The sequence below is a fragment of the Sceloporus occidentalis genome, unplaced genomic scaffold (assembly GCF_023333645.1).
Source record: "Sceloporus occidentalis isolate IW3139 unplaced genomic scaffold, rSceOcc1.0.p SCAF_57, whole genome shotgun sequence".
Lineage (NCBI taxonomy): Eukaryota > Metazoa > Chordata > Lepidosauria > Squamata > Phrynosomatidae > Sceloporus > Sceloporus occidentalis.
In genome coordinates, this window is record NW_028317037.1 from 1,769,712 (window position 1) to 1,913,890 (window position 144,179).

General features: G+C 42.8%; 5 protein-coding genes across 8 annotated transcripts in view; 4 read left to right on the forward strand and 1 right to left on the reverse strand.

The window, feature by feature from the left end:
- The window catches only part of LOC149287678 (uncharacterized), a 122,149-nt gene extending 121,293 nt beyond the window's left edge, over positions 1-856 (forward strand). Inside the window, exon 2 of the mRNA XM_089492610.1 lies at positions 1-856. This exon is cut by the window's left edge and continues 359 nt beyond it. Within this exon, the coding sequence (XP_089348736.1) occupies positions 1-543 (543 nt within the window). The 3' untranslated portion in view covers positions 544-856.
- A 35,499-nt stretch (positions 857-36,355) lies between these two features.
- LOC149287681 (uncharacterized) lies at positions 36,356-39,307 on the forward strand. The gene is made up of 3 exons (XM_089492545.1): positions 36,356-37,769; positions 38,631-38,768; positions 39,287-39,307. Exons 1-3 carry the CDS (start codon positions 36,519-36,521, stop codon positions 39,305-39,307), a joined length of 1,410 nt encoding a protein of 469 aa, XP_089348671.1. The 5' UTR covers positions 36,356-36,518.
- Positions 39,308-43,774: 4,467 nt separating this feature from the next.
- LOC149287682 (uncharacterized) lies at positions 43,775-83,618 on the reverse strand. The gene is made up of 4 exons (XM_089492546.1): positions 83,570-83,618; positions 64,161-64,832; positions 57,108-57,203; positions 43,775-44,678 (listed from the first exon to the last, which is right to left on the reverse strand). Exons 1-4 carry the CDS (start codon positions 83,616-83,618, stop codon positions 43,996-43,998), a joined length of 1,500 nt encoding a protein of 499 aa, XP_089348672.1. The 3' UTR covers positions 43,775-43,995.
- Positions 83,619-91,036: 7,418 nt separating this feature from the next.
- LOC149287683 (uncharacterized) lies at positions 91,037-104,264 on the forward strand. Of its 4 annotated transcripts, none has more exons than XM_089492499.1 (4): positions 91,037-91,061; positions 93,033-93,198; positions 94,049-94,169; positions 103,198-104,264. In XM_089492499.1, the coding sequence occupies exons 2-4, from the start codon at positions 93,124-93,126 to the stop codon at positions 104,097-104,099; spliced, it is 1,098 nt and encodes a 365-aa protein (XP_089348625.1). In that variant the 5' UTR covers positions 91,037-91,061; positions 93,033-93,123; the 3' UTR covers positions 104,100-104,264. The 4 variants fall into 4 exon arrangements, with proteins under 4 accessions (XP_089348625.1, XP_089348622.1, XP_089348623.1 ...); XM_089492496.1 differs by lacking the exon at positions 91,037-91,061 and adding an exon at positions 91,653-91,737; XM_089492497.1 differs by lacking the exon at positions 91,037-91,061 and adding an exon at positions 91,781-91,855.
- Positions 104,265-129,284: 25,020 nt separating this feature from the next.
- On the forward strand, positions 129,285-131,288 carry LOC149287684 (uncharacterized). The gene is made up of 2 exons (XM_089492547.1): positions 129,285-129,293; positions 129,541-131,288. The coding sequence occupies exons 1-2, from the start codon at positions 129,285-129,287 to the stop codon at positions 131,035-131,037; spliced, it is 1,506 nt and encodes a 501-aa protein (XP_089348673.1). The 3' UTR covers positions 131,038-131,288.
- Positions 131,289-144,179: the final 12,891 nt, after the last annotated feature.

Genomic DNA, 144,179 nt, shown 5'->3' on the forward strand with positions numbered 1-144,179 from the left:
ATCCACACAGGAGAGAAGCCATACAAATGCCAGCATTGTGGGAAATGTTGTTTGTTAAAGTCACACCTAGTGAGACATCAGAGAGTCCATACGGGAGAGAAGCCATACAAATGCCAGCATTGTGGGAAATGTTTTTCTCAGCAGTCAAGCCTAATGACACACCAGAGAATCCACACAGGAGAGAAACCATACAAATGCCAGCATTGTGGGAAATGTTGTTTGTCAAAGTCACACCTAGTGAGACATCAGAGAGTCCATACGGGAGAGAAGCCATACAAATGCCAGCATTGTGGGAAATGTTTTTCTCAGCAGTCAAGCCTAATGACACACCAGAGAATCCACACAGGAGAGAAACCATACAAATGCCAGCATTGTGGGAACTGTTTTTCTTTGAAGTCAAACCTATTGAAACATCAGAGAATCCACACAGGAGAGAAGCCATACAAATGTCAGCATTGTGGAAAATGCTTTTCTTGGAGGTCAGGCCTATTCAGTCACCAGAGAGGCTACACAGGAGAGGAGCCACACACATCCAAGCAGTGAACGAACATTATTTTTGTAAAGAAGGAATACAAAAATACTGTTTCAATCTGGCAGTGATAAGAAAAGGCCCTCATGATTTTATTTGTACATTTTTTTCTGTCCATATGTCTGTTTATGTTTTAATGTTATGTTTTGTTAAGTTTAGGTTTTAATTGCTGCTAGTATAGATAATTGTTTTGGGTTATAAATTTGGCTGGGGATTATGAGTCATGGTATAGGTTAGTTAGATGGGGGGCTGGGATTTGTTGCAACTGGCAAGTATAGCAATGATAGCATTCTGAATATGGAATGTTGGCTGGTAGTAGTAACAGAAAGGGAGCTTGCTTCTTGAGGGATAGATGGTGGGAATTGTAGGTGGGGGCTGGGTTTGGTAGAAGGTGGAGTTTTAGGTTTTGGGGTTTCAATATATTCTGGCAGTTCTGGCTTAAACATATTTCTGATATGTGTTTTCAATAAAGGTCTTTGCTGTTTCAACACACTGGATTCTTTGATGCACAGAATTTGTGAATATGCACAAAACTGACACTTTCTTCTCTCCTCAATCCTCAGCTCCATTCCCAGCTGTAAGAACAGCAGAGACAAACACACATCTATCTATCTATCTATCTATCTATCTATCTATCTATCTATCTACAGTATACACAGAGCTACTATTTCCAAAGCAGAGCCTTCCTTTCCTGCCTTTCCTGGGCTCCATTGCGGCCTCTTCAAAAATTTCCTCAAAAGAAGGAAGGAAGGAAGAAGGAAGGAAGGAAGGGGAGGCTGCTGAACCCTCGTACACTCCTCCTTCCCTCAAAGGCCACCAGTGGAATAAACAGCAGCAGCAGTAAGGCCCTGGTGGTCCCTGCACATGATCAGAAGGGGCCTTTGGATGTATGTGTGCATGCGCAGTCTCAGACTCAGACCTGAAGCCATTGCTGCCCTCACAGTCTGTTCTGAGGGATGGAAATGGGGGACAACCCTCGTTCGTTTAGAGGAATGGCTTGAGGATCTTCGGGGGGGGGGGGGTTGGGGGTTATAAGAAGGAAGGAAGCCCCTCTTCCCTCAAAGAAAGGTACGGGGCTGCCAGGCCTCCTCTCCCTCTTCCCTTCCTTGCCTCCTCCTCGGAGGATTCCTTGGGGCCCAGGTACTTGGGGGTTATTATGAGAAAAGAGGGCGGGGGTTCCCTTAAAGAGAGGCATGGCCATGGAAGGGATCATGATCCAAATATAAAAAGGTCTTCGAGGAGCCCCCTCCCTCCTGGAAAGTGGAGCAGAGGAAAGACCCTGGAATAATGTGTCCAGTTCTGGGCACCATAATTTAAAAAGGATGTGGAGAAAGTGGAACGTGTCCAAAGGAGTGTAACTAAAATGGTGAAGGGTCTGGAAACCATGCCCTATGAAGAACACCTTAGCGAACTGGGGGTGTTTAGCCTGGAGAAGAGACGGTTAAGAGGTGATATGATAGCCCTGTTTAAATACTTGAAAGGATGTAATATTGAGGAGGAAGGAAGCTTGTTTTCTAATGCTCCAGAGACTTGGACCCGGAACAATGGATGTAAGCTCCAGAAAAAGAGACTTCACCTCAACATTAGGAAGAAGGATCTGACAGTAAGAGCTGTTTGACACTGGAACACACTCCTTTCTCAGAGTGCAGTCGAGTCTCCTTCCTCAGAGGTCTTTAAACAGAGGCTGTATGGCCATCTGTCAGGGATGTTTTGATTGCGATTTCCTGCATGGCATAATAGGGTTGGACTGGATGGCCGTTGTGGTCTCTTCCAACTCTACGATTCTATGAATCCATGAGTATATACAGTATAGCCCCCAGGATTCCAAAGCATGGAGCCATCAATCTGCATTAATCCTACAGTGTAAGCGCAGCTTTATTATCTGTCTTTTATTGCCCTTTGTCCATAAGATCAAGAAGGGGAATGGCCTCTTTCTGCATTGAGATCCTTCACTATCATCTTAACTGAGAAGCTCTACAGACCACCCCTAAGGGACACCCTGCAGTCACCCCTTTTTCCAATGGATCAGGGTTGCTGCAGGCTCACCCTGTGGTCCTGATCTGGCCTTTCGAGGGTGCGAAAAGGAGCCGCAAAAAGCAGCTCCTTTTTGCACCCTAGAAAGGGCACCATAGCTGCATTGCCACATCTATTCAGCACTCGTTTGGGGCTGCGTCATGTGAAGCAGCACATGGCATCAGGGCATCCTGGGAGGCAGAGTTGGGCATGCATTGTGAGGACAGTATGCCCTGACACCGCCTCTATGCCGGCCTTAATGGCCAGTGTGTACAGGGCCTGAGTAAAATCAGAGGCAGTGGTTTGAGCACTGGTTTATGACTCTGGAGACCAGGTTTCGAATACTAACTCAACTGTGAAAGCCACTGAGTGACCGTGGTCAAGCTACACTCTCTCAGCCTCAGAGGATGATCAAGGCAAAGCCCCTCTGAAGAATGGTGACAAGAAACCTCCTGATAGGGTCGCCATAAGTCAGAAATGACTTGAAGGCACACAACAACTGTTATTTATTTGTTTATTGTAACCTAAAACATAACATAAACTAATGACATGACATACAAAATGACATAAAATATATAATAAGAATTCCTTTCATTCTTTCTCTCCTTCCTGAGATATCTATGCTTGATGTTTATACATATTTTTGGTAATGTTCCTTCCTTATATACACATGATCATAGATAATAATAAAGGCTGCACCTACAATGTAGAATCAATGCTGTCACTTATATACAAATGATTTTTGGATCTATCTTAAATATAAGGCTCTTCCCAAATTCTGAATAACTATACAACAGCTTCTCTTACTTAATCCTGAAAACCAACAGTTGACATTTCTCCCAACATGTTACTTAAATATTTCATTACCATTTCCCAAATACTGACAAGTTTCCCCAGGGTTTTGGGTTTCATGGCTTTTATATGGGGTAGATGTATTAGATAATGCGTTTTCACTTTTGTATGTTTTTAACCTTAATTTTATAATGTTTTAATGGTCTTATTTTAATTTTTTAAAATTGTTTTAAAGGTGTTTTATCTTGAGAGCCGCCTTGGGAGAAAGGCGTTGTATAAATAAATAAGCAAATGCATGAGACATATCCATTTGTCTCTTTCAGCCATTTCCAATAGTTTCAATGACCAATCTTGCACCAAAAGGATTGAACTCTCTTTCCATTTCGATGCTATTAAGATTCTGGCTACCAATGTCACATAATTCAATATCTTAGCATCTCTGCCAAACGAAGAAGCCAGTGAAGCTTTGAAACTTTGCATGATGCAATTTTTTCCCCATTTTGGGTGGCCAATAAAGGTATATATTTTGTATTGTGGACAAGTCTAGGTTTCCAAATCTTTAATCATCTTCACTCATCCTTCCCTGGAGACATTATTCCAGCTTGTCCACGTCCTCTTGAATCGTGCTGCCAAGAACTGGACACAGGATTCCAGGGGAGGCTTGACCAGAGCAGAATACAGTGGGACTATTACTTCCTATCATCTAGCGTCCTGCTGATTCATCCTGGAATCATACTAGCTTTTCTGGCTGCTACTCCACACTGTTGACATGTTTAACTTGGTGTCTACTAAGGCCCCAAGATCCGTTTCACATGTGCTCCTTTCAAGCAAGGTGTCACCCATCCTGAGCCTGTCATAGTTTGGTCATGCCACGAGAAGACCTGAATCACTAGAAAAAGACAACAAAGCTTGGCAAGGTAGACCACGGGAGCCAGGGTGCAGTAGTGGACTCCTCCTGCCCTTCCCCTGGCCTCCAGTTGTGGATGATGGATCTGGATCCTAGGTTCAAATCCCCGCTTGGCCATGTAAACCCACTGAGTGATCTTGGGCAAGTCATACGCTCTCAGCCTCAGGGGAAGGCCATGGCAAACCTCCTCTGAACAAATCTTACAAGAAAACCCCATGATAGGCTCAACTTGGGGTCACCATAACATCCTGCATTTTGCATTGCCTTGGCCTCCTCTGCGGTGATGGCAAACATTTCTAGGTCTGCGTGCCGGGGGCAGGGCTTCTGCCCTCTGTGGGTGGGACTTCTGCCATCCATGGGCAGGGCTTCCACCATCGGAGGCGGGGCTTCCAGGGCAGGAAGAGACAGCTAGAAGCCGGGGGAAATTAGGGGGGTGATGGGCACGTGCTGTTGCTCCTGCTCCGCCTGCCCTTCCCCTGGCCTCCAGCTGTCTCTCAGCTGGGGGAGAGTAGGGCCCTTGGTGGGGAGGAGCAATGGGCCCACGCCTCTGCTGCCCTCCACGAGGCTTTGCCAGTCCTGAGGTCTACTTCCAGGGACCATTGGATTTGATTCACATTTCTGCATGTGTTTCGCTTCAAATTGCTTTAAAAGGCTGCTGGCTCTTCTCTTTTAATTTGCCATATTTTAAAATACAGATTAAGCCCACTTAAATCACTCTTGTCTTAAATTGCATTGCCATCTTGTGGCACCTGTGAGACTAACTGAGCAAAAGAAGCTGAAGCATAAACTTTTGTAGACTTGGTCTCCGTTCTCAGATGCATGGAGTCAACAGGTGCCCAGGAAAGACCTTAGATCCTTCCTGAGCACCCTCTCACTCCTTGCATCTGCCGAAGGAGATCAAGTCTACAAAAGCTGATGCTAAAACTTATTTCGAAGGCAAAAGACCTGGTCCAGCTCCTCTTGGCTTCTCCACTGGGTTTTTGGCACAACAGGCCTCACTTTTATCTTTCACACACCCCTTTTTCTCCTCCATTTCTGGACTAAATTCAGCAGGTAGTCAACTTGGGCTTGGAGCTGCTTCTCCTGTGGCCTTTTGTATCTCTCAACTAACATGACCTTTGGATGGGAAAATAAAGAACAAAAAGAAAAGAAAATGTCACATAGTTTTTAATTAAAATTCCCTGCCGGAGCAGGAGAAGCAAGAGTTGGAAGGCGAGAGTCTGAACCTGATGTGAACATTGTTTTCCTGGGCGCAGGTTGTAAGTGGCACATCTGGTTCACATTGTCATCATGGTATTACTGGTTGTTCTTTTGTAATTGGAAAACAACAATATATGCTCTTTGATTGCAGTTTTTCTCCTTCTCATTCTGTATTAATAAACATAACACTGAGAAATAACAGACACATAAAGGTAATGATGCAATAAACAAACCAATGAGTTTCGACAACGATTTCCAAATCATGGCAGATAGGAAAACCCAGCAAGACAAACCATTTGGACCTGTGTACCTTTCTACAAACAGATGCAGGAGGTTTAAAGGGAGATGTGTCTATTTTTGTTTACATATGCAATGCAGATATCCCAAATCTCCAACAAAAATGTTGTATAATCAAATATTCTCTTGTATCTGGGAAATGTCTAATTAACAATTTGTAAGCCACTCTGATAGCCTTGGTTGAAGAGCGGGGTATAAGTAAATTATTATTATTATTATTATTATTATTATTATTAGTTGTGTGTTTATTTTGGTAAGGAATTCACTTTATATACTTTTTTCCCAGTATTGATTGGCATTGATCTGCACCTTTTAATATATCTAAATGATAGGCTCTGACCTGCACCTTGATATCAAAAGTGCATCTTGACCTGAGTAGCTGTATGGCCCTAGCATGGGATCTCAATAACAGGTTCCCACTGAAACAAGGGGAAGCCATGGGCTTTGATATGTAAACGAATTTCCTTTCCCAGCTCTGAAGAGGAGCTGCTTAGCTGCTATCAGGCAGATGTCTTAAGGAAGTGTTTCTCTCTTGTGAGTGAGGGGGAGCCATTTGAATCAAAGGAATGCCATTTACATAGCCATTTGGGTCCCTACTCTAGCAGAAACATTTGGTGAGATCAAAACATGGACCTAAGATGTGAAATACACTTCAAACAGTTTCAGACTGATTGCCCTTTGTCTAGAGACCCTGTTAAACCCTTAAAAGGTCTCCTAAATTTAGGGATGTGCTGCTGCCAGCCACTCTCAGCTGCCTCCCTCACCCAGGTCAGTCACCGGCCTGTCTCAGGTCATTTTGCAGCCAACATCTATGTCAGTTTGAAGTCAGAGTCACTCTGACCTGGTCTGCTAAGCCTTAAATATTAAGCAGACTTACAAACCCTCACACAAATTGGACTTCCCAAGATAGAACCTCTACTTCAGGTGAGTATTACCATAAGAAAAGCCTATTATCTATCCCACATCTACCTGAGCCTTGTATGAATGCATGTGCGTATGTGTCTCTGTGTGTTTGAACCCGTTTCCAATAAAAGAGTCATTGATTGTACTTAGAGCCTCTGCCTCGTTTCTGGATTTCTAGTTCCTGGTATCCAGATCGAAGGGCCGATCCCTGAGGTGTAGCAACAGGCCTCCTCTTGTGACCCTGAGCTAATTAAATTCCCCATTGATAATTTAGTCACTCTTCACTGTTACAGTAGAAAGGTGGTATGTAAATAAACCTGACTTGTCTCATAAAATTCACTGAACGGCTCTCACTAAAGACAAAGGTCTGTCTCCCTTTATGTCTAAGCCCCTTAGTGGCTTCCACCTTAATGGGACAGTGAATCCATGTTGGTTTTAATTTGACTGTCCAAGGCATTGAATTTATTGGGGGGAAGAGAGTTCAGTAAAAAGTTTGGGGTGGATTTAATGCTCCCCTGCCCTGACCTCCATTACTTAAAGAATAAATTCTCAGTGGGGAGGAATAACTAACTCTCTTTGCAAGACAGCCAGATGCGAACCTTCTGCCCAACTCTAAAACCCCATGGAAAGTGCATAGGCTTCTTCTGTTCCTTGTCAGTTAGTTCCAGGTCGTCCTCTGATTCTATGAGATCCATGTTTCTGTAGCCATGCCAGTAAGATCCCAGCGGCAAATGTGAGTCATCCTCCAATCCGCATTCAACATCCAAATGGGCTGCTTTGACTCCGTAGGTCAGAGAAAACCTGTCCATTTGAACAAAGAGTAGAAAGATGAGCTGGTGCCCCTTTTCCATATTGGGGCTTTTCTCCTAAGGCCAAGAACCTATTGCATAAAAGGGTCCCAGACTCACTTGGCTCCCTTCCTCTGGGTCAGAAAGAATTGTCTGGTTCACGATCGCCGTCTCTTCTTCATTTCTCATGATGCCTTTGTCATTCATCTTAAGGCCAGACAATTTTGTGGAGATACCTTTCTTCTTTCCAAGTCCTTTGCCTGGAGAAGATTTTTTTTTAAAGTATGAGAACAGTCTTAACAAATAATTAAAATTTTACTTCAGCAAATTAAGTGAAACTCAGAAGAAGCATCATAGGATTTATCAGGCAGAACTCTCTTCATCATGTAAACTTTTAACAGGTTCACTAGTGGTCAAGTTGAAGGCAGTTCTTCATTTGTCTGTGTTCAAAGGAGGTTTGTCATAGGCCACCTCCACCATAAAACTGTGGATGAAAAAGCCCAGCAGCCTCTATGCCTAGAAAAGAAATTGAGGGCACCTTCCTGGTAGGATTTTTCTTCAACTGCCTCCCAAATAATATGTCTTCTGTGAAAGATTACAAGCCTTGTGTTTTTTAAGGAGCAAAGCTTTGTCTAAGCATGGCCAAGGAAGAGGTCCATACATTTCTGCATGGGGTTGAGAAAGTGGAAGGAGTCACAGTTTTCTCCTTCTCTCTTCTTGCTTGATCTTGGGGTCATTTAGTGGAGATGGGAAATTCAGGACAGACAACAGCAAAACAAAAACCACATTTCACACAGTTCATGTAAACTTTGCCAGACTGTGACTTCCATATTATTGGGGCATTGAATTTCCTCCAGGTTTTCATCCATGGGGCTGGAGACCATTTTCAAAATAGAGTCAGCACCAGAGAGAGCTCAGACTAAAAGACAGAGCAGATTCACCAACCCACTAACATGGAAGTCTCCATTCACTACTGTCTATGTGATATGACTCTAAGCCATTGTCCTCCAATGTCCTCTTTCCCTCCCACTTAACATTTGTAGATTATCCCTTGCAGATCTTGGAGAACAAACTTCCAACTGAAGGAATAGCAGTATCCTTATTTTACTAATATGTCTTCTTTTTGAAGAAATGCTTTTGTTCATTCTACATTTTGTCTTCTAAGCCACCTTGAGACCCATCCATGAGAGAAAGGTGAGATGAAATGTAATAAGTAACACAACCATACAGTTCAAAGAAAGTACAATAGGAATGAATGAATAAGAAGGATGCTTTCAGGTGAGATCAACCTGTCCAACTTGTGATGCCTTCACAAAGCAGGAGTAGGTTCCACTGTAAGGAAGACAGTACTCAAAACACCAACATAAAATAGGAAACAGGCAAACTAACCCAGAGAAATGCTCTTGTCCTGAGGTCTCTCCTCCTTCTCTCAGCCTCAACTGACTCAACTCCCACCTTGGCCAAGATTCTCAGTTCTTTCCAGGGAAACCAACCAAAGAAACACATTCTCCTTGGTTCCATCTGACCACTTCTCCATGAGTCCAATGACATGGGTTACATTTCTCTTAATAGGATGATTTCAACTGCTTTTTAACCTTTCAAAGTCAGCTCTCAGTATCCACAGATTCTGCATCTCAATATATCCCCAAAAAGCCAATGTTGATTTTGCCATTTTGTGAAAGGCACATCATACTACAACCCCATTGTTTGTAATAGGACTTGAACATCCACAGATTTTGGTTACTTTGTGGGGTCCTGAAACCAAACCTCAGCAGATACTGAGGTCAAACTGTAAATAATGTTCAAATGCTTTTTATTTTCAGAAGAAACAACCATACAATCAATAAAATTACTAGTCAAACATACATCGCACTTGTTCTAAGTATTACAATCTACTTATTCCATCTACATCTTTCTCCTTCCTTCCTCCTCTATTCTTTAAACTGGATGTCATTCTATCTTCCTACTACCTTCTTTCTCATTCTTTCCACCTCTCTCCTCCTTTCTGTCTCTCTCCTTCACAACTGTACCACTCTCTTACTCATCATTCCACTCGACCCAACTGTAATCTCTACCTTATACACTTACACATACCTTCAACTACATACCTAACTCTCTTTCTCCCTTTCTTTCTCACTTCTAGAAGAATAGGAAAGAAGATCGTATTTCAGCTTCCTCACGTCTAATTTATTCTATACTTTACCATGTATCATAACTTTCCTTTATTTCTCTATTTCATATTTGCTTTACTACTACACTTCTATCCTGTTTCTCAATTTACATTCTTCTACTCTATCCAAAGTTCACTTAATACACAGAAAAGAATCTACAATGTCATCTCCTTCTATCTCCTTTGAAGGCTGCTGACTGATGCATTTCTGCATCATTATATAAAACAGTGATGACTCCACTCCACTCCTATGCCCTCTAACTCTGGGTGAATATGATGATGATGATGATGATGATGATGATGGTGATGATGATGATGATGATGATGATGATATATTTAGATCCCGCCTTTTCCCGAAGGAATGAAGGTGGGTTACAAGAAAAAGTAATAAAATACAATATACATTTAAAATAATAGCCAAACCCTAACCCTCCCTCCCGCACCCCAGTCCCAATTATAGAAGTAAATTATGGGCCTGAACAGAAAGGCCAGAATAAAGCTGCTTTGGGTCACTTTGGAGGTATGCTGTTCAGAGACACATGCATCTTAAGAGGCCAGAAGCTGCACCAAAGCTGTACCCCAGTCCTTAGGACTCTAGCATTGCTTTGTCATGGCTTCTGGCCTCTTCGGACACATGCATCATTTAAATAGCATACCTCCAAAGTGATCCAAAGGAGCTTTGTTTTGGCCTGTCTCTATGGGCTCTAAGTAAGATAAATTACAATACAGATAAGAGAAAGATAAAATGGTCTAACATTAGGGTGGAGAGGCTGAGGGGAGAACTTCTATCTATGCAGGGTAGCCGGGTTATCGTTAACAATAACAGTGTCAGTGACAGTGAAAAGTCTAATCTGGAAAGGCCTGCTGAAAGAGATCCATCTTAACAGCCTTTTTAAAGGCTTCTAAGGTGGTGATGTGATGGATCTCTTCCAGCAGGTCATTCCAAAGCCTAGGAATGGCAGAAGAAAAGGTCCTCTGGGTTGTTGTAGCCAATCTAGTCTTCTTAGGCTTTAGGAGACTTTTTCCAGTGCAGAGAGGATTGTGTGGAAGAAGGCAATCCTGCAAGTAGTCTGGACCCAAGCCATGTAGGGCTTTAAAGGTTACAACCAACACCTTGTATCTTGCAAGTGGAGGGATTTAAGAGCCTCCCTTTGATTCTCTTGGATCCCTCTCCAAAATCTCATGGCCCCACAGAGACTCCCAAGAGAGGAGAGGAGGCCTGGCAGCCGGAGAAGAGGGGAGGGGGGGCTTCCTTGCTTCCAGCCCCCAAAGCTGCCTCCCTACAGAAGACCCTCCAGACCCCCATCCTTGGCTCCAAAATGGGGGCTCTTACCCCTCAGCCATCCTTCTCACAGAGGAACCAAATTTGGGGGCCCCCCATCGCCATCTCAAGGCCCCCACCTTCCCTTTCCTGCCAAGGAAACCCAGAAGGAGCCCTTCTTCTTCCTAAGCAGCCAACGGTCAAAGCCACCAGCCTTCTAGAACCCTATTCAGGCTCCAAGCCAACCGCCAGCCTTTCCCAGAATTCCACACTCTCCCTCCTCCCAGCGGAGGAGACCGGGAGACGGAGCAATGGGTGCAAACTCCAGGGAAAGAGAGTTTATTGTCTTAAACTTGTAATTTCAGTTGTGTCCCTTTATGAGGGAGAATGGGATATTATTATTATTATTATTATTATTATTATCAACAACAATTATGATAATTAGTGTCTTGTTCCCAAAAGCACAGAGCCTTGTGAAATCTCAAAGACTGTGTTTCTCACACGGAGGTTTTTGCAGCTCTTTGCAGCTCAGATCCGAAGCCACTGCGGGTCCAACGATGCGAATCCACGCGACAACGTTTTGTGTTATCACAGGCGATTCCTTTCTTCTTCTTTTTAAATAAAGTTTATTGAGTTTAAAGTAAAACATACATACATACATCTTTCTAAAAAGAACCAACAGTTACATTGACAAGGTATATGAGGTATCAATAGTGGTATGCAGCCTTTTATACTCAGAGGTTGAACAGTCAGTTCTTTGGCTTCTCCCATCTCATACCTTCTTCAGATCAGCTCCTCGCTCCTTTTATCTTTCTTATCTCACTCATCCAACTAATCCCACTTTCCGTGTCTCTTCCTCCTCGTTCATACATACTCTAACCTTCTTTGCCCAATTTTATCCTTGATTGCTTGATTATTTCTTGCTCTGAGTCCCAGTTTAGCAACACCTTTTATATTTTACCCATCAGACCTTTTTGATATCCTTTGATCAATAAAAGCTTTTCTAGCTCTGAACTATCATCTTTTTTCTCCCGTGATTTTAGGTCTTGCTGCATTTTGGAGTAAATTTGTTGATATTCAAACCAATTCAGATTAAAACCTTGTAAGTTTAAACCTTTTTGTGTTTTAATTTCTATTTCTTCACCCTTAAACTTTAAGAGATCGTCATAAATAATCCAATTCCCTTCTCTCTCCATTTTCGTTCTGTAAATGGCTTCTAAGGCGAGGCCCATTTTGGGAATCCCATAACTATCCGACCTTTATACTTGTTCCAAATCCTAAACAACGCATGTCTAATACAAGGATTGTTAATCGAGGGATCTGCTTTTTCTTTGTCATATAAGAGAAAAGCGTGCCTTCCAAATTTAAGGCCTTCGCCTTCCAATTTTCATGGTTCTTTATCCTGCAAATTAATCCAGTTTTTAATTAGCCTCATCATATAATTTAATATTTGGAACCATTAACCCTCCTCTTTCCTTTGCGTCTTGTAAGACCTTTAGTTTTGCTCCAGGGTTTTCCCTCCCAAATGAAGTCTGTTAAATCCCTTTGCCAATTCTTAAGCATTTTCTCTGGGATTATAATAGGGAGAGTTTGAAATAAAAAGAGGATTTAAGGTAATATCTTCATTTTAATGGCAGCTATCTTACCTAAGAAGGATAAGTACAGTTTATTCCAATTATTAATTTCATTGTAATTGTTTTTCCACAGAGAGCCATAGTTATTCCCGAAGAGTTCATTTGTTTTATTTGAAATAATTAATCCTAAATATCTAATTTTCCCTTTAACTTCAATTCCAGTGAATCCGGTTAGTTTGGACATTTGTTCTTTATTCATATTTTTCGTTAAAATAGCGGATTTTGTTAATTCACTCTGAAACCACTAAAGTCTCCAATGTTTTTTAGAGCCTTGATAAGCTTATCTGCATTATCTAAGGGCTCCACTAGATCTATAAACAAATCATCTGCATAGGCTTTTATTTTATATGTATGTTTTTAATTGTTACTACCGTCAACTCAATATACAATATTACCTTCTTAATTAAAATCTCAATCACAGCTAAGAAGAGAAGGGGAGATAAGGGGCATCCTTGACGCGTTCCCTTTTTAATTGGAAAGGAGGGGGTTTTCTCTCCGTTTCTTAAAATATTAGCCTTTTGATCCGAATACAATCTCTCTATCCATCTACGAAAACTATCTCCTATATTCATCGCCTCTAAGATTTTAAACATTGTGTTCCAGTTTACAGAATCGGATGCTTTTTGTAGGTCTAAAAGAAATAAACCTGGCTGCTTGCCATTATGTCTATGATAGTCCTCCAAAATATCCAAGGCATGCCGTGTTTTCTCTTTTAGTTGTCTTCCAGGGAGAAAACCTTTCTGATCCACATCAATGATTTTACTTAAGATCTTTTAAAATCTTTTAGCCAAAATTGCTGTGTATATTTTGTAGTTAGAGTTTAATAACGAGAGAGGCCTATAATTAGCGGGGTCATCGTCTGCTTTGCTTTCTTTCACAATTAAGGTAATATTCGCTTCTTTCCATGTATCTGGTCTTTTACCAGTAAGAGCTTCTTTGGAAACTTGGCATAAGGGTTGGCATAACTCTTCTTTAAAGGCTTGATACAAATCTAAGGGAAAGCCATCTGGGGTTTTATGGGTTTTCCCTTCCTCTATTGCTTCCAAAATTTAATCAATAGTTATATCTGGCTCTAAGAAATTTCTTTGCCCTTCGTCTAGTTTCACTCTCTCTTCTATGTTACGCCAATCGAGTAAGTTTTCCACCTTGAGATTTTCACTTCCATATAAGTTTTTGAAGTATTCAAAGAAGGTCTGTTTAATATCCTCTTGTCTTGATAATATTTTCCCGTCTTTCTTGATTTTTAAGATCTGGTTTCCATTTCTCTTCTCTTTTAATTTAAGGGCTAACCATCTCCCTACTTTCTTGGCATGATCGAAATAGTCTAATTGGGGGCTCCTTCCGTGGGGCTTCCGCAGTGATTCCAAAGTGACCCCTCATTTTGGCGAAATCGCTAACAAGTGAATGCACAGAAATGTCTTCCAAACTCACTCCGATTCCACTCCGAATTGTTCTGGTGTGGAATGCAGCTTTGCTTCTGGTCTGTTTCACCACCGCAAACCCCCCGGTTGCAAATTTCCCATGATGCAGTGCTTCAATTCCCCCCATTTCCTTCTGGTGGTCCTTTCGCTTTCAGAGCAACTGGGGGGGGGGGGAATAGGCAGCCAATGGGAGCGGAGGAAGGTCCAGGTAAAGGGAAGGAGGCCACGCCCCCTCAGGAATGGGGAGCCAATGGGAAAATCCCCATAGACTTTGGTTTTATCAATAAAGAACATTCCTAATACAACGGCGCCCTCTTATGGATACTCAGGGCACTGCAGCCTCTTTGGGCTTCTCACCAACATCTAGCCTGGAGCGCCATCTGGTGGTCACTCTTGGTAATTCACTAATAGTAGTTAACCAAATTAAACAGTATATAAACCAGAAACATGAAACAAGCTAGACAAGGAAACTGTTACATGGATTTGTAATTGGTTGACTGGCCGAACCGAAAGGGTGCTCAACAATGACACCTTAACATCCTGGAGAGAAGTGACCAATGAGGTGTCCAGTGGAGTTCTGTTCAACATCCTTATCACTGACTTGGATGACAGAATTGGAGGCATAATTATCAGATGTGCAGATCAGACCAAACTAGGAGTAGCAGCTAATACCCCAGAGGACAGGATCAAAATTCAAAATGACCTGAATAGACTAGAAAGCTGGGCCAAAGCTAACAAAATGAAATTCAATATGGAGAAATGTAAGGTACTGCATTAAGGGAGGAAAAATGAAATGCACAGATATAGGATGGGGACACCTGGATGAATGAAACTTTGTGTGAAAGGGATCCGGGAGTTCCAGGTAGACCACAAGTTGAACATGAGTTAACAGTGCCATGTGGCAGCTAACAAAGACAATGCGATTTTAGGCTGCATCAACAGAAGTACAGTGTCTAGATCAAGGGAAGTAATAGTGCCACTCTATTCTGCTTTGGTCATCTGGAATATTGTGGGCACCACAATTCAAAAAGGACGGTGAGAAACTGGAGCACGTCCAAAGGAGGGCAACTAAAATGGTGAAGAGTTTGGAAACCAATGATCACAATGGGACATCCTCAGTGCTTCATGCAATGAGCTTCAGCTGCCCTCGGTTCGCCTCTGACATCTTCCTCCTCCATATCTTTAATTTCGACACCATCCACTTCATAAGGTCCTTTAATTCCTTTATGTCTTCCTCCATTCGATAAACGTCTACCTGGGGTTCTTCTGTCCTGGGGCAGCTATCAAGCGACTCCCCCACTGCCAGGTCCCAGGATGTCACTCTGCCCCCCAACGGCCTTCCTTTCCCCATTCTGGGGCCAGAAACCCAAATCCTCCAGTGGTGGCCTGGATGGTGTGAGCTTCAGGAGGTTTCCCAGTCTTGGGCTTGGCCCTAGTTCCTCTGAAGAAGGCACCTGCTCCTCCTCCACCGGGATCTCCAGAACCACCTGGTTCCCCAAGGACTCTTCTTGTTCCTGAGTCTCCATTGGAGTTAAAACTGTGAGACTTTGCAATCGGTGAGATCTGGAGTCAGTCCTCTGCTCAAAAAATAAAACTCATTTGAAACAAAAGAAGCTTTATTGATGAATTCAGGCAGAAACATCCATTAACACCTTTTTGCAAAGTCTGAAGTCCAAAGGAACTTGGTCCCTTCTTAACCCACTCAACCTCTCCCTAAGCCAGCCCCCAATTCCCAAGCTAAAGCAACACAAGCGGAGGTTGCATAGATACCAAGGTTGTGTATACTCCCCATTCCCTTCCCCCAGACAGCCTCACCTTGAAGAGCGGTGTTCCCAAGCCAGCTTCCCTCCTCCTTGATAACCATCTCCAGCTGCAACCCCATCGATCTCTCCAAACGCCCTCCTTCATCTAAAAGCCACTCGGTCTGTCCTTCTAATTTCCCACTACATGCTTTCTATAACCCATCACTCTACACTACCTATTATGAACTACAACTATAACTCCTCTTTAATAACCAAATCCTAATATTTTTACTCTTTAGGACAGAACCCTTATATACTGTTTCTGACACACAATGGACCAGTCCCAATCCTTCAGGTATACATCACCTGTCTGAAGTGACAATTCTCCCATCTCAGTCTTTCAGGCAAGGAGCATCAGCGTGAAGTCATAATGAGCCTGAGTTCAAATTGGGCCAGTCTGAATCCTTCAGGTGAAGTCACAATAGTACCATCTCAATTCTTCAGGCAAGGAACCTCAGGCTGAGATCACAATGGTTCAGTTTCAATCCTTCAGGAAAGAAGCATCAGCATGAGGTTGCAATGGGCCAGTCTCAATCCTTTGGGTAAAGAGGACCACCCTGAAGTCACAATTGTACCATCTCAATCCTTCATCCAAGGAGCATCAGACTGAAGTCACCATGGGACAGTCTCAATGTTTCAGGCAAGAAGCATCAGCCTGAGGTCGCAATGGGCCAGTCTCATTCAGGGAAGGAGCACCAGCCTGAAATCACAATATGTCATGAATACTTTTATTCATGCATTTATTCATTTGGGATTCTAGGTTTATGTTTAGATGAGAGTTAAGAGAGATGGGATTTATGGTGGGTTAAAATAATATGTTTTAATATGTGCATTAATAGAAGATACAGCGCGCCCGCGCCATACGCGGGTGCGCTTTACGCGGCTTGAGCATACGTTATCAAGCCGCGGGGCGTGCGCAGGGCAAAAGGGGTGGCACGTCCCATTCAATTGCATGGGCGCACGTGCCTGTTGCACCCCGCGCGCCACCACGCCACCATGCACGAGCCCCATTCTTTACAATGGGGCTTGAGCATAGGCAGAATTTGCCTTACGCGGAGGGATCCGGAACGGATCCCCGCGTAAGGCGAGGGCCCACTGTACTAGAAAAAGGTAGAGAGATCATGGCTAAAGAATGTGATTGTTTGCTAGGATTGGAATGTGTGGGAATCATCCTTCTAACAGAGGCTTGAGTTTAAAAGACTGGTCTCTGTAAAAGGAGGGGGAACATAGAGAGTTATTGGTATTGTTATATTGTATTGTGTTGTTATGTGTTTATGCTTACTATATTTTTATACGGTATCAGATTAGGATTGATGGGGTTTCATTATATATATATATATATATATATATATAGTTAAGCCATAATGTTAATTAAAACTGTTGTGTGGCTGAGTTCTGTGGTCCAAGGCCAGAGGTGCAGTGGTTGGGATAAGGAACATGAGAGCTTAATAGTTTTTAGAAACGCTGCCACAATCCCAGATGGGAGGACACTGTGCAGGGAAGGGCTATCCAATTAATTAGCTTTATTGGTTAATGGGGTGGCGTTAATTTATGGTTATAAAAGTGATATAACTATACTTTCTTTCATTCCTGACAAAAAGTCACTTCTATTGCATGTATCTTCTTCTTCAATAAAAGCTGTTCCTTTTTCAAAGTAGTGCCTTTTGTGTTGCAAGAAGGGCTGCAATTAGGACCCTGACAGATATCTCTCTCCCCTTCCATTCTCCCTGCTTTCCCAAAAGGGCTGGAGAGCATACCAAACCAACCACAGAACCTTTCCCTGCTCTTGTGTAATGCCAGGTCAGTCAAAAATAAAACGCACATAGTCCATGATCTCCTACTGGATGAAGAGGCTGACCTGGCTTGTTTCACGGAGACCTGGCTGGGTGATGATAGCTCAGCCTCCTGGGCTCAGGCCTTACCAGCCGGGTTCTCCATCAGTGAGCAGGTAAAGGGAGTGACTTTGGTCCATGAAGACAATCTTGCTTTGGCCAGGATACCTATCCATAAAATGGACCACATCGAATTTATTTACCTCAGCTTAAAGACTAGGGAAAGTCTAGGGATTGTGTTGGTTTACCATCCATCCCATTCCTTAACAGACTCTCTAGCGGAGCTGACACAACTGGTCTTTGAGCTGCTTCTGGATTCATCTAGGCTTTTAGTCCTGGGCGACTGCAACATCCCCCTCGATGCCCCTCCTCAGCATGCGCAGGGATTGCCAGGGCCTAGATGCTGCTGCTTATTCCACTGGGGGCCTTTGTGGGAAAGGAAGGTATGCTCTGGGGGTTCAGTAGCCTCCCCTTCCTTCCTTCCTTCCTTTGAGGAGACCACAATGGAGCCCAAGGTGCAGAGCTGGACTCAGGAGGGAAAGGCAGGAAAGGAAGGCTCTCATTTGAAAATAAAGCTCTCTCTGTGTATCCTGTATCCAGTTACAGTAATCGCAGGGCAGTTATGCTGTTATGACTGGAAGTAAACATATATGCAATTATAATTATATATACACGCTGATGTTGAACACAACGTGGGCGGTGTATACATGTGCAGGTGCGTCCATGTGCATGCTTATGTACCCGCATATTTCTCCATGCGTTTGCTTAAGTTTAAATTGTACGCAAGTAGAAGAGTATATATAAATGTGTGTGTGTGTGTGTGTGTGTGTGTGTGTATATACGTGTGTGTGTGTGTGTGTGTATATATATAATCCAACATATATGTGTACATGTGCTTGCATATCTCTCTCTCTCTCTCTCTCTCTCTCTGTGCGTATATATATATATATATATATGTGTGTGTGTGTGTGTGTGTGTGTGTGTGTGTGTTTAAATACGTGCGCATACACATGCACACGTTCAGACAGGTATCTATGGATATGTATAGGTGTATCTATGGATGTTGTATGCAAGATCTATAGACTTGAAACATTATATGGGCATGGACAGGGGGAGCGTGTCCCTGTTAGTGCTCTTGGACATCTCAGCGGCCTTCGATAACATCGACCATGGTATCCTTCTGGGACGCCTGAGGGAGTTGGGAATTGGGGGCACCGCTTTGCAGTGGTTCCGTTCCTACCTCTCGGGCAGATCCCAGATGGTGGAGCTGGGGGACTGTCGCTCCGATAGGAGGGCCCTGACATCCGGTGTCCCTCAGGGAGCGATTTTGTCCCCTATGCTATTCAACATTTACATGAAGCCGCTGGGAGAGATCATCCGGAGACATGGGGCGCGGTGTTATCAGTACGCTGATGACACCCAGATAATTTTCTCTATGTCTCCGACTGATGCAGTAACTAAGGATGGCATCTCTCCTCTAGATGCCTGCTTGGCGTCGGTAATGGGCCGGATGAGGGAGAACAAACTCAGTGTGAATCCAGAGAAAACGGAAGTACTAGTGATAAGTTCCCCGGTTTCTGGTGGTGAGATCTGTCACCCGGCCCTGAACGGGGTCACGCTCCCCCTGAAGGACTCGGTGCGCAGCTTGGGAGTACTCCTTGATTCGTCGCTCCAGCTGACTTCTCAGATGGATGCGACGGTCAGGAGTGCCTGTTATCAGCTTCGGCTGATACGCCAGCTGCGTCCCTACCTGGACCGAAAGGACCTAGAGTCTGTTGTACATGCTTTGGTAACCTCTCGATTGGATTTCTGCAATGCGCTCTACATGGGGCAACCCTTGTACCAAACTCGGAAGCTGCAATTGGTGCAGAACATGGCAGCCAGATTGGTCGCTGGTAGCTCCAGGTCGGACCATATAACACCTATTTTAAAAGACCTTCACTTGCTGCCTATTCGCTTCCAAGCTCAATACAAGGTGTTGGTTTTGACCTATAAAGCCCTAAATGGCTTGGGCCCAGGGTACTTGGAGGACCGCCTCTCCCCATATAATCCACCCCGCACACTCAGAACATCCGGGACTAAATTGTTGGAGGTCCCTAGGTCTAACCTTACCCGGACCTCACAGAGGGCTTTTACTACTGCTGCCCCTTTACTTTGGAATAAGCTCCCTGCAGAGCTTCGCTCCGCCGCCTCATTAGCTGTTTTTAAAAAACAGCTGAAAACATATCTATTCCGGCTGGCCTTCCCACCTTAATTTGTTTGTCTATTCTTCCTGCCCCTTCTTTCCCTTCTGACCCTGGATCGATGGAACTTTTTTGCATTTTTCTTCTGCCCCTGATATGTGTATTTTCCTATTTAACTGTTTCCTGTTCCTGTTTTTTGTAGTAATGGTTTTAACTGTTATATTGAATTTTTAATCTTGTACTGTAATGTTTTTATAAATTTTGTAAGCCGCCCTGATCATTTCCATGGAAGGGCGGGGTAGAAATAAAATTTATTATATATATATATATATATATATATATATATATATAGGTTCATAAAGGTATAAGTCTGAGTGGTCTTAGATAGAGATGCCTCCACATATATACATATATGAATATGCACAAACACACATGCACACATCCATCTGTTGTTGTCCGTTGTTCTGGTCCGTTGTTCCAGGTGATGCTGGAGAAGAGTCCCTGCCTCCAGCGGAACCAGAAGCTGCAGGCGATGAGGAGAGGGACTCCTTGCCCAATGCATCGCTCACCTGGAGGCCCAGCACCAGGAAGGTCACAAAGGCCCCATTCCCACTCCCTCATTTGCCCTGGATAGAACTAGGCAGATCCGGGTGCCCCATAACGAATCTCCCCAGAAACAAGTTCCTACTACCCTTTACCTCAATCAGGGTAATCTATCCCCTGAACTTGACCCAATCATGACCGGGGCTGAGTTCATATTTGTCAGCAACAGGGAAGAGCTGGTTGTTTTCAAAAGGAAAGGGTCCATAGTCCGCTTTCAGAAAAAAAGCACTAAGGGGGATTTGCCCTGGATCTCTTGTGCAAGCCCCTGACAGAGTTGTGTTAAAATTGGTGTGAGTGTGAACTTCCAACTTTTAAACCGGTTTGGGAACCAGGGTAAAATGTAGTCTGAATGGCCTTATATTTAAGGGTGAAGGGAGCAAGAAACAACAAGCAAAGTCTAAACACTTCCTTTTACCATTGCAGCGTTGGAGCGTGTCGCCACCCTTGAACTGTCAATCACTCAACTGCAGCAAGGCCAGGAGCAGCAAAGAATGTGGCTATACAACTCCGTGTGTGGCGTTTCCAACAACAATGATGTGGGCCTTCCTTTTCTTATTTTCAAATTTCTTATTACACTGGGATATTCCCATGATAGTATTTAAATTAACAAATATCGACCAAATATTAACTATTAATTTAACGGGATTTTATTACCCTTTTCTTCAAATGTTTTAAGACAACTCCATTCCATTTCTAAATCTTCTTTTGACTTCCCTCTGAGTAAAGCAGATACTACATCCATATTTCTAGCTTCATATTTCTTAATCAACCAATCTTCGATAGAAGGATTAATTGTAGATTTGCAAACTTGAGCAAATAAGATCCTTGCACATGAGACCATATATAAAACAATTATATTGTATTTTACTGACTTTATGTTGTGTGTCATGTTCAGTAAAAATAAATTTGGTTCAAAGGGAATATTTATATCCAGAATGTTTTGGATGCTTCCATGAATCCTTTGCCAGAATCCTTTAATGCATGTCCACCAATATGAAAGAAGCTTCCCTCGGGTTCCCCGCATTTCCAGCACTTAGTATTGCCAGTTTTGTATATCTGGTGGGTTTTTGGGGGGTTAGATACCACCTGAATAACATTTTGATGTAATTTTCTTTATAGTTTTGGCACAGAGTGAATTCATTTGTTCCTTTCCATGATTTTCCCCATTCCTCTATAGTTATAGTTTTATTTATATCACGTGCCCATCTTACCATGCTGTGTTTAATAATGTCATCTTCTAGATCTCTTTCTTTGAATAGTTTATAATATTTGGATATGTGTTTACCTTTTTTGTCCATCATAATTTTATCTATTTCATTGTTATCCATCGTTAACTCAGGAGCTTTATTGTCTGCCTTAAAACGATTGTTTAATTGGTTGTATAAAAACCAATCCTTCATGTTTCCTCTTTCATTAAGTTCTTCCATAGATTTCATACTGTATTTTCCTTTTGGTGTTTTGTTTATTAAATCTCTGTATCTTAGCCATGGAGTATCTTTGTCCTTTGTTCGATTGTAATAGGCTTCTTGCAATTACACCCAAAATAGATGTCTCATTTTATACCATACTTTAAGCAATGATCTTCTTATAACATGATGGTTAAAAGTATTATCATCTTTTGGTTTTGTATACCACATATATGCATGTATACCAAGATTCAGGTTAGCTTTTTCTATATTCAATAAATTATTGTTTTCTAATTTGAATCATTCTTCTAGTCATTTGAGACAAGCTGCATAATAATACAGCTTAAATTTTGGTAAGTTACATCCCCCCTTGAAGCAAAGATCATTTACTAAGGCAACCATAACAGTTTCGACTCCGTATCCCATCCTGAGGCCAGTTTGAAATGGGTCCAGATAATCTGTCTCATCCAAGACCACTTGAAGATGAAGAGCAACTGCCCTCTCAATCATATTGCTTAGAAATGGGAGACTGGTCTGTAATTGTTCATGTCCAAGGGATCTAGGGAGGACTTTTCCATAAAGGGCCATAGCACCGCTTCTTTTAAGCATGATGGAAAATAGCCCTAACTAAGAGATGTATCTATGATATATTTCAGGTGATATAAAAAGGGCAAGGGTTGGGAGGGCAAGTTCTCCTCTTCACACTTCCAAGGAGCTTGTCCACACTCTCAGTACTCAGATTCAAACTGATACAGTATGATCTTACTCATGGACACCTCACTTATAGCCTCCGCAATAATGCTGACATCCAATTTGGCTCTTATCTGAGAGACATTATCTGTGAACTAGTCATTTAAAGCATCATAGTTAGTTATGAAAGGCTCTAGTAATGGGTTCTGGGGGGAAGGTGCCTGAAACAGGTCCCAAATCCCCCCCCCCCCCGACTTCAGCAGTCCCTTTATGCTTCTCTTCCCTTGGCACTTTCATTCCTTTCAGATGCCCCAAAGACCCCTTCTCAGCATGCGCAGGGATTGTAAGGCCTTTGCTGCTGCTGCTGTTTATTCCATTGTCGGCCTTTGGAAGAAGGGAAGGACTGCGGTTTTTTTTCCTTCCTTCCGGAATGGAGCCCAAGTTGCAGAGCTGGACTCAGGAGGGAAAGGTTGGGAAGGCTCTGCTTTGTACATATAGCTCTGTCTCTCTGAGTATATATGTCTGTTTGCCTCTGTTTTTATGGCTGGGAAAGGAGCTAAGGGCTGAGGAGAGAAGAAAGGGTACATTTTGTGCAAATGCAGAATTTCTGTACATCAATGAGTCCAGTGTGTTGAAACAACAAAAACTTTATTTCAAACACATAATCAGAAATTGAGTGTTTAAGTCAGAGCTGCCCTCCCCAAACCAAACATTAAAACCCCAAAACCTAAAACATCACACTCGTCCAAAGCTGCCCCCCCTCCAATTCCCACAGTCTATGTCCCACAGATAACAAAGCCCCCTTTGCCATTCCCACAAACTAGCCCTTTGTGTTAATACCTGTCCCCAACTTTCTTCAGCCAACATCGAACAAATTCCAAATGCTATCATTCCCATAACTATTCTAACCAGCTGCAGCCAATCCCACCCCTCTGTTTAACTAACCTATTCCACCACCATGACCCCCACTCAGATTTATAAACGAAAGCAATAATCTATAATAAAGGCAATTAAAACCTCAAAATAACAAAATATAATTGAAAAACATAAACAGGCATATGGACACACAAACCTAACACACGAAATCACAAGGGCCTTTTCTTATCACCACAGGATTTAAAATATATTCTTTGTATTGCTTATTGACAAATATAATGTTAGTTCATTTCTGGAATTTGTGTGGCTTCTCTCCTGTGTGGACTCTCTGATGTGCCAATAGGTATGACTTTGAAGAAAAACATTTCCCACAATGCTGGCATTTGTGTGGCCTCTCTCCTGTGTGGCCTCTCTGATGTGTCACTAGGTTTGACTTGGAAGAAAAACATTTCCCACAATGCTGGCATTTGTGTGGCCTCTCTCCTGTGTGGACTCTCTGATGTGCCAATACGTATGACTTGGAAGAAAAACATTTCCCACAATGCTGGCATTTGTTTGGGTTCTCTCCTGTGTGGGCTCTCTGATGTGCCAATACGTATGACTTGGAAGAAAAACATTTCCCACAATGCTGGCATTTGTATGGCTTCTCTCCTGTGTGGACTCTCTGATGTGCCAATAGGTATGACTTGGAAGAAAAACATTTCCCACAATGCTGGCATTTGTTTGGGTTCTCTCCTGTGTGGGCTCTCTGATGTGCCAATACGTATGACTTGGAAGAAAAACATTTCCCACAATGCTGGCATTTGTATGGCTTCTCTCCTGTGTGGACTCTCTGATGTATCACTAGATGTGACTTCGAATAAAAACATTTCCCACAATGCTGGCATTTGTTTGGGTTCTCTCCTGTGTGGGCTCTCTGATGTGCCAATAGGTATGACTTGGAAGAAAAACATTTCCAACAACGCTGGCATTTGTATGGCTTCTCTCCTGTGTGGACTCTCTGATGTGCCAATAGGTGTGACTTCTGAGAAAAACATTTCCCACAATTCTGGCATTTGTTTGGGTTCTCTCCTGTGTGGACTCTCTGATGTGCCAATAGGTATGACTTTGAAGAAAAACATTTCCCACAATGCTGGCATTTGTGTGGCCTCTCTCCTGTGTGGCCTCTCTGATGTGTCACTAGGTTTGACTTGGAAGAAAAACATTTTCCACAATGCTGGCATTTGTGTGGCCTCTCTCCTGTGTGGACTCTCTGATGTGCCAATAGGTATGACTTGGAAGAAAAACATTTCCCACAATGCTGGCATTTGTATGGCTTCTCTCCTGTGTGGACTCTCTGATGTGCCAATAGGTATGACTTGGAAGAAAAACATTTCCCACAATGCTGGCATTTGTTTGGGTTCTCTCCTGTGTGGGCTCTCTGATGTGCCAATACGTATGACTTGGAAGAAAAACATTTCCCACAATGCTGGCATTTGTATGGCTTCTCTCCTGTGTGGACTCTCTGATGTGCCAATAGGTATGACTTGGAAGAAAAACATTTCCAACAACGCTGGCATTTGTATGGCTTCTCTCCTGTGTGGACTCTCTGATGTGCCAATACGTATGACTTGGAAGAAAAACATTTCCCACAATGCTGGCATTTGTATGGCTTCTCTCCTGTGTGGACTCTCTGATGTGCCAATAGGTATGACTTGGAAGAAAAACATTTCCAACAACGCTGGCATTTGTATGGCTTCTCTCCTGTGTGGACTCTCTGATGTGCCAATAGGTGTGACTTCTGAGAAAAACATTTCCCACAATGCTGGCATTTGTTTGGGTTCTCTCCTGTGTGGACTCTCTGATGTGCCAATAGGTATGACTTGGAAGAAAAACATTTCCCACAATGCTGGCATTTGTATGGCTTCTCTCCTCTGTGGACTCTCTGATGCATCTCTAGGACTGACTTCCAAGAAAATCTTTTCCCACAATGCTGGCATTTGTATGGCTTCTCTCCTGTGTGGACTTTCTCGTGGCTGACAAATTCTTCTGTAAAGGAGGACAATGACAGACAAGACTGAATCTCAGTGTTAAGAGAGGAAAGTGTTGCCCCAAGATTTAGCCCCACGTTTATCCCTCCCTATTTGAGATTAAATTAATAATGTTGGTGTGAGTGACCTGAGCATGACCCTGTTCTGGATGCCCCAAATCCATATAATGACTGTATCCTTCCTCAGAGCTACCAAAGAAGAAATTTAAGGGGAACTGTCATGAGGAAATCAGTAGAAGCAGATAGTCAGACAGTTGAAAAATATTCCAATATATATATATGTAAAAATACTTTGATTGAAAAGTGGCATCATTTCCTGTGAGACTGCCATAGAGTGTTGAGTCAGAGCACATGGCATGATGCAAGCTAACTGCAGAGGATGCTTCATGCTGTTTAGCTCCAGGAGATGACTCACAACCAATACAGTATACAGCTCACATGTGGATTGATGTGGGTTGGAGTTGTGTGTACAAGAGATTGTGAAGTTGATGGAAGTCAGAGAGGAGAGCTGGTACATATTTGTTTTCTATTGCAAGTCAAGCTAAAGAACCTCCAAGGACTTGGAGGAAATCAACTGTGGCTGTGAGTTATTTTTATGTGTGGAAAGTGGTTAATGCATTGCCAATGCCTATATCTAGAGATTTGCTACTGTACTCTGCTATGTTATTATTGAACTCTGGGAGTGTCGCCTTCAGACTGTGCTATACATTGGCTTTGAATGGGACCAGAATTCAGAGCCAAGAAGGACCTGAGAGCCAGTGTGATAATCCTTTTTGGCTGAAGTATTTCCACCAAGCACCCATTGCATTTATTTCAGTTTCAGAGAATTCTTTCCCCACCCAGGAAACATCCTAAAGCAATTTAAACCTTTTTGAATGCTCAGTTTCTGCCCCCAAGCAACAATTTCAGTATAAATATCAGCCCCAACTGGCTGTTCTTCAGCATCAGTCCAGTTGCAGACTTACACTCCGTTGGTTTACATTGCTAAACACCTCACTACACTCACCAGCCCCACTTGCTATAGCAGTTACTGACTTCTCTCCCCATTCTGGACCCACAGCAATTGGAATCAAGATCCATCTAGGTAATGTATTACCATTAGCAAAGCCTTACCCTATTCACCACTCCCACCTTTGTTACCTAGTTCTTGCATGTGGTGCGTGAACACCTATATGTGTATATGTGTGTGTGCGTGCATGTATTTTGCTTTCCCCCTAAATAAAACACAAAAGCCTATTTGAAACGCCTCTGGAGTTCTGTGTGCTTCTGGGCCTGGTATAGTTGGGATGAATCCCGAGGTCACTGTTGCCTCAATCTCTCCTTTGAGCTAAGTATGAAATTCCCCTAAAAGCATAGCACTTGTGTGTGTCCTCCCCAGACTCCAGCATTTCGAGTGACAAAGGGCCTCTGGAATCAACCACAGAGCTAAGAAAGCTCAGGTTGGAAAAGAAACAATAGAGAAAAAGGAATTTTTGTGATACCCTTTCCTCTCTTCATAGACATTGCTCATAATTGCTAAATGGAACCCTTAATATGTATGAAAACAAGGGCCTGATTTCAAGTTCATTTCCTAAATTCAGTGTTCTACATGGGGCTACCTTTGTACCAAGTTTGGAAGCTTCAGTGAGTTGAAAACGTGGCAGCCAGATTGGTCACCTGAACATCTAGGTCAGACCATATAACACCAGTATCCCTACATTGGCTGCCAATTAGCTTCCGGGCGCAATACCAAGCGTTGCTTATTACCTTTAAAGCCCTACATGGCTTGGGCCTGAGCTACTTGAGGGAAGGCCTCTCCCTACACCATCTGCCCCTCACTCTCAGAACATCTGGGAAGAATCTATTAGATTACCCAAAGGTCAGGCTAAGAACAACTTCTCACAGAGCATACACAGCCATGGCCCCCAAGTTATGGAGCAACTTGCCGGAGGAGATCCATCTTAACACCACCTTGGATGCTTTCAAGAAAGGACTTAAGACGGATCCCTTCCGGCAGGCTTACCCAGCTGACCTCTTGTAAAGAACTTAAGGAAAAATCCCACTTCTGATCACAACTGTGCATTTTAAATGATGTTTTTATTTGTCCCAAATTGAGTTTTAAGCGTTTTGTTGTTTTACTGTGTGTAAATTGGATGCTATTGTTGTTTTGTTGCTATTTTACGGTTGTAATACCGCCTCGCTCCATTGAGAGAGGCGGGTAAATACAAATAAAACTTATTATTATTATCAGTATAATCTGTGAGGTTGGTGGCTGCCTCCCAATCCCCAAGGCCCCTCTCCTGGCCCTTCCCAGAGGTCCCTTTCTCTCCGCACAGAGCTAGGCGATCCTGGCTTTGCTCCTGCCTCCCCCTCCTGGCTCCCATAGGCCTAGAATCATAGAGATGGAAGAGACTACAAGGGCTATCCAGTCCAACCACATTCTGCCATGTAGGAATCAAAGCATCCCTGACAGATGGCCATCCAGCCTCTGTTTGAAGATCTCTAAGAAAGGAGACTCCACCAAAATCTCAGAGGGAGTTTGTTCCATTGTCGAACAGACCTTACTGTCAGGAAGTTCCTTCTAATGTTGAAGTGGAATCTCTTTTACTGCAGTTTGCATCCGTTGTTCAGTGTTCTAGTCTCTGGAGCAGCAGAAAACAAGCTTGACATTACTTCAAATATTTAAACAGGGCTATCATATAACCTCTTAACCTTCTCTTCTCCAGGCTAAACATCCCTAGTTACCCAAGTCGTTCCTCATAGTTTCCAAATCCTGCACCATTTTAGTCGCCCTCCTTTGGACATGCTCCAGTTTCTCCACATCCTTTTTGAATTGTGGTGCCCAGAACTGGACACAATATTCCAGGTGAGGCCTGACCAAAGCAGAATACCATGGCACTATTACTTTCCTTGATCCTGGCACTATACTTCTATTGATGCAACCTAAAATTGCATTGGCCTTGTTAGCTGCCGCATCACACTGTTGACTCATGTTCAACTTGTGGTTTACTTGGACTCCTAGATCCCTTTCACACGTAGTTTCATTCAGCCAGGTGTCCCCCATCTTATATCTGTGCATTTCATCTCCCTCTTAAGCCTGATCCCCTTCCCTTTCTCCCTCCGCTCTCCAACCTTCCTTCTTGCCCATCTGCACTGCTTCAGTATTTCACCTTCACCATCTCTTTCCTGCCTTTCTGTTTTTCACATTCGCTCTTTCTCTCTATCACAGACACACACCAACAGAGTGTGATGCATAAAAGGGACACTTTGAGGCTCATTTGTTGAGAAAGGCAGGATAATCCATATGCAAATTACTCATTGGGAAAGGCAAAGCAAGGGGGCTGGGTCCTGGACTTCTGTTTTGGTGAGGATCAAGCACCAGGGAGCAGTATTAAGACATCTCTAAGACAGGGATGGGCTACTGTTGGGGATTGGGGGCGTCACATAGGCCCCCTGGGGATCTCAGGGTCAACCACACATTGTATTGCCTTAAAATAGGAATAAAGTTTTGTGCCTCAGTATCCCATTGCATCCCTTTGGGGAAGTGAAGCAGAACCTCAAAAGGCTGGAAGAGGGCCAAAAAAGGAAACATACTCAGAGATGTGCTACCATTTCAATGAGAAATGCATTACTAGTAATCTCCATGCTGTCTTCCTACAAAATCCTAGCATTGGTGAGATATCTGGGGGCGGAACTTAGTTTCAGAATTAAAAAGTCCTTTGCTTCCACCAAAAGGTTTATTGAGAAACTCAGGCAGAAGGGTCCATTAATAAGTCGAAGCTGTCTCTTAAGTGTCTAAACCTTTTCCCTCCGTCATTAACTACCTTCACACTCCTCCCTTTTCCTCCCCTTCAGCCCCTAACCAGCCTGGCTGCCAAGGTACCGCTTGCCTTCTTCTTTCACCGTTCACATACGACTCTCCCCCTGGGGGCATGTCTTCCACCCAAAACTCACAAACCAGTCAGCTAAGAGCCTCCACAACTGCTTCCTTTCCCCAAGCCATTCTAGGCCCCATTATACTTACCAACTACTTAAAACTACTAGCATTTAAACTACTAACAATCCCCCCTAAACCCTAATACCATTCTGGATGAACCACAGAACCTGCTTCTGACAATTGGCAGTTTACAATACAGTATTTAGAATCCTTATAAAGTGGAGAGCAATAGTGCCTCACTAAACTACTAATTCAAATATTCTACAGGATGTTGCTATCACAATTAAACTACGCTTCAAAGGGATCTAGGACTCCTAGTAGACCACAAGTTGAACTTGGACCAACAGTGTGATGCGGCAGCTAAAAAGGCCAATGTGATTCTAGGTTGCATCAATACGAGTATAGTTTCTAGATCAAGGTAAGTAATAGTGAAGCTCTATTCAGCTTTGGTCAGGGTTTACTTGGAATAATCCTGTGTCCAGTTCTGGCCTCCAAAATTCAAAAAGGATGTTGACAGGTTGGAACATGCCCAGAGGAGGGCAACCAAAATGGTGAAGGATCTGGAAACCATAAAGCCCTATGAGGAGCGGCTTAGAGAGCTGGGTATGTTTACCCTGGAGAAAAGAAAATTAACAGCGGATATGATATCCATGTTTAAATGTTGGAAAGGGTTGTATTGAGGATGGAGCAAGCTTGCTTTTTGCTGCTACAGAGAAAAAGAGACACCACAGTGGATGCAAACGACAGAGAAAGAGGTTCCACCTAAACATTAGGAGGAATTTTGGGACAGTAAGAGCTCTTCGACAGTGGAATATACTTCCTTAGAGTTTGGTGGAGTTCTCTTCTTTGGAGGTCTTTAAACCAAGGCTGGATGGTGCTTGGAATGTGTATTCCTGCATGGCAGAAATGGACTGAACTGGATGGCCCTTGTTGTCTATTCGAACTCTGTGATTCTATAATGCTAATGGATTCCGGTTCCTTACCCACAGAGGCCACATTCTGATAATTCTCCATCATTATATAATTGTACATAAGTCTCTGCTTCTTCGTCAACAGTTTCCATTCATCCTCAGTGAAATATACTGCCACATCCGCAAAGGTCACCTGCAACAGAAAATAGCCCTCATCCAGAGAGTGACTAAGCAAAAGGGGAGGAAAGCACACGGTGCATCCAAATAGTATTTGATCACTTTAGAATTCAGTCCAGGAAATAAACTTTAAATTCTGTCAGCAAAATAAAAGCTACTGCCTTTGAGATCCAGTTTGTCTCGAATCTTTTTAATATTAATACACAATATAATTTAGACCATGGCTGGGATATTGATGATAGATTAGGATACTGACTATCCCAACACATACAGTACATTTACCCGACAATGAATTATGGTGCATTTAGACATTTCTTGACACATTTCAGAAGCAAACATCATTTTTAATAACAGTTCTGGGGAGCACTCTGGGCTTGAGGGCCATTGGGCCCACCCCATATTAAGATCCAGAGATGTTCTCCCATAGCCCCCAATATTTCACAGATTGTAAAAGCAAGACACATGTGGACAAGCAACCCAGAAGGCAGTAAAGATGGCCAAAGTTGTTTATGAGGAAGATCACACAAGTTAGGAAGGGCACAGCAGTTTGCCTTTGCATCAGCCTCCTGGGAAGGGCCATATCCTGCCTCCTTCTTTCCTCTCCTCTCCCCACTTTTGAGTTGGTGAGGTGCAAACTCAATTGCACTCAGGAACTGAAGAGAGCTGAGAACGGGAAAATTGGTAGGAGGAGAGGGCAACCGGGAAATTTTTAAAAGCCCCTGAAGTAGTGGGGTGACACAGGATTAAGCAGGACTTTCTCTGCCAAACTGGGACAGTATCGTATCTGCTTCCTTTCATAAACTGGCCCAGCAATGACACAGATGAAGCTAATAGGATAGTGACTCACCAAAGAGCTGTTGTACCTCGGCATCCTCTTTCTGTTGGAGCCCAACTCCCTCCACTTGGCTTCTGTGTCAGCCATCAGGTGGGCAGGGGGTCCTGGTGGCCCTGCACTTGGTCACTTACAGCAAGAGAGGCCCCAAAGCCGGGTCCAAGGGGTCCGAGATTAAGTTCCTGAGAAAAGAGACCAGGGTTAGGATTGGCTTGGCAAGAAACACTGCAGCACTCAAAGACACAGAGAACAGCATCCTGCTGGTGACATATGCAGGTGACATATGCCTCCTTTGGGTCAATGCAGAGGTGGGCATCCCCTTCCTCCCATCTGGACCTAGCACAGATTCACTGCAGCTCTCATACACAACAGATACTCCATGCCTTCTTAGAGTGATGGGGGATTAAGGGATGAGGAATTGAAGAGGGCCCTGTTAATGTCCCATAGCTAGATGTGAAATGAGTGGCCATGGAGGGCAGAAGGTGACAATGCCTAGGAAGCTCCTCTGAGTCCCAGCCCTAGGAATGAGTGGCAGGAGTTAGTCCAGGGGGTTGAGGGGGCCTCCTTTCGCAAAGGGGGAGGCAAGGACTGGTGGGACCCTCCCCAGCTAGGGCCCAAAGGGAGGGTCTCTTTCCCACCTCTCTCTCCCAGCCCCCAAAGCCCAGCCTCCCCACTGGCCCTGGGTCCCCTGCCTCCCCTTCCTCAGAGCCTCACAGGCCCCTCCCTCCCTCCCTCCCTCCCTCCCCCCAAAATGGAGGGTCAGAGGCACAAAGGGACACACAGTCCTCTTTTTGGCCCAAGGAACCTGGCCTCCTTCTCGCTCTGGAGCCTCAGAGAGAGAAAGAGGAACCTCTGTTCTGTTGGGGCGTGTGGAAAGATGTGCTTTGTCCACCACAACCACCTGCAGAGTTGAACCACATTGACAGGACGCCAGGGAGAAGGAATCTGTGGAGATGTCTGCAAAGGTATTCTGGTCAAGAAGGACATATTCCTTCACCACTGCAAACGGACATGAGCTCCAGGCTTGAGAAATAACTACAGAACAAGCCTTCACTTTTCACGAGGACTTTAACCTTCGTTTGCAATATTTACAATATATATACACACAGTGTATTGGACAACCGTCTCTAATACACACTATTTACACCAACCAACAATAATAACACAACCTGTGACGCAGCCACAGTAACACCATCCACAGAGAGGCAGTTGCTCTCACACACCAACTGTCTCAGTCTGTCTCTCAGTGACAGTTAGGAAGGACAGTTGACAGTTGCATCAACATTCCGATGATGCACTGTTCGAATGCTGACACATATAACTGCCACTAGAGCTGTATATAACTTGCACAACAGCTCCACCTAGTGGCCACATCCATTTCATTCCCTGACATGTTCAACTGAGGCTTCAGAGAATGTTCCGGAACATAGATTCATAGAATTGGAAGAGACGACAAGGGCCATCCAGTCCAACCCCTGCCATGCAGGAAATCTCAATCATAGCATTATTCCCCACAGTCACAAGCAGCACAAAATGTCCACCAGAACACAAAATGGCTGACAGAAGCAAAAAAGTCCACCGGGACACAAAATGGCCGCCAGGACACAAAATGGCTCCCTCTGCCTCACTGCTTGGCAGTTGGCAGTTTGAGGCCTTCAGAGAACTAAGAATGCAGGATGAAAGGGCCCTGTGATGTCCTGCCAGGACTGTTTGAATTTCCCCCTGCATTTTCCTTTGTGTTGGTTCAGGCCATAGATTATTTTAGTGTAGAAAAGTTCTTTGTATTAGTTTATGGGAGGAGCTGTAGGTTTCCCCTGCATCATTTCTAGGTTTGGTTTGCCCCTTCCCAGCAGGCTGTGCTGTAGCTAGAGGTTTTTAGTTGGAGCAGTTTCTCTGAGAGCTAGCAGAGAGCTGTCTTTTGGTGGCAAGCAGGCCCAGACAGCCGGAAAGGGCATTTCTTACACCACTTAGCCAAATCAGTTACCATTAGCATAGAAAATAGAAGAATTTAGGAGCTGAAAGACCCTGCACCAGCTCCATTGAGTAAGGAGAACAAACTACATCAGACCCAGAAAGATGTCGTCTGGAAGAAAGCTGAACTGTAAAGTATCTTTTGTTTAGAGCTGGGGAGGAGAAGACCTTTTATTTTTGTCCTTTAAATTAAATTTTCCCCTTTTTTAATTTTACATCTAGTTTCAGATCTTTTTGGGTATCACGGTTTGTTCTCACCAGGGTACTGGCGTTGCACACCCAAACCTGCCACCACTTTTAGTTGGGTGTGTCTTCATAGTGTAAGAAATCCTGGCGGCCATTGCCGCTTCCGGCCTGTCAAAGAGAGTCAAAGTGTAAGAACTCCAGAGTCCAGAGCACATGGTTGGCGGCCATTTTGGAGCCATTTCTTCTTGCAGAGTCCAGAGCACATGGTTGGCGGCCATTTTGGAGCCATTTCTTCTTGCAGAGTTCTGAGCACATTTTCAGCGGCCATTTTAGAGAGAACCTTTTCCATTCAAGTATATGGATAGAGTTTTATGAAGAGATTAATGTGTGTTTTATGTTTGTTCACGTTGCAAGCCTGAAGAAAGGAGCTAGAAGACTCTTTAACCGACTCCAGGTCTGGCTGTGTTGAAGTAGCATAAGAGTGGTGACAGTAGGAAAGCGGAGCAGTAGCAGGCTGTAAGTAAAATCAGCACTACACCGTTTGTCCTCTTCATCCTTGCTGAGTTGTTGCGTTGGCAACTAGGACCAGCCAGAATGGATAGGCTTTCTGAAGAACTAGCACATGGACACACACATGACACTCGTTCTCTTAGGGACAGACACCCGACTGAAAAGGCCTTAGAACTGCTGTTAAAAGAGGAAAGACACTTAAGCGTGAAAGAACTGAAAGCTTGGAAGAGTTTGCAACATGCCATGTCCTTGCTGTCAGCAGTCTGCGACTCAGAAGACATGCAAAGAAGAGAGCTTGCCCAGCAATCCAGTTTCCTAAAGTGGAAAGAAGTGGTGAATAAAAGGATCCAAACACTTCAAACCATGAACAATCCCGATGCAGAATCCAGACTAAAACAGTTCCTGGAAGAAGTCGCGGACAAAGAAAAAGAATATAGTGCAGTTTTGGACACAGTCAAGTTCCGGCTGCAGAGCTTAGAGCTTAATAATGAGAGTGAAAGGTCCCCTGCCGGCAGTGCTAAGTCCAGCAGAGGAATATACCCAGGGAAGCCTCAAAGTACTAAGAGCTCAAAAACCTGTCACACCAGCAGGTCTTCTTCCCACAGGCATAGTTCCCGCTCCAGTAAAAGTGGTAGTGGCAGTTCTTCCTCCCATGCTAGCTGGAGTTCGTCTATGGTAGCCCAACAATTCAAAGTAGAAAGGATGAAATTAAAGGCTGAAATATTGCATGCCGAAGCAGAGGCAGCAATGGCCAGTAAAGAACTGACCCTTTTTCATCAAGAGGTTGATTGAGAAGAGCAAGAAGCTGCCCTCAAAGCAGAACAGGAAAGGCAAAAACTTGCTATTCAAAATGAAAAGAAACTTCTTCTCAAGGCTAAGGAGGCTTCAAAACTGTCCATAAAGGCCAGGATTTTAGCCAAGAGCTTCCAGGATGATCTCAGTGAAGAAAATGTGAGGTTGCTTCCTACACAGGAGCCTAGAGACAGGATATCTACCTTGTTCCTTGTGGATGAGAGCTCCCCACAAGACCCTGTGGTCAAGTCACCTCCTAACTTAGATGCTAGCAAGACACAATTGCTTGCCGTTCCATGGCCTCAGCCTACAGAAAATTCTGTCTACAAAGAAAAGATCATCCATCGTGACTGTCTACCTATAAATATGGCACTCAATGAACCCTTTTGAGACCAGAAGCCCATGGCGGGGAGCCAAATTCCCAGCCATGCTAGTGTGGCCTTTCAGCAAGCCCCGGCTGCTGAAGCCCCCAAGACTTACAGGCCTAGAGAATCTACGGACTTGCCTGCCAGTCAAGCTGATTTGCCAACTAAAGGGAGTCCACACTTCTTCCAGCCTGCAGAGATGATTCCCACCTTCATGGAGTCTTGTTCACCATTCATGCTTAAAACTCCCAGGAAGGACCTTAGAGACAAGGGAGTCCAGAAATTCTCAGACCTTCCTGAAGACTTTATCTTATGGAAGGTAATTTTTCAGAGAGCCATTAGAGATTTGAAACTGCAAGCAGATGAGGAGCTCACCTTACTCATGGCATGGTTGGGCCCCAACTCATCCCTTCAGGTCCAGAGAATCTACGCGGCCTACGTGTCAGATCCAGTTAAGGCGTTGCAGACAGCGTGGAATAGATTAGAAGAGCGATATGGTGCATCAACAGAAATAGAAGCATCGTTACTAAATCGGCTTTATAAGTTCCCAATCCTCAAGTCAAAGGACTACCGTCAACTTTGGGACTTAAGTGATCTTTTAGTTGAACTTCAGTCTGCGAAATGTAATCCAGAGTTACCTGGTCTAGCCTGTTTAGATCAATACATCACACAGCGACAGGTGCTCCAAAAACTACCCTTTCAGCTCCAGGAGAGGTGGGGAAGAGAGGTGTTTTCTTATAAGGAACTCAACATGCAATGCTACCCACCCTTCAGTTACCTTGTGAACTTTGTGACAAGAGCTGCAAAGGAAAGGAATGACCCGCAGACTGGGTTCCCAACCCTTTACCAAAACATGCGCTCAGAGAAGACTGTAAAGGAAGACAAAATTCCTATCAAGGAAATGGGGAAGGCCACAGTTGTAGTTAAATGCACTGAGGTCACTCAGTTTAAGTCGAATAAAACACAAGAGACTAAAGAAATTCCATGTCCCATTCATAATAAACCACATAGCCTTGCAGATTGTAAAGAGTTCTCAAAAAGGCCTTATAACGAAAGGCTGGAGATAGCAGCTAAAGCAAAGGTCTGCTTTCGATGCTGTGGTTCAAAGGTTCACTTTGCTAGAAACTGCAAAATAGAAGTAAAATGTGCTGAATGCGGTAGCCCGCGTCATTGCTCAGCAATGCACCATTTCAAATCACCTTCAGTGTCACCTAAACTTAAGAAGAAATCAGAGGGTCCTAAAAGTGAGGCTTCAGAAAAGGCAGCTAAACCTACTTCAGAAGCAGAGTCAGTTGTGGCATGTACAAAGCTATGCCAGGACTCAACGCAGATTAGGATATGCCATCCCATTTGTCTAGCTGAAGTTTTCCCAGAAGACAAACCTCACTTTAGAAAAAGACTTTATATTGCCCTAGACTCACAGAGTGACGCATCCTTGGCCACACCAGAGTTCTTCAGTACCTTTGCGGTCAAAGCCAAGATTCTTGAATATACCATATCTACCTGCACTGGACAGCAACAAATGCAGGGTAGAGTGGCAACGGAGTTCATGATTTCGCCTTGCAATGGCAAAAGGTACATTAAACTGCCTCCTTTAATAGAGTGCTCTTCTATCCCTAGGAACAAGAACCAAATAGCAACCAAGGCTGTAGCTGAAAGCCATGCACACCTAAAAGCTATAGCAAAAGAAATTCCTGCATTGGACAAAGATGCTGAAATTTCCCTACTGATAGGCTCAGATTGCCCAGAGCTGTTCCAGGTCTTGAAACAAATAAGTGGACCTCCAGGTGCACCAATAGCACAAAAACTGCCACTTGGATGGACAGTTATTGGACCTGTGTGCGTCCATAGCAAGAGCCCGCCAGCAGCGTTAAATCTTACAGGAAATAGCCAATTTCCAAATTCACGACCCACACAACTACAAAGTTGCTTAAGCCACATTAAGGTGTGTTGCCTTGGTATTATCCCAGACTACGGCTCCATTTTTGAAACTTCAGCAAGAGATGAAGACATAGCCTTTTCCCGTGAGGAAAGAAAGTTCCTGGACATAATAAATTTAGAGACAGTCCAAGATAGTGAAGGGAGCTGGATGGCACCTCTTCCCTTTAGAGAAGACCGACCAATTTTGCCTAACAACCGTCATCTTGCAGAAAAAATGCTTTTTGCTTTGAGAAATAGAATGCTCAAAGATCCCACTTTGAAGGAACAAATTGTACAGTTCATTGAAGATCTGTTTACAAGCAACTATGCTGAAAGAGTTCCTTTGTGCAGTAAACCCCAAGAGCATTGGTTCTTGCCATACCATAAGGTAACTCACCCACAAAAGCCAGAAAAGGTGAGAATAGTTTTCGACTCAAGTGCAAAGGTACAAAACATCTCACTTAATGATGTTCTTCTTAAAGGACCAGACTTGCTTAACAGTTTACTAGGAGCACTTCTAAAGTTTAGAGAAAGGAAAATAGCTGTGACAGCAGACATACACAAAATGTTCTATGCTTTCTTGGTTAAGCCAGAACATCGCCGCTTCCTAAAGTTCCTGTGGTTCCAGAACACGGAAACCTTGGAAGATATCACTGAGTTCCGTATGAGAGTACATGTTTTCGGGAATACTCCCAGCCCAGCGGTAGCCAATTACTGTCTAAAAAGGACTGCAGAGACATATAAAGATCAGTGTAGTATAGAGGCTTATCGTGCAATCAACACGAACTTTTATGTAGATGACTTACTGATTTCCTTCGACTCAGCACAAGAAGCCAGCCGAATTGTTAAAGAGGTACAGTCTGTGCTAAGCTTGGCTAAGATAAAGCTTCATAAAGTAGTCTCTAATAGCAGAGAAGTTTTAGAGACTTTTCCTAAAGAAGAGCTTGTCGAAAAGGATGTCACAACAATCTTTGAAGACAAGCGTACACAGAGTAGCCTTGGTATTCTGTGGAATGTCTTCACTGATAGACTCTCAATCAGAGTTCCCAAACTTGAACTTCAGACTACAAAGAGAAAAGTACTCTCTTCGATCAATAGTGTTTATGACCCCTTGGGTATCGTAGCACCAGTGCTTATAGTGGCCAGAAACATCTTTAGAGAGATAATAAATCAAGTTAAAGACTGGGATGAAAATCTTCCCCCAGCCCTGGATTTAGCATGGAAGGCCTGGGCGTCTCAGATCAAAAACATTGAACACCTTACTGTGCCCAGACAGTATGTTCCTGTAGAACCTGGACCAAATACCGTTTATGAGCTACACATTTTTTGTGATGCCTCTGAAATAGCAATTGCCGCAGTAGCATATCTGAGAGCTAAAAATAACACCGAGACGCATACAGGATTTATTATGGCCAAAGCAAAGGTAGCACCCAAACAAACAATACCCAGATTAGAGTTGTGTGCTGCTTTGCTAGCTACCCAACTTCTTCAAACCATTTGTGTGGAAGTAGAAACAAAATTCCACAAAGTATTACTATACACTGACAGTATGGTTGTATTAGGATACCTTACAAACACTACAAAGAGGTTTAAAATGTACATAACCAACAGAGTAAATAAAATTCTTTCTTGTACTCAACAAAGTCAATGGAAATATGTTCCTTCTGAACTAAATCCAGCTGATATTGCTACAAGAGGAGCTTCAGCCCAAAAGGTACAGTCTTCCACTTGGCTGACCGGTCCAAAATTCCTGATGGAGTTAGATGTTCCTGATCACAACAAAGGTAAAACCGAAACATTCTCTGAGTTACCTGAGTGTCTGCCAGAGATCAGCAGCTGCAAAATAAACTTGGTGAATACAAGCAGTATAAGGTTGCCTCATTTAGATGCCAGAAAATTTACAAAGTTTTCTCAGTGGCTGAGTCTTCAGCGAGCTCTTGCTAGACTCATCCATTTTGCAACTTTCAGGGACAAAGCAGCTTTAACAACCATAGATATGGTTAAAGCAGAAACCCTGATCTACAGATCTACACAGAGATCTGAATTCGAGGAAGAATTCAGATGCATAGAAAAGCAACAATATCTACCTAGACATAGTATCCTTAAAGATCTATGTCCAGTTATGGATACCAGAGGTCTTCTACGTGTTGGAGGTAGACTTCAAAGAGCTAAAATCAAGAACAGCTTAAAAAATCCTATTATTCTGCCTGCAAATAGCCATGTAGCCCTTTTAGTAGTCAGACACTACCATGAAAGAATACATCATCAAGGGCGAACCCTGACTGAAGCAAGTGTCAGAAATGCTGGCTTGTGGATTATTAATTGCAGAAAATTGGTCAACAAAGTTATTTTTCAATGTGTGACATGTAGAAAACTTCGCAGAAAGTGTGAGAGCCAGCTTATGGCTGAACTTCCAGAAGACCGTACTTCTATGGATCCTCCATTTACACACATTGGTCTCGATGTTTTTGGACACTGGGAGGTACGTGCTCATAGAACCAGAGGAGGAATAGTTAACAGCAAGAGATGGGCAGTGTTATTCACTTGCTTAGTGATCAGAGCAGTACACATTGAAGTTGTGGAAAGTATGGACTCTTCTTCCTTTATTAATGCCCTAAAAAGATTCATTTCAATAAGGGGTCCAGTAAAAACTATCAGGTCTGATAGAGGCACTAACTTCATTGGAGCCACTAAAGAGCTGAATTGCATAACTAAACTAGCAGAAGACAAGACTGTAATGGACTTTGCTAACAAAGAGAAAATTCAATGGTTTTTCAATGTGCCTCATGCTTCCCATATGGGGGGAGCTTGGGAGCGCATGATTGGTGTCAGTAGACGTATTCTAGAGGCAATGCTTACAAAATGCAAGTTCCTGACACATGAAATTTTGGTTACGTTTATGGCAGAAGTTGTGGCCATCATCAACAACCGCCCGCTGGTGCCTATTACTACAGATCCAGAAAGGGCACAAATTTTGACTCCAGCCATGATCTTGACTTTTAAAAACCCTGACTGGAAAGATGTCAGCCTTCCTGTCCCAGAAGGAATTCATACCATTCAATGGAAACAAGTTCAGTCGTTGGCATCAGAGTTTTGGAAGAGATGGAAGTCTGAATACCTTTGTCTCTTACAACGAAGAAAATTGTGGCAACGTCCCCAAATTGATTTAAACATCGGAGATGTTGTTCTTTTTAAAGAAAGAGAGAGCCCTCGCTATAAATGGCCTACTGCAGTTGTAGAAGAAATTTATCCAAGCACAGATGGGAAAATCCGAAAGGCCACCATAAGAACTATAAGTGAAGGCAAAGTGGTCAAGTATCAAAGACCTTTGACTGATTTAGTTTCCTTGTTCAGTGTTAGGTAGAACTTTTGATCTAATGTATAAATGGATAGGATAGGTCATAAGGTTGCAAAATTTCGTTGAAATTTTGAGCGGGGAGTGTGATGTCCTGCCAGGACTGTTTGAATTTCCCCCTGCATTTTCCTTTGTGTTGGTTCAGGCCATAGATTATTTTAGTGTAGAAAAGTTCTTTGTATTAGTTTATGGGAGGAGCTGTAGGTTTCCCCTGCTTCATTTCTAGGTTTGGTTTGCCCTTTCCCAGCTGGCTGTGCTGTAGCTAGAGGTTTTTAGTTGGAGCAGTTTCTCTGAGAGCTAGCAGAGAGCTGTCCTTTGGTGGCAAGCAGGCCCAGGCAGCCGGAAAGGGCATTTCTCACACCACTTAGCCAAATCAGTTACCATTAGCATAGAAAATAGAAGAATTTAGGAGCTGAAAGACCCTGCACCAGCTTCATTGAGTAAGGAGAACAAACTACATCGGACCCAGAGAGATGTCGTCTGGAAGAAAGCTGAACTGTAAAGTATCTTTGTTTAGAGCTGGGGAGGAGAAGACTTTTATTTTTGTCCTTTAAATTAAATTTCCCCCCTTTTTTGAACTTTACATCTAGTTTCAGATCTTTTTGGGTATCACGGTTTGTTCTCACCAGGGTACTGGCGTTGCACACCCAAACCTGCCACCACCTTTAGTTGGGTGTGTCTTCATAGTTATTCTGGATCAATTTTAGTCATTAGTACAGAGGATGTGGACGAGCTCCTTGGGAGTATGAAAAAGGCGACTTGCTCTCTCGATCCTTTCCCGTCTTGGCTGGCCGTCCAGTGGGGAGATAACATCAAGATGCTGCTAAAAATATAACTAATGCATCTTTCAGGGAAGGCTTTCTTCCATCTTGCCTCAAAGAGGCGGTGGTTAAACCACTTCTACAAAAAGCCTTCCCTTGACCCTCTGGACAGAAACAATTACAGGCCAGTTTGGATCTTAATATTCTTAGGCAAGGTAATGGAGAGGGCAGTCGCCATTCAACTCCAAGCAGTCTTGGAAGAAATGGATTTTTCTACATCCATATCAAACTGGATTTAGGACGGGTTACAGAGTTGAGACGGCCATGGTCACCTTAGTCAGTGACCTCCGTTTGAGCATCAAGAGTTCTTTGAAAAGGGGAAGTCTGACCCTGCTGGTGCTATTGAAGGCCTCTCAGCGGCCTTCAATACCATTGACCATAGTATCCTTCTGGAACATATGGGAGAGTTGGGAATTGGGGCACTGTTTTCCAGTGGTTCAGGTCCTACCTCTCGGGCAGATTCCTGTGACTTAGGGACAGTTCTTCGTCCAAGAGGGAGCTCAAGTCAGGCATCCCTCAAAGCGTGATTCTGTCCCCAATGCTATTCAACATTTACATGAAGCTGCTGGGTGAGATCATTCGGAGACATGGGACAGGGAGCAGGGAGACCTTGAAACAGTAGTACATGCGCTGGTCACCTCTCGGCTCGACTTCTGTAACGCACTCTACATGGGGCTACCCTTGTGCCAAGTTCAGAAACTTCAATTGGTACAGAATATGGCAGCCAGGTTGGTTACGGGCTCTTCTAGAACTGCCCACATTACACCGGTTCTTAAATCCCTCCACTGGATGCCCATTAGTTTCTGGGCAAGATCCAAGGTGTTGGTTCACTCTGGAACAACCTCCAGATGAGATCCGTCCTATTAACACCTTGGAAGCCTTTAGGAAGGCTATTAAGACAGACCTCTTTCCAGACTAGATGAGATCTATTGACTTGCCTCCCCCTCCTCCTGACCCTGACCCTTGCCATCGTTAGTGTGATGGAAATTGCTATTGATGTATATCGTTCCTGCCCTCCCACCTCTCCTTCAGAAAACGACTCATTTCTTGCCCCAAAAAACTTTTTTACTGTATTGTGTTATGAAAGTTTTAAATTTTCTTGCTGTTTAATAGGATTTTTAAAGGTTGATTAATGTTTTTATAATTGGGAGAAGGGTTGGGGGTTTGGAATTTTAATTGTATTTCTTAAATTGTATGTTATTTTATTACTGTAATCCTCTTTGATTCCATTGAAAAAAGGTGGAATATAAATAAGAATAAGAATAACAACATCTCTTCAAGGGGGTCAAAAGCCCTTTCAGTATGCTCCCAGAACTGGGGGGGATGTTTCTGGGGCTGTGGGTCTCTCTGTTGGTCCTCCTCTGCAGGGTTGTTGTGAAGGAAAAGGTAAGTATGTGAGGGGGTGCCCAATCTGGATCGTGTGGGTCTCTAAGCCTAGTTCTCAGGTTGACAGGGGATTGCCAGAGTTTTGAGGTCCCTCCGTCTCCCTCCTCTTGGCTTTGGCCAAGAGGATTTTGGCTCTTCTCCCCCCCTCAGAGCCTCCTCCCCCAGGACTCCAGATAACCCCCCCCCCAAAGAAAAATGCTATTGAATCCTATCCTGTGCGATGCTTTCTATTTGGCACAAAACTCTTCCATAAATGAGGCATCAGAAGAGAGGGGTTCTCCTCAGCCCCACTTTCCACGAGGGAGGGGGCTCCTCAAAGACCTTTTTACCTTTGGATCCCCCTCCCCTCCATGGCCATGCCTCTGTCCAAGGGTCCCACTGGCCTTCATTTCTCATAATAACTCCCCTAGTACCCGGGACCCAAGGAATCCCCCAAGGAGGGGGCAGGGAAGGAAAGAGGGAGAGGAGGCCTTGCAGGACCCCTGCCTTTCTTTGGGGGGAGAAGAGGGGCTTCTCCCCTCCAGCCATTCTTATGAATGAACAAGGGCTCTCCCCACTTCCCTCCCTCCCTCAGAACAGACTGTGAGGGCAGCAATGGCTTCTGGGGCTGAGACTGTGCAGGCGCATATAGTCCCAAAGGCCCCTCCTCAGCATGCGCAGGGATTGCCAGGTCCTAGATGCTGCTGCTTATTCCGCTGGCGGCCTTTGTGGGAAAGAAGGTATGCGCCGGGGTTCAGTGGCCTCCCCTTCCTTCCCTCCTTTCTTCCTTTGAGGAGACCGCAATGGAGCCCAAGGTGCAGAGCTGGACTCAGGAGGGAAAGGCAGGAAAGGAAGGCTCTGCTTTGGAAATATAGCTCTCTCTGTGTATCCTGTATGTTTGTGTCTGTGTCTCTGTGCTGTTCTTATGGCTGGGATGAGAACTGAGGAGAGAAGAAAGGGTCAGTTTTGGGCAAATTCAGAAATTCTGTGCATCAAAGTCCAGTGTGTTGAAACAGTAAAGAACTTTATTGAGAACACATAGAAATTCAGTGATTAAGCCAGAACTGACCACTCCAATCCAAACAATACATTAAAACCCCTAAAACCAAAAACATGACCCTCTTCCAAACCTAGCCCCCACCTCCAATTCCCACAGTCTCTGCCCCACAGGTAACAAGGCCCCCTTTTGCCATTCCCAGAAACTAGCCCTTTCCCTTAATGCCGGCCTCCAACTTTCTTAAGCCAAAATCCCACACATTGCAAAAGCTATAATTCCCATAACTATTCTAACCAGCTGCAACAAATCCTAACCTCCCATCTACCTAACCTATACCACAACCCACAATCCCCAGCCAAATTGACAACCCAAAGCAATTATCTATACTATTGGCAATTAAAACCTAAACATAACAAAATCCAACTTGAAAACATAGAGACATATTGACAGACAAATTTTACAAATAAGATCACAAGGGCCTTTTCTTTGCACTGCTGGATTGAAAATATATTTGTTGTATTCGTTATTGACAAATATAATGTTAGGATTTGTGTGGCTTCTCTCCTCTGTGGACTCTCTGATGTGCCACTAGGTGTGACTTCTGAGGAAAACATTTCCCACAATGCTGGCATTTGTATGGCTTCTCTCCTGTGTGGACTCTCTGATGTTTCACTAGGTTTGACTTCCAAGAAAAACGTTTCCCACAACGCTGGCATTTGTATGGCTTCTCTCCTGTGTGGACTCTCTGATGTTTCACTAGGTCTGACTTCTGAGAAAAACCTTTCCCACAATGGTGGCATTTGTATGGCTTCTCTCCTGTGTGGACTCTCTGATGTATCATTAGGATTGATTTCCGAGAAAAACATTTCCCACAACGCTGGCATTTGTATGGCTTCTCTCCTGTGTGGACTCTCTGATGTATCATTAGGATTGATTTCCGAGAAAAACATTTCCCACAACGCTGGCATTTGTATGGCTTCTCTCCTGTGTGGACTCTCTGATGTGACACTACGTGTGACTTGCAAGAAAAACATTTCCCACAACGCTGGCATTTGTATGGCTTCTCTCCTGTGTGGACTCTCTGATGTATCATTAGGATTGACTTCTGAGAAAAACCTTTCCCACAATGCTGGCATTTGTATGGCTTCTCTCCTGTGTGGACTCTCTGATGCATGACTAGGATTGACTTGTAAGCAAAATATTTCCCACAATGCTGGCATTTATGTGACCTCTTTCCTGTGTGGACTCTCTCATGACTCAAATGTTTTTCTGTAAAGAACGACAATTACAGATGAGACTGAAAATCAGACTTAACAGAGGATGGTGTTACTCCATGATTTAGCCCTCATTAATCCCTCCTTCTTAGAGATTAAATTAATAAAGTTGCTGTGAGTAACCTAATCATGACCCTGATGCTTATGCCCCTAAATCCATTGAACAGTTGCATTCTTACTCCTAGGAGCTAGCAAAGAAGAGACCATATGGGAACTGCCTTGAGGGAATCAGTAGAAGAAGATAGTCAAAGGACTGTTGAAAAAAAATATTCAATTAAACATGTGCAAAAATACTTTGATTGACAGGTGGCATCATATCCTGTCAGACGGCCACTGAATGCTGAGTCAGAGCCCAAGGCATGATGCAAGCTAACTGCAGAGGATGCTTCATGCTGTTTGTCACCAGGAGAGGACTCACAACCAATACATTATGCAGCTCACATGAGGATTGGAGTGGATTGGATCAGAGTTGTGTGTACAAGGGATGGTGAAGTTGATGGAAGTCGGAGAGGAGAGCTTGCAAATATTTGTATTATTTTGCAACTCAAGATAGAGAAGCTCCAAGGATTTCGATGAAATCGACTGTGTTTGTGACTTATTTTTAAGTGTGAAAAGTCGTCATTGCATTGCCAATGCCTATATCTGGATATTTGCGTCCGTACTCTGCTATGATATTTTTGAGCTGTATTTGGGTTCATCACCCTCAGATTGTAGCGTACATTGGCTTGTGAACGCGATCAAAATTCAGAGCCAACAAGAATCTGAGAGCCGGTGAGCTAATGCCTTTTGTCTGATGCATTTGCATCAAACACCCATTGCATTCAGTTTGTTTCACACCATTCTTCCCCCACAAAGGAAATATTCTAAAGTGATATAAACCTTTCTGAACCCACAGTTTCTGCCCCCAAGCAGAAACCAGTTTCAGTATAAATATCAGCCCCGACTTGCTGTTCTTCGGTGTCAGTCCAGTTACAGATAGACACTCTGTTTGTTTTCATGGCTAAACACCTCAATGCACTCACCAACCCCAATTGTCATGGGAACTACTGACCTCTCCTTATTTCAAATCCTCAACAGTTGGAATAAAGATCTGGATAGATAACTTATCACCATTATCAAAGCCTTACATCTATTCACCACTCCACCTTCGTTACCTAGTTCTTGTGTGTGTGCATGAACACTTATATATATGCGTCTGTGTGTTTTGCTTTACCCCTAAATAAAACACAAAAACCTATTTCAAATCCCACTGAAGATCTGTTTGATTCAGGAACTGCTATAGATTGGCTGAGTCCAGAGGTCACTATTGCCCCAGTAAACGTATTTCACTCTATTGAGCTAAGTACCAAACTCCCCTAAAAGCATAGCACTTGCGTCCCACAACATTCCAGAATTGGCAGTTTAGGATTGGATATTTAGAAACCTTACAAAGTGGAGAACAATAGTGCCTCACTAAAACTAGAAATTTCACGATTCTGCAGGAAGTTGTTATGACAATTAAATTACGTGTGAAAGGGAACTAGGAATCATAGTACAGCACAAGTTGAACATATGTCAACAGTGTGATGCAGCAGCTAAAAAGGCCAATGTGATCCTGGGCTGTATCAATAGGAGTATAGTGTCAAGATCAAGGGAAGTAATAGTGCCACTCTATTCTGTTTTGGTTAGGGCTCTCTTGCAATAATCCTGTGTCCAGTTCTGGGCACCACAATTCAAAAAGATGTTGAGAAGCTGGAGCATGTCCAGAGGAGGGAAACCAAAATGGAGAACGGTCTGGAAACCATGCTCTCGCAGGAATGACTTAAGGAGCTGGGTATTTTTAGCTTAGAGAAGAGAAGGTTAAGAGTGGATATGACAGCCCTGTTCAAATATTTGAAGAGATGTCATATTCTGGATGGAGCAGGCTTGCTTTCTGCTACTCCAGAGAAAAGGACATGGAACAATGGATGCAAGCCACAGGGACAAGAGATTCCACTTAAACTTTAGGAGGAACTTCCTGAGAGTAAAAGCTCTTCAGCAGTGGAATATACACCCTCAGATTTTGGTGGAGTCTCTTTCTTTGGAGGTTTTTAAACAGAGGCTGGATAGCCATCTCTTGGGGATGCTTTGAATGTCTGTTCCTGCATGGCAGAAGATTGAACCAGATGGTCCTTGTGGTCTATTTCAACTATTTGATTCTATAATTCTAAAGTGGAATCATAGCGCTCTGACAGTGAATTATGAAAGGGCCCTCAGTCTTCACAGGAAGGGAAATGGATTCAGGTTCCTTACCCACAGAGGCCACATTCTCATAATTCTCCATCATAACAGAACTGTACATCAGTCTCTGCTTCTTCGTCAACAGTTTCCATTCGTCCTCAGTGAAATATATTGCCACATCCGCAAAGGTCACCTGCAACAGAAAATAGCCCTCATCCAGAAAATGACTAAACAAAAGGGGAGGAAAGCACATGGTGCATTGCAAATATTATTTCAACACTGCAGAAATCAGTCCAGGAAATAAACTTTAAATTCTGCAAGCAAGAAAAAGCTACAGCCTTTGAGATCCAGGTTGTCTTAAATTCTTTCAATATAATATAAAATATGATAAACAATATAAATTAGGCCATTTCTGGAATATTATTGATTGATTAAGATACTGACTATCTCAACATGTATAGTACATTTAGTCACCACTGAATCATTTAGCCATATCCCACCTAATTTGAGAGGCAAATTTCCTTTTTAAAAACCAGTTTTGGGGAGTACTCTGGGCTTGAGGGCCACTGGGCTCACCCTCAATTTAAGTCCAGAGATATTCTTCCATATCCCCCAGCATTTCACAGATTGGGAAAGAAAGACTCATGTGGACAAGCAACATCAGAAGGTGGTCCAGATGACCAAAGTTGTTAATTATAATGATCACACAAGTGAGGAAGGGTACAGAAGTTTGTTTTTGCTCCGACTCCTGGCAAGGGAAAGATCCTGCCCCCTTCCCTCCTCCCCTTTCCCCTATTTTGAGTTGATGGGCTGCACACTCTTTTGAACTTGGAACACATTTTGCAGCAACTGAACTGACCTGAGGAGAAGGGGTAAAGTGGGAGGAGGAGAGTGAAATAGGACATTTTCAAAGCCCCCTCAAAAAATGAGGTGATAGAGGATTAACCAGGACTCTCTCTGCCAAACTGCGACAGTATGTTCTCTGCTTGCTTTCATGAGCCGGCCCAGAGACAGATGAAACTAACAGTCAGGATGGCAACTTACCAAAGAGTTGTTGTACCTCTGAAGCCTCTTTCTGTTGGAGCCCAGCTCCCTCTGCTTGGCCTTTGTGTTGGCCATCATGTGGGAAGGGGGATCCTGGTGGCCCTGCACTTCGGTCACTTCCAACAAAAGACACTCCAAAGCCGTGTACAAAGTGTCCAAGATGAAGTTCCTGAGAAAAGAGACAAGGGTTAGGCTTGCTTTGGCTAGAAACTCTGCAGCACTCAAAATCACTGTATCATCATGACTTCTCTTTCACAGAGGAGGAGCGGGAGGACCTGCTTTATGTCCCAGGTGGAGAAGCTGTAGCTCCTGGGCTGCATAAGAGCTACATTACCTTAGAGATCTGATGGCCCCCTCCCAATTTAGACACTGGTCAAAATAATTATTTCATTTTTGTAGATGATGCTATTTCTCTAAACTTAACTGCTGTTTTTGTTATGTCAGTCATAGCAGGAGCATGAAGTATGCACCTCCTCCCTCTTCTTGCTAAAGCCACATAGAAATTGAGGCATGTACATTTGGTTGCATTGTTTCTGAATGGATCTATTGTCAAAATGACAATTTCTTCACTTTTCCTTGTATATTTTTTTAAAAAGATGCACACTGCTGAATATGTTGCACTTATACAACAAAAATCTATAAATGTATAGGCTTATGACTGAACATTGAACTTGGATTATGCTCATTTGGGGGAAGTGAAGAAGTATGTAAACTCATTTTATAAACCCAGTGAAACGAATACCTCATAAAACTCTAGCAAACACCAATACACACACAGTCCCCACACAAAGGACTCACTGGCGCACTGTGTGTCTGGGGTCTGGAAATCTCACTTCCACCTTCTGGGAAGACAGTTCTGCTAGAGACTGCATTTGGGACTTTATTCCTGCAAAGCATAGGCTCAGTCTCTCAGCTGCAACCCTTCCACACAATCCTGGACTGAAACATTTAAACAAAGTCCACTTTCAGCTCCAGGAATAAAGGCCTACCTTCAATACAAAAACACTGATTCCTGGAGCCCCAGAAAGAGCTTTTCTGCAGTCCTTTATGGCCGTAGCTTCCCCGGGTCAGAGGCCGTCTCCTCAGCCGTAGAGAAGGGTTGCTCTGAGTGCGAAGGAGGAGGAGGTCCACAGGGCTGAGGGAGGGAAGGCAATGGGGAAAGGTCAGTGCCAATGGCCATGGAGGGCAGAAGGTGACAATGCCTAGGAAACTCCTCTGAGTCCCAGCCATTCTAGGAATGAGTGGCAGGAGTGAGTCCAGGGGGCTGAGGGGGTCTCCTTTCCCAAAGGGGGAGGCAAGGACCGGTGAGACCCTCCCCAACTAGGGCCCAAAAGTCTCTTTCCCACCTCTCTCTCCCAGCCCCCAAAGCCCAGCCTCCCCACTGGCCCTGAGTCCCTGCCACCCTTCCTCAGACACCACAGGACCCTTCCTTCTTTCCTTCCTCCCCCCCAAAATGGAGAGTCAGAGGCACAAAGGGACACACTTCCTTCCTTTTGACCCAAGGAGCCTGGCCTCCTTCTCTCTCTGGAGCCTCAGGAGAGAAAGAGAAGCCTCTGTTCAACTGAGGCCTCAGAGAAGGTTCCAGAACATTATTCCCCACAGTCACAAGCAGCACAAAACGGCCACCGGAACACAAAAGCACTGCCAGAACACAAAATGGCTGCCAGAACACAAAAGCGCTTCCAGAACACAAAATGGTCGGTGGAACACAAAATGGCTGCCAGAACACAAAATGGCTGCCTCTGCCTCAACGCTTGGCAGTTGGCAGTTTGAGGCCTTCAGGGGAGAGAGAGACAGGCTGAGGGAAGAGTGGAAGGAGGCCCTGGAGGGATGGGGTCTTGGGAAATAGAGAGCTTCCTGAGATATTCGGTGTTCGCTTCCTAACAAAGTGGTTTCTGGCCTCATGAAGGATTTGGGGCAAACTGGATCTGAAAGGCAGTAGTAGCATTTTCTCTTGCCAATGGGATTCACAGTGTATTTCCTGGACTTGGTATCCCAGCATCCACAGGGCCAGAAAGAGGAGGGGTCCTGCCCTGCAGTAAGGCCCCTCCAGTCCCTCAGAAACAAGGACTACAACTCCCACGTCTTCTTTCTTTCTTTCTTTCTTTCTTTCTTTCTTTCTTTCTTTCTCCCTAGCTGCCTTGTGTTAGTGGTGTTACTTCACATTTGTCATTTTGTGCTTTCAAGTTGTTTCTGACTTATGGCAACCCTAAAGAAAGCCCTTGCAGGCTTTTCTTGGCAAGATTTGTCCAGAAGTGGTTTTCCAAGTGCCTCCCTCTGAGGCTGAGAGAGTGTGACTTGCCTAAGGTCACTCATTGCGTTTCCGTGGCAAAGAGGGCATTCAAACCCTGGGCTCCAGGGTCACAGTCCAATGCTCCAGCCACTGAACCACACTGTCTCTTTTTTGAGTCTTTGTCGTTTCTTGTGGAGTGGCTCCAAGTCATTGTTGACTTCTGGGGAGCCTCTCCTGGGGTTTCCTTGGCAAGAATTGTTCAGAGGAGGTTTGCCATTGCCTTCCCTGAGGCTAAGAGAGTGTGACTTCTTGTCCAAGGGACTCAGCTGGTTTCATGGAGGATTGGGGCACTGGACCATGGCTTCCAGAGTTGTAACTCAACATTCCAACCACTGCACCACACTGCCTCCCGTTTAGGGATGCCATAACCCGGTGGCCCCAGTGATAATCACGCTTTTCGGGGGGCCCTCCTGGTCCCGGCCCAGTTTGGGGCCTTGTTCACGGTTCAGGGTCCGCTCCTCCTGCGACCATAGCCGTTGCCGCTAATGCAGCTGGCTGCGGCGCAAACCCACCTCCTCCTCCTCTTCATGGTGGGCTGGGCAGTGCAAACCCACCTCCTCCTCCGGCTCCACCTTCCTCCTCCTCCTCGGCGGCAGAAGCGCCGCCGCCGCCGCCACCGCATCAAGGCTTGCCCACCCGCGCACATGCCATTGGCCAGCTGGCCAGCTGGCCAAAGAGGACGGGCTCCTCACCGCGCGCCGCCCAGGCCTCAGCAGGCACGCCAGCCAGCCTATGGAGGAGGAGGGGGGAGCAGGAGGAGGAGGAGGAAGGAGCCGGAGGAAGGGTGCCTGAAGGCCAGGGCAGAATTGGGCCGGAGGAGGAGGAGGAGGAAAGCTGAGTCAGTGGCCATTAGGTCTGCCTTGGTTTTTTGGGGTTTTTAAATTATTTTTAAAAATATAAAATACTTATTTTATTTTATTTTATTTTATTAATTTTTATTATTGCTTTTTTATTTCTTTAATTTTTATTATTGATTGTTTTATTTTATTTCATTAATTTTTATTATTGCTTGTTTTATTTTATTTCATTAATTTTTATTATTGCTTGTTTTTATTTTATCTCATTAATTTTTATTATTGCTTGTTTTTATTTTATTTCATTAATTTTTATTATTGCTTGTTTTATTTTATTTCATTAATTTTTATTATTGCTTGTTTTATTTAATTTCATTAATTTTTATTATTGTTTGTTTTTATTTTATTTCATTAATTTTTATTATTGCTTGTTTTTATTTTATTTCATTAATTTTTATTATTGCTTGTTTTTATTTTATTAATTTTATTATTGCTTGTTTTATTTTATTTTATTAATTTTTATTATTGCTTGTTTTATTTTATCTCATTAATTTTTATTATTGCTTGTTTTTATTTTATTTCATTAATTTTTATTATTGCTTGTTTTTATTTTATTTCATTAATTTTTATTATTGCTTGTTTTATTTAATTTCATTAATTTTTATTATTGCTTGTTTTTACTTTATTTCATTAATTTTTATTCTTGCTTGTTTTATTTTATTAATTTTATTCTTGCTTGTTTTATTTTATTTTATTAATTTTTATTATTGCTTGTTTTATTTTATTACATTAATTTTTATTATGAAATATATACACCCCTGCCTTGTTTTTTATTTTCCCCCCATTATTTTTTATTATTAAATATATGCAAGTGCATTTTCTGTGTATTTGTGGCGCTTTGAATGCTAACAAGTCTGCCTTTCTTGGACAATGATGATGATGATGATGATGATGATGATGATGATGATGGTGATATTGATATCACGAAGCCTCTGAGGCACGGCCAATGTAACTTGCTGTGAATTTTACAAACTCATGCGCAGTGAAGAAAAACCACAGTCCCTTGACCAAGTACACACTTCGGAGAAGTACAGTTGAACCCGAGGGCAAGTCCATTTCTGGCATCTGTCTAGGAATAATGCCAAAATGTCCTCCATTTTGATCATGCCTAAAAAACATGCATTTATATTAACATTTAAAAAAAACCCTCAATTTTTTGCACGTCCTCCATTTTTAAAAATGTGTCCTACATTTGAAAGGAATTTAAAAAACACATTATAAGAAAAGGATTATTAAGGATATGGGAACATTATAAGAAAAAGTTTTATAGGAGAATACCCCAATGGACGTCACCGCAGGAGGCCCATTTCGGGAAGTTTAGAAGGAGTAAGGAACAATGGATAAGATATGAACAAATACTAGAGGAGGATAAGAAGGGATACTTAAAAATAAAATCCAGAGAAAAATTAGAAAAGGAAAATATGAGGATAGAATGGTTCCCATATAAGCAATTGGAGGAAAGGCTCAAAAAAGATGTAAAACAAGAGGGAATAGAAACCACAAAAAATGAATTAGATAAGATAATCTTTGAAAAACAAAACAAGAAGAAAATATCCAAATACTATGCGGGGCTGCTAGAAAGGGATTTAGAACAAGAAAGGATAAAGGAGAACATGACAAAATGGAGTCAATTGATGCAACATAATATAAATCTGGATGAGTGGGAAAGAACGTGGGAAAAAACGAATAAATTTACTTTAGCCCAAAATTTAAAAGAAAATTATTATAAAATGTTTTATTTGTGGTATATTACGCCGGCTAAGATATCTAAAATGTATAAAAACACAAATAAGACATGTTGGAAGTGTAAAAAAGCAGATGGAACCTTCTACCACATGTGGTGGACATGCACAAAAGCTAAACAATTCTGGAATGGGATACATTGTGTGATGAAAGAAATAATAGGGGGAAGATTTCAAAAGATTCCGGAACTATATTTGTTGAATATGACCTGCAAAGTAGAGAAGGAAATAGAGAGGAAATATGGGAGGATAATTTTGTATATGATTTCGACGGCAAGATTACTATATGCCCAGAGATGGAAAACAACGCAAATACCAAGTATAGAGGATTGGTTGAATAAGGTGATGGAAATGAAAGATGCAGATAGACTGTCCCGAAGTATAAAAAGAAAAGAAGAAGATGAGGAAGATGAAGATGATGATGTATGGAATATAATAGAACAGTATTGGAATAGGTCTATGGGAAGAAGAGAAGGTAAAGAGGAAAAGAAAAAGACATAGGAAAAATGGGTTGGGAAGGGGAAAAGGGGGGGAAGGAAGGGGAAGGAGCGGAGGGGGAGGGAAAAGGGAAGGGAGAGGGGAAGGGAATTGAGATTCTGTAAGATGTGAATGTGAATATAACTATGTATGAGGAATAAAATAAAATAAATAAATAAATAAAAAGAAAATTGCTGAAATTACTCAATGCTACCTCTGAGAAAAAATCTTAGTAAAGAATTTCATCCCTAACAGGATATTGCTAGTAATGTTATATATATATATATATATATATTGTTACAGAATGTTCTACCTTCATCATAAATTATTCTAGCTTCACTAAACTGAAAATAGCCATAGTGATTTATATTCAGTGAAATTTTAGTCACTGCCCTGATTTCTTGTTTCTATAAACGACCAATGTACCTGCTTAAAAAAAAAATCTTACTGTGGTTATTGAACAGAGTAGTACAATGGAGATACTATAGTAAAAACTATCATGGCTCAGAAAAAAAAAGAAAAGAAATTGTTGCCCTACATTTGTCCTACATTTGTCCCGGTTTGGAGCTCCTGACTTATGGCAATCCTACTCCCGTTCCCATGTACAACCTGAGAAATAATTGCAGACTTTTATCTGTTCTTCATGTGTGTCTTCAATTCAATTACAACTTATGGCAACCCTAAGGCAACCTTACCATGGGGTTTTCTTGGCAGGTTTCTTCAGAGAGGGGTCTCCAATGCCATTGAGGCTGAGAGAGTGTGACTTGCCAAGGGTCACCTAAGTCTAGGGCTGCCATAATTGTCCACTTTTACCAGGGACAAAATGTAGGACAAATTCAAGACCAAACTGTAGGGCAACTGCAGGACAAAACTCAGCTCAAAATGTAGGACATTTAAGGTCCACCATTTTTCTTCAATGTCCTACATTTTGGGCTGAGTTTTGTCCTGCAGTTGTCCTACAGTTTGGTCTTGAATTTGTTCCACATTTTGTCCCTGGTAAAAGTGGACAATTATGGCAACCCTACCTAAGTCCAAAACACACTGCAGCAATAATCCAATCTGAGATTGCTTTAACTGCCCTGGGTCAGTGCTAAGGAATTTTGGGAAATGTAGTTTTGTGAGACATTGATCCTTCTCTGTCAGAGGGCTCTGGTGCCACAATAAGTCCCTCCCTCCCAACACTTTCACATTTACCCCCAAAACCAGAGCAAAGCTGGCAGATGGAAAGAGGTTTTAAAGCAGCATTTAAATCTACCATATTTGTTATTAAAACACTAAATGTCCCAAATGCTATTATCAGTTTTGTAGCTATTATTACAGAAAGACGTAGAGTGCAAACTCCTCAAGTACCTTTATTTTCTGGAGTGAGATGGGCTTTTCCAACTGACTCACTGTGATGATCTCCGGTGGTCCAAGCAGACAAACTGCGGCCCTGGAATAATAATAATAATAATAATAATAATAATAATAATAATAATATTTTATACCCCTCTCTTCAGCCAAAAGGCTATCAGAGTGGATTACAAATTGTTAATTAGACATTTAGACATTATGGCTCTTAGCCCAGCAGACCCTTAACTTCCTTAAATCCCGCTGCCATTATCCTGTGAATTATAAAAGGGTTTCCCTTAACCTACACTGGGACCAGTTAAGGAACTTTATTTCTACTTCTTTACTGATCTTCCAAACATCAACCGATCCAAAACACGTGTAAAAGGAGGGTCGAGTAGTAGATACTCCAAGGAGGTATGTATTATAGATAACAAAATATAACTAAAATATAAGTCACACAAGGTATTAAGAATCTTGCAGGTACAATATTTGTAAGTATATAATATTCAATTCATGCAAGCTATTAAAAGAATAAATAAACCTAAACATTAAATTCTGAGACTAACTTCCAAGATCCGCTCTTTCACTCTCTCTCTGGATCTCCAACCGACACAATTCCCCCAACTGTCTCTTGGTCTCTCAGGCCTTATATCTCCTTCTCACGGAAGCTTCCAGAAGAACCTTCATCTTGCTCTCTCATTGGTCAAGCAGTGATGTCACTGTGCATTTGAATAAACCTTCCTTTACTGACTGAAGACCTCCATTGACTTTCACTTTCCTAAGCCACTCACCAGCCTCACCTTCCTTCACACCAAATACAAACTTATGGGGTTCCAGGTTCTCTTTTCTTCTCGCTAGCAGCAATTGTTGTTGTGTGCCTTGAAGTTGTTTGGACTCATGGTGACCCTAAGGAGAATCTATTATAGGGTTTTCTTGAAAGATTTTCATCAGAGGGGTTTGCCATTGCCTTCTTCTGGAGCTGGGAGAGTGGGACTTGCCAAGTGTCAACCATTGGGGTTGCATGGCAAGCAGTGTTTCACTGACTTCAGCCTGTTACAGATGGGCTCTTGAGGCGCCCCCATCATGTGCTAGGGATTGACTGGGGACCTAGGGTCCACACCGGCCTCACTCCTAGCACGTGACAGGGGCCTAATAATGGCAGCGCCCTATACACACAGGCACCGCCATTATTATGTGCCATAACCGCACCGCGGGAAGAAGTCCCATTTTGGGGCTTCTTTTTTGCTCCATGCAGGAGCCGCACGGTTTGGCTGCTGCGGCTCCCTCACGGAGCAACCAGCAGCGCCGGCAGACCGCTGCTTTTAGGCAGTCTGTAAGGGGCCTTCATTTCCAAAATTGACCCAAAGCAGCCACTTGCCTTGCTCAATATACCAGTACTTTCTCTCTTCTCTCCCTCCCCCCAGTAAAACAGTGGACCTAATGCCATGAAATAGGTATGGAGGGTGCTAGGGTTGTTCCTCAAGAGGAAAGGGGGCAGTCGCCCAAAAAAGTTTTGGGACCACTGATCTAGACAGTATATTTCTATTAAAATAGCCTACAATCACACTGGCCTTTTTAGGTTTCGTCAGAGGGCGGGGGGTTGCTATTGCCTGCAATAGAGTGCCTTGGGTTGCCCACCCCCAGAAGTCATGCCCCTGGAAGATTGAAGTCCTGGCCCCAGAAGTCCCACCCCCAGAAGGGGGACGTCCCGCCCCTGAAAGTCGCGCACTGGCACCCAATGAGTCCCAGTGCAGGAATGCCACTGACATATGTATTTATGGCACCCTTCCTGCTCCATGTAAAAAGAGTAAGGGAAACACATGTTACAGAAGAAGCAACCCCCCCCCCCCCCCCCCCAAATATAATACTTTCTAGCCAAGGTTTAAGTCCTGGGGAAAAGGAGGAAAATAAGGGTTTGATTCAGGGGTCATCAAATGTTGTGTGCGTCAATGAAAGGCTAGAGAGAGGTCAGAAATGCATCTTCAGCATCCTTTCTCATGGTCACAAGCCAGTTGAACTCTAGCAGCCCCTCATTAATCCTTAGACTGATGCTTCCATAATTGATGCTGTCTTTCACAGATTCTAGAAATGCAATGAAGAATACAGAATGCTCCAAATAATGCAAAGGTTTATTCAATGTTCTTATAAGGATAAGATACTTTCAGACCAAAAACTTTGTAGAAGATGTGCCATAAATGAAGATTATAATAGAACATTACAAATAGAATAGGACAAAATGTATAAAATATGCCTCTCCAAAAAACTATATTCAATTGCTGACATTTATACCATTTCTCTAAAGGTGTAAATTCTGAGAAAAACATTTTCTGCAGTTCAGGCATTTGTATGGCTTCTGTCTTGTATGAATGCTCTTGAAGTATGTAAAGATAGCACCTGAAGTAAAATATCTGCATCTCCATTGCATTGATGGCATCTCCAAGGTTTTTCTCCTGTGTGGACCCTCTGATGCACTTCAAGCTGTGACTTCTGAGCAAAGCATTTTCCACACTGCTGGCATTTGTGTGGTTTCTCCCGAGTGTCGATTCTCTCATGAGCCGCAAGTTCTTCTATAAAGAAGGAGAAACACAGAAAAGACTCATCTCAGCATTAAGAGAGGAGAGGCCTCTGGATTCTACAATGGAGCTAAGCAAGAAGAGAGATAAAGGAGTTTTAGTGTTCCCTTTCCCTCCCTTCATAGATATTAGTCATAATTGCTACATGGAATACCTTAAAATGTCTGAAAACAAGGACTTGAGCTGGTTACCTCCAGTTTACTTGTTTAGTTGTTATTGTTTTTCAGATGCATGGCTGCCTGACAATACTCTTCTAGTTGTTTTATGGACACCTCTTCTGGCTCTATTGAGGGCTTTCCCTGAGTTACTTTCCTGTCCAAACAGAGCTAGACTTTGGCCTTCTTCCCAAGAGGATACTGGAGGCCTGTCCAGAACATAGAAACAACAAAACATAGTTTAAAAAGACCTGAAACCTTGCTAAGGGATGTAATGAAGAGCATTTGGGGCCAAAAGATATCAAGTGTCATTGTTCTTTCCTAGGATATCCTAAGATCTGCAGTTTAGCAAAGGGCATTTACAATCATAACTAGAGAGCTCTAGTGGCTCCGTAAAGTTAGTACAAATCCCAAGATTCCCAGGATGTTGCTTTGACCATTAAAGTGGAACCATAGAGCCATGTATGTAGCATGCAAGGCCCCCTGTTCTGTAAGAAGGGCAATGGGTCCAGTTTCCTTTCCCAGAGAGGACACACTTCCATAGATTTCCATCATCACCTCATTCTACAAAGATTTTTGCTGCGGACCCAAGAGAGGCCCTTCCTCCTCAGAGAAGAAGACTTCCACGTCTGGAAAGGAGATCTGCAACAGAAAGTAGCCCTCATCCAGAGACTGACTGAGCAAAAGGGGAGGAAGAACACAGAGCATCCCGAATATGATTTGATCACTTCAGGATATCAATTGAGTGGGATACATTGGGATATCCTCCCTTCTCTTTTCCTTGGCTCCCTGGATTTTCAAGAATGGGGAGAGAGGGAAAGACAAGGCTGCAATCTTGGTCCCTGATCCTCTAGATTCCTCCTTGATGGAGACTGTGTTTAGCAATGGAGGCTCTTCCCTGGAGGTCTTCCCAATCTGCTTCAATGAACTGACAGAAGTCTAGGGCAGCCTTTATTATTCATTGATTTATGTCTGTGTTAGATTTCTAGTCTGTCTGGAGGTCAAGTTCTCTTTGGATCCAAGGCAGAGAGCACTCCAGGGCCCTCTTCCCTTCCCTAGGAATAGAAATAGGAAGACCACTATTCAGTCCATTAGGAATGGCTTTCTCTCATGACAGCTCCAAACCAACTGCCTTCACCAGGAGCATCACTGCATCAAAATGGAGGACCAGCCCTGTCTCAAAGCCATGGGTTCAATGCTCTTCTAAGAACAGAAGAAGTCCTCCTGAGGACACTCTGAGGGCTGCCATTGGCTGGAATCTCAGTCCTTCCCACCATCCCTGGCCCTGATTGGCTGGAATTCCAGTCCCTGCCTCTTTGTGTTCTGGAGGCCATTTTGTGCTGCTTGTGACTGTGGGGAATAATGTTCCGGAACCTTCTCTGAGGCCTCAGTTGAACAGAGGCTTCTCTTTCTCTCTGAGGCTCCAGAGAGAGAAGGAGGCCAGGTTCCTTGGGCCAAAAGGAAGGGTGTCCCTTTGTGTCTCTCTTCTGAGAGGGTTTCTTACACAGCTCCTGGGTCCATATAGGTGAGCTAGGCAGCTGCCTAGGGGCGCCAACCTCTAGGGGGTGCCAGAGAGAGAGGAAGAGAGAGAGAGAGAGGCTGGAGCCAGAGGATCATAGAATCAGCCAAGCAGAGCAATCAGCAGCACTGCCAGCCTCCGAGTGGCAGGAAGAGAGAGCTGCTTGCTGAGGCTGAAAGGGGGGAAGAAGTTTGCTGCCCTCTGCAACTCCTGGGCTGCATCCACACTGGAGAATTAACCCAGTTTGGCACTGCTTTAACTCTTTTTGGCTCAAGGCTATGGAATTCTGGGAGCTGGAGTTTGTTGTGGAATCCAGAGCACCTCCCTCCCCCTTCCTTCCTTCCTTCCTTCCTCCCTCCCTCCCTCCCTCTCTCTCTCTCTTTCTTTCTTTCCTCCTGTCCCTCCCTCCCTCCCTCCCTCCCTCCCTCCCTCCCTCCCCCTTCCTTCTTTCCTTCCTTCCTTCTTTTCTAACTTCCCCCTTCCTTCCCTTCCTCTTCCTTCCTTCCTTCCTTCCTTCCTTCCTTCCTTCCTTCCTTCCTCTCTCTCTTTCTTGCAAAGAGAGACTTGTTCAGGGAAGGCTTGCCATAGCCTTCCCCTGAGGCTGAGAGAGTGTGACTCACTGCGCATTTCCATGGTCTCATTTCTCCACCCCCACCCCCCCCCCCAATAAACTCCTTCCTCCTTCCCAGACTTTGGCCCTATTCTTCCCTATTCACCCACCTTGGCCTCTCTTCCCATCACTTGTTGTTGTTTGTTGTTGTTGTTTGTTGTGTGCCTTCAAGTCCTTTCTGCCTCCTGGCCATCCTCTCATGGGGTTTCCTTGGCAAGGTTTGTTCAGAGGAGGCTCACCATGGCCTTCCTCTGAGGCTGAGAGAGTGTGATGCCCCACCCAGTGGAGTTCCATGGCCGAGCTGGGATTTGAACCCAGAGTCATAGTCCAATCAATGCTCAAACAACTAGTCCACACTGGCTCCAACAATCCACTTTAAAAGCTTGGTCTTTTTCCCAGATTTCTTCACCGCAAAGGAAGGCACCACAAAATGGAAGACATTCAAGAAAAAGGGAGGACAGGACTCAAGAAAAGCTCCAAACACTCCTAGAAATGTTAATGTATGCTTCTTAGTCATGCTCAAAATGGAGGATGCTTTAGAATACCTCCTGGACAGAAGGTTGGAATGGAGGACATGTCCTGGAAGAGGAGGAGGTCTGTCCTGCCCTGAGGTCAACCTACCATGGGGTTTTCTTGGCAATATGAGTTCAGAGAAGCTTTGCCAGGGCCTTCCTTTGAGGCTGAGAGAGTGTGGCTTGCCACTCTTGGTGGCTGTGCCTACTATGTGTCTTTTCTTTCTCAACCTGGAGCCATTCCCATCCTTTTTTCATAGGCTGCATCTACACTGCAGAAGTAATGCCATTTGACACCGCTTTAACTGCTCTGGCACCATGCTATGGAATCCTGGGATTTAAATGTTTGGAGGAGAATTCGCCTTCTCAGTCAGAGAGCAGTGGAGCCACAACAAACTACAAATCCCAGGGCTCCATAGCATGGAACCCGCAGGATGACCAGATGTCCTCTTTTTCGGGGGTATACCTTACATTTCAGTCTTCTGTCCAGGAGGAATTCCAAAAATGTCCTCCCTTTTGAGCATCACTAAGAAGCATGAATTTATATTTATATGAGGGGTTTCAGCTTTTACTGGTCATGTCCTCCATTTTACTTGAAAGTCCTACATTTTGCGGTGCCTTGTCCTCCTTTGCAGTTAGTACAACTGGTCACCATGGGAGCCAAAGGTGGCTAAAGTGGTGTCAAACTGCAGCCCCGGTCCTCTCACCTGGTGACCCTTCTGGTTTTCTTTCTTGTGAGACCCTTTTCTGCCCCTTGGGTGAAGATTTCTAGTTTTTAGGGGTCATACATGGACCACTACTACCCCATAAATTCATGGGATGGGACCCAGATTTTTCCACATCATTAGAATGAATAATGCTTCCAGCTTGCAAAAGGAATATGTGTGCGTTAGTCGCCATTCGAAATATCACAGCAGTCAATTAACCTGTAAAAACCTAATTGGCTTTTTGACTAATTCACAATACTGTGACGAGAGATTGGAACCCAAATTTTATGTCATGTTTAGCTTTAACAAATGAAACAGCGGAAATCAAGGAGTGAAAATAATTATGAGGGGCGACGGGTGCCAAAATATTTCTCGCCTAGCGTGGCAAAATACCTAGAGCCGGCCCTGGGAACAACTGTCCCCAAGCATCTCCATCTGGAATCTGCTTGAGAGATAGGACTAGAACCACCGCAACGCATTGCCCCCTATCCTCAATTTCCTTCTGGATGCCATGGTCGATGGTATCAAAAGTCGCTGAGAGATCTAAAAGCACCAGCAGGGTCACGCTTTCCCTGTTGATATTCAAGTGGAAATCATCTACTAAGGCGACCATAACAGTTTCGACTCTGTATCCCATCCTGAAGCCAATTTGAAATGGTCTATATACTCTGTTTCATCCAAGACCGCTTGGAATTGAAGAGCAACTGCCCTCTCAAGCACCAGGCTTAGAAATGGAAGATGGGAGACTGGTCTGTAATTGTTCATGTCCAAGGGATCTAGGGAGGGCTTTTCCATAAACGGCCGTACCACCGCTTCTTTTAAGCAAGATGGAAAATAGCCCTCCCTAAGAGAAGCATATCTCAGGTGAGTCCTAAGTGCATCTCCTCCTTGGATGACCAGCCATGAAGGGCAAGGGTCCAGAGGGCAAGTTGTCTTCTTCACACTTCCAAGGAGCTTGTCCATGTCTTTGGTACTTACAGATTCAAATAGACCCAGTATGATCTTATTCACAGAGTCACTGGACACCTCACCTATAGCCTCTGCAATAATGCCAGTGTCCAATTCGGCTCTTATCTGAGAGATGTTCTCTGTGAAATAGTAATTTAAATTGTCAAAGTGAGCTGTGGAAGACTCTAATAATGAGTTCTGGGGGGGAAGATGCCTGAGTCAGGTCCCAGATGCCCCCCCCCCCCAACTTCAGCACTCCCTTTATGCTTTTCTTTCCTTGGCACTTTCACTCCTTTATTCCTTCCTTCTTCTCCTTTAACATACATCCCTTCAAGGGAGTCCAAGGCCCTTTCAGCATGTTCCCAGAACCGGGGGGGGGGGGGGGGGGGGGGGCTGAGGGTCTCTCCGCTGGTCCTCCTCCACAGGCTTGTTTTGAAGGGAAAGGTATGTATGTTGGGGAGTGCCTAATCTGGTTGCCCAGGGGGGTGTCAGTATCCCCAGAAGGGGTTTTGGGGTCCCTCCATCTCCCTCCTCTTGACTTTGGCATAGATTTGGGTCTTCTCTCCCCCCAGACAGATCCCCCCCCAGAGAAAACTCCACCCCTCCCGAATAATGTTGTTTCCAATGCTATTGAAGTACCTGGGCCCCAAGGCCATGCCTCACTCCAAAGATCCCACCTGCCCTCTTTTCTCATAACCCCCCAAGTACCTGGGCCTCAAGGAATCCCTTGAGGAGGGGGCAGGGAAGGGAGAGGAGGAAGAGGAGGACTGCCTTTCTTTGGGGGGAGGAGATCAGGGTTTCCTTCCTTCTTACAACCCCCCCAACTCCCCCCCTCCCGAAGACCCTGCAGCCAAATCTTTGAACGAACGAGGGCTCTCCCCACTTCCCTCCTTCAGAGCAGGCTGTGAGGGCGGCAGGTTCAGGGGCTGAGACTGTGCATACACATTTGCCACCAAAGGCCCCTCCTGACCATGCGCAGGTATCGCAAGGACCATGCTGCTGCTGCCGCTTACTCCACTGTCGGCCTTTGGAAGAAAGGAAGGAGCCCTGGTGGCGCAGTGTTTAAATCCCTGTACTGCAAAACCATAAGGTTGTGAGTTCAATACCTGTGAAAGGGTTCAAGCTTGACTCAGGCTTGCATCCTTCTGAGGTCGCTAAAATGAGTACCCAGATTTTTGGGGGGGCAATTAGCTTATAATTGGAAACCGCTCAGACACTGATAGTTCAGTATGAAGCGGTATATAAATGACGCTGTATGTTTTTTGTTTGTTCCAGAATGGAACCCAAGCTGCGGAGCTGGACTCAGGAGGGAAAGGCTGGGGAGGCTCTGCTTTGTACATATAGCTCTGATGTCTGTCTGTCTGTCTGTCTGTCTGTGTGTCTATAAATATGTGTGTGTTTGCCTCTGTTCTTATGGCTGGGAATGGAGCTGAGGGCTGAGGAGAGAAGAAAGGCTCAATTTTGTGCAAATGCAGAACTTCTGTGCATCAATGAGTCCAGTGTGTTGAAACAACAAAGAACTTTATTAAGAACACATAGTCAGAAATTTGGTGTTTAAGCCAGTACTGCCCCCCCCCCAATCCAATGAATACATTACAACCCCCAAACCTAAAACTCCACCCTCTTCCAAACCTAGCCCCCACCTCCAATTCCCACAGTCTATGCCCCACAGATAACAAGGCCCCCTTTGCCATTCCCAGAAACTAGCCCTTTCTCTTAATACCTGCCCCCAACTTTCTGAAGCCAAAATCCCACACATTGCAAAAGCTAGCATTCCCATAACTATTTTAGACAGCTGCAACAAATCCCAGGCCCCCATCTAGCTAACCTATACCACAACCCATAATCCTTAGCCAAGGTTATAACCCAAAGCAATGATCTATACTAATAGCAATTAAAACGTAAACTTAACAAAATATAACTTTAAAACATAAACAGACATATGGACAGACAAACCTTACAAACAAAATCATAAGGGCCTTTTCACTGCTGCATTGAAAATATATTTTCTTTTAAAAAAATTATTGAACATTCATTAAAAAGACACACAAGACAAAACATTAGTACACACTTAAACATATTTACACAATATACAAAGTATATATATATATATATATATATATATATGAAAAAAGCCAAGTAAGTTTCTGTATCTCTAAACTATGTATACTTCCTAGATGGTGTCTAAACCTCTTAAATTTTCATTTCTTCTAGTATCCTGTTTTAATCTTTCAGCAAAGAAAAATAGAGCTAGATAAACAAAAACCCAATCTCCATTTTTACTTGGTTCTTGTTTCTACTCTTTAAGAGAAGAGGAGATTAATTCATCCTAATTTATATATGTTTTCATAGTTGATTTGAATTGAAAAATCAAGAACAGAACCTTTTTTTCTGAAAATATATTTTCTGTATTCCTTCTTTACAAAAATAATATTAGTTCATTGCTGGGATTTTTTTGGCTTCTCTCCTGTGTGGACTCTCTGATGTGTCACTAGGTGTGACTTCGAAGCAAAACCTTTCCCACAATGCTGGCATTTGAATGGCTTCTCTCCTGTGTGAACTCTCTGATGTGTCACTAGGTGTGCCTTCTGAGAAAAACCTTTCCCACAATGCTGGCATTTGTATGGCTTCTCTCCTGTGTGAACTCTCTGATGTATCATTAGGATTGACTTCTGAGAAAAAGATTTCCCACAACGCTGGCATTTGTATGGCTTCTCTCCTGTGTGGATTCTCTGATGTGTCACTAGGTCAGACTTCCAAGAAAAACATTTCTCACAATGCTGGCATTTGTATGGCTTCTCTCCTGTGTGGACTCTCTGATGTTTCACTAGGTCAGACTTCCAAGAAAAACATTTCTCACAATGCTGGCATTTGTATGGCTTCTCTCCTGTGTGGATCCTGTGATGTTCCAAAAGGTGTGACTTCCGAGAAAAACCTTTCCCACAATGCTGGCATTTGAATGGCTTCTCTCCTGTGTGGACTCTCTGGTGTATCACTAGGTATGACTTCCAAGAAAAACATTTCCCACCATCCTGGCATTTATATGGCTTCTCTCCTGTGTGGACTCTCTGATGTGTCACTAAGTGTGACTTTGTAGAAAAACTTTTCCCACAATGCTGGCATTTGAATGGCTTCTCTCCTATGTGAACTCTCAGATGTGTCACTAAGTGTGACTTCGTAGAACAACTTTTCCCACAATGCTGGCATTTGAATGGCTTCTCTGCTGTGTGGACTCTCTCTTGACTCACAAGTTTTTCTGTAAAGAAGGACAATGACAGATAAGTGAAAATCAGAGTTAAGAGAGGAGGGTGTTACCCCCAGATTTAGCCCCCATTTACGCTTCCCTATTTGACAGTAAATTAATAAAGTTGGTGTGAGTGACTGAAGCGTGATCCTGTTGCAGATACCCTAAATTCATGGAACGATTGTATCCTTACTTATAGCAGCTAACAAAGAAGAGACTAGATGGGGACTGCCTTGGGGGAATCAGTGGAAGCAGATAGTCAGAGGACTGGTGAAAAAATGTTCCATTAAAAATGTGCAAAAATACTTTGATTGACAGGTGGCATCATATCCTGTGAGACTGCCATAAAGTACAGAGTCGGAGCCCAAGGCATGATGCAAACCAACTGCAGAGGTCACTTCATGCTGTTTGGCTCCAGATGACTCACAGCCAATACAGTATACAGCTCACATGCGAATCGGTGTGGATTGGATTGGTGTGTGAACAAGAGATGGTGAAGTTGATGGAAGTTGGAGAGGAGAGCTTGCAAATATTTGCATTATTAGGAGCAGGTAACTGTTGAAGTTGCCAGATACTGTGCAGATGTGATTATTTGTCGCAGAAATTTTTTGAAACTGATGCAGAAACAACCATGAAATACCGTCCAGTTAGTCTGACATCGATACTAGGAAAGATTCTAGAGCAGATCATTAAACAGAGAGTCTGTGAACATCTAGAAAGCAATGCCATAATCACAAAAAGTCAACATGGGTTTCAGAGAAAGAAGTCATGCCAGACAAACCTGATCTCTTTTTTTGATAAAATTACCAACTTGTTAGATGAAGGGAATGCTGTGGATATAGTATATCTTGATTTCAGTAAGGCCTTTAACAAAGTTCCCCATGATATTCTTGCAAACAAGCTTGTAAAATGTGGACTAGACAAGGCAACTGTTACATGGATTTGTAATTGGTTGACCGGCCGAACCCAAAGGGTGCTCAACAATGGCTCCTTTTCATCCTGGAGAGAAGTGACTAGTGGGGTGTCCAGTGGGGTTCTGTCCAGGGCCCAGCGCTATTCAACATCTTTATCAAGGACTTGGATGACAAAATTGGGAGCATACTTATCAAATTTGCAGATGACACCAAATTAGGAGGAGTAGCTAATACTTCAGAGGACAAGATGAAAATTCAAGATGACCTGAATAGACTAGAAAGCTGGGCCAAAGCTAATAAAATGAAATTCAACATGGAGAAATGTAAGGTATTGCACTTAGGGTGCAAAAATGAAATGCACAGATATAGGATGGGAGACACCTGGCTGAATGAAATTATGAGTGAAAGAGATCTAGGAATCCAAATAGACCACAAGTTGAAAATGAGTCAACAGTGCGACGCAGCAGCTAAAAAGGCCAAGGCAATTTTAGGCTGCATCAAGAAAAGTATAGTGTCTAGATCAAGGGAAGTAATAGTGCCACTCTATTCTGCTTTGGTCAGGACCGACCTGGACTATTGTGTCCAGTTCTGGGCACCACAGTTTAAAAAGGATGTGGAGAAACTAGAGCATGTCCAAAGGACAGCGACTAAAATGGTGAAGGATCTGGAAGCCATGCCCTACGAGGAATGACTTAGGGAGCTGGGGATGTTTAGCCTAGAGAAGAGAAGGTTAAGTGGTGAAATGATAGCCCTGTTTAATTATTTGAAGGGATGTCATGTTGAGGAGGGAGCAAGCTTGTTTTCTGCTGCTCCAGAGACAGGGACCCAGAGCAGTGGATGCAAGCTCCAGGAAAAGAGATTCCAACTCACCATTAGGAAGAACTTCCTGAGAGTAAGGGCTGTTCGACAGTGGAACAAACTCCCCTGGAGTGTAGTGGAGTCTCCCTCCTTGGAGGTCTTCAAGCAGAGGCTGGATGGCCATCTGCTGGGCATGCTTTGATTTGGATTTCCTGCATGGCAGGGGGTTAGACTCTTGCGGTCTCTTTCAACTCTATTATTCTATGATTGTATCTTGAAATAATTATGACATAGAGTCAGTCTACTGTTTTAAGTCTATATTTCTTAAAGTTATTTGGGACAATTTTTACTTGCAAGGTTTAGGATTTCATTTTATGAACTGATTTTACCCTTATTGCTAGGATGCAGTCTACTTATTGTGATTCTTTGTAATACTTGTTTTTACTTCTTCTTTTTTTTAAGCTGGCCATGTGCCATAATAAATTATTCATTTATTCATTTGTATTATTTTGTAACTCAAGATAAAGAACCTCCAAGGACTTGAATGAAATCTACTGCGTCTGTGACTTATTTTTAAGTGTGGAAAGTGGTCTGCGTGTTGCCAATACCTATATCTAGATATTTGCTTCCATACTCTGCCATGTTATTGTTGAGCTGCATCTGGGAGTGTCACCCCCAGATTGTAGTGTACATTGGATTGTGAACGCAATCGAAATTCAGAGCCAACAAGGACCTGAGAGGCAGTGTGGTCTTTGTCTGAGGTATTTGCATCAAACACACACTGCATTCAATTCGTGTTCATGCCATGCTTTCCCCTCACAGGAAATATTCTAAAGAGCTATAAACCTTTCCGAACCCTCAGTTTCTGCCCCAAGCACCAATTTCAGTATAAATATCAGGCCCAACTTGCTGTGCTTCAGTGTCACTCCAGTTACAGACAGACACTCTGTTTGTTTTCTTGGCTAAGCACCTCAATGCACTCACCAACCCCAATTGTCGCAGGAACTACTGACCTCTCCCGATTCCAACAATTGGAATAAAGCTCTGGATAGGTAATAAATACCTTTAACAAAGCCTTACATCTATTCACTACTCCCACCTTTGCTACCTATATCTTGTGTGTGCGCATGAACACTTATATATATATAGTATGTGTGTCTGTGTATTTTGCTTTCCCCCTAAATAAATAATATAACTTTATTACAGCCATTTGGCCAGCACAATTACAAAATTCCAATTTAAAACACAACATAGGTTCATGTACAGGCAGATTGGAGAGTATAACCAAATGATAGTTTATAAAAAGTAAGGCTAAAAAGTAAGGATAAAAAGTAAGGATAGGGCTGCACGATCAGGTAAACAGACAACAACGAGTAGGCTGCCATCACCTCACAAACAGCTCTATCATATTGTGTAATAGAGTACCACATTCAAGACATATTAGTTCAAAACCACAGTCATATCCCCTGTCCAAGCAAGAGCTAAACTACAAAGTGCCATTAATCAGATGCAACTGATTGGGGTAATTTCATTAGACTTTAGTCCCCAACTAGGTTAGTTTGATGGTATGGTAAAATACAGCCATACCTCCTCCTTTACAAATCTTACCGTTAAATCAAGCCATCTATACAGATTTTGAGATTATAACATATTACATCTGTTTAACAAGCTGTTAACGATTTGTAATAGCAACTGCAAAAGAACTGCTTGCGTTATAACTTCCTTCTGATCTGCAAGTAGAAAATTGGTATAAAATTGCTCTTGTCTGCCTGGAAACTGCAACACAATTGGTGTTATATATAAAGCACGTATTTCTGTATACAAAGAACAGCCAAAGAGAACATGATTAATATTTTCAATTTCCTCCGAGCCACAAGGACAGTATCTGTGTTCGTAAGGGATCTTTTTAAATCTGCCCTCCAGGACTGCTGATGGTAAGATGTTAAACCTTGCTGACATGAAAGCTCTTCTGAATTTCGGGACATTCAAATTCTCAAAATATTTCGCATATTTGCCAGGTCTACTGGATTCCCTAACAGGATGTAAAGTTAGTTGGAGTCTGGAAATCAATATCCTCGATGCGTTGAGAAATCACAGATTTTGCTTTATCATAGCCTAGTACAGTTATTTCAGATAGTGAGAGTCCAAGAGATAAGAGTTTCAAGGTCAGTGTCTCCTTCCAGGGAGACAAAAAGGAGTCTGTTAGAATTAATGGCACTAAACCGATCGGAACAAAAAACATTTTGAGCCATAAATTTAATTTGCATATCCATACACGCGCCTCAACAGATAGCATCCCTGTTTCTAGACGGAGAATGGGATTCGAAGCACAATTTGGAGCACATAAAATTGTTCTTAAAATTTTATGTTTGAACTGCCTCGAAGGTTGTAAAGCTACTGAAAGTACAAATCTCAGAACCGTATAATAGTTGTGCTAAGATCTTAGTAACAAAGACTTGGAGAGCTGATAAATGTATTGGCGTCCCTTATTATAATAGAAAGAATATAAAACTTTAATACTTCTTTGTGTGTCCCCTAAATAAAACACAAAAACCTATTTCAAATGCCTCTGACGTACTGTTTGATTCAGGACCTGCTAGAGCTGGGCTGGATCCAGAGGTCACTGTTGCCCCAGTAAAACTATCTCCTTCTATTGAGCTAAGTGCCAAATTCCCCTAAAAGCACAGCACTTGCGGGTGTCCTCCCCAGTCTCCAGCATTTTGGGTAACAAAGGGCCTCTTGAATCAATCATGGAGCTAAGCAAGCTCAGGATGGAAAAGAAACATTAGAGAAAAAGCAGGTTTTGTGTCCCCCTTTCTTCTCTTCATAGATATTACTCATAACTGATCATAGAATCATAGTTGGAAAAGGCCACAAGGGCCATTCAGTCCAACCCCCTGCCATGCAGGAACTCTCAATCAAAGCATCCCCGAAAGACGGCGATCCAGTCTCTGTTTAAAGACCTCCAAGGAGGGAGACTCCACTACACTCCGAGGAAAGAATGTGTTCCACTATCAAACAGCCCTTACTGTCAGGAAGTTGCTTTGATTCTATAATTCTAAAGTGGAAACAAAGTGCTCTGTCAGTGAATGATGAAAGGGCCCTCAGTCTTCACAGGAAGGTCAATGGATTCAGGTTCCTTACCCACAAAGGCCACATTCTCATAATTCTCCATCATCACAGAACTGTATGTAAGTTTCTGCTTCTTTGTCAACAGTTTCCATTCCTCCTCGGTGAATATACTGCTACATCCGCAAAGGTCACCTGCAATAGAAAATAGCCTTATCCAGAGAGTAACTAAGCAAAAGGGGAGGAAAGCACATGGTGCATCGCAAATATTATTTCAACACTTCAGAATTCAGTCCAGGAAATAAACTTTAAATTCTGCAAGAAAGCAAAAAGCTACAGCCTTTGAGATCCAGTTTGTCTCGAATCCTTTCAATATAATATACAATATAATATACAATATAATAAACAATAAATTTAGACCATTTCTAAGATATTATTGATTGATTGGGATACTGATTACCCCAACATGTAAAGTATATTTAGTCACCAAGGAATTATAGTGAATTTAGCCATATCTCTCCTAATTTCAAAAACAGTTCTAGGGAGTACTCTGGGCTTGAGGGCCACTGGGCCCATCCCCAATTTAGGTTCAGAGAAATTCTTCCATATCCCTCAGCATTTCACAGATGGGGAAAGCAAGACATATGTGGACAAGCAACACCAGAAGGCGTTCAAGATGGCCAATGTTGTTAATGACGAAGATCGCACAAGCGAGGAAGGGCACAGTAGATTGCTTTTGCTTCCGACTCCTAGCAAGGGTAAGACCCTGTCCCTTTCTCTCCTCCCCTCTCCCTCTTTTGAGTTGATGGGCTGCACACGTCTTTTGAACTTGGAACACATTTTGCAGTAACTGAAGTGAACTGAAGAGAAGAGGGAAAGTGGGAGCAGGAGAGAGAAATGGGTCATTTTCAAAGCCCCTGAAAAAATGAGGTGACAGAGGATTAAGCAGGACTCCCTCTGCCAAACTGGGACAGTTGTTCTCCGCTTGCTTTCATGAGCCGACCCAGCAGTGACCCAGATGAAACTAATACACAGGATGGCAATTTACCAAATAGTTGTTGCACCTTGGCAGCCTCTTCTTCTTGGAGCTCAGCTCCCTCTGCTTGACCTCTATGTCAGCCATCAGGTAGGCAGGGGGTTCCTGGTGGGCCTGCGCTTTGGTCACTTCCAGCAAAAGATACCGCAAAGCCGTGTACAAGGGGGCCAAGATGAAGTTCCTGAGAAAAGAGACCAGGGTTAGGCTTGGTTTGGAAAGAAACCCTATAGCACTCAAAGTCACAAAGATCGGCATCCTGCTGGTGATATACGCAGGTGACATATGCCTCCTTTGGGCCAATTGAGAGGTGGGCATCACTTCCTCCCTCTGCACCAAACAAAGCCCCTTGGACCTAGCATAGACTCACAGCAGCTCCCCTACACAACAGTTACTCCATACCTTGTTAGATTAGCTGGGAATCAGGGGATGGGAAATTGGAAAAGGCCCTGGTTATGTCCCCATAGCTAGATGTGAAATGAGGGCATCACCTGCTGAAACCTGCAGAGGTCCCCAGTGGCCCTCACAGGAAAATGTCTTCGTTTTGCTTCTGGCTATAGAAACACAGCTGGATGCATCTCCAATACCTTGCACCCAACACTCCCACCAGGCATGGAATGGTCATGCGGCATGGCTTCCACAACTCTATGGTAATAACTGGGTCATTGAATGGCCAGTTGCAGCCTGATTCCACCTGGAGCAACACTGGAGCATAGAAGGTTCTGCTGGGTCAGGCATGTCTGGCCTGGTGGCCCCTCATTCTCCCAGTGGCCAAACTAGTTGCCGTCCATCCCCCAGAGAGGCCCCCGGTCAGGCAGGGCAGGAAAGGAGCTCTCTCTTCTCTTGTTGCCCCCCTTCCATGGGATCCAGCCCTCCTCCCCAATTCCCATGGCAGCCTTCTGCATGCAGAGAAGTCACAATTCAGAGAGTGTCTTTGCCCATGTAGAGATTGCCTATTTTCCACACTATTGCCTGGCCATGTTGGCTTGGGAATGTCCTGTTCTAGCCACATAGATTCATAGAATCATAGAATCGTAGAGTCGGAAGAGACCCCAAGGGCCATCCAGTCTAACCCCATTGTGCCATGCAGGAACTCTCAATCAAAGCATCCCCGACAAATGGCCATCCAGCCTCTGCTTGAAGACCAAGGAAAGAGACTCGACTGCACTCCGAGGAAGGAGTCTGTTCCACTGTCGAACAGCCCTTACTGTCAGGAAGTTTCTCCTAATGTTGAGGTGGAATCTCTATTCCTGGAGCTTGCATCCATTGTTCCGGGTTCTAGTCTCTGGAGCAGCAGAAAACAAGCTTGCTCCCTCCTCAATATGACATCCCTTCAAAAATTTAAACAGATCTATCATATCACCTCTTAACCTTCTCTTCTCTAGGCTGAACATCTCCACCTCTCTAAGTCATTCCTCATAAGGCATGGTTTCCAGACCCTTCACCATTTTAGTCGCCCTCTATGATTCTATGATTTGTATCCCAGGTGGAGAAATTACAGCCCCTGGGCTGAATAAGACCTGTATTTCTTCAATGATCTGATCAATGGCTTCCCCTCATTAAGCCCCCTTCCCCATTTAGACACTGGTGAAAATAATCATTTCATTTTTACAAATGAGACAAATCTCTGAGCTTAACTGCTGTGTTTGTAATATAATAATCTAATAATAATACATTTATTTATATACCACTTTTCCAAAAAGATCAAAGCAGTTTACAAATTGACAATTACAAAATTTGTGTGTTTGTGTGTGTCAGTCATAGCAGGAGCATGAGGTATGTACCTCCTCCCTCTGTTTGCTAAAGCCACACAGAAACTGAGGCATGTACATTTGTGTGCATTGTTTCTGAACAGATCTATTGTCAAAATCACAATTTCTTCACTTCTCCTTGTATATTTTTAAAAAAGAAGCACACTGCTGAATATATTGCACTTATACAAAAAGAATCTATAAACGTATAGGTTTATGATTGAAGATTGCATCCTGGATTACGCTCATTTTGGGGAAGTGAAGACCTATGTAAATTCATTATATAAACCCAGTGAAACAAATACCTCACAAAGCCCTAGTAAACAACACGTACACACAGTCCCCACACAAAGGACTCACTGGTGCATTGTGTGTCTGGGGTCTGGAAATCTCACTTCAAACTTCTGGGAAGACAATGCTGCCACAGACTGAATTTGGGGCTTTATTCCTCCAAAGCAAGGTCTCACTCTCTCAGCTGCAACCCTTCCATACAATCCTGGACTGAAGCATTTAAACAAAGGTCCTCTTCCAGCTCCAGGAATAAAGGCCTACCTTCAACACAAAGACCCTGATTCCTGCAGCCCCAGAAAGGGCTCTTCTGCAGTCCTTTATGGCCGGAGCTTCCCTGGGTCAGAGGCCGTCTCCTCAGCCGCAGAGAAGGGTTGCTCTGAGTGCGAAGGAGGAGGAGGTCCAAGGGCTGAGGGAGGGAAGGCAATGGGGAAAGGTCAGTGCCAATGGCCATGGAGGGCAGAAGGTGACAATGCCTAGGAAACTCCTCTGAGTCCCAGCCATTCTAGGAATGAGTGTCAGGAGTGAGTCCAGGGGACTGAGGGGGTCTCCTTTCCCAAAGAGGGAGGCAAGGACCGGTGGACCCTCACAGTCACAAGCAGCACAAAGTTTCTTCCAGAACACAAAATGGCTGCCTCTGCCTCAGCACCTGGCAGTTTGAGGCCTTCAGGGAACCCAAAATGGAGGATGAAAGGGCCCCAAAGTCGGAAGGGACTCCAAACAGGATCTCTGACCCTAAACAACACAGAAAGGTTTTCCTGATGGCACCCGATGGCTGTGAGAACACAAAAAGTCCCCAAACAGGATTTCCAAACCTTAACAACAGCTAAACATTTCCCTGATGCTGTTGAAAGGAGGAACCTCATCCCCTCCTTAATTACAATCAATAGTGAAATATATTAATATTAATATCAAGAGTGCCCATCGTCCACAACCCAGCTCAGGTCTTGACCGCTCAGGGAGGCCAGTCCAGCTGCAGGTGGCCCTCCATCTGTCCATCCTCCTTTCCCTCTTCATTCCTCCTCTTTTTCCTAGCATCAGCCCCTTTCCCAAGAAGGCTTCATCCGCACTATAGAATATAAGGCAATTTGACACCATTTTAACCGCTCATTCCTATGGAATCCTGGGATTTTACCTTTGGAGATTTAGCCTTCTCTGCCAGAGAGCTCTGATGCCACAACAAACTACAAATCCCAGGATTCCACAGGATGGAAAAAGGAGAGTTTACACACTTTAGAACTGGATTATTTCTATATTGCAGATAAAGCCTGGGTCGGATGTAAAAGTCTAATTATTATCCTGTTGAAAATGGTTTTGCTTTTTTAAAATATAAGCAGTTTGTTTTTCTGTCTAATCCTTATTTTTCTTCTTGTTGTTTGTTTCATTCTTGGTAAGATGAGTTATTCTGGCCTGTCTCCTTCCTTCTTCCCTGAAAATGTCTTAATAAGGAAACTGGGGAGACTCTTAAAACCTCCCAAAGGAGCCACTTTTGGCTTTTTGGGGGACTAGCTTCCTCTTAGAATCCAAAGCCCAATGTTTGTGAAGAATAATAATAAGGCTTGTATTAAAAGCATCCTCCCCATTTCAGAACCCTTTAAAAACCCATGTTCCCCAGAAAGAGCAGAGCTGTGTTATAAGATAACCCTCTCTGAAAAGAGACACAAAAGACCCACAAAGGGACACACTTCCTTCCTTTTGGCCCAAGGAACCTGGCCTCCTTCTCTCTCTGGAGCCTCAAGAGAGAAAGAGAAGCCTCTGTTCAACTGAGGCCTCAGAGAAGGTTCCGGAATATTATTCCCCACAATCACAAGCAGCACAAAATGGCCACCAGAACACAAAATGGCTGCCAGAAAACAAGGAGGCAGGGGCTGAGATTCTAGCCAATCAGGGCCAGGGATGGTGGGATGGACAGGAATTCCAGCCAATCAGAGCCAGAGACTGTGGGAGGGACAGGGAATCCAGCCAATCAGGGCCAAGGATTGTGGGTGGGACTGGGATTCTTGCCAATCAGGGCCAGGGATGGAGGGAAGGACTGGGATTCCAGCCAATCAGAGCCAGAGACTGTGGGAGGCACAGGAAATCCAGCCAATCAGGGCCAAGGATTGTGGGAGGGACTGGGATTCAAGCCAATCAGGGCCAGGGATCGATGGATGGACTGAGATTCCAGCTAATCAGGGCCAGGGATGGTGGGAGGGACTGGGATTCAAGCCAATCAGGGCCAGGGATGGTGGGAGGGACTGGGATTCCAGCCAATCAGGGCCAGGGATGGTGGGAGGGACTGGGATTCAAGCCAATCAGGGCCAGGGATGGTGGGAGTTACTGGGATTCCAGCCAATCAGAGCCAGGGATGGTGGGAGGGACTGGGATTCCAGCCAATGAGGGCCAGGGATGGTGGGAGGGACTGGGATTCTAGCCAATCAGGGCCAGGGATGGTGGGAGGGACTGGGATTCCAGCCAATCAGAGCCAGGGATGGTGGGAGGGACTGGGATTCCAGCCAATCAGGGCCAGGGATGGTGGGAGGGACTGGGATTCCAGCCAATCAGGGCCAGGGATGGTGGGAAGGAGTGCGATTTCATCCAATCAGGGCCAGGGATGGAGGGAGGGATGGGGACTCCAGCCAATGGCAGCCCTCACAGTGTCCTCAGGAGGCAATCATGTGTAAAATACATATCATAAAACCATCACAAAGTATAAATTCCAATTACAGCAATTGCAGAGCAGTTATGCTGTTATGACCGGAAGTAAACATATATACAATTATAATTATATATACATGCTGATGTTGACCAGAACCTGGGGGCTGTATACATGCGCATTCATATTCATATTCCTCTATGCATTTCCTTATGTTTAAATTGTATGCAAGTAGAAGAGTATATATAAATATATAAATCATATATATATATGATCCAACATATATGTCTACATGTGTTTGCATCTCTCTCTCTCTCTCTCTCTCTCTCTCTCTCTATATATATATATATATAAATACATGTGCGTACACAGGTATCTATGGGTATGTATAGATGTATCTATGGGTATTGTATGCAAGATCTATAGACTTTAAACATTCCATGTCTGTGTGTGTAGGCTCTTAAAAGTATAAGTCTGAATGCACTTAGATAGAGATGCCTCCACATACATACATATATATACAGATGTATATATACAGATGTATATGCGCAAACACACATGCCACATACATCTGTTGTTGTCCATTGTTCTGGTCCGTTGTTCCAGGTGATGCTGGAGAAGAGGCCCTGCCTCCAACGGAACCAGAGGCTGCAGGCGATGAGCGAGCCCCTATATTTTAAACCAAACCTTACGGCTGGCAGTGGTTCAGAACTCCAAGACCTGTCTCTTATAGTGGAACCGTAATGGGTTAAAGGAAGTGTGTCCCCACTGCTTGGTTAGTTCTCTTTCCGCTTTCAGGGATCAGTGCAGAATGAGAGATCACACACCTGTCACCAATCTAGGTCTTCTTCTTTACATCCAGAGTGGTGAGTAAATACAGAATTGGACTATAAAACTTTTAATCAGACACATAAGAGACCAGATCTGGGTTCAAACACTTTGTATGTAACATTTATTCTAACATTAGGGACACTCATTCTAATATATTACATGTCAAGAGGCCTCAAATCATGCACACATTCATACAATGCTCATGCACACAAATCTTCCCAGAGGTCCATCAGTTTACTGAAAGAGCGATGGGTGCCAGTTCCAGCTGATTTTGGCACACTAGCACCATGGTTTTGAATATTCCTTTATGCTTTTCAATATGTGCATCATTTTTCCTGATGAGTGACATCTTGTTCCCATTCCGTTCTTCTTCTGGTGCTCTTTACATCAAGTTGTGTTATACGCAGTCCATTCTTCTTTTAGTACATTCAGTTTCATGTCCTTGCATTATGGTGTCTTTATCTTTTGCACATTCAGTTTCAGCTTTTCTTGCTTCTCTGTGCCAGATCCTTCATCTCATACTTCATCTTCTAATTCTGTCACATTCACACATAACACACCTACCCACCATGCTACGTCTTCCTGTATGGCAGGGGCTTGGACTTGATGGCACTTGTGGTGCCTTACAAAGCCAGAATCCTATAAATCCATGCTTTTTCATCCTGTGTGTCGGGGGTTGGACTGCATGGGTCTTGTGGTCCATTCTTATTCTAGAATTCTATAAAAAAAATAAAAACAACTACAACAACAACCCAACACAACAACATACAAAAATCAATAACTTTATGAACAGACAACCCTTAAAAACAAAATCACAAGGGCTTTCTCTTATCACCAATGCATTGAAAATATTTTTCTTGTAATACTTCTTAACAAATACAGTATTAGTTCACTGCTGGCATTTATGTGCTTTCTCTCCTGCATGGACTCTCTGATGTATCATTATGTATGACTTCGAAGAGAAACATTTCCCACAATGCTGGCATTTATGTGGCTTCTCTCCTGTGTGGACTCTCTGATGTATCACTAAGTTTGACTTCGAAGAGAAACATTTCCTACAATGCTGGCATTTGTATGGCTTCTCTCCTGTGTGGACTCTCTGATGTATCAGGAGGTTTGACTTCTGAGAGAAACCTTTCCCACAATGCTGGCATTTGAATGGCTTCACTCCTGTGTGGAGTCTCAGATGTGTCACTAGGTTTGACTTTAAAGGAAAACCTTTCCCACAATGCTGGCATTTGAATGGCTTCTCTCCTGTGTGGATTCTCAGATGTATCAGGAGGTTTGACTTCTGAGAAAAACATTTCCCACAATGCTGGCATTTGTATGGCTTCTCTCCTGTGTGGCCTCTCTGATGTCTCACAAGGTCTGACTTTGAAGGAAAACATTTCCCACAGTGCTGGCATTTATGTGGCCTCTCACATGTATGGACTCTCTCAAGACTGACATGTTCTTCTGAAAAAAAAAAAAAGAACAATGACACACAAGACTGACTCTCTGAATCAAGAGAGGATTGTGTTACCCCAAGATTTAGCCACCTGTTAACCCTTCCCTATTTGATATAAAATTAATAAAGTTGGAGTGGGTACCCTGAATTTAGCATTTTTGCAGGTATGGATCCCTACTCATAGGAGGTAGCAAAGAAGAGATTGTAGGAGAACCTGCCTTGAGAAAATGAATGGATTTAGCTGCATGATCCATTTATGTCTGTAGAGGTTGAAGGGATTATGGCCAAGGAATGGGACTGGAAGGAAATAGTCAGAAAAAGGCTCTGAGAATCAGTGTGCTAATCCCTTTTGTCTGAGGTACTTGCACCAATAATAATTATGATGCTGATGATTTATTTATAGCCTGCCCAATCACAAGGAATCCGGGTGGGTTACAACAATAAAAATAAAGAGAATAAAATAAAATACAAAAATAAATACAATACAGTAAAATAAAACAGAGCGACATGAGTTACAGTAAAATTCACAGTTAGGCCTGATGGAAATTGGGCCTGTCTTTTTCACTCCCTCCTAGGTCTGATGATGACAGTTGGGGCAGAGGGAGGGCTCTTCTTTTTGAGGCCAGAATATAATTTTAATTTAATTTAATTTAATTCTCCTCATTAATTTAAGAGAAGAAGTGATGGACAGAGTGAAGGAAGTCACAGTAAATGGGGAGAGCTTAAACCAAGCCCTCATTGCATTAAATTTGGTTTCAGACCATTCTTTCCTCACCCAGGAAACATTCTAAAGCAATTTAAACCTTTTCATACCCTCAGTTTCTGCCACTAAGCAACAATTACAGCATAAATATCTGCTCCTAGTGGCTGTTCTTCAGCCTCAGTCCAGTTGCAGGCAGACACTCTGCTCCCTATTGCATGGGGTAAGAAAGCCAGGGTACCTTTCCCAAAGAGAATTTTAATTCGGGCTATGTCCGGGTCCAATCTTATGTAAATCACTGCTGAATCTATTGGCCAAATCCATCCCAGATGTAGCCTGGGTCCGAAGCATGCTCAGGCATCCCCCTCTTTTTTAAGTGGAAGCTTCCAACACTAAAAAAATGGCCCTGAAGTGCTGCAGGGATTTGGGCTGAATCCAGGATGGATTTTGCTGGTGGATTCAGCGGAGATTCACATATGATAGGACCCGGATGCAGCCCGAATCAGAATTCAATTCAGAAAAGTTAAGCTGGCTTTTTTATCCCATGCGATAGGATCCTCTGTCGGTTTACATGGCTAAGCACCTCAATACACTCTCCAACCCCACTTGCCATGGGAGCTACTGACTTTTCTCCCCATTCCGGATTCTCAGCAACTGGGATTGAGATCCATCCAGGCAACATATTACCATTAGCAAAGTCTTACATTTATTCACCACTCCCACCTTTGTTACCTAATTCTCTCTGTGCATGTTTGTTCATTTTGCCTTTCAAATGCCTTTGGAGTTCTGTGTGATTGCAGACCTGCTATAGCTTTGCTGGATCCTGAGGTCACTGTTGCCTCAATCAAACTATATCTCCCCTTTGAGCTAAGTATCTAATTCCCCTAAAAGCATAGCACTTGCAGGTGTCTTCCCCAAACTCCAGCATTTCAGGTAAAAGACCCTAAGCAAGCTCAGGTAGGAAAAAGAAACATTAGAGAAAAAGGAATTTTTGTGTTGCCTTTCCTTTCTTCATAGACATTGTTCATAATTGCTAAATGGAAGCCCTTAATATGTCTGAAAACCAGGGCCTGAGCCGGTTCTCACCAGTTCAGTTCTTAAAACCTGTCAGGTTGGTGGCTGCCTCCCAATCCCCAAGGCCCCTCTCTTGACCCTTCCCAGAGGTCCTTTCCTGTCCACATACCTCACCTTATTTCCCCTCACCTTCCCACTAGGGCCCTCCGTTCTGGTAGTCAAGCCTGCTGTCCCAGCCCAGGATTTCCTCTGCCCCATCTAGGATTCGCCCCTTCTCACTCGCTGCCCCTCACTCCTGGAACCTTCTTCCCCCGCGAGCAAGAGCCATCACTTCATTAACCAGCTTCAAAACGGAGCTGAAGACCATCCTGTTCAGAGAAGCGTTCCCAGGCATTGCATAATTGTCACTTGCTATTTGATGTTCTTTTCTTGTCTGTTTTATTGAATCATTTCCGGTATTGCTATGTATTTTATATGTATTATCTTAGTAGACAGGCCCCTTAGCCACCACCACTCCCTTCTCCTTCTGTGTCATGTCTTTTTAGATTGTAAGACAGAGGGCAGGGAACCGTCCAATTAAAAAGATTGTATGTACAGCGCTGTGTAAATTTACAGCGCTTTATAAATAAAGGTTAATAATAACAACAACAACAACAACAACACAGAGCTAGGCAATCCTGGCTTTGCTCCTGCTTTCCTTTCCTGGCTCCCAGAGACCTGATCCCCTTCCCTTTCTCCCTCCACTCTCCAACCTTCCCTCTTGCCTATCTGCACTGCTTCAGCTTTCACCTTCAGCATCTCTTTCCTGCCTTTCTGTTTTTCCCATTCCCTCCATCTCTCTATCACAGACACACATCCACAGCATGTGATGCACAAAAGGGACATTCTGAGTCCCATTTGTTGAGAAAGGCAGGATAATCAATATACAAATAAGTCATTGGGAAAGCAAGAGCAAGGGGGCTGGGACCTGGACTCCAATTTTGGTGAGGGTCAAGTGCCAGCCTTAAGGCATCTATAAGACAGGGATGGCCTAATGATGGGGATGGGGGGGTCACACTGGCCCACAGGGGATCTCAGGAGCAACCTAACATTGTATTGTCTGGGGGTGAAATGAAATACTATTTTCTCCTCAGTATCCCACAGCATCCCTTTGGGGAACCAGAGGCCATTTTGCCACTATTGGGCTCTCTCTGAGCCATTGTAGGGCCAGGGGAGGCCTTTTCCCCAAGAAGACTCTCCTGAGCCTGAAAAGCCTGGAAGAAGGGCCAAAAAAGCCAGGAAACTTAGGACCTTTCCAGAAGGGCACCCTAGTACGTACTGTGTACGTACTAGGGTTGCCCGGGGGCATCTTTTTCAGACGCCCCCAACCCTAGTACGCACACAGTACGTACAAAATGGTGGCGCCCATTCTACATGCAGATGGTGATGCCCATTAGGATGTCACGACTGCGCCGCATTCAAACGGAGCGGCATGGACGTGACGTCCTGGTGTCATGAAAGGGCGCTTGTGGCGCCCTTTCCACGGCGCAGGAAGGAACTCCATTTTGGAGCTCCTTCGTTCATTTGTGTCGCTGGTGCAGCCTTTAGAGAGCTGCGCCAGTGATACAAAAGAGAAAGGTGCAGAGTGGCCCCTTTCTCCTTTCCACGCCACTGTTGGGGTGTCTTTGGGGCTTGAAGCCCCAAGGACACTTTTTCCAGGCCACGGCGTGGAAAAGTGGTGGATTGGGGCCTCAGGGCTACCGCTGTGGCAGCTGAGGCCCCGATCCGTTGATGAAAGGGGCAGGTACATGCCACCCCAAAGGGGCAATCTGTAAACCGCCCTACTGAGGGATGTGCTGAGGAGCATTTGGGAGTGAAAAGCATTTATCTCCATAGTTCCTTCCCACAGAATCCTAGAATTGGCAGTTTAGAATGGGATATTTAGAATCCTTAGAAAGTGGAGAGCAATAGTGCCTCACCAAACTACAAATTCCAAGATTACACAGGATATTGTTATGACAATTAAACTACGTGTGAAAGTAGCTTAGGACTCATAGTAGACCACAAGTTGAACATGAGGCAGCTAAAAAGGTCAATATGATCCTAGGCTTTATCAATAAAAGTATAGTGTCTAGATCAAGAGAAGTAATAGTGCCACTCTATTCTGCTTTGGTCAGGCCTCACTTGAAATAACCCTGTGTCTAGTTCTTGGCACCACAATTCAAAAAGGATGTTGAGAATCTGGAGAGTATCCAAAGGAGGGCAACCAAAAAGGTGAAGGAACTGAAAACCATCAAGCCCTATGAGAAGTGGCTTAGGAGCTGGCTATATTTATCCAGGAGAAGAGAAGGTTAAGAGTGGATATAATAGCCCTGTTCAAATATTTGAAGAGATGTCACCTTGATGGATCAAGCTTGCTTTCTCCTATTCCAGAGAAAAGGAGAGGAACAAGCCACAGGAAAAGAGATGCCACCTAAAGATTAGGAGGAACTTGCTGACAGTAAGGGCTGTTCGAGAGTGCAATATACTTCCTCTGAACGTGGTGGAGTATCATTATTGTTATTATTGGCCTGGTAGAAATGGACACTTTGTGGCATGCCGGCGGTGATTTTAGGGTTTGGGAGCATGCAGTAACTGCACACTCCCAAAGCCTAATACTTATGGGCAGCACAATCTTGACGCAGTGCCATCCATACGGCGCATGCATCCATGACGTGTCTTGTGTGACGCGTCCAAACAGCACGGCGCATAAGACATATCACCGTGACGCTCCAAGGTGCAAATGGCGCCTTGGTGGCATCACAGGAAGGAGTTCCATTTCTTAGCTCCTTTTGGCTGCAGATCGTTCTTGCGGCCATGAGGTTGCTGCGGCAATGATCCGGAGGAGAAAGGGACAGCCTGTGGCCACCCCTTTCTTCTAATCTGTACTGAGCCATTGTTATTATTATTAAGATTTATTTCTAAAGCGTTCCTTCTTTGGAGATCTTTAAACAAAGGCTGGATGACTATCTGTTGGGGGTGCTTTGAATGTGTATTCCTGCATGGCCAGGGGTTTAACTGGATGGCCCTTGTTGCCTATTCCAACTCTATGATTCCATAATTCTAAAGTAGAAACATAACACCATAACAATGTAGTATGAAAGGACCCTCAGTCTTCACAGGAAGGGCAGTGGAGTCAAGTTCCTTACCCACAGAGGCCACATTCTCATAATTCGCCATCATAACATCGCTGTACAGAAGTCTCTGCTTCTTTGTCAAGAGTTTCCATTCATCCTCGGTGAAATATATCGCCACATCCGCAAAAGTCACCTGCAATAGAAAATAGCCCTGATCCAGAGAGTGACTAATAAAAGGGAAGGAAAGCACATGGTGCATCCCAAATATTATTTCATTACTTCAGAATTTATCCCAGGAAACAAACTTTAAATAATGTTAGCAAGCAAAAAGCTACTGCCTTTGAAATCCAGTTTGTCTCGAATCCTTTGTGAGGCTACAAGCCCCTCTGTTTGGAAGAGAAAACTGAATTTCTCAGGCAGGCTCCATGCTTTTACACAGGAAAACTTGTAGGTGTTGATAAGGTAAAACATGCCAATGCTGTCCCAATTTAAAAGATATTTTAAAACCTTTGTTGGAGGTAGCAACCTCCAATAGTACAGGTCCCATCCATTGGCCTTCTCTTTATCATTCTCCCGTGAAGCCTAAAATGTGGTATATTCACATCCATATAACATATCCGATATCCTAGATTTGTGGATTTGGGATGCTACTGCTATATGGCCAACATGGCTCCCGCTGGATATGTCAATTGTGTGTGTGTTTGTGTAGGATAAAATCTGGGAAGCAAAGCTCTGAGTTTCTGACATTCTCTGGGTGTCAATAGGAAGGTCTTTTCACATCATCCTGTTTCCCATCCATTTCCTCCTGGGTTCACCCCACTCCATTTTCTTCCAGAGCCCCCCAGCTCTCTCTCCCCTCCAAGGGACAGACCGGGTCTGTGGCCTTCAAGTATGGCCTCCTTTGGAGGAAATGGTGAGCTAACAGGGAGGGCTGAAGGACAAACTCTGCTAGAGCTGGAGAACCATGGTGGCTGCATTACTGGCTCTGGTCGAAGGTGGGGCAGCCCTTGAGGAGGGTGAGGAATGCCTGGAAAAGACACCCCAGCCCCACCATCACCTGACACATTGAAGTTAGAAGTCAGGTGCTCTGCCTTCCCTGAGGCCATCTCAGTAGCAAGAGCCCCACAGAGTGAGAGTCCAAAAGGACAGGGGGCTACCTGGGTCTCGGACATTTCCTATCCCTTCTTGTTCCTCCCAGGAATGGTCTTGTGCAGTTGCTTGCATGGCCAGAGGAATGTAGCCCATAGCAATGTGTTGTGGCTGGGAAGACCCGTTTCCGTCCCACTGACCACTGGGGCTGAGCTCTGAGGGGGTGAGAGGAGAGGGTCAGGGGGCTGTTGCCAGAGGAAGGGACACAGACCAGGTTCAATGCTGCAATATCTTTCACACAGTTGGTCTCAAGGGTGCTGCAAAATCCCTCTGCAAACAATCACTACATCTTATAAGTATAACCCACCCAATCATATTTGATTCACTATTATTTAGTCTGAACCATCAAATGATTTTCATTACCATGATAAGGGCCTGAATCATACTATTAGTCTCAGTGCAAGAAGACCTATTGATCCCATAGGATTTACAACCATGTGTGGAATAAGCTGAGTTTCACAAGTATTGCAATTTCACATAAGCAAAACTGCCTCTGGTCCTCACCAGAGTAGACCCACTGAATCAGCTGAATTTACCTATCTGTTGAAGAATCGTTTAGTAGTTGATTGAAAGGGTCTATTCTAGCTCGATATACACAATATATAATATATTAACCAAAGATAAGATATAAACAAAATAACTTAGGCTATGGCTGGGATATTGAGGATAGATTAAGATATTGACTATAACAAAACATATACTACATTTAGCCACCAAAGAATTATAGTGCATTTATCCATTTGTTGCCAAATTTCATGGCAAATGTCATATTTAAAAAACAGTTCTGGAGAACGCTGTGGGCTTGAGGGCCACAGCTTAGGTCCAGAGGTGTTCCCCCATATCCCCCAACATTTCACAGATGGGAAAAGAAAGACACATGTGGACAAACAACACCAGAAGGTGGTCAAGATGGCCAAAGATGTTTATGAGGAAGGTCACAAAAGCGGGGAAGGGCCCAGCAGTTTGCTTTTGCCTCAGACTCCTAGCAAGGACTCCCTGCTCTCTTCTTACCTCTTCTCTTCCCACTTTTGAGTTGATGGGGTTCAAAATCCTTGGCACTCATTTTGTAGGAACTGAAGTGAGCTGAGGACAAAGGGGAAAGTGGGAGGAGGAGAACAAAACCGGGACATTTTTGAAAGCCCCTGAAAAAGTGGGGTGACAGAGGATTTACCAGGACTGTCTCTGCCAAATTGGGAGAGTATGTTCTCCACTTGCTTTCATGAACTGGCCCAGCAGTGAAACACATGAGACTAATAACCAGGATGGGGACTCACCAAAGAGCTGTTGTACCTCCGCAGCCTCCTTCTCTTGGAGCCCAACCCCCTCTGCTTGGCCTCTGTGTCGGCCATCAGGTGGGCAGGGGTCCTGGTTGCCCTACTCTTGGGTCACTTCCAGCAACAGAGGCCCAAAGCCGTGTGCAAGGAGTCCGAGATGAGGTTCCTGAGAAAAGGGACCAGGATTAGGATTGGCTTGGAAAGAAACTCTGCAGCACTCAAAGAGACAGAGAACAGAATCCTGCTGGTGACATACGCAGGTGAGCAGAGCTGTGTAATAAGAAAACCCTCTCAGGAAATATACACAAAAGACCCACAAAGAGACACACTTCCTTCCTTTTGGCCCAAGGAGCCTGGCCTCCTTCTGACTCTGGAGCCTCAGGAGAGAAAGAGGAGCCTCTGTTCAACTGAGACTCAGAGAAGGTTCTGGAACATTATTCCCCACAGTCACAAGCAGCACAAAATGGCCACCAGAACACAAAATGGCTGCTGGAACACAGAATGGCCAGCTCCACCTCAGCACTTGGCACTTGGAGGCCACAGCACAGCAGTGAAGCCTACCACTTCCAAGCCTTGTCCCTCTCCTTCCTCCTTGTCCTTCTCCACTCCCCTCCTTCCTTCCCTCCTTGTCTTTGTCTCTCTCTTCCCTCCTTGTCTCTCTCTACTCCTCACTCACTCTTCTGCGCAGAGAGCTAAATAGAGAGGCAGAAGCTCCTCCCCTTCTTCAGTCTGGCCAATGGGGGCAGAGGAGCTGGAAGGCCCCGCCTCTGCCTCACCCTCACAGGCTCCTCCTGCAGTTAATATGGAACAAGGCAGGAGGGACTCTGGAGCCCCAGCCACATGGACGCTGGCCAAAGGCACACGTTCCCAGAGCCTAAGACCCATGAAATGCAGGGCAGGACCCCTCCTCTTTCTGGCCATGTGGATGCTGGGAGATCCAGTCAAGGAAATACACTGTAAATCACATTGGCAAGAGAAAAGGCTGCTACTGCCTTTCAGAACCAGTTTGCCCCAAATCCTGTATGGGTCCAGAAACCCCTTTGTTAGGAAGCAACCCCAAATATCTCAGGAAAGCCCTATATCTCCCAAGGCCCCTTCCCTCCAGGACCTCCTTCCCTCAGTCTCTCTCTCCCCTGAAGGCCTCAAATGTCAACTGCCAAGCACTCAGGCAGAGACAGCCTTTTTGTGTTCTGTCAGCCATTTTGTTTTCCGGTGGCCATTTTGTGTTCTGGAGGCCATTTTGTGTGCTGTTTGTGAGTGTGGAGAATGTTCCACAACCTTCTCTGAAGCCTCAGTTGAACAGAGGTACACTGTTGCCAATTTTGTGACTTTCACACGGAAATTGGGATTTTTGAGTGCTTTCCGTGTGATTTCTGTGCCTGGCTCTATTCTGTGGAGATTCAGGGACTTTTGCACATTTCAGCTCCAGCCCTGAAAAAAAACAACCCAATTTCCGGGACAAACCCCCGAAATTGGCACCAGTGGCCCTGACTCTGAGAGCGAGGCTACAGAGCAACCAGTCCTGTTGGGAGTCACACGGAGAGTTTTCAGGCAATCAGAGAGAGGAGAGTGGTCGTCCCCCCCCCCTCCCGCCCTCAGGAAAAGCTCAGCCAGGGCAGACGTGCGGGAGACAAGGCTCTTATACACACACACACACACACACATATATATACACACAACACACACACACATATATACACATACATGTCACAACAAACTACAATTCCCAGGATCCCCTGGTTTGACAAGGGAATTGCCTCCACGCTTACAGATCACAGCCCCAGAGAAAGAGTCTACAGTACATCAGTGTTGCCAATTTAAGTCCACTTCTTCAGCTGCATTTGGATTTAATAATGATAATAATAATGGTGATGATGATACAGAGATAGATCTTGTAGCACCTTTGAGACACACGAAAGAAAAGTTGCCAGCATGAGCTTTCCTACACTTAAGCGTACTTCCTCATATGCATGGGGATTGTAGTTTATTGTGGCACCAGAGCTCTTTCTCAGAAAACTACAATTCCCAGGGTTCCCTAGCACTGAGCCAGGGCAGTTAAAGCAGTCTCAAACTGGATTATTTCTGCAGTATGGATTGGATCTTGAGCATTTATAATAACAAAGGTCCAAAACACACTGCAGAAATAATCCAGTTTGAGACCGCTTTAACTGCCCTGGCTCCGTGCTAAGGAATTCTGGGAAATGTAGTTTATTGTGGCACCAGAGCTCTTTCTGATAGAGAAGGCTCAATGTCTCACAAAAGGTTTCTATTTGGCACAAAGCTTCCTGGACCCCCTTCATGTCAAAATAAATATCTTAAAGGTATTAGAAGGACTGAAAGATTCTTTGTTTGGTCCAATGGTAATTTTGAGAGTTGAAATAAGTTACAATTATTTTTATTCAATTAGGGTTATGTTTATTTGCAAAAGATCCGCCATATTAATAAATATATAAATACATCCATTTATTATTAAGATTATTATTATTAACATTACAGGAACGTTACAGGGATTTTGACTGAATATTCCGTGTAATATTGGGGGGGGGGGGATTCCGTGGATTTTGGTAAAACATGCCAGGAAATATTTTTGAGGATTGTTAGCAACACTGGTCCTGCCGTGCAGTAAGGCCCCTCCAATCCCTCTGAACCAAGGACTACAACTCCCATATCTTCTTATCTTCTTTCTTTCTTTCTTTCTTTCTTTCTTTGTTACTTTCCTTCTTCCTTCCTTCTTTTCTCCCTAGCTGTCTTGTGTTAGTGGTGTTACTGCTTTTGTTGTCACTGTGTGCCTCCAAGTTGTTTCTGATGTATGGCGACCCTAAGGGAAGCCCTTCTCAGGCTTTTCTTGGCAAGATTTGTCCAGAAGTGGTTTTGCAACTGCCTCCCTCTGAGGCTGAGAGAGTGTGACTTGCCTAAGGTTACTCAGTGGGTTTCCGTGGCCAAGAGGGCATTCGAACCCTGGTCTCCAGGGTCATAGTCCACTCATCCAGCCACTGAACCATGCTGTCTCTTTCTTGAGGCTTTGTAGTTTTTTGTGGTGTGGCTACAAGTCATTGCTGACTTCTGGGGAACCTCTCCTGGAGTTTCCTTGGCAAGAGTTGTTCAGAGGAGGTTTGACATTGCCTTCCCTGAGGCTGAGAGAGTGTGGCTTCTTGCCCAAGGGCACCCAGCTGGTTTCATGGAGGAGTGAGGCACTGGACCCTGGCCTCCAGAGTTGCAACTCAACACTCAAACCATTGCACCACACTGCCTCCCATTCCCATGTACAACCTGAGAAATAAGTACAGACTTTTTTCTGTTCTTCATGTATGTCTTCAAGTCGTGTCCAACTTATGGCAACCCTAAGGCAACCTTATCATGGGGTTTCCTTGGTAGGTATCTTCAGAGAGGGGTTGCCATTGCCATCCTCTGAGGCTGAGAGTGTGTGACTTGCCAAGGGTCAACTAAGTCCGAAACACACTGCAGCAATAATCCAATCTGAGACCGCTTTAACTGCCCTGGCTCAGTGCTAAGGAATTCTGGGAAATGTCATTTTGTGAGACATCAAGCCTTCTCTGTCTGTTTTGGACCTTTCTTGGCTGCAAACTGTCCATAGCCTGCAATGCATCTCCTAATTCTGTTGGCAGTCCCTCCCTCCCAACACTTTCTCATTTCCCCCAAAACCAGAGCAAAGCTGGCAGATGGAAAGAGGTTTTAAAGCAGCATTTAAATCTGCCATATTTGTTTTTAAAATCCTAAATGTCGCAAATGCTATTATCAGTTGTGTAGCTACTATTACAGAAAGACATAGAGTGCAAACTCCTCAAGTACCTTTATTTTCTGGAGTGAGATGGGCTTTTCCAACTGACTCACTCTGATGATCTCTGGTGGTCCAAGCAGCCAAGCTGCGGCCCTGTAATAATAATAATAATAATAATAATAATAATAATAATAATGTTTTTATATCCCTCTCTTCAGCCAAAAGGCTATCAGAGTGGATTACAAATTGTTAATTAGATATTTAGACATTATGGCTCTTAGCCCAGCAGACCGTTAACTTCCTTAAATCCCGCTGCCTCCATCCAATGAATTATAAAAGGATTTCCCTTAACCTACACTGGGACCAGTTAAGGAACCTTATTTATTCTTCTTTACTGATCTTCCCAAGCATCAACCGAGCCAAGAGAAGTGTAAAAGGAGCGTTGAGTAGTAGATACTCCAAGGAGGTATTTATTATAGATAACAAAATATAACTAAAATATAAGTCCTACAAGATATTAAGAACCTTGCAGTTACAATATTTGTAAGTATATAATGTTCAGTTCATACAAGCTATTAAAGAAATAGACCTAATGTCCAGTTCTGAGACTAACTTCCAAGATCCGCTCTTTAACTCTCTCTCTTGATCTCCAACCGACACAATTCCCCCAACTGTCTCTTGGTCTCTCAGTCCTTATATCTCCTTCTCACGGAAGATTCCAGAAGAACCTTTATCTTGCTCTCTGATTGGTCAAGAGAGCCTTCCGTAGCAGTGATGTCATTCTGCATTTGCATAAACCTCTCTTTACTGCCTGAAGAAGACCTCCATTGACTGGAGTCCAGTCTTTACACTTTCCCAAGGCAAGGCTTGCACCTCTTTCCCAATGTTGCTCTTGGTGTCTGCCTTCCAGATGTTTCCAGGTCTTATGGTGACCTTATGGGAGTCTCTGAAGGGGTTTTCTTGGCAGGTTCCTTCAGAGTGGGTTTCCCATGGCCATCCTCTGAGGCTGAGAGAGTGTGACTTGCCCAAGGCTTCAGTCCTTTTGGAAGCCTTTTTGCTTTATCTTCTAGAAGGCAGCTGAGGTGTTGCTTCTTGCTCTGAAGAATGAGAGGAACCTTGTGGCATCCAAAAGGCTAACATTCTCTGGAGTTATGTCTGATGATATGTATATATAGGATTGAAATACTTGTTCATTTATCAAAAGGTTCATAGTGCACCCCATATCATAGAATCTCATAGCTATGTCCCTTAATAGTTAACCAAATTAAACAGTATATAAAACAAAAACATGAAACAAGCAGGACAAGGAAACTGTTACATGGATTTATAATTGGTTGACTGGCCAAACCCAAAGGATAGTCAACAGTGGCTCCTTTTCATCCTGGAGAGAAGTGACCAGTGGGGTGTCCTGTGGGGCTCTGTCCTGGGCCCAGGGCTATTCAACATCTTTATCGATGACTTGGAGGACAGAAATAGGGGCATACATATCAAATTTGCAGATGGCACAAAATTAGGAGGCGTAACTAAAACCCCAGAGGACAGGATCAAAATTCAAAATGACCTGAACAGACTAGAAAACTGAGCCAAAGCTAACAAAATGAAATTTGACACAGAGAAATGTAAGTTACTGCATTAAGGGCATAAAAATGAAATGCACAGATACAGAATGGGGGGCACCTGGATGAATGAAACTACGTGTGAAAGGATTCTAGGAGTCTAAGTAGACCACAAGTTGAATATGAGTCAACAGTGTGATGCAGCAGCTAACAAGGCAAATGCAGTTTTAGCCTGCATCAATAGAAGTATAGTGTCTAGATGAAGTGAAGTAATAGTCCCACTCTATTCTACTCTGGTCAGGTCCCACCTGGAATATTGTGTCCAGTTCTGGGCCCCACAATTCAAAAAAGGATGTTGAGAAACTGGAGTCTGTCCAAAGGAGGGCGACTAAAATAGTGAAGGGTCTGGAAACCATATCCTATGAGGAACGACTTAGGGAACTGTGGACGTTTAGCCTGGAGACGTGAAGGTTAAGAGGTGATATGACAGCCCTGTTTAAATATTTGAAGGGATGCCATATTGTGCAGGGAGCAAGCTTGTTTTCTGCTGCTCCAGAGAACAAGAACCGGAGGAATGGATGCAAGCTCCAGGAAAAGAGATTCCACCTCAACATTAGGAGGGACATTGGAACACACTCCTTCCTCAGAGTGTATTGGAGTCTCCTTCCTTGGAGGTTTTTAAATAGGGGCTGGATGGCCATCTCTCACTATGCTTTGATTGAGAGTTCCTCCATGGCAGGGGGACTGGATGGCCCCAGTGGTCTCTTCCAACTCTATGATTCTCTAATTCTCTGATTCTGAGATTACAATGGGACAGTCTCAATGCTTAAGGTAAGGAGCAGCAACCTGAAGTCACAATAGCGCCATCTGAATACTTCAGGCAAGGTGCATCAGCCTGAAATCAAAATGGGCAGACTCAATGCATGAGGGTAGGAGCATCAGCCTTAGGTCACAATGGGCCATTCTCAATCCTTCAGAGAAGGTGCTTCAAGCTGAAGTCACAATGGGCCAGTCTCAATCCTTCAGCTAAAGAGCACCAGCCTCAACTCATAATAGTCCTATCTAAATCTTTAAGGCAAGGAGCTTGAGTCTGAGATCACAATGGGCCAGTCTCAATCTTCAGGAAAGGAGCATCAGCCTGAGATCACAATAGTCCCATCTTAATCCTTCAGGTTTGGAGCATCAGACTGAAGTCACCATGGGCCAATCTCAATCTCTCAGGCAATGAGCATCAGCCTGAGGTAATGGGCTGGTCTCATTCCTTCAGGTATGGAGCACCAGTCTGAAGTGACCATAGTCCCATTGGCCAGCTTCAAGAAGAGGCGGAGCTTCAGCTTCTCTATTTAGCTTTGCGCGCAGAAGAGTGAGAGAGGAGTAGAGTTTTAGAGGGAGAAGGAGACAGACAGACATTAAGGGAGGAAGGAAGGAGAGAGAGGGGAGTGAAGTGAAGTGAAGCGACAGCAGAGAGACAAGGCCTGGAACCACTAGGCTTCACTGCTGCACTGAGGTCCGGCTGGGCCTGGCTTGGGTCTACTGCTGCTGGTGCTTTCCTTTGGCCACTGCCATTAAGGTGGGGAGGAAGGAGGCCCAGCAGTCCTTCTAAGCATGGGCCACTCTCTCTGAAGGTGGGAGAGTGGGACTCCCAAAGGGGATTTCAATGCTTTTAATGGTGGCTCTCATGTTGTAGCAAAGATGATGATGATGATGATGATGATGATGATGATGATGATGATGATGATATCAGGCCTGGGGGGGAGGATAGAGCTGCCCCCAGACCTTAATCATCATTAATGCCACCATCACTGGGCCTTGTTCTGCACCACTGTAATGGCCATGGCTCAGTGCTATGGAACTCTGGGAATGTACTTTTGGTTTGGCATTTCAGGTGTTGTTAAGGTTTGGAAATCCTGTTTGAGGATCCTTCTGACTTTGGGGCCCCTTCATCCTCCCTTTTGGGTTCCCTGAAGGCCTCCAACTGCCAAATGCCAAGTGCTTAGGAAGAGGCAGCCATTTTGTGTTCCAAAGGCCATTTTGTGTTCTGGCGGCCATTTTGTGTTCCAGAGGCCATTTTGTGTTCTGGCAGCCATTTTGTGTTCCAGAGGCCATTTTGTGTTCCAGAGGCCATTTTGTGTTCCGGAGGCCATTTTGTGTTCCAGAGGCCATTTTGTGTTCCGGAGGCCATTTTGTGTTCTGGAGGCCATTTTGTGTTCCAGAGGCCATTTTGTGTTCTGGCGGCCATTTTGTGTTCCGGAGGCCATTTTGTGTTCTTATGGCCATTTTGTGCTGCTTGTGACTGAGGGGAATAATGTTCCAGAACCTTCTCTGAGTCTCAGTTGAACAGAGGCCTCTCTTTCTCTCCTGTGGCTCCAGAGAGAGAAGGAGGCTCCTATCTAATTCCTCTTGAGAGTTTGTCCATTTTGTTTGTTTGTTTGTTGTTTTTTCTGTTTTTTAAATATTGCTTTGGATTTAATACTTTTTTAAGGAGAGGAGGGTACCGTTATTATTATTATTATTATTATTATTATTAACCTTTTAAGAATACAATTATAAAGTCTTGCTAACAAGGCATCTTTATTTGACATAATTTCTTGTTCTAGATCAGAGTCTGATTTGCAAATACCGGATTGTTTTTTATCCATTAGGAAGAGCTTTCTTAATTGTCTGTAAAAGAACCATGAAAGATAATACCCTGATAATTACGATCTTCTTGTGTCTTTATTCTAGAACCAGTTCTATTTGCATCGATTCTTTATAGGAGATCCAATTTGCGTCCTTTTTTGAATCTCTGGTCTCTTTTCTCAGGAACTGCATCTCGGCCCCTTGGACACAGCTTTGGGGCACCTTTTGCTGGAAGTGACCCAAGGGCCAGACCACCAGGACCCCTGCCCACCTGATGGCCGACACAGAGGCCAAGCGGAGGGAGTTGGGCTCCCAGAGAAAGAGGATGCAGACGTACAAGAACTCTTTGGTGAGTCGAGGTTCTTGACTATTAGTTTCATCTGTGTCACTACTGGGATAGTTCATGAAAGCAAGCGGGGAACATACTCTCCCAATTTAGCAGAGACAGTCCTGGTTAATCCTCTGTCGCCCCACTTTTTCAGGCGCTTCCAAACATGTCCCGGTTGGTCTCCCCTCCTCCCACTTTCCCCCTTCTCAGCTCACTTCAGCTCCTGAATGCCATTCAGTTTGCCCCCCATCAACTCAAAAGTGGGGAGAGGAGGGGAAAGAAAGAGGCAGGATATTGCCCTTCCCAGGAGACTGAAGCAAAAGCAAACTGTTGTGCACTTCCTAGCTTGTGTGATCTTCTTCATAAACAACTTTGGCCATCTTGACCACCTTTTGTGTTGCTTGTCTACATGTGTCTTCCTTTTCCCATCTGTGAAATGTTGGGGGACATGGTAGAACATGTCTGGGTCTAAATATGGGGTGGTCCCAGTGGCCCTCAAGCCCACAGTGCTCCCCACAACAGTTTGTTAAAATTAACTTTGGCCTCTGAAATGTGGCAAGAAATATCTACATGCACTATAATTCTTTGGTGGCTAAATGTACTGTATGTGTTGGGATAGTCAGTATCCTAATCCATCATCAATATCCCAGGCATGGCCTAAATTATATTGTTTATTATATTGTATATTATATTGAAAGGATTCCAAACAAACTGGATCTCGAAGGCAGTAGCTTTTTTTCTTGCTGACAGAATTTAAAGTTTATTTCCTGGAATGAATTGTGAAGTGATGAAATAATATTTGGGATGCACCATGTGCTTTCCTCCCCTTTTGCTTAGTCACTTTCTGGATGAGGGCTATTTTCTGTTGCAGGTGACCTTTGCAGATGTGGCTGTATATTTCACTGAGGAGGAATGGAAACTGTTGACAAAGGAACAGAGACTGATGTACAGTTATGTGATGATGGAGAATTATCACAATGTGGCCTCTGTGGGTAAGGAACCGTAATCCATTCTCCTTTCTATGAAGACTGAGGTCCCTTTTATGCTAAATTATCATGGTGCTATGATTCCACTAGACTTATAGAATCATAGAGTTGGAATAGACCACAAGGGCCATTCACTTCAACCCTCTTCTGCCATGCAGGAATACACATTCCAAGCACCATCCAGCCTCTGTTTAAAGACCTCCAAAGAAGAGGACTCCACCAAGGTCTAAGGGAGTATATTGCACTGTCTCAAAATTCCTTCTAATATTTCGGTGGAACCTCTTTCCCTGCAGCTTGCATCCATTGTGGTGTCTCCTTTTTTCTGTAGCAGCAGAAAGCAAGCTTGCTCCATCCTCAATATGACCCTTTCCAATATTTAAACATGGATATCATATCCACTCTTAACTTTCTTTTCTCCAGGCTAAACGTACCCAGTTGTCTAAGCCATTCCTCATAGGGCTTGATGGTTTCCAGATCCTTCACCACTTTGGTTGTCCTCCTCTTGGCATGTTCAAACTTTTCAACATACTTTTGAATTGTGGTGCCCAGAACTGGACACAGGATTATTCCAAGGGAGGCCTGACCAAAGCAGAAGAGAGTGGCACTATTACTTCCCTTGATCAAGAAACTATACTCATATTGATGCAGCCTAGAATGACATTGGCCTTTTTAGCTGCCGCATCACACTGTTGGTCCATGTTCAACTTGTGGTCTACTGGGAGTCCTAGATCCCTTTCAAGTGTAGTTTAATTGAGATAACAACGTCCTGTAGATTATTTGAATTTGTGGTTTAGTGAGGTACTATTGCTCTACACTTTATAAGGATTCTTAATACCCCATCGTAAACTGCCAATTGTCAGAACCAGCTTCTGTGGTTCATCCAGAATGGGATTGCGGTTTAGGGGGGAATTGTTAGTAGTTTAAATGTTAGTAGTTTTAAGTCGTTGGTAAGTATAATGGGGCCTAGAACAGCTTGGAGGAAGGGAGTCTGTTGTGGAGGCTATTAACTGACTGGTTTGTGAGATTTGGGTGGCAGGCATGCCCCAGGGGGAGAGGGGTATGAGAACAGTGGAAGAAGAAGGCAAGAGGTACCTTGGCAGCTGGGTTGGTTAGGGGCTGAAGGGAGAGGAAAGGGAGGAGTGTGGAGATAGTAAACGACGGAGGGAAAAGATTCTGACTCTTCAAAGACTGCTTAGACAAGTTAATGGATGCTTCTGCTGGAGTTTCTCAATAAACCTTTTGGTTCAAGCTAAGGACTTTTTAATTCTGAAATTTAGGGTTTTGTGGGAAGGAAGCATGGAGATTAATGCTTTCCTCACCCAAATGGTACTTAGCATATTGCTCAGCAAGGTTCCTACCCTTTTTGGTCCCTCTTCCATCCTTTTGAGGCTCTGGAGATGGTTCTTGGGGAAAATTTGCCATGCAATGGATCAGAGAGGGCTCAACAGTGGTAAAACGGCCTCCACTTCCCCAAAGGGATGCAATGGGATACTGAGGGGCAAAACATTATTCCATATTTTTAGGCAATACAATGTGGGGGTGCCCCTGAGAGCCAATATGACCCCCCCATGTGACAGTAGTCCATCCCTGTCTTAGAGATGTCTTTAGGCTGTTTTAAGGCTGCTCTCTGGTGCTTGATCCTCACCAAAATTCGAGTCCAGTTCCCAGCCCCCTTGCTCTGCCTTTCCCAATGAATCACTTGTATATTGATTATCCATCCATTCTGAACAAATGGGCATCAAAGTGTCCCTTTTATGCATCACACTCTCTGGGTGTGTGTCTGTGATAGAGAGAAGGAGGGAATGTGAAAAACAGAAAGGCAGGGAAGAGATGGTAAAGGTGAAATGCTGAAGCAGTGCAGATGGGCAAGAGGGAAGGTTGGAGAGTGGAGGGAGAAAGGGAAGGGGATCAGGCCTCTGGGAGCCAGGAGGGGGAGGCAGGAGCAAAGCCAGGGTTGCCTAGCTCTGTGTGGACAGGAAGGGACCTCTGGGAAGGGCCAGGAGAGGGGCCTTGGGGATTGGGAGGCAGCCACCAACCTGACAGATTTTAAGAACTGAACTGGTGAGAACCGGCTCAGACCCTTGTTTTCAGATATATTTAGGGGTTCCATTTAACAATTATGAGCAATGCATATGAAGAGAGAAAATGGCAACACATAAATTCCTTTTTCTCTAATGTTTCTTTTCCAACCTGAGCTTGCTTAGCTCCATGGTTGATTCCAGAGGCTCTTTGTCACTGAAAATTCTGGAGTCTGGGGAGGACACTCACAAGTGCTATGACAGTGATGGTGAACCTATGCCACACGTGCCAGAAGTGGCACTTTGCCCAGCCCCATTCCTCCCCACTTATCCTTCCTGCCCTCCAAGTATCCCAAACGGGGCACTTGGAGGGCAGGGAAAGGTCTGTGGGGAGGGAGGCACGGGGGCTGCCCTGCTCCCTTCCTCTCCACTTACTCTTACTGCCCTCCAAGTGTCCCAAACGGGGCACTTGGAGGGCAGGGAAAGGTCTGTGGGGAGGGAGGCAGGGGGGATGCCCAACCCCCTTCCTCCCCACTTAACCTTCCTGCCCTCCAAGTATCCCAAATGGGGCACTTGGAGGGCAGGGAAAGTTCTGTGGGGAGGGAGGCACGGGGGCTGCCCTGCTCCCTTCCTCTCCACTTACTCTTCCTGCCCTCCAAGTGTCCCAAACAGGGCACTTGAAGGGCAGGGAAAGGTCTGTGGGGCTGCCCTGCTCCCTTCCTCTCCACTTACTCTTCCTGCCCTCCAAGTGTCCCAAATCGCCATCATTGTGCTATGATTTTAGGGGAAATTCATACTTAGCTCAAAGGAGAGATTAGGGCAACAGTGACCTCAGGATTCATCCCAACTATACCAGGCCGGGAAACACACAGAACTCCAGAGGCATTTCAAATAGGTTTTTGTGTTTTATTTAGGGGGAAAGTAAAACACACACACACATACATATATGTGTTCACGCGCGTGCGCACACACACACACACACAAACTAGGTAACAAAGGTGGGAGTGGTGAATAGTGTGAGGCTTTGCTAATGGTAATACATTACCTAGATCAATGATGGTGAACCTTATATTTATTTATTTACATCACCATTTGTTCTTCATATCTTTACTTCCTGTCTTTACAAATCTTCTTTTGTGTTGCTTATTTGTCTTCTTTTGCTTCTTGCAATTTTTCCATATACAACCCATTTTCCCTCCAAAAAAAACAAATATTAAACGGCCGCCTCTCTGCACCAATTTAAAAAGGGGCTCAAAACACACCTTTTCCAACAGGCATACCCCTAATACCCTCGAGATAACCCCTTCTCTCCCCTCACTGTTGCACTATTGTGCTAGTTTGGACAGTTATTTTTATTGTAGTATGTTTTAACTGATGTTATATTGATTGATGCTTTTATTGTATTTTATGGATTGTACTGTTGGATGGTCTAAGTGCTGTAACCCGCCTTGATCTTTGGAAAGGCGGGCTAGAAATAAAGTCATTATTATTATTATTATTATTATTATTATTATTATTATTATTTCCTACTTATGGTATATAAAACAGAATCCTGTTATCACTTTTCCCATCGGTTATATACTGGTTGTATATCCATACATATTCTCCAAAAATTATCTCATCATACATTTTAACCTTGTTTAACTAGTATATATTCACATCCTGGTCCAGTTATATAACTATCTGTTTCTATATTCACATAATCAACCAGGTTTTTGTCCAGACACCATCTTTTTTCCAAAAACAGCAATATTTCTCCCCATTCTTTTTCCAATTTATCTTTCTTCTTATCTTCAAGTTTACATGAGAGTATATCTAACTTTCTAATATCGTTTAATTTTAATCACCATTCGTCTATTTGTAACTCTACATTTGCTTTCCAGTATTTTGCAATAACCATCCTGGCAAGAATGATCATATATAACATAATTCTCCTCAGTTTATTCTCATCCTCTGCCCTCAAATAATGTGTCATATTCAACAGATAAATCTCTGGTTTTTTCTTGTATTTTATATTTGTTGTATTGTTTTATGTATGTCCTCCCAGAAACTTTTAACTCTTTCGCATTTCCACCACATGTGGATCATTGTTCCCTTTTCCTTTTGGGAATTCCAGCAAATGTCTGTTTCAGTTTTAAACATCTTCTTTAGCCTATCAGGCGTGTAGTACCACCTATTACTCATCTTTAAAAAAATTTCTTTAAGATCTTGGCACCTAGTAAATGAATTTGTTTTCCTCCAAGATTTTTCCCACGCTTCTAGTGGTATCTCATGCCCAAGATCTTTCGCACAACCAATCATATATTGTTTTATTGGCTCTCTTTCTGACTCTCTTTCTCTAAACAAATTGTAATATTTTGTTATTTTCTTTCCTCCATCCTCCATTATTATTTTGTCCAACTCTACTGGTTTTAATTCAATTCCCGTTGTTTTTATATCTTCTTTGATGGTATTTGATGGTAACTGTACCAATTTATTTCTTTACCTTCTTTAATTAGTTCTCTAGTTTTTATACTCAACTCCTGTTTTTCATTCATCGTTACTACATCATCATATCTTAACCAAGTATTTTGTACATCCCATCTATTAGCAAAGGCTTCATGAGTTGACACCCATCCTGGTATTTTAAAGTAAAATTTGGCTTTAATTGTATTCCATGTCTCTATTAATACCCTCCAAATTGGATTGTAGTAAAAATCTTGATGTACTAAATCTTTATTATACCAGAGCTGTCCGTGCCAGCCAAAACAAAGAATTGCTCCTTCCAAATTTAATATACTTTTATCTTTTAGCTTAATCCAATCCTCCAGACAGAGCATATCACATGCCCAACTATATGTTTTAATATCTGGCATGGCACATCCCCCGTTCTCTTTCTTCTCCTTTATATTATTCCACCTAATTCTCGCCTTACCTCCCTTCCAAATAATTTTTTTTAAATTCCCTATTCCACTGATCTATAATTTTATTATTAATAGTTGTTGGTAAATTCATAAAGATAAATAAAATCTTTGGTAGGATGGACATTTTTATTGCATTAATCTTACCTAGGATAGACAAATTTAGTTTTGCCCATCTACTCAATCTATTCAACATTGCCTTATAGTTATTATCAAAAAGATTCATATTGTTATTTGAAATCCAGATTCCTAAATATTTTACCTTGTTCAATATTTCAAATCCTGTTTTTTCTTTAACATTTCTTTTTCCTCTTTATTCATATTTTTAGCTATTATCACCGATTTACCTTTATTTACTTTAAATCCTGATAATTCTCCAAACCAATTTAATAAAAATAACAGACTTTCGATATTTACTATCGGATCTTCAAGGATTACCACCAAATCATCCGCATAAGCTTGTACTTTAGTTTCTTCTCCTCGTACTTTAGTTCCTCTTATCCTCTGATTTTTCCTTATCTTATTCAACATATATTCCAATACTATTATAAACAGTAAGGGTGACAGCGGACATCCTTGTCTTGTCCCCCTTCTTATAGTAAATTCCTCCGTTAGTTCTCCATTAACTATTAATCATGCCTTTGCTTTTTATATATTTCCTCCACACATTTAATAAAGTTTTCCCCTAAATCCATTACCTTTAATAAATTAAACATAAATTTCCAACTGATACTATCAAACGCTTTTTCCGCATCGACAAACAATAGCGCCGCCTTTTTTATTATGCATGTTATAATAGTCCAGTACATTTATTATAGTTCTTATATTATTTTTAATCTTCCTCCTAGGCAGGAAACCATTCTGATCCTTTTTTATTATATCATTCAATATTATCTTAAGTCTATTTGCCATAATAAATGCCCAGATCTTATAATCGTTATTCATTAAGGAAATTGGCTTATAGTTACTCATTAATTTTTCATCTTTACCTTCTTTTGGTATCAAAGATATTAAAGTTTTTCCCCATGTTTCTGGTTTCTCCTCTGTTTGAATTAAATTGTATGCTTTCTTTAAAGGTTCTTGTAGTTCTGTTTCAAAAACTTTATAGTATTTTGACGTAAGCCCATCTATCCCAGAGGCTTTTACGTTTTTTATTTCATCTGATGTTATTTCCGCATTTAATTTCTCCTTCTGATCCAAATTTATTCTTATTTCATTGTGTTCATGCAGTTCTGTTATCTGTTTCTCAACAGGTACACCCCCTTCCTGTTCCTCAAATAATTTTTTAAACTATGAAACAAAGGCATTCTTAATTTTCTCCAGTTCCGTTATAATTATGTTATTTTGATTAATTTGCGTTATCATCTTTTTCTCTCTCTCGTTCTTTAATCTATTAGCCATCCACCTACTTATTTTATTTGCGTTTTCAAATTGATTTTGTTTTAATTTTTTTAAGTTAATGGAAATCTCCTCTGTTATTTTTCTTTCCAATTGTCCTTTCAAAATCTTTATTTCATTTACTAATTTTTTATTTTTCTTTACTTGTTGTAGCTCTTGTTCTTTCATTTTAAGCTCATTTCTAATTTTTTCCTCCTTTTGTCTTTCTTTCCTTTTAATTTCCATCATTCTTTGTATAAATAATCCTCTTACAAACGCCTTGCTTGTATCCCACACTACTTTCATTTTATTCTCCTTTCCACTATTTGTCTCAAAGAAAAACTTCAACTCTTTTTAACCCTATTTACAAAATCTTCATCCTCCAGAATATCCTCATTTAATCACCAACCTTTATTTCTATTCCATTTCTCATTTCATTCCAGTTCTATCTTATTATGGTCAGAAAAAGTCCTTGGCCATATTTCCATTTTTTTACCTTAGTTGCCACTGTTTTTGTAAGCAACACTAAGTCTAGTCTTGATAGGGACTTGTGTGCATCCGAATAAAAAGTAAACCCTTCTTTATCCCCATTGCAATGTGTCCAAACATCTATCAAATTAAATTCCTCCTTCATATTAAAGAAATTTTTAGGCAGCTTTCCTTGGAATTGTTGGTTTGTTTTTTTCTGGGATTTTCTGTCCCTCAAAGGGTTTATCACGCCATTAAAGTCCCCAGTTATAATTAAGTTGTCGTTTTCAAATTCCCTTATATTCTCTGCCAAATTTTTATAAAACATTTCTTTCCTTTCTAGTGGGGCATAAACATTACATATCACATATTTCACATTATCCAGTAGCATTTCTACACAAAGCAATCTACCATCTTTATCTTTTTTCACAAGTTTTGCTTCATATCTTTTATTTACAAAAATAGCAATGCCCCTTTTCCTTTTATTTACTGTTGCACAAAATAAAGTTCCCAGTTTCCTATTACGTAAATATTTTATGTCCCCATCTTTCATTTTAGTTTCCTGTAAACATAGTAAATCAAAATTATTTTTCTCCAAGTAATGCATTACATGCCTTCTTTTCCTTTCCTGACTTATTCTCTTTACATTCCATGAAATTAACTTAAATCCCATTTTTCCTTTGCTTTTCAACCCGGGTCCTTATATTCCAATTAGCTTTCTACACTAATTTTTATGTCCCTCCTGTGGTGCCCTCTTCTGCTTTCTTGTTTTCTTGATGGTCTGTATTCAGCCCCTTTGTCTCCTGATTATCTTTTTTTCCTTGAGTCTTCCTTTGTGTCCTTTCCTCTCTTTGCCTATTAGCACTTTCTCTTTCCCTCTTATCCCTTTCTTTATTTCTCTCTTCTCGCTTTATTTCTCTCTTCTCGGAGAGAAGACAGTAACTTCAATGGCAAGTGGGGCTGGCGAGTGTAGAGAGGTGTTTAGCAATGTAAGTCAACAGAGGGTCTGTCTGCAACTGGACTGATGCTGAACAACAGTATATTTATACTGAAATTGTTGCTTGTGGGCAGAAACCGAGCATTCAAAAAGGCTTAAATTGCTTTAGAAAGTTTTTTTGTGTGGGGGAAAAAATGTCTGAAACTGAATTAAATGGTGGAAATACTTCAGCCAAAAAGGATTATCACACCGGCTCTCAGGTCCTTCTTGGCTCTGAATTCTGGTCCCATTCAAAGCCAAAGTATAGCACAGTCTGAAGGCAACACTCCCAGAGCTCAATAATAACACAGCCAGAACAGAAGTAAATCTCCAGATATAGGTATTGGCAATGCACTAACCACTTTCCACACTTAAAAATAACTGACAGACACAGTTGATTTCCTCCAAGTCCTTGGAGGTTCTTTAGCTTGAGTTGCAATAGAAAACAAATATGTACCAGCTCTCCTCTCTGACTTTCATCATCTTCACAATCTCTTGTACACACAACTCCAACCCACACCATTCCGCATGTGAGCTGTATCCTGTATTGGTTGTGAGTCATCTCCTGGTGCCACACAGCATGAAGCCTCCTCTGCAGTTAGCTTGCATCATGCCATGTGCTCTGACTCAACCCTCTATGGCAGTCTCACAGGAAATGAGGCCACTTTTCAATCAAAGTATTTTTACATATATTTATTAGAATATTTTTCAACTGTCTGACTATCTGCTTCCACTGATTTCCTTATGGAAGTTCACCTACAATGTCTTCTTTGCTAGCTCCTAGGAGTAAGGATACAATCATTATATGAATTTGGGGCATCCAGAACAGGATTATGCTCGGGTCACTCACACCAACTATGGAGCATTACAGACTTCCTGAAAGCGGCGGTTTGCCAGCACCGGCGGTTGGCGCGTCCCAGAACCGGAGTGGCCAAACCGTGCGATTCCCAGACGCAGCAAAAAAGAACCTCGGAAATGGTGCTTCTTTCAGCACCCTAGAAGTGGTGCCGCGAGGCACTAGTCGCACACTCACGGCATCACTTCCGCCACACAACATCCAGACGCTACGCATCCACGACGTCAAAATGGTGGTGCCCGGGTTCAGGGGCGTCTACAATAGATGCCCCTTTCTAACCCTAGTACGCGCCGAGCACGTACTATTGGTGCGTGTGTAACGCTCCCAAATTAATTTAATCTCACATAGGGAGGGGTGAACGTGGGACTAAATCTTGGGGTAAAACCTTCCTCTCTTAATGCTGAGATTCAGTCTTGTCTCTCATTGTCCTTGTTTACAGAAGAACTTGTCAGTCATGAGAGATTCCACACCAGAAGGAAGTCACATAAATGCCAGCACTGTGGGAAACATTTTGCTTACAAGTCAGTCCTTGTCAAGCATCTCAGAGTCCACACAGGAGAGAAGCCATACAAATGTCAGCGTTGTGGGAACTTTTTTTCTCAGCGGTCCCACCTACTGACACACCAGAGAATCCACTCAGGAGAGAAGCCATACAAATGCCAGCGTTGTGGGAACTGTTTTTCTCACCAGTCAACCCTACTGACACACCAGAGAATCCACTCAGGAGAGAAGCCATACAAATGCCAGCGTTGTGGAAACTGTTTTTCTCAGCAATCAAACCTACTGACACACCAAAGAATCCACACAGGAGAGAAGACATACAAATGCCAGCATTGTGGGAAATGTTTTTCTTTGAAGTCAAACCTACTGACACACCAGAGAATCCACACAGGAGAGAAGCCATACAAATGCCAGCATTGTGGGAACTGTTTTTCTCAGCGGTCTCACCTACTGACACACCAGAGAATCCACTCAGGAGAGAAGCCATACAAATGCCAGCATTGTGGGAACTGTTTTTCTCAGCAGTCTCACCTACTGACACACCAGAAAATCCACTCAGGAGAGAAGCCATACAAATGCCAGCATTGTGGGAACTGTTTTTCTCGGCAGTCCCACCTACTGACACACCAGAAAATCCACTCAGGAGAGAAGCCATACAAATGCCAGCGTTGTGGAAACTGTTTTTCTCAGCAATCAAACCTACTGACACACCAAAGAATCCACACAGGTGAGAAGCCATACAAATGCCAGCATTGTGGGAAATGTTTTTCTTTGAAGTCAAACCTACTGACACACCAGAGAATCCATACAGGAGAAAATCCACTCAAATCCAAGCAGTGAACAAACATTATTATTGTAAAGAAGGAATACAAAAATATCTAACTGTCCAACCAAAAGGCCCTCATGATTTTATTTGTTCGGTTTTTATGTCCATATGTCTGTTTATGTTCTATTTTCATAAGTTTAGGTTTTCATTGCTACTAGTATGGCTTTGGGTTATAAATTTGGCTGGGGATTATGGATCATGGTATAGGTTAGCTAGATAGGTGGAGGAGGACTGGGATTTGTTGCAGCTATCTAGAATAGCAATGATAGCATTCACAATCTGTGGGATGTTGGCTGAAGAAAGTTGGGGACCAGTAGTAACAGAAAGGGAGCTAGCTTCTTCAAATGTCTGGGACAGGGAGAGATTGTGCGTGTGAGAAGAATAGCAAAGAGGGGCTGGTTAATAGTGGGGGATAGATGGCGGGAATTGTAGGTGAGGGCTAGGTTTGGTATCAGATGGAGTTTTAGGTTTTAGGGTTTCAATATATTCTTTGGTTTGGAGCGGGCAGTTCTGGCTTAAACACTGAATTCCTGACTATGTGTTTTCAATAAAGTTCTTTGCTATTTCAACACACTGGACTCTTTAATACACAAAAGTTGTGAATTTGCACAAAACTGACCCTTTCATCTCTCCTCAGTCCTCAGCTACATTCCCAGCCGTAAGAACAGCAGAGGCAAACACACATCTATCTATCTATCTATCTATCTATCTATCTATCTATACACAGAGAGACTATTTCCAAAGCAGAGCCTTCCTTTCCTGCCTTTCCTGGACCCTCTTCAAAATCTCCTCAAAAGAAGGAAGGAAGGAAGGAAGGAAGGAAGGAAGGAAGGAAGGGGAGGCTACTGAACCCCTGATGCACTCCTTCCCTTCCCCCTGGCAACCTGGAAACTAGGCTTAGAGGCCCATAAGATCTGGATTTTCCTTGACAACAACCCTGCGAAGGAGGACCAGCAGAAAAACCCTCAGCCCCAGAAAGATTACCCCCATCCCGGTTCTGGGAAGATGCTGAAAAGGCCTTGGACCCCCTTGAAGGGATGTAGGCTAAAGGATGAGAAGTAAGGAAGCAAGGAGGGAGGGAGGGAAAGTAGCAGGGTAATAGAAGCATATAGGGACTGCTGAAGTGGGGAAGGGAGCATCTGGGACCTGATCCAGAAATCCACTTCCCAGAACACATTATTGGAGCCTGCCATATGGGTAGATTACAACAATAAAATACATTGAGGTTACAATAAAATCCAAGAGAAATCAATCCCTATGCCCCGATCCCAATACTAAAACTGGATTAAAAAATGATAGTATAAAAACAGGAAAACAGGAAAAAATTTGATTCAAATTGCAGAGGCTATAGGTGAAGTGTCCAGTGACTCTGTGAATAAGATCATACTGGATCAATTTGAATCTGTGAGTACCGAGGATGTGGACAAGCTCCTTGCAAGTGTGAGGAAGACAACTTGCCCTGTCTAGCCTTGCCCTTCATGGCTGGCCATCCAAGGAGGAGATGCACTTAGGACTTACCTGAGATATATCTTAAATGCATCTCTTAGGGAAGGCTATTTTCTATCTTGCTTAAAAGAAGCAGTGGCATGGCCGCTTCTGAAAAGCCCCTGCCTAGATCGCTTGGACATTAGCAATTACAGACCAGTCTCCCATCTTCCATTTGTAAACAAGGTGATTGAGAGGACAGTTGCTCTTCAACTCCAAGCAGTCTTGGAAGAATCAGATTATCTAGACCCATTTCAAACTGGCTTCAGGATGGGATACGGAGTCACGATTGCTAGGCTCACCTTAGATCAACTCCACTTGAGTATTGAAGTGCGACCCTGTTGATGGTTTTGGACCTCTCAGTGGCTTTTGATACTATTGACCATGGCATCCTTCTGGAACGCCTGAGGGAACTGGAGATCAGGGGCAATGCATTGCTATGGTTCCAGTCCTATTTCTCAAGCAGATTCCAGATGGAGATGCTTGGGGACAGTTGCTATCTAAAAGGGAGCTTAAATCCAGCGTTCCTCAGGGCACCATCCTATCCCCAATGCTATTCAACATCCACATGAAACCGCCAAGGGAGTTCATCCAGAGGCATGGGGCGGGGTGCTGTCAGTATATCCATTTGTTGCTGCTACGGACTGCAAGTGAGAGGCAATTAAAGGTAACTTTGTAAAGCTACTTTAGAAGCGAATTGGGACAGAATTGGGACAGAAGAGAATTGGGACAGAAACATAGCCTTTAAGCTACTTTAAGCTACTCAAGCTGCTTGTGAAGCTGCTTTTTGCCTACTCTATTTCTTTTTTTATTTTTTTCCTCTCCCTGAACTGCTTCATGATATTTTTGTTGTTATTTCACATGTATTGGACTTGAGAGGAAGTGTGAAGAAGAGGGAGATAAGTGGAACTACAACTGTAAGAGTAATTACAAATCAATTATAAATAATAATGGCTTCAGCTGTGAAAAAAGCTGCAGCTGCTGCAGCAGCACAGATTCAGCAGCAACAAAGAAGAGGATCAACTGAACTCAATCCACTTTTGGAGGAAATAAGGAAAATAGATGATAAAATGCTAAATATCAAGCTAATCTCCAGCAAGAGATTAAGAGTTTAAGGGTGGATTTGAAACAAGACTTTAAAATGCAAATTAAAAAATTCTCTCAATCAGTTGATGGTATGATGAAAGATGTAAGTCAAGCTAAATCAAAAATTAAAAATTTGGAAGAGAAAACTAAAGAGATATAAGAAACAATGGAGAAAATGACAATGCAACACGAGAGGGAATTGGACCAAAAGGCTTTAGAGGATTTAAAAATAAGAGAAAATTGTCTGAAGGTTCGCGGGCTAAAGGAGTTGAAAAATGAAAATCGACATGATTATGTGGTCACAGTGCTAGCAGAATATACGGAAATACCAAAATTGGAATATTCATGGGAAATTAACAAGGCATTCAGAGTGAATTCTGCTATGGCAACAGAGAAAAACACTTACTTACATAGGCCTGTTACAGACTGCCAAAATCAAGCTGCTTCGGGTCTCTTTGGAGGTATGCTGTTTAAATGATGCATGCATCCTAAGAATCCGGAAGCTGCACCAAAGCTGCACTCCAGTGCTTAGGAATGGAATGTGGCTTTGGTGCGACCTTCGGACTCTTAGGACCCATGCATCATTTAAATAGCATACCTCCAAAGAGACCCGAAGCAGCTTGATTTTGGCAGTCTGTAACAGGCCTTAGTGAGGATAAAAGCTAGAGATGATGTGCTTTTCCAAAGCTACCATAAAGAATGGAACATTGAAGGAAATCAAATAAAAATTTACAAAGACATACCCAAGTGAATCTTACAGAAACAGGAAGACTACAAATATTTGACTATACAACTAAGTAAGAATTTTTTTTTTTACAAATGGGAAAAACTAGAGGGCATTTCAGTTAACTACAAACAGAAATGGTATAGACTCAAAACAATACAGAAAGCAAAAGAATTCTGGAAAAAAATTGGTCAAGAAATTCAAAATACATTTGTAAGACGTAATCAAACAAATCAACAAAGGGAAGATATTCAAAGTATAATTCAAACTAGAAGTCCGAAAAGGAAGGAAGAAACTCTGAGAAGAGAGAATGAGTCGAGGAGTGAAGAACAAGGTGAAACTCAGGAGGAGAGTCAAAGCAGTAAAGGAGATTTAGTTGGCGAAACTAGTGAAGAAACAACCCCTAAACAAGACATATCTGAAGAAGGAAAGGAGGAGGTGGGTGAAGAGAGACGGGAGGAAATAGAAGACGGGGAAGAAGAAAACACCGAACAGTAAGGTAACTAATAAGACTTCCCCCCTCTCCCCCTCCTCTTTTCATATCTCAATTTGTAGTTTATAAACTTTAAATATTGGAGAAAATGTCTCAAAAATATAAATATTGTTTCTTGGAATGTAAATGGAATGAATAGTCCAATGAAAAGAAAGATGATTTTTCACTACTTGAGTAAAACAAAAGCAAATCTTGTATGTCTGCAAGAGACGCATATTAAACTTAAAGATGTTAAATATCTTAAAAATAATAAATTAGGAAATGAATATTTATCTGCAACAACAAAAGCAAAAAGAGGAGTAGTCATATATGTTAATCAGAGAATCAAAAGCAGGAAGATTTTTAGTGACTCAGAGGGTCACTATGTGGCTGTTGAAGTAATAAACCAGGAGGGAAAAAATTTAATAGTGGGAGTATATGCACCCCAAAATAACAAAAGCAAATCCTTCAGACAGCTTCTAGAAGAAATCCAAGAAGCAGCATATGAAAACATTATTATGCTTGGAGACTTTGATGGAGTAATAGACCCCAGAATAGAAAAAAGGAATATAAAGCAAACTTTAGACCTTCAAGGTAAACTTCCTAAAACCTTCTTCTCATTAATAGAAGAATTGGATCTAAAAGATATATGGAGACTTAAAAGCCAAATGAAAAGGACTTTAACTTTTTCTCAAATCGTCATAACTCATATTCAAGAACTGATATGTGTTTCATGACAAAAAAGCTATGTAAAATGGTGCACAAAGCAAAAATCCACCCTAAATTAATATCAGACCAGAATCCGTTGGTGATAAATATGAAGGGTTCTAAAAGTGAATTTATTTGGAGGCTCCAAGATTATCTGTTACAGAACAACTTAATTGTAGAAGAAGCGTGAAAGACCCTTAAGTATTATTTCAAAGAAAATGATAATATAGAGACAAAAGAAACCATGATGTGGGCAGCCTCAAAAGCAGTAATGAGAGGTTTCTTTATACAGAAAAAAGCAGAAATAAAAAGACAAAACGAGAAGAAAACTCAAGAAATAACTCAAGAAATTAAGAAAAAAGAACTGGAATTGCAAACAAGACAAACGGATAAAAAGCTGCAATTAGAAATAAAAAGCCTCAAACAGCAAATCCGGCAAAAGAGGATTAAAGCGCTAGAACAAAAAATGAAAACTGCAAAAGTTATTTAAACCTTCCAACATGCAAATGAAGCTGGAAAATGGTTGGCCTTCAAACTGAAGAAGAAGAAAGAAATGTTGGTGATAAATAAACTAAAAAAGGGTAAAGACTACATCACAGACCAAAAAGAGATTAAAAAAACGATCATGGAATATTATGGAGACCTATATAGGAGTAAAAATAACGATGTAAAAGATATAAAAGAATATTTAGACAACACCACTATTGCAACTTTTACACCCCAACAGAGAGAATTGTTGGATCAACCTATTACAATTCAAGAAACCAAAGAAGCCACAAAATCATTAAAATCGAGGAAAGCACCGGATGGATTCTCTGCCCAATATTACAAAGAATTTTTAGACATCTTAGCTGAACCTCTGCAATGAGTAAGATCAAGACTGGAGAACTACCCCGCACTTGGGATGAAGCGACCATCACTCTGATTCCAAAAGAGGGAGGAGACCACACAACTCCAGCCAACTTTAGACCAATCTCTCTTCTAAACGTGGACTATAAGATCTTTGCCTCTATATTAGCCAAGCGGCTAAGGAAGTGTCTGTATGAATGGATACACGAGGACCAAAGGGCAGTTAAAAGATATTAGATATGTGGTAAACATCTTAGAACATTATGAGGTCCACAATGAGAAAAACTTGCTCTAGTTTCCTTGGACATAGAGAAGGCTTTCGATAATGTTCAGTGGCCATTGATAAAACAGACATTGGAAAAGCTGGAAGTGGTCCCGAAATTTTTGGAATGGACTATGGCGATATATTGTAAACAACATGCAAAAATTATTGTGAATAGTGAAAGAACAGACCCCATTGAGATACAAAAGGGAACTAGACAAGGTTGCCCCCTTTCCCCCCTCTTGTTTATTATGGCTTTCGAATTGTTATTGCATAATATAAGAAAGGAGGTTAATATAAAAGGAGTTAAAGTAAAAGGTAGCGAATTTAAACTGCATGCGTTTGCAGATGACCTATTAGTATCATTGAGCAACCCATTAGAAAATATATCAGTTCTACAAAAGGAACTAGAGAGATTTCTGAAGACATCAGGTCTAAAAATGAATAAGGAAAAACAGTAATTGTAACAAAAAAAAAAACATGAAAGAGGGAGAAGAAATGGAATTGAAAAAGATTTCTGGTCTCCAAATAAATAAAAAGGTGAAGTATTTGGGTATAGAACTGTCAAAAAAGAATATAGATTTATTCAAATTTAATTATAACAAAACTTGGACAAATATTAAAAAGGAAATGAAAAGTTGGACGAACATCAAACTATTGCTATTGGGAAGGATAGCAGCAGTTAAAATGACAATCCTCCCTAAATTATTATTTCTTTTCCAGTGCATCCCAATTTTCCAAAACAATTCGGTTTTCTCTAAATGGCAGAAAGATATAAATTCTTTTGTGTGGGAAGGGAAGAAACCACGCATAAGATTAAAATATATGCAGGACTCGGTAGACAGAGGAGGTTTTGCACTTCCAAATCTAAATCTGTACTATGAGGCCAGTGGAATGATCTGGCTAAAAGATTGGCTAGAGGTGAAAAACAACCCCTTGTTAAAATTAGAAGGTTCAAACTTAAGATTTGGGTGGCATGCTTTCTTGTGTTAGGATAAAGTTAAGGCAAATAAGGATTTTAGAAACCATCTTATTAGAAAAGCCATTTATAGAATCTGGATGAAATACAAGAAGCTGATTTGTAATAAAATTGCAATATGGTGTTCTCCCCATGAGGCACTCTTAAAAACTGATCCATTAAGAAATGAAAACTGGCTGAAATATACAGATCTGTTGAAACCTCTAAAGCAAGCAACATGGGAAATGAAATCGCTAGAGGAACTAATGAAAGAGGGGAAGATAAACAACTGGTTTATGTATTTTCAACTAAATGAACAGTTTTTTAAAAAGACCTTAAAAACAGGGGGGAACAAATAAAAAATCAGATTTGGAGGAAATGATCTAGGCAAAAAAAGGGGCAACAATATCAGCGTTATATAGGTGCCTTTTGAAATACTATACTGAAAGCGAATTAGTGAAAACAGATACGATTGCATGGGCACAAGATATTGGGAGACCATTGAACCTGGAGCAATGGGAAAGATCTTGGACTAAAAGAATGAAATATACCCTGTGCCAAGATATAAAAGAAAATTGTTATGAATTGTATTATAGATGGTACCTCACATCTGTGAAATTGTGTAAAATTTATGGGAAACATGATAGCAAATGCTGGAAGTGTGGAAAAAAGAGAGGGACACTATTTCACTTTTGGTGGGGGTGTAAGAAAGCAAAAAGAGTCTGGAGAACCATTCGTAAAACAATTAACAAAATATTAAAAATAAACTTAGAGAATAAACCTGAAATTTATTTGTTAAATATGCTTAATGAAGAATTGGAAAAGAAATATGGTTGTGTGTTATTCTATATGATACTATGTGTTGCAAGAATGGTATATTCAAAAGCTTGGAAAACTAGAATTGTTCCGAAAGCGGAAGAATGGATATTGAAAATGCAGGAAATAATAGAGTTAGATAAACTGTCAAGAAAATTGAGAAATGAAAAAATGGCTAATTTTTTGGATAAGTGAAAACAGGTATTTGAATATATAGAAAACAATTTGGGAAAGCAGGCAACTAGCATATTAAAAGACTGGTAAAGAAATAAAAATGAAAGAAACGAATAGTTGTATGGTAGAAGATTCGATAAGTCATAGATGGTAAAGATAACAAGATAAACAGTACAGACAAAGAAGGAGGAGTATGATTTAATTTTAACATTGGTCAACCTATTATTTTGCTTTTCAGATATTAAAGAGGCTTACAGTAGCTAGGCGAAACTCAAAAGCAAAATTGGATCCCCCTGCTCAGCAAAATGAGATTTAAATAAAAACTGACGATATCTTGATATAAGAAACCAAAACTAAGAACAGGGGAAATACATTTGAGGACTTAACAATTTCTTAAGAATGAGATAGTAAACAGGTCGGACTGTGATAGCAGGAAGTTTTTATGTTTTATTAATACTACATGTATATGCATTAGTATGTAATGCTTCTGATATATGTGGTTATATGTTTTATTGTGTATTTGTTCGTGTTATGTTTGTGGTTTTAAAATCAATAAAACTTATTTGAAAAAAAAAGAAAAAAAGAATAGACCTTACTGTTAGGAAGTTCCTCCAAATGTCGAGGTGGAATCTCTTTTCCTATAGCTTACTTCCATTGCTCTGGGTCCTAGTCTCTGTAGAAGCAGAAAACAAGCTTGCTCCCTCCTCAATATGACATCCCTTCAAATATTTAAACAGGGCTATCATATCACCTCTTAACCTTCTTTTCTCCAGGCTAAACATACCCAGCTCCCTGAGGCATTCCTCATAGGGCATGGTTTCCAGACCCTTCACCATTTTAGTCGCCCTCCTTTGGACATGCTCCAGTTTTTCCACATCCTTTTTAAACTGTGGTGCCCAGAACTGGACACAGTATTCCAGGTGGGGCCTGGCCAGAGCAGAATAGAGTGGCACTATTACTTCCCTTGATCTAGATACTATACTTCTAGTGATGCAGCCTAAAATTGCATTGGCCTTGTTAGCTGCTGCATCACACAGTTGACGCATGTTCAATTTGTGGTCTACTTGGACTCCTAGATCCCTTTCACACATAGTTTCATTCAGCCAGGCGTTCCCCCATCCTATATCTATTTTATTTTTCTGCCTTAAGTGCAGTACCTTACATTTCTCTGCGTTGATTTTGTTTTGTTAGCTTTGGCCCAGCTTTCTAGTCTATTCGGGTCATTTTGAATCTTGATCCTCTGGGGTATTAGCTACTCCTCCTAATTTGGTGTCATCTGCAAATTTGCTAAGTATGCTCCCAATTCTGTCATCCAAGTCATTGATAAAGATGTTGAATAGTACTGGCCCCAGGAAAGACCCCTGTGGGAACCCACTGGTCATTTCTCTCCAGGATGAAATGGAGCTATTGATGAGCAATACCTGAAGGATTGAGACTGGCCGATTGTGATCTCAGGATGTTGCTTCTTTCTGAAAGACTGAGACTGGCCCATTGTGACTTCAGCCTGATGCTCCTTGAATGAAGAATTGAGACGGTACTATTGTGACTTCAGGGTAGTGCTCTTTACATGAAGGATTTAGACTGGCCCCTTGCAACCTCAGGCTGATGCTTATTGCCTGAAGGATGGAGACAGGACTATTGCCACTACAGACTGGTGCTACTTACCTGAAGGATGGAGGCTGTCCTCTTGTGACTTCAGTCTGATGCTCCTTACCTGAAGGATGGAGGCTGTCCTATTGTGACTTCAACCTGATGCTCCTTACCTGAAGGATGCAGGCTGTCCTCTTGTGACTTCAATCTGATGCTCCTTACCTGAAGGATGGAGTCTGTCCTCTTGTGACTTCAATCTGATGCTCCCTACCTGAAGGATGGAGTCTGTCCTCTTGTGACTTCAGTCTGATGCTCCTTACCTGAAGGATGCAGGCTGTCCTCCTGTGACTTCAGTCTGATGCTCCTTACCTGAAGGATGGAGACTGTCCTCTTGTGACTTCAACCTGATGCTCCTTACCTGAAGGATGGAGGCTGTCCTATTGTGACTTCCAACCTGAGACTCCTTACCTGAAGGATGGAGGCTGTCCTCTTGTGCCTTCAACCTGATGCTCCTTACCTGAAGGATGGAGGCTGTCCTCTTGTGACTTCAATATGATGCGTCTTATCTGAAGGATGGAGTCTGTCCTCTTGTGACTTCAACCTGATGCTCCTTACCTGAAGGATGGAGTCTGTCCTCTTGTGACTTCAACCTGATGCTCCTTACCTGAAGGATGCAGGCTGTCCTCCTGTGACTTCAACCTGATGCTCCTTACCTGAAGGATGAAGGCTGTCCTCTTGTGACTTCAATCTGATGCTCCTTACCTGAAGGATGCAGGCTGTCCTCTTGTGACTTCAATCTGATGCTCCTTACCTGAAGGATGCAGGCTGTCCTCTTGTGACTTCAACCTGATGCTCCTTACCTGAAGGATGGAGACTGTCCTATTGTGATTTCAACCTGAGACTCCTTACCTGAAGGATGGAGGCTGTCCTCTTGTGACTTCATCCTGATGCTCCTTACCTGAAGGATGGAGGCTGTCCTCTTGTGACTTCAATATGATGCGTCTTATCTGAAGGATGGAGTCTGTTCTCTTGTGACTTCAACCTGATGCTCCTTACCTGAAGGATAGAGGCTGTCCTCTTGTGACTTCAACCTGATGCTCCTTACCTGAAGGATGCAGGCTGTCCTCTTGTGACTTCAATCTGATGCTCCTCAACAACAAGTTATATACATTGATATTTTGCCTCTAATAGCCTATGGTTCTGCATTTAATCCAATACGGCAACAGGTACACTACATTATTAATTCTTTTAATTAATTGCTTGATGCTTATCTTATCTACTGTAATACTTTGCCTTGAATCTTAAAATTCTCATTTCCATAATTTATTTACTTTTCCCCATTTCTTCCTGAATTGTTATTCCATTTTCCCATTTATAAATTTAGTTTCTTTGTCAATTATAGATAAAATCATGAAATTCTTTCCTTCAAGTGTCTCGCGTCTATCAAGGGAGCTGCGGTGACTAGGTACAAAACGATGCCTTCCTCTTCTTGGTTCAATTTGCTTTTTACGTCTTCCGTAATATTTAGTAGAAATAATTTTGGATTAAATTCAATATCCTTTTGCATAATGTCCTGAATTTTAGCATGTATCGCCTTTCAAATTGGGTCGCGTCAGTACACTCTCCCCACATATGATCATATCTGGTGTTAGGTTGTTTGCATTTCCAGCCATCACTGTCCTTACTTCCCCCAATCTTGGCTGGTTTGGATGAAGATATGTGCCATCTATAGAATAATCTATAATAAATGTCTATTAAAAGGGCACTTTTGGTAAATTTTAGGTTTTTCATCCCTATTTTCTCCCAACTCTCTAGTGTCATTTGGTAGCCTGTATCCTGCATCCATTTTACCATAATTAACTGATTCTTCCGTCAATTCTATATCTAAGAGTATGTTATTTATTTTGCTTATCGTTTCTTTTTTGTTGCCTTGGGATAGAATTTTATCTAACTCATTTGTTTCCTTTTCAGTTCCTACAACCTTAATATCCTTTCTAAATCTTTCATTGATTTGGTGGTGCTTTAAGCAGCATAATTCTATTCCTTCTTTCTTTCATTCTTTTATTCTTTTCACCCTTTCATCTTCCCCATCATTAATTAAATTATCTTTATAGGTGATCCATTTCCCTTTCTTCCATTTCTCTTCTTTATGGAAGGCTTCTAGTACAGAACTCCATCTTGTTATTTTGTGTGTGTGTGTGTGTGCGCGCACGCAAGCACACACACACACACACACACACACACACATAATTTTTGTGCCAATTTTTTTAATAATGCTTTTCTTATTAGATGTTTATTGAATTTTTTATAGTTTGTGACACCTTAGTAACTGAAATATGCATGCCATCCTCTTTCCAGACCATCTCTTTCTAAAACTAATAGTCTTTTTTCTCTTAAATTTACCCAGTCCTTAATCCATGTAAATGCGCTTGCATTATAATAAGTTTGCAAGTTTGGAAGACCTATTCCTCATTTTTCTTTCAAATTTTGGAGTGCTCCCATTTTTATCCTGGGCTTTCTGCCTTGCAAAATAAATTATTGCCAATCTTTAGACCAGACTTTAAAGGGTTTGTTTGTTGAAATTATAGGGATGGTCTGAAATAAAAATAACCTTTGCCTGAAGGATTGTGACTGGCCCATTGTGACTTCAGGCTGATTCTGTTTGACTGAAGGACTGAGACGGGACTTTAGGCTGTTGCTCCTTTCCTCAATCCTTCTGGATTGAGATGGGACTATTGTGAGTTCAGACTTGTGCTCCATACCTGAAGCATTGAGACTGTCCCATTGTGTTCTCAGAATCATAGAATCATAGAGTTGGAAGAGACCACTAGGACCACCCAGTCCAACCCCATTCTGCCAAGGAAGGAGTGTGTTCCACTGTCAAACAGCCCTTACTGTCAGGAAGTTCTTCCTAATGTTGAACTGGAATCTCTTTTCCTGGAGCTTGCATCCATTGTTCCAGGTCCTGTTCTCTGGAGCAGCAGAAAACAAGCTTGCTCCCTCCACAATATGACATCCCTTCAAATATTTAAACAGGGCTATCATATCACCTCTTAACCTTATCTTCTCCAGGCTAAAGATACTCAGCTCCCTAAGTCATTCCTCATAGGGCATGATTTCCAAACCCTTCACCATTTCATTCGGACTCCTTTGGACATGCTCCAGTTTCTCAACGTCCTTTTTAAATTGTGGTCCCAGAACTGGACACAATATTCCAGATGGGGCCTGACCAGAGCAGAATAGAGTGGCACTATTACTTCCCTTGATCTAGACACTATACTTTTATTGATGTAGCATGAAACCGCATTGGCCTTTTTAGCTGCCACATCACACTGTTGACTCATGTTCAACTTGTGGTCTACTTGGACTCCCAGATCCCGTTCTCTTGTAGTTTCATTCATCTAGGTGTCCTCCATCCTAAATCTGTGCATTTCATTCTTCTGCCCTAAGTGCAGTACCTTACATTTCTCTGTGTTGAAATTCATTTTGTTACATTTGGCCAAGCTTTCTAATCTATTCAGATTGTTTTGAATTTTGATCCTGTCCGGTGGGGTATTAGCTACTCCTCCTAATTTGGTGTCATCTTCTGATATGATAAATATGCCCCCAATCCTGTCATCGAAGTAATAGATAAAGATGTTGAATAGCACTGGGCCCTGGGTAAAACCCCACTGGACACCTCAATGGTCACTTCTCTCCAGGATAAAAAAGAGCCATTGTTGAATATCCTTTGGGTTTGGCCAGTCAACCAATTACAAATCCATGTAACAGGTACCTTGTCTAGTTTGTTTCATGTTTTTGTTTTATATAATGTTTAATTTGGTTAACTGCTATTAAGGGACATAGCTATGAGATTCTATGATATGGGGTGCACTATAAAACTAATAAATGAACAGGTGTTGAAATCCTATATATACATATTATCAGACATAACTCCAGAGAATGTTAGCCTTTTGGATGCCAGAAGGTTCCTCTCCTTCTTCAATGCAAGAAGCAACACTTCAGCTTCCTTCTAGAAGATAAAGCAAAAAGGCTTCCAAAAGACCTGAAGTTTTGGGCAAGTCACACTCTCTCAGCCTCAGAGGATGGCCATGTGAAACCCACTCTGAAGAAACCTGCCAAGAAAAGCCCTTCAGAGACTCCCATAAGGTCACCATAAGACCTGGAAACAACTGGGAGGCAGACCCCAAGAACAACATTGGGAAATAGGTGCAAGCCTTGCCTTGGGAAAGTGTAATGACTGGGCTCCATTCAATGGAGGTCTTCTTCAGGCAGAAAAGGGAGGTATATGCAAATGCAAAGTGACATCACTGCTACGGAAGGCTCTCTTGACCAATCAGAGAGCAAGATGAAGGTTCTTCTGGAAGCTTCCGTGAGAAGGAGATATAAGGCCTGAGAGAGCAAGAGGCAGTTGGGGGAATTGTGTCGGTTGGAGATCGAGAGAGAGAGTTAAAGAGCGGATCTTGGAAGTTAGTCTCAGAATTGAACACTTGGGTTTATTTATTATTTTAATAGCTTGTATGAATTGAATATTATATACTTACAAATATTGTACCTGAAAGATTCCTAATATCTTGTAGGACTTATATTTCAGTTATATTTTGTTATTTATAATAGATATCTTCTTGGAGTATCTACTACTCGACACTCCTTTTACACGTATCTTGGATCAGTTGATGCTTGGAAGATCAGTAAAGAAGGCAAAATAAGGTTCCTTAACTGGTCCCAGTGTAGGTTAAGGGAAACCCTTTTATAATTCACTGGGTGGAGGCAGCGGGATTTAAGGAATTTGAGGGTCTGCTGGGCTAAGACCCATAATGTCTAAATGGCAAATTAACAATTTGTAATCCACTCTGATAGCCTTTTGGCTGAAGAGAGGGGTATAAAACTATTATTATTATTATTATTATTATTATTATTATTATTATTATTATTATTACAGGGCCGCAGTTTGGCTGCTTGGACCACCGGAGATCATCACAGTGAGTCAGTTGGAAAAGCCCATCTCACTCCAGAAAATAAAGGTACTTGAGGAGTTTGCACTCTACGTCTTTGTGTAATAATAGCTACAAAACTGATAATAGCATTTGGGACATTTAGTCTTTTAAAAACAAATATGGCAGATTTTAATGCTGCTTGAAAACCTCTTTCCATCTGCCAGCTTTGTGCTGGTTTTGGGGGAAATGAGAAAGTGTTGGGAGGGAGGGACTGCCAACAGAATTAGGAGATGCATTGCAGGCTATGGACAATTTGCAGCCAAATAAGATCCAAAAGACACGGCAGCAATAGTCCAGTTTGAGAGCGCGTTAACTGCCCTGGCCCAGTGCTAGGGAATCCTGGGAATTGGAGTTTATTGTGGCCCCAGAGCTCTCTGACAGAGAAGGCTCAATGTCTCAGAAAACTACATTTCCCAGAATTCACTAGCACTGAGCCAGGGCAGTTAAAGCAATCTCAGATTGGATAATTGCTGCAGTGTGTTTGGGACTTAGGTGACCCTTGGCAAGTCACACTCTCTCAGCCTCAGAGGATGGCAATGGCAACCCCTCTCTGAAGAAACCTGCCAAGGAAACCCCATCATAAGGTTGCCTTAGGGTCGCCATAAGTTGAAAACGACTTGAAGACAGGGCCGGCTCTAGATATTTGACCTTCCTAGGCAAGAAATATTTTGGCACCCCAAGGGCACGATGTAGAACAAAATGTAGGACGTTCAAGAAAAATGGAGGACACGACCAACTAAAAGCCAACAACGTTAATAAAAAACAATATAAATGCATGTTTCTCAGTCATTCTCAAAATGGAGGACATTTTGACATGCCTATCAGCACAACTCAAAGACCCAAGTTCAAAACTACTAATTCACTGGGATGAGGAGGAGCAGAGAGGCCTCTGGAGGATTCTGTATAGGAAGAAGAAGAAGAAGGGGCTCCTGAGCATGTGCAGAGGCCAGTCAGGGGGAGCAGCCACCGGGAGAAAAAGCTCCTGGTTGTACCTTATTATTACTATTATATGTTATAAGTATTATTAAATTTTATTTATTTATAAAGACATATAAAGGCAGATTTATACAGAGTGTTTCAGGGAGTCTCTATATTATAGCATCAGGAAAACTTGTAGGTGTTATTAAGGTTGGGAAATCCTGTTTGGGGTCCTTTCCAACTTTTGAGCCCTTTCATCCTCCATTTTGGGTTCCCTGAAGGCCTCAAACTGCCAAGTGCTGAGCCAGTGGCAGCCATTTTGTATTCCAGTGGCCATTTTGTGCTGCTTGTGACTGTGGGGATTAATGTTCCAGAACCTTCTCTGAGGCCTCTGTTGAACAGAGCTTCTCTTTCTCTCTGAGGCTCCAGAGTCAGAAGGAGGCCAGGCTCCTTGGGCCAAAAGGAAGGAAGGAAGTGTGTCTCTTTTCTGAGAGGGTTTCCTTATTACACAGCTGTGCTCTTTCTGGGGAACATGGGTTTTTAAAAGGGATTAGAAATGGGAGGATAGTTTTAATATAAGCTCTGTTCTTCTTCTTCACAAACATTGGGCTTTGGCTTCTAAAGAGGAGGCTTGAACCCCAAAAAGGCCAAAAGTGGCTCCTTTGGGAGGTTTTAAAAGTCTCCCCAGTTTCCTTATTAAGAGATTTTGAGGCAAGAAGGAAGGAGACAGACCAAAATAACTCATATTACCAAGAATGAAACAAACAAACATACAAACAAACAACAAGAAGAACAAGGATTAGACAGAAAAACAAACTGCTTATATTTTAAAAAAGCAAAACCATTTTTAACAGGATAAAAATTTGACTTGGGTGCTTCTATCCTTTTACAACCAATTTAGGCGGTATCTGCACTACAGAAATAATCCAGTTCAAAACCGCTTTAAGTCTCCTGGTTCCATCCTATGGAATACTGGGATTTGTAGTTTTTTGTGGCATGAGAGCTTTCTGGCAGAGAAGGCTAAGTTTCCCAAAGGTAAAATCCCAGGATTCCATAGGAATGAGTGGTTAAAGTGGTGTCAAAGTGCCTTATTTCTATAGTGCGGATGCAGCCTTCTTGGGAAAGGGGCTGATGATGGGTAAAAGAGGAGGAATGCAGAAGGAAACGAGGACGGATGGACGGACGGAGGGCCACCTGCAGCTGGACTGGCCTCCCTGAGCGGTCAAGACCTGAGCTGGGTTGTGGACGATGGGCACTCTTAATATTAATAGTAATATCATTCACTATTGGTTGTAATTAAGGAGGGGATCAGGTTCCTCCTTTCAATAGCATCAGGAAAATGTTTAGGTGTTGTTAAGGTTTGGAAATACTGTTTGGGGACTTTTTGTGTTCTCACAGCCATCGGGTGCCATCAGGAAAACTTTTCTTTAGGATCAGAAATCCTGTTTGGGGTCCCTTCCGACTTTGGGGACCTTTCATCCTCCATTTTGGGTTCCCTGAAGGCCTCAAACTGCCAACAGCCAAGCGCTGAGGCAGAGACGGCCATTTTGTGTTCTGGCAGCCATTTTTTTTCCTTCTTATGATGGTGGGGAATAATGTTCTGGAACTTTCTCTGAGGCCTCCTCTGTTGAACAGAGGCTCCTCTTTCTCTCCTGAGGCTCCAGGGTGAGAAGGAGGCCAGGCTCCTTGGGCCAAAAGGAAGGAAGTGTGTCCCTTTGTGCTTCTGGCCCTCCATTTTGGGGCAAAGGAATGAACGAAAGAAGGAAGGAAGGAAGGAAGGAAGGAAGGGGCCTGTGGGGGTCTGAAGAAGGGAGGCAGGGACTCAGGGCTAGTGGGGAGGCTGGGCTTTGGGGACTGGGAGAGAGAAGTGGGAACGAGACCCTCCTTTGGGCCCTAGCTGTGGAGGAGCCACCGGTCCTTTCCTCCCCCTTTGGGAAAGGAGACCCCCTCAGCCCCCTGGACTCACTCCTGCCACTCATTCCTAGAATGGCTGGGACTCAGAGGAGTTTCCTAGGCATTGTCACCTTTTGCCCTCCATAGCCATTGGCACTGATCTTTTCCCCATTGCCTTTCCTCCCTCAGCCCTGTGGACCTCCTCCTCCTTCGCACTCAGAGCAACCCTTCTCTGCGGCTGAGGAGACGGACTCTGACCCAGGGAAGCTCTGGCCATAAAGGACTGCAGAAGAAGCCTTTCTGGGGCTGCAGGAATCAGGGTCTTTGTACTGAAGGTAGGCCTTTATTCCTGGAACTGAAAGAGGACCTTTGTGTAAATGCTTCAGTCCAGGATTGTGTGGAAGGGCTGCAGCTGAGAGAGTGAGCCCATGCTTTGCAGGGATAAAGCCCCAAATTCAGTCTCTGGCAGCATTGACTTCCCAGAAGGTGGAAGTGAGATTTCCAGACCCCAGACACACAGTGCGCCAGTGAGTCCTTTGTGTGGGGACTGTGTGTGTACGTGTTGTTTACTAGAACTTTGTAAGATATTTGTTTGACTGGGTTTATATAATGAATTTCCATAGGTCTTCACATCCCAAAAATTAGCATGGTACAGGATGCAATCTTCACTCATAAACCTATACAGAAGAAGCAATGGAAATACAGAATAAACTTAGATATCTGAAACAAAGAAATTTTTAACAAGCTAACAAGCCAGGAAGATGTCTTGCCAATAAAATAAGGAAGGTAAAAGAACAAAACAACATTACAGAAATAAATAAAGATTGAACATTAACATCTGGCCAAAATAAAATTAAGAAGACCTTTCAAGAATTCTATGCTAAATTGTATAAAGGATCTCAAACATCTAGAGCCAAAATAGAGGAGTTTTGGGGAAAAGCTGACTTAAAGCCACTTTCAGACCAACATAGAAATATATTAAATGGACCGATCACAACAGCAGAAATCATGGAAGTAATAAGAAAAAGTTTTTAAAAAGGGAAAACACCAGGACTGATGGCTTCACCGCCAGTTATTATAAAGTATTTGAGGATCAGTTAAAACCACTCAAATTAATGATAAATGCCATCAAAGAAAATCATTACCTTGAAACATGGAAACAAGCTAATATAACTTAGCTGTCAAATGAAGATAGAGATGCAACTGATGTAAAGAGCTATAGGCTAATTTCCTTATTAAATATGGATTATAAAATATTTTCTATGATTTTGGCCAATAGACTCAAAAAAGTTCTTAAAGACTGGATTCAAAAGGACCAACCGGGATTTCTCCCTCACAGAAAACTCAGGGATAACATACGAAACATCTTAAATATAATTGAATATTTTGAAAGGCACAACAAATAAAACCTTGCACTTATCTTTGTCGATTTAGAAAAGGCCTTCGATAACATAGGACAGGATATGTTATTTGCGACACTTGAAAAATGGAAATAGGACCTTCTTATTTAAGATGGATAAAGGCAATGTATAAAGATCAAAGAGCCAAACTAATAGTTAACTATAAAAAACAGAGGAATTTAAGGTTTCTAAAGGTACAAGGCAAGCTTTCCCACTTTCACCCCTTTTGTTCATTCTGATCCTTGAAGCACTGAATAATAGGATAACATTAGAAAATAAGATTAATGGAATAAAAATTTAAAACAACTGAGTTTAAAATGAGAGTCTTCTCAGACGACATTTGTATTCCCTGGAGAACCAAGAAAAGAGCACAAGACAAATGATGGATGTAATAGTGGGATTAGAATATGTTTCAGAACTAAAATTAAACAGAGACAACACAACATTAATAACAAAGAAAAGACCTAGAAAAATGGGGGAAATTACACCTATCGCTATTAGGAAAAATATCACTGATCCAAATGAGTTTACTTCCTGAAATACTGTTTCTGTTTCAAGCAATAACCATCATCCAGAATGAAAAACCATTGAGTCTATGGCAAAAGGAAATCTCAAAATTTATTTGGAATAAAAAAAAAGAGCCAGGATAAAAACAAAAATACTTTGTGATGAGAAAAGTAGAGGAGGGCTGGGTTTACCAAACTTAAAACTTTATTATGCTGCTTGTTGTTTAGTTTGGATTAGAGAATGAGTTATTGGGAATTGTGGAAGCTGTGAGACTCTGGAAATACTCTGGCCAAAGATCCACAACAAACTTCAGATGAAACAGAAAATTTATTGATAGAACTGGAACAAAGTATTCTTGCCACGTCTTTGCCAAAACTGAAGACTCAGAATGAAATCAGAACCTTAAGATTCCCTCCAACCCCTCCCATTGAGTTGTTTCCCAGCACCTTTCCCTTTGATGTAGAAACCCTTTCTTTGATCTGTAAAGTAAGGAGGGGGTTTTTGACCATTTGGTTCCTGGCTTTTCCTATGGCGCAGAGATCTAAGGCTGTATACCAGATTGGGCTCAGATTCCCAATAGCCCCTCATAATTTACCTGCTGCCATGTCCTACGTGACCATCCGGCTCGTTCCCCATGGAACCCTTCCCCACTCGTTCCAACGTTGCTGCCTGTTTGGTTATATATCTATCTATCTATCTATCTATCTATTCATCGGTCTATTCTTCTATCCATCTATCTGTCTGTCTGTTTGTCTGCTTGTCTGACTGTCTGTCGGTTTGTCTATTCATCTCTCTATTTATCCCTCTATCTATCTATCTATCTATCTATCTATCTATCTATCTATCTATCTGTTTGTCTATCAATCTATCTATCCCTCTATCTATCTATCTCGTCGTTTATCTATCCATGTCACTCTCTATCTGGCCATCTATCTATCTGGCCAAACACCACGAGTGCCTAACGACTATCCATCTATCTATCCATCTATTTACCATCTATCTATCCATCTATCTATCTGGCAGAAGACACCCTGAATACTTAACTGAAGGTGGATTCTGACAGAAGCCATGCTCCATGTTCATTCCATGCCTGATGAGAGTGTTGGGTGTGAGGCATTGGAGAAGCATCCAGCTGTGTTTCTCTAGCCAGAAGCAAAAGGAAGGCCTTCTCCTCTGAGGGCCACTGGGGAGGTCAGGAGGTTTCAGCAGATGATGCGCTCATTTCACATCTAGCTACAGGGACATAGCCAGGGTCCTCTCCAATTCCCCATCCCCTGACCCCCCTCCACTCTCACAAGGCATGGAGTGTCAGGACCATGGTGAACAGGTCTGAGGAAATGACATGCATGTGGCCACTAGACGGAGCTGTTGTGGAAGTCATTGACAGCTCTAGTGGCAGTTAGATGTGTCAGCATTTAAACAGTGCATCATTGGAATGTTGATGCAACTGTCAACTGTCATTCTCAACTGTCAGTGAGGAAGAGTGAGACAGTGTGTGCCTCAGAGTGGGTTGTTACTGGTGTGGATGGTGGAGGGTGTCGATGTATATAGTGTTGTACACAGTGGAACTTCTTATATGAATAAAAGCCTCATCTGAGAGAAGATTACAGTGTCTCTTTGCTCACTGAGAAAGCGACAGGTGTTTCTTCAGCTCACAATCTACTGACTACAGTCAAGGTGGAGAATCTGGCACCATACGCTAACGTGTTGCCTCATGTGCTGCGCAACATAGCAATGTCAAAAGCGTTTTAACAAAAGCGTTATGTAGGGGAGCTGCAGTGAATCTATGCTAGGTCCAGGGGGCTTTGTTTGGTGAAGAGGGAGGAAGGGGATGTCCATCTCTGCATTGGCCCAAAGGAGGCATATGTCACCTGCGTATCTTACTAGCAGCATGCTGTTCTCTGTGTCTTTGAGTGATGCAGGGTTTCTTGACAAATCAAGCCTAACTCTAGTCTCTTTTCTCAGGAACTTCATCTCAGTCTCCTTCTACACAGCTTTGGGACATATTTTGCTGGAAGAGACCCAAGTGCAGGGCCACCAGGATCCCCCTTCCCACCTAATGGCCAACAGAGAAGCCAAGCAGAGGGAGTTGGGCTCCAAGAGAAAGAGGCTGTCCAAGTACAACTCTTTGGTGAGTTGCCATCCTCACTATTAGTTTCATTTGTGTCACTGCTGGGGCAGCTCATGAAAGCAAGTGGAGAACATATTGTCCCAGTTTGGCAGTAAAACTCCTGGTAATCCTCTGTCACCCCACTTTTTCAGGGGCTTTCAAAAATGTCCCTGTTTCTCTCTCCTCCTCCCACTTTCCCCCTTCTCCTCAACTCATTTCAGTTGCTGCAAAATGACTTCCAAGGACTTTGCACCCCATCAACTAAAAAGGGGGGAGAGGAGAGGAGAGAAGTAGCAAGTGTCTTCCCTTGCTGCGAGACTGAGCCAAAAGCAAATTGCTGTGCCCTTCCTAGCTTGTGTGATCTTCCTCATAAACAACTTTGGCCATCCTCACCACCTTCTGGTGTTGCTTGTCCACATGTGCCTTGCTTTTCCTGTCTGTGAAATGTTGGGGATATGGGAGACCATCTCTGAATCTAAATTGGGGGTGGGCCCAGTGGCCCTCAAGTCCAGAGTCCTCCCCAGAACTGTTTTTTAAAAATGACATTTGCCTCTGAAATTTGGCAAGAAGTGGCTAAATGCACCATACTTATTTTGTGGCTAAATAGACTATATGTGTTGGGACAGTCAGTATCCGAATCCATCCTCAGTATCCCAGCCATGCCCTAAATAATATTTATTTATTATATTCTATATTATATTGAAAATATTCGAGTCAAACTGGATCTCAAAGGCAATAGCTTTTTTGCATACGTCTGGTATGATGGGAACAAACGTGACAAAGTCTTTAATGAACATCTATTGAGGAAAACTGGCTAATTGTGAACAAATGTTTTACATTGGACTTCCACTTTGGGTTTCCCCACAGGATCCTTTTTTAGGCCAATGGGGAAAAGATCAGAAATGGATAAAGTACAGAGACATATTAACTCATGATAATGAAGGAAATGTTATATTAAGATTAAAGGAAGAAACCATAACTAAAATAGGCCATATGAATTGGTTGAATTATATTCAACTTAAAGAAGGAATCATAGAATCGTAGAGTTGGAAGAGACCACAAGGGCCATCAAGTCCAACCTCCTGCCATGCAGGAATTCACAATCAAAGCATGCCGAACAGTATGCAAAGGAATCTTGTAGCACCTTGAAACCAACTAAAAGGAAGAGATTGGCAACATGAACCTTCATGGCCTTGTGGCCAATTCATCATGCGCATGATAGACCTTGTCACAATAGGTCTACCAAGCCAGATTTACAAAGGATAAGAGTTTATTTGGTTTTGAGAAAGAATATAATGAATATTAATGAAAGAAGATGAAAAAATATATTATGTAAAATATATAACATCTTACTGAAAAGATCCCTTGAAGAAGTGGAAATTAATGATTCTATGACAAAATGGGCACAAGAATTGGGATACAATTTAGACTTGGAAAAATGGGGAAAAGCTAGATTAAAAACAAAAAAATTACTGTAGCACAAAAAAAAATTATTTTAAAATTGTAAATAGATGATATCAAACTCAATTATAAATTAAAGGATAACTGATGTTGGAGATGCCAAAAAGAAATGGGTACATATTTGATTATGTGGTGGCAATGCACATATATAAAGTCATTTTGGGTGAAGATTCATTTGGAAATAAAGTTAATATTAAAAATTGATTTTGAGTTTGGACCAGAACTATATCTGTTAAACAAGACTTCATTACTAGATCCAGAGGAAGAAAGGAAATATTGGGAAATATTATTATACTTAATATCGGCTGCCAGAAGGATAATAGCATAGAAATTGAAATTACCTATAATAAACCCACAAATAGAGACTTGGCAAAACGAAAAACAGGAATTGAAAGATCTAGACCAGGGGTAGGCAACCTTTTTGAGCTGGGGGACAGGTTGCTGTCCCTCAGACAACTGGGGGGCCGAAGCCAAAAAATAAATAATTAAATAATTTTTTAAGAATTAAATAAATAAATAAACCGGGACAAATGTAGGACAAATTTTTCAAATGGAGGACAATTTTTAAAAAAAAAAAAATATTGAGGTCATGCAAAAAAATTGCTGATTTTTTTTAAAAATGTTAATATAAATGCATGTTTCTGAGGCTTCTATAGACAATTGCCCCCCTTGCCCCCCCTTACACGCCTCCTCCTGATAGGCCAAAGGCCCCACACCCTCACGCGAGAGGCCAAAGGCTCCAGCGGCAATCGGAGGCAGGACCAGGCTGGGGCTGGTCCCAAGGCCTTGCTGGGCCGCATCCAGCCCGCGGGCCGCAGGTTGCCTACCCCTGATCTAGACAGATTAACAGCATTAATAAACAAGAAAAATATGGTTAAAAGGGAAAGGATTGGGAAGCTATAAGACTTTATTTAGTGGCTGCTCACTAAGGAGAGCTACAAGAAACAAAACCTTTTTATTCATACCTAGCGATAAGGGAATAAGATTTTGTATTAAAAGATAAAATTATACAGTTTCTTGTGGAGAGTTATCAGGTAAAAGCCTAATATATAACAGATTTATAGCTTGTTGATATATGTTTTTGTTTATCTTGTTGTAAAAATGCAAGCTTTGTAAATATATATATATATATATATATATATATATATATATAAAATCATAAAATGAAAAAAAAAGGCAGTAGCTGTTTTCTTGCCAACAGAATTTAAAGTTTATTTCCAGGACTGAATTCTGAAGTGATGAAATAATATTTGGATGCACCATGTGCTTTCCTCCCCTTTTGCTTAGTCACTCTGTGGATCAGGGCTATTTTCTATTTCAGGTGACCTTTCCAGATGTGGCAGTATATTTCTCAGAGGATGAATGGAATCTGTTGACGAAGAAACAGAAACTGTTGTACAATTATGTAATGATGGACAATTATGAGAATGTGGCTTCTGTAGGTAAGGAACCTGAATCCATTGCTCTTTCTATAAAGACTGAGGGCCCTTGCATACTATATTATCATGTCGCTATGGTTCCACTAGAATTGTAGAATCATAGAGTTGGAATAGACCACAAGCGCCATCCAGTTCAACCCCCTTCTGCCATGCAGGAATACACATTCAAATCACCCCCATGAGATGGTCACCCAGCCTCTCTTTAAAGACCTCCAAAGAAGAGGACTCCATCAAACTCTAAGGGAGTATATTCCACTGTCAAAGAGCTCTTACTGTCACAAAGTTCCTGCTAATGTTTAGGTGGAACCTCTTTCCCTGTGGCTTGCATCCATTGTGGTGTCTTTTTCTCTGTAGCTGAAAAAAAGCAAGGCTGCTCCTTGCACAACATGACACCCTTTCAACTATTTAAACATAGATATCATATCCACTCTTTATCTTCTTTTCTCCAGGCTAAACATAACCAGCTCTCTAAGCTGCTCCTAATAGAGCCTGATGTTTTCTAGACCCTTCACCACTTTGGTTGCCCTCCTTTGGACATGCTCCAATTTGTCAACATCCTTTTTGAATTTTGGGGCCTAGAACTGGACACAGGATTATTCCAAGTGAGGTCTGACCAAAGCAGAACAGAGTGGCACTATTACTTCCCTTGATCTAGAAACTATTCTTGTACAGTGGAACCTCGCCATACGCGGGGGATCCGTTCCGGATCCCGCCGCGTATGGCAATTTCCGCCTATGCTCGAGCCCCATTGTAAACAATGGGGCTCGTGCACGGCGGCACGGAGGTGCGCGGGGCGCAACGGGCATGCGCACCCATTCAACTGAATGGGACGCGCCGCCCCTTCCGCCCTGCGCGCGCGCTGCTGCTTCAGCACATATGCTCAAGGCCGTGTATGGCACGCCCGCCTATGGCGAGGTTCCACTGTATTGATGCAGCCTAGAATCACATGGGCCTTTTTAGCTGCCGCATCACACTGTTGGCCCATGTTCAACTTGCGGTCTACTCGGAGTCCTAGATCCCTTTCAAGCCTAGTTTAATTGTGATAGCAACATCCTGTAGAATATCTGAATCTGTATTTCAGTGAGGCACTATTGCTCTCCAGTTTCTAAGGATTCTAAAAACTCCATCCTAAACTGCCAATTCTAGGATTTTGTGGGAAGGAAGCATGGAGATTAATGCTTTTCTCACCCAAATGGTATTCAGCACATCCCTGAGCAAGTTTCCTACCTTTTTTGACCCCTCTTCCATCCTTTTAATGCTCTGTAGAGTCTTCCTGGGGGAAAGACCTCCTTGGGCCTGCAATGGCTCAGAGAGGGCCCAGTAGTGGCAAAATTGCCTCCACTTCCCCGAATGGATTCTGTGGGATGTTGAAGGGCAAAATATTATTTCATTGCCCCTAGGCAATACAATGTGGGGTTGCCCCTGAGATCTCCTCCAAACCCCATCAGTAGTCCATGCCTGTCTTATATATGTTTTAAGGCTGTTTTAAGGCTGCTCCCTGGCACTTGACCCTCACCAAAATTGGAGTCCAGGTCCCAGCCCCATTACTCTGCCTTTGCCAATGAGTTATTGGAATGTGACTCCAACTTACTTCAATATCAATTAGGGAGGAGTAAACATAGGGCTAAATCTTGGGCTAACACTTTCCTCTGTTAACTCTGATATTCAGTATTATCTGTCATTATCCTTCTTTACAGAAGAACTTGTCAGTCATGGGAGAGTCCACACACCAGAAAAGCCATACAAATGCCAGCATTGTGGGAACTGTTTTTCTCAGAAGGCACACCTAGTGATACATCAGAGAGTCCATACAGGAGAGAAGCCATACAAATGCCAGCATTGTGGGAAATGTTTTTCTCTGCAGTCACACCTAGTGATACACAAGAGAATCCACACAGGAGAGAAGCCATACAAATGCCAGCATTGTGGGAAAGGTTTTTCTTGGAGGTCAGGCCTATTCAATCACCAGAGAGGCCACACAGGAGAGAAGCCACACAAATGCCAGCATTGTGGGAAATGTTTTTCTCAGAAGGCACACCTAGTGATACATCAGAGAGTCCATACAGGAGAGAAGACATACAAATGCCAGCATTGTGGGAAATGTTTTTCTCAGAAGGCACACCTAGTGATACATCAGAGAGTCCATACAGGAGAGAAGACATACAAATGCCAGCATTGTGGGAAATGTTTTTCTCAGAAGGCACACCTAGTGATACATCAGAGAGTCCATACAGGAGAGAAGACATACAAATGCCAGCATTGTGGGAAATGTTTTTCTTTTAAGTCGAACCTAGTGAGACACCAGAGAATCCACACAGGGGAGAAGCCATACAAATGCCAGCATTGTGGGAAATGTTTTTGTATGAAGTCACACCTAGTGACACATCAAAGAGTCCACACAGGAGAGAAGCTATACAAATGCCAGCATTGTGGGAAATGTTTTTGTACAAAGTCATACCTAGTGATACATCAGAGAGTCCACACAGGAGAGAAGCCATACAAATGCCAGCATTGTGGGAAATGTTTTTGTACGAAGTCATACCTAGTGACACATCAGAGAGTCCACACAGGAGAGAAGCTATACAAATGCCAGCATTGTGGGAAATGTTTTTGTACAAAGTCATACCTAGTGATACATCAGAGAGTCCACACAGGAGAGAAGCCACACAAATGCCAGCACTGTGGGAAATCTTTTTCTTGGAAGTCAGACCTAGTGAAACATCAGAGAGTCCACACAGGAGAGAACCCAAACAAATGCCAGGATTGTGGGAAATGTTTTTCTTCCAAGTCATACCTATTGGCACATCAGAGAGTCCACACAGGTGAGAAGCCATACAAATGCCAGCATTGTGGGAAATGTTTTTCAGTGAAGTTAAACCTAGTGCCACATCAGAGAGTCCATACAGGAGAGAAGACATACAAATGCCAGCATTGTGGGAAATGTTTTTCTGGGAAGTCAAACCTAGTGAGACATCAGAGAGTCCACACAGGAGAGAAGCCATACAAATGCCAGCATTGTGGGAAATGTTTTTCTTGGAGGTCAGGCCTATTCAATCACCAGAGAGGCCACACAGGAGAGAAGCCACACAAATCCAAACAGTGAACAAACAATATTTTTGTAAATAAGAAATACAAAAATATTTCTTCAATCCAGCGGTGCTAAAAGGCCCTTATGATTTTATATCTACAAGTTTTCTGTCTATACGCCTGTGTATGTTTTAAAGTTATGTTTTGTTAACTTTAGTTTTTAATTGCTACTAGTAAAGATAATTGCTTTGGGTTATAAAATTGGCAGGGGATTGTGGGTCGTGGTTTAGGTTAGTTAGATGAGGTGCTGGGATTTGTTGCAGCTAACTAGAAGACCAATGATAGCATTCAAAATTTGTGGGATGTTGGCTGACAAAAGTTGGGGACCGGTAGTAACACAAAGGGAGCAAGCTTCTTCGAATGTCTGGGGCAGGGAGAGATTGTGCGTGTGAGAAGGATGGCAAAGTGGGGCTGGTAAATAGTGGAGGATAGATGGTGGGAATTGTAGGTGGGGGCTAGGTTTGGTAGAAGGTTGAGTTTTAGGTTTAGGGTTTTCAATATATTCTTTGGCTTGGGGAGGGCACTTCTGGCTTAAAAAGTGAATTTCTGACTATGTGTTTTCAATAAAGTTCTTTGCTATTTCAACACACTAGACTTGTGAATTTGCACAAAACTGACCCTTTCTTCTGTCCTCAGTTGTCAGCTCCATTCCCAACCATAAGAACAGAGGAGGCAAACACACATACATCTATATATATCTATATACTGTATATCTACATACCTACAGTATACACAGAGAGACTATTTCCAAAGCAGAACCTTTCTTTCCTGCCTTTCCTGGGCTCCACTGCGGCCTCTTCAAAATCTCTTCGAAGGAAGGAAGAAAAAAAGGAAGGAAGGAAGGAAGGAAGGAAGGTAGGAGGTGCTGCTGAACCCCTGGCTCATTCCCTTCCCTCAAAAGCCGACAGTGGAATAAACAGCAGCATCAGGAATGATTTGATAAATAAGCAAGGCCTTTTTAGCTGCCGTATCACACTGTCGACTCATGTTCAATTTGTTGTCTACTTGGAATCCTAGATCTGACCTGACTTGTATTGTAAAATTCATTGCATGGCTCTCACTAAAGACAAAGGTCTGTGTCCCATTGTATCCAGCCTCCTTAGTGGCTTCCATTCTAGTGGGACAGTGAATCCATTTTGGTTTTAATCATGACTGTCCAAGGCATTGAATTTATTGGGGGGAAGAGAGTCCAGTAAAAAGTTTGCGGTGGATTTACTGTTCCCCTGCCCTGACCTCTGACTCTCCTTGCAAGACAGCCAGATGCGAACATGCTGCCCAACTCTAAAACACATGGAAAGTGCATGAGGCTTCTTCTGTACCTTTTCAGTTAGTTCCAGGTCATCCTCTGATTCTATGACATCCATGTTCCTGTAGCCATGCCAGTAAGATCCCAGCGGCAAATGTGAGTCATCCTCCAATCCGCATTCAACATCCAAATGGGCTCTTTGACTCCGTAGGTCAGAGAAAACCTGTCCATTTGAACAAAGAGTAGAAAGATGAGGTGGTGCCCCTTTTCCATATTGCAGCTTTTCTCCTAAGGCCAAGAACCTCTTGCATAAAAGTGTCCCAGACTCACTTGGCTCCCTTCCTCTGGGTCAGAAAGAATTGTCTAGTTCACGATTGCTGTCTCCTTCATTTCGCATGATGCCTTTGTCATTCATCTTAAGGCCAGACAATTTTGTGGAGGGACCTTTCTCCTTTTGTCTGGGGAACTTTATAAGAACAGTCTAACAAATAAATACAATTTTACCTGAGCAAATTAAGTGAACCTCAGAAGAAGCATCATAGGATATATCAGGCAGACTCTTCATCATGTAAACCTTTAACAGGTTGGCTAGTGGTCAAGTTGAAGGCAGTTCTTCATTTGTCTGTGTTCAAAGGAGGTTTCCCATAGGCCACCTCCACCGTATGACTGTGGATGAAAAAGCCCACCAGCCTCTATGCCTAGAAAAGAAATTTGGGGCACCTTCCTGGTAGGATTTTTCTTGAACTGCCTCCCAAATAATATGTCTTCTGTGAAAGATTACAAGCCTTGTGTTTTTTAAGGAGCAAAGCTGTGAAAAGCATGACCATGGAAGAGGTTCATACATTTCTAAATGGGGTTGAGAAAGTGGAAGGAGACACAGTGTTCTCCTTCTCTCTTCTTGCTTGATCTTGGGGTCATTTAGTGGAGATGGGAAATTCAGGACAGACAACAGCAAAACAAAAACCACATTTCACAGAGTTCATGTAAACTTTGACAGACTGGGTCTTCCATATTATTGGGGCATTGAATTTCCTCCAGGTTTTCATCCATGGGGCTGGAGCCCATTTCCAAAATAGAGTCAGCACCAGAGAGAGCTCAGACTGAAAGACAGAGCAGATTCACCAACCCACTAACATGGAAGTCTCCGTTCACCACTGTCTATGTGATATAACTCCAAGCCATTGTCCTCCAATGTCCTCTTTCCCTCCCAGTTAACATTTGTAGATTATCCCTTGCAGATCTTGGAGAATGAACTTCCAACCGAAGGAATAGCAGTATCCTTATTTTAGTAGCATGTGTTCATTTTTAAGAAATGCTTTTGTTCATTCTGCATTTTGTATTCTAAGCCACCTTGAGGCCCACCCATGGGAGAAAGATGAGATGAAATGTAATTAATAATACAACCATACAGTTCAAAGAAGGTACAATAGGAAGGAATGAATAAGAAGGATGCTTTCAGGTGAGATCAACCAGTCCAACTTGTGATGCCTTCAAAAAGCAGGAGTAGGTTCCACAGTAAGGAAGACAGTACTCAAAACACCAACATAAAATAGGAAACAGGCAAACTAACCCAGAGAAATGCTCTTGTCCTGAGGTCTCTCCTCCTTCTCTCAGCCTCAACTGACTCAACTCCCACCTTGGCCAAGATTCTCAGTTCTTTCCAGGGAAACCAACCAAAGAAACACATTCTCCTTGGTCCCATCTGACCACTTCTCCATGAGTCCAGTTACATGGGTTACATTTCTCTTAACAGGATGATTTCAACTGCTTTGAAACATTTCACAGTCAGCTCTCAGTATCCACAGATTCTGCATCTCAATATATCCCCAAAAAACCAACCTTGATTTTGCCATTTTATGTAAGGCACATCATACTGCAAACCCATTGTTTGTAATAGGACTTGAACATCCAGGGATTTTGGTTACTTCATGGGGTCCTGAAACCAAACCTCAGCAGATACTGAGGTCAAACTGTAAATAATGTTCAAATGCTTTTTATTTTCAGAATAAACAACCATACAATCAATAAAATTACAATTCAAACATACATCACACTTGTTCTTTTATTTTGTTCTTATTATTACCATCTACTTCTTCCATCTACATCTTTCTCTCTCCTACCTCCTCTATTCTTTAAACCGCATGCCACCCTACCTTCCTACTACCTTCTTTCTCATTCTTTCCACCTCTCTCCTCCTTTCTCTCTCTCTCCTTCATAACTGTACCACTCTCTTTCTCCTCATTTCACTCTACTCAACTGTATCCCCTACTTTCTACACTTACACATACCTCCAACTACATACCTAACTCTCTTTTTACCACCTCTGTCTTCTTTCTCACTTCTAGAAGAATAGGAAAGATCTTATTTCAGCTTCCTCACTTCTAATTTATTCTATACTTTACCATGTATCATAACTTTCCTTTCTTTCTCTATTTCATATTTACTTCTATCTTCTTACTCAGTTTACGTTCTTCTACTCTATCCAAAGTTCAGTTAATACACAGAAAAGAATCTCCAATGTCATCTCCTTCTATCTCCTTTGAAGGCTGACTGATGCATTTCTGCATCATTATATACAACAGTGATGCTCCACTCCACTCTTATGCCCTCTAACTCTGGGTTAATATAATAATAATAATAATAATAATAATAATAATAATAATAATTTATTTGGATCCCACCTTTTCCCGAAGGAATCAAGGCGTGTTACAAGAAAGAGTAATAAAATACAGTATGTGTAAACTATACATTTAAAATAATAGCCAAACCCTAACCCTCCCTCCCACACCCCAGTCCAAATTATAAAAGTAAATTATGGGCCTGAACAGACAGGCCAAAATAAAGCTGCTTCGGGTCACTTTGGAGGAATGCTGTTCAGAGACACATGCGTCTTAAGAGGCCAGAAGCTGCACCAAAGCTGAGCTCCAGTCCTTAGGACTGTAGCATGGCTTTGGCATGGCTTCCGGCCTCTTAGGACACATGCATCATTTAAATAGCATACCTCCAAAGTGACCTGAAGCAGCTTTATTTTGGCCTGTCTGTATGGGATCTAAGTAAGATAAATTACAAAAGGAAAAATGGGCTAAAATTAGGGTGGAGAGGCTGAGGGGAGGACTTCTATCTAGCTCCTTTTTGCACCACGGAAAGGCCAGATAAGGGCCACGGCATAGCCTTATCACAGTGCAAAAAGGAGCTGCAAAAAGTGGTGTGTGTTTGCCATAGTCCTGATTTGGCGCTAAAAGGGGTGGCCTGTACAGCCCTTTAATTCCCAGAAAATGGGGCTAGGATTGGAGTCCTAAGGTTGGCCCCAGCCTTCCTCACTCCCAAAGATGTCAATAGGAGGAGGGCTGGGTAGGACTCAAGTGTCTGACTGATTTTAATGGGTCTATTCTTTTCTTCCAATAATCTACATGAAATCATGATGTATAGATAGACAGCAATAACAACAACAACAACCCAATAACAACAACCATAGCAATTGCAATATTTAAATGTCTATATTTAATGTTTCCCGTTGCCTTCTCCTAAGGCTGAGAGAGTGTGACTTGCCCAGTCACCCAGAGAGTTTCTATGTTGGAAATGGGATTTAAAACCTTATCTCCATAGTTGTAGTTCCACTATGCTCAAACCACTAGGCCACACTGGCTCCTATACCATGGACATCGTTTCACTGGGCCATTGTATGTCATGGACTTGGCCCAGCTTCCTCATCCATGGAGGTCATTTTGCAAGCCCCCCTTCTCCTCCATTTCCAGGCCCAGGTCCTTCTGCATACCCTCCAACTCTCCCAGTTTGGCAGGGACCCTCCCCTGGTTCATCCTCCCCTTCTCTTGAGCTCACTGCCATTGCTGCAAACTGAGTCCAAAGGGCAAAAGGAGTCTGCCCTCCATGAAGACAGCCAAGGAGAAAGGAGACGAGGGGCCCTTCCCAGAGGCTCAGGCAAAAGCAAACAGCTGCAGCCTCTCCTAGTTTGCTCTCCTTTCTTAGAAAGAACCTGGCAGTCTTGATCATATTCTGAGGTTATTTGGTCCCAGCCTCCCTTTGATTCTCTTGGATCCCTCTCCAAAATCTCTTGGCCCCACAGAGACTCCCAAGAGAGGAGAGGAGGCCTGGCAGCTGGAGAAGAGGGGAGGAGGAGGAAGGCTTCCTTGCTTCAAGCCCCCAAAGCTGCCTCCCTACAGAAGACCCTCCAGACCCCCATCCTTGGCTCCAAAATGGGGGCTCTTCCCCCTCAGCCATCCTTCTCACAGAAGAACCAAATTTGGGGGTCCCTCATCGCCATCTCAAGGCCCCCACCTTCCCTTTCCTGCCAAGGAAACCCAGAAGGAGCCTTTCTTCTTCCTAAGCAGCCAACGGCCAAAGCCACCAGCCTTCTAGAACCCTATTCAGGCTCCAAGCCAACCGCCAGCCTTTCCCAGAATTCCACGCTCTCCCTCCTCCCAGTGGAGGAGATCGGGAGACGGAGCAATGGGTGCAAACTCCAGGAAAAGAGAGTTTATTTTCTTAAATGTGTAATTTCAGTTATCCCTTTATGAGAATGGGATATTATTATTATTATTATTATTATTATTAACAACAATTATGATAATTAGTTTCTTGTTCCCAAAACCACAGAGTCTTGTGAAATCTCAAAGACTGTGTTTATCACACGGGGTTCTCCATGAACTATTCTTGTTCCTGGGTCTCCCTTGGAGTTAAAACTGTGAGACTTTGCAAACGGTGAGATCTGGAGTCAGTCCTCTGCTCAAAAAATAAAACTCATTTGAAACAAAAGAAGCTTTATTGATGAATCCAGGCAGAAACATCCATTAACACCTTTTTGCAAAGTCTGAAGTCCAAAGGAACTTGCTCAACCCCTCCCTAAGCCTGCCCCCAATTCTCAAGCTAAAGCAACACAAGCGGAGGTTGCATAGATATCAAGGTTGTCTATACTTCCCTTCCCTTCTCCCAGACAGCCTCACCTTGAAGAGCGGTCTTCCCAAGCCAGCTTCACTCCTCCTTGAGAACCAGTCTACAGCTGCAACCCCATCCCTCTCTCCTTCATCTAAAAGCCACTACATCTGTCCTTCTATCATTTTCCATGATGTGCTTTCTATAACCCATCACTCTACACTACCTACATAACTCCTACTTTAATAACCAAACCCTAATATTTTACCCTTAATGACAGAACTCTTATACACTAGTTCTGACACGCAATAGACCTTTCTCAGTCCTTCAGATATACAGCACCAGTATGAAGTGACAATTCTCCCGTCTCAATCCTTCAGGTAAAGATCACCACCCTGAAGTCACAATAGTACCATCTCAATTCTTCAGGCAAGGAACCTCAGGCTGAGATCACAATGGGCCAATTTCAATCCTTCAAGAAAGGAGCCTCTGTATCAGATCACAATGGTCCCGTCTCAATCCGTCAGGCAAGGAGAATCATCCTGAGGTTGCAATGGGTCAGTCTCAATCCTTCAGGTATGGAGCACCAGTCTGAAGTGAAAATTCTCCTGTCTCAATCCTTCAGGCAAGGAGCATCAGCATAAAGTCACAATGTGCCAGTATCAATCCTTCAGGAAAGGAGCATGAGCCTGAGTTCAAATTGGGCCATGTATCATATTATGTGGAGATTGATAGGGTTTTATATTACAGATAGCTATATATATTGTTAAACCATAATGTTAATGAAAACTGTTGTGTGGCTGAGTTCTGTGGTCCAAGGCCAGAGGTGCAGTGGTTGAGAAAAGGCACATGAGAGCTTAATTGCTTTTAGAAAAGCTGCCAGAATCCTGGATGGGAGGACACTGCGCAGAAAAGGGCGGGAGAACGCTGTGCAGGAAAGGGCTATCCAATTAATTAGCTTCATTGGTAAACGGAGTGGGGTGGATTCATATGGTTATAAAAGGGATATGTTTATACTTTCATTCATTCCTGACAAAAATGTCATTTTCATTACATGTATCTTCTTCAATAAAAGCTGTTCCTTTTTCAAAAGTACTGCCTTTTGTGTTGCAAGAGGGGCTGCAATTAGGACCCTGACAGATATCTCTCTCCCCTTCCATTCACCCTGCTATCCCAAAAGGGTTGGGGAGCATACCAAACCAACCACAGAACCTTTCCCTGCTCTTGTGTAATGCCAGGTAAGTCAAAAATAAAATGCACATAGTCCATGATCTCCTACTGGACGAAGAGGCTGACCTGGCTTGTTTCACGAAGACCTGGCTGGGTGATAATAGCTCATCCACCTGGGCTCAGGCCTTACCAGCCGGGTTCTCCGTCAGTGAACACATAAGGGGAATGGCTTTGGGCCATAAAGACAATCTTTCCTTGAGCAGGATACCTATCTGTATGATCAACCACATCAAATGTATTTACCTAAGCTTAAAGACTAGGGAAAGTCTGGGCAATCTGTTGGTTTAAGGTCTGCCCCATTCCTTTACAGACTCCCTAGCCAAGCTGACACAACTGGTCTCTGAGCTGCTGCTGGAGTCGCCTAGGCTTTTGGTCTTGGGCGACCGCAGCATCCCCCTTGAGGCCCCTCCTCAGCATGCGCAGGGATTGCCAGGGCCTAGGTACTCCTACTGCTGCTTATTCCACTAAGGCCTTTGTGGGAAAGGAAAGTATGCGCTGGGGATTCAGCGGCCTCCTCTTCCTTCCCTCCTTTCTTCCTTTGAAGAGACCGCAATAGAGCTCAAGATACAGAGGGAAAGGCAGGAAAGGAAGGCTCTGCTTTGGAAATCAAGCTCTCTCTATGTATCTTGTATGTTTGTGAATGTGTTTGCCTCCGCTGTTCTTATGGATGGGAATGGGGCTGAGGAGAAGAAAAAGGGTCAGTTTTGAGCAAATTCAGAACTTCTGTGCATCCAAGAGTCCAGTGTGTTGAAATAGCAAAGAACTTTATTGAGAACACATAGAAGGAATTCAGTGTTTAAGCCAGAACTGCCCATTCCAAGCAAATACATTAAAACGTCAAAACCTAAAACTCCACCCTCTTCCAATCCTAGCCCCCACGTCCAATTCCCACAGTCTCTGCCCCACAGGAAACAAGGCCCCCTTTGCCATTTCCAGAAACTAGACCCCTTTCTGTTAACACCAGCCTCCAACTTTCTCCAGCCAACATCCCAAACATTGCAAAAGCTATTATTGCCATAACTATTCTAGACAGCTGCAACAAATCCCAGCCCCCCATCTCGCTAATTACCACGACCCATAATCCCCAGCCAAATTTACAACCCAAAGCAACTATCTATACTATTAGCAAATAAAACCTGAACTTAACAAAATACAACTTTAAAACACAAACAGACATATGGACAGAAAAACCTTACAAACAAAATCACAAGGGCATTTTCTTAGCACCTCTGAAATGAAAATATATTTTTTGTATCCCTTATTGATAAAAATAATGTTAGTTCACTGCTGGGATTTGTGTTGCTTCTCTCCTGTGTGGACTCTTTGATGTGACCCTAGGATTGACTTCAAATAAAAAGATTTCGCACAATGCTGGCATTTGTATGGCTTCACTCCTGTGTGGACTCTCTGATGTCTCACTAGGTCTGACTTCGAAGAAAAACATTTCCCACAATGCTGGCATTTGTATGGCTTCTCTCCTGTGTGGAGTCTCTGATGTCTCACTAGGTCTGACTTCGAAGAAAAACATTTCCCACAATGCTGGCACTTGTATGGCTTCTCTCCTGTGTGGAATCTCTGATGCATGACTAGGATTGAATTGTAAGCAAATTTTTCCCCACAATGCTGACATTTATGTGACTTCTTTCTTGTGTGGATTCTCTCATGACTGACAAGTTCTTCTGTAAACAAGAAAAATGACAGACAAGACAATCTCAGCGTTAAGAGAGGAACATGTTACCCCAAGATTTAGCCACACATTCATCCCTCCCTATTTCAGATTAAATTAATAAAGTTGGTGTGAGTGACCTGAGCATGACCCTGTTCTGGATGCCCCCAAATCCAGATAGTGATTGTATCCTTACTCATTGGAGTTAGCAAAGAAGTGATTGAGGGAACTTTCATGAGGAAAACAGTGGAATCAGAGAGTCAGGCAGTTGAAAAATATTCCATTAAACATATGTAAAAATATTTTGATTGAAAAGTGGCATCGTTTCCTGTGAGACTGACATAGAGTACAGAGTCAGAGCCCAAGGCATGATGCAAGTTAACTGCAGAGGACGCTTCATGCTGTTTGGCAACAGAAGATGACTCCCAACCAATACAGTATATAGCTCACATGCGGACTGGTGTGGATTGGATTGGAGTTGTGTGTACAAGAGATGGTGAAGTTGATGGAAGTCAGAGAGGAGAGCTTGCAAATATTTGTATTATTTTGTAACTCAAGATAGAGAACATCCAAGGATTCGATGAAATCAACTGCGTTTGTGTCTTATTTTTAAGTGAAAAGTGGCCAGTGCATTACCAATATCTATATCTGGATATTTGCTTCCGTACTCTGCTATGTTATTGTTGAGCTGCATTTGGCAGCATCACCCTCAGATTGCGCTGTATATTGGCTTGTGAACGCGATTGGAATTCAGAGCCAAGAAGGACCAAGAGCCAGTGTGCTAATCCTTTTTGTCTGAGATAGTTGCACCAATCACCCATTGCATTCAATTTGGTTTCAAACCATTCTCTCCCCCAGGAATCTTTCTAAAATGATATAAACCTTTTTGAACACTCGGTTTCTGACCCCAAGAAACAATTGCAGTATAAATTTCTGCCCTGACTGGCTGTTCTTTGATGTCAGTCCAATTACAGACAGACAGTCTTGTCGGTTTACATGGCTAAGCACCTCAATGCACTCACCAGCCCCACTTGCCATTGGAGTTACTGACTTCTCACCCCTTTCTGGACCCACAGCAATTGCAATCAAGATCCATCTAGGTAAAGTTTTACCATTAGCAAAGGCTCATGCCATTCACCACTCCCACCTTTGTTACCTAGTTCTTTTGTGTGTGTGTGAAAACACCTATATCTGTATATGCGTGTGTATGCATGTATTTTGCTTTTCCCATAAATAAAATAAAAACCGATTTCAAATGCCTTTGAAGTTCTCTGTGCTTCCAGGCCTGGTATAGTTGGGTTGAATCCCAGGATCGCTCTTGCCCCAACCAAACTATATGTCTGCTTTCAGCAAAGTACCAAATTCCTCTAAAAGCACAGCACTTGCAATGTCCTCCCCAGACTCCAGCATTTTGGGTAACAAAGGGCCTCTTTGTTCCATCAACCATGAAACTAAGCAAGCTCAGGTAGGAAAAGAAACATTAGAGAAAAAGCAGGTTTTGTGTCCCCCCTTCCTCCCTTCATCGATATTATTCATAATTGCTAAATGGAATCCCTAAATATGTCTGAAAACAAAGATTTGAGCTCATTCTCAGAGGTCTCTCAAACCAGTTCTTAAAATCTGTCAGGTTCGTGGCTGCCTCCCAATCCCCAAGGCTCTCCTTTGGTGTTTTTCCAATAGTCCGTCACTAAACTACAAAGTCAAATATTCTACAGGATGTTGCTATCACAATTAAACTACGCTTGAAAGGGATCTAGGACTCCTAGTAGACCACCAGTTGAACATGGGCCAACAGTGTGATGCGGCAGCTAAAAAGGCCAATGTGATTCTAGACTGCATCAATATGAGTATAGTTTCTAGATCAAGGGAAGTAATAGTGCCATTCTATTCTGCTTTGGTCAGGCCTCAATCCTGTGTCCAGTTCTGAGCCCCACAATTCAAAAAGGATGTAGACAATTGGAACATGGGAATTTTTCCTGGAGAAAAGAAGGTTAAGGGCGGATATGATATCCATATATACATATCGGAAAGGGTCGTATTGATGAATGAGCAAGCATGCTTTCTGCTGCTACAGAAAAAAAGAGACACCACAATGGATGCAAGCCACAGGGAAAGAGGTTCCACCTAAACATTAGGAGGAACTTTGGGACAGTAAGAGCTCTTCGACAGTGGAATATACTCCCTTAGAGTTTGATGGAGTCCTCTTCTTTGGAGGTCTTTAAACAGAGGCTTGGAATGTGTATTCCTGCATGGCAGAAGAGGGTTGAACTGGATGGCCTTGTCTATTCCAACACTATGATTCTGTAATTCTAGTGAAATCATAGCACCAGGATAATTAGGCCTAAAAGGGACCTCAGTCTTCATAGAAAGGAGAATGGATTACGGTTCCTTACCCACAGAGGCCACATTTTGATAATTCTCCATCATCACATAATTGTACATCAGTCTCTGCTTCTTGGTCAGCAGTTTCCATTCCTCCTCAGTGAAATAGACCGCAACATCCGCAAAGGTCACCTGCAACAGAAAATAGCCCTCATCCAGAGAGTAACTAAGCAAAAGGGGAGGAAAGCACATGATTCATCCCAAATATTATTTCATCATTTCACAATTCATTCCAGGAAATAAACTTTAAATTCTGTCAGCAAGAAAAAAAACTACTGCCTTTGAGATCCAGTTTGTCTCGAATCCTTTCAATATAATAAACAATATAATTTAGGCCATGGCTGGGATACTGAGGATGGATTATGATACTCAGTATCCCAACACATACAGTACATTTAGCCACCAAAGAATTATAGTGCATTTAGACATTGCTTGCCACATTTCAGAGGCAACAGTTAATTTTAAAAAACTGTTCTGGGGAGCACTGTGGGCTTGAGGGTCACTGGGCCCACCCCATATTTAGATCCAGAGATGTTCTCCCATATCCTCCAACATTTCACAGATGGGAAAAGGAAGACACATGTGGACAAGCAACACCAGAAGGTGGTCAAGATGGCCAAAGTTGTTTATGAGGAAGATCACACAAGCTAGGAAGTGCACAACAGTTTGCTTTTGCTTCAGCCTCCTGGGAAGGGCTGCCTCTTTCTTTCTTCTCCTCTCCCCACTTTTGAGTTGATGGGGGGCAAACTGAATGACATTCAGGAACTGAAGTGAGCTGAGAAGGGGGAAAGTGGGAGGAGGAGAGAGCAACCGGGACATTTTTAAAAGCCCCTGAAAAAATGGGGTGACAGAGGATTAACCAGGACTGTCTCTGCTAAATTGGGAGAATATGTTCTCCGCTTGCTTTCATGAGCTGGCCCAGCAGTGACACAGATGAAACTAATAGTCAAGAACCTCTACTCACCAAAGAGTTTTTTGTGGGTTTTTCGGGCTATGTGGCCATGTTCTAGCAGAATTGTTCCTAATGTTTTGTGAGCATCTGTGGCTGGCATCTTCAGAGAATGTTTGCCTGGAAAGGACTTGGCTATATATATTATGTGATCTGGAAAGGCAGGAGTGATTTGCATGTGTATTGTTGTTTGCTAATGGTAGTCCTCAGGGTATGAAGGTCTGCACAAGAGGACTAATGTCTGCTTGATTAGTGCTCATTGTCTGCTGGGAAACCCCTGACCCTGACTCACCAAAAAGTTGTTGTACCTCTGCATCCTCTTTCTCTTGGAGCCCAACTCCCTCCGCTTGGCCTCTCTGTTGGCCATCAGGTGGGCAGGGGGCGTGGTGGTCTTGCATTTGGGTCTCTTCCAGCAAAAGGTGCCCCAAAGGGGGCCGAGATGCAGTTCCTGCGAAAAGAGACCAGAGATTCAAAAAAGGACACAAATTGGATCTCCTATAAAGAATCAATGCAAACAGATAGAACTAGTTATAGAATAAAGACACGAGAAGATCCTAATGATTATGGTATGATCTTTCATGGTTCTTTTACAGACAATTAAGAGAGCTCTTCCTAATGGATAAAAACAATATCGTATTTGCAAATCAGACTCCAATCTATAACAGGAAATAATGTTGAATAAAGATGCCTTATTAGCAAGACTTTATAATTGTATTCTTAAAATCTGTACATAAGAGGAAGTTATTAAAGAAAATGTGATCAGATGGTCTCAAAACTTTGGTTTTGCAATTGAAT

What these genes read in the sequence shown, in the direction of transcription:
- LOC149287681 (XM_089492545.1), top strand. Translation starts at nt 36,519, where the DNA reads ATGCAGGGTAGAGTGGCAACGGAGTTCATGATTTCGCCTTGCAATGGC. An exon ending in CCAGCCGAATTGTTAAAGAG is followed by an intron (nt 37,770 to 38,630) that starts GTACAGTCTGTG and finishes TCAGCCCAAAAG; the next exon opens with GTACAGTCTTCCACTTGGCT. An exon ending in GCAGCTGCAAAATAAACTTG is followed by an intron (nt 38,769 to 39,286) that starts GTGAATACAAGC and finishes TGTGACATGTAG; the next exon opens with AAAACTTCGCAGAAAGTGTG.
- LOC149287682 (XM_089492546.1), bottom strand. Translation starts at nt 83,618, where the DNA reads ATGGCCTCAGGGAAGGCAGAGCACCTGACTTCTAACTTCAATGTGTCA. An exon ending in TTCTAACTTCAATGTGTCAG is followed by an intron (nt 64,833 to 83,569) that starts GTGATGGTGGGG and finishes GAGTTCACATAG; the next exon opens with GAGAGAAGCCATTCAAATGC. An exon ending in CCACACAGGAGAAAAACCTT is followed by an intron (nt 44,679 to 57,107) that starts GGAGATGCCATC and finishes GAAAGAGGTCAC; the next exon opens with ATAAATGCCAGCATTGTGGG.
- LOC149287683 (XM_089492499.1), top strand. Translation starts at nt 93,124, where the DNA reads ATGGCCGACACAGAGGCCAAGCGGAGGGAGTTGGGCTCCCAGAGAAAG. An exon ending in AGACGTACAAGAACTCTTTG is followed by an intron (nt 93,199 to 94,048) that starts GTGAGTCGAGGT and finishes TTTCTGTTGCAG; the next exon opens with GTGACCTTTGCAGATGTGGC. An exon ending in TCACAATGTGGCCTCTGTGG is followed by an intron (nt 94,170 to 103,197) that starts GTAAGGAACCGT and finishes CCTTGTTTACAG; the next exon opens with AAGAACTTGTCAGTCATGAG.